Source organism: Anabrus simplex, chromosome 11 (assembly GCF_040414725.1).
Source record: "Anabrus simplex isolate iqAnaSimp1 chromosome 11, ASM4041472v1, whole genome shotgun sequence".
In the NCBI taxonomy this organism is placed as follows: domain Eukaryota; kingdom Metazoa; phylum Arthropoda; class Insecta; order Orthoptera; family Tettigoniidae; genus Anabrus; species Anabrus simplex.
Window position 1 is genome coordinate 94,406,163 of NC_090275.1, and position 144,179 is coordinate 94,550,341.

The following is a 144,179-nucleotide window of genomic DNA, read 5'->3' on the forward strand; positions in this document are numbered from 1 at the left end:
GATCATTCTAGAAGTATTTCTGCCGGTGTAGGTGCTATGTGGCATCTCTTCAAAATAACAGACATCCACGACTTACGTTGCGTTGCTTGCTGTTTTAAGGGGCCTACCAACGAAGGTCTTCGGCTCCTTACGTTGCGTTTCGGACATCGTCTTCAAGTTGACACAATTACACATTGCACCGTCATATACCGAAGTACCTGATTATGATGCCAATACTCTCTAACGTTGTAAGAAATTATTTCCTTCGTCACCAAAATGTCGATAAACGCAGTGATCATTTATGATACTGAATGTCAGATCTGATAACGATGTAAACCTACCTGTCGAAAGAATTGGAGCAAACTCAAGCATTTTAGATTAGAACATTCAGCCCCGTCTATTGTAGGTCTACGACGCGCTCTCGAAATTTCTCGCGAGAAATAGTGCCTGCGCTAATCTCCAGAAATCTCAAGACCTCGTCTCAGACTACCTATCACTAGCAACATCATTTCGCATTCTCACGTGGTTTTATACTCTCACAGATAGCAAAACGTGTACACCCGAAACCGATACCACGGATGGGGTATCAGTTTTACCCAGTTTCATCGCAATGACAACCCTTGAACGTTCGGAACACCACTGTCTGTACGAAGCAATCACGAGAAGCGTATCCTTAAAGAAAAGAAAGACACTACAACTAACTTTTAAATATGAATTTATTCAGTGCATAATTACATCTTACGCTATACCGTAACTTAATTCATTAATGAATTGGCTTCATTTTGACACATACATTCCTGGAACACACAAGATTCAGAATAGTGCATTGTTAAATACATAAATATGGTAATAGCTCGGGACAAGGTAACATAAAATAACTCTTTTACAAGAATTGAGAGCATAATATTAAAACTTGAGGGTGAAGCAAAAATATTTTGAAGTACACAGTTAATTGCTAGTTCACTTCCTATTACTTATGTGGTAATTCAGGACGGATGCTAAATATTATAAGCTATATTAGCATCATACATCAGTTTCCTAATTCCCAGGTCCACAGTAGTCGCCAATTACGCATCGTTGTCAGTTTCACAGCCATGTTAAGGGGACACTGAAGATGAGACGTGTTTATTTACACTTCCATAGCTACTACATAATCTAGGTTCAAGAAATAATACTGTATAAACTCCATTGATATCTCGATCGTTTGTAAACACCTATGGATTTCTTGCACAAACTCCAGCCCACAGGGGCTCTCAACATGGCAGTGTTGAGTTGTGACCACGATGCATCTAGCCAAGTCTGCCAATTTTTCCACTTTCTTGTGGTGCCCTTCTCACAGTCATCTTTCCTATCCAAACTCTCTCGGTTAAATGTGTTCTCTTACTTTCATCTTCCAACGCTGTCCTCATGCAACCCTGATAATACTTATTTGCGAGGCCCCAGAATTTTTAAATTTTCATTCTTATTCGCTTGTAAAATTTAGTAGCCACCCTGAATAATTGTAAGAAAAGGAAACAAGCTTTACAATGCTATACTTACAGAAAAAGTATCAAGCCAAACCTTAAGAGCATTATGAACAGTGGTTCCAAAAAGAATTACTACATGGTGAGGCGTGTTCCTCACAGGCCAGAAACCAGTGAACCTATAGATATAACGTTTGTTGTGGTGATTTATAGTTTGATAATAATTAAGTCTGAAAAAATATTAAATGCGAGGAACACTCAACACCATGTGCTCATTCTTTTTTTGAGTGACTATACATCCTTATACTACTCCTAAATACAGGTATTGGGAAGTATTACTTCTAAATATAGTATTTCAATCACAGGCACAAATCTGGCAGCTTTAATTTACACAACACTGGATTTGTTACTTCAAAAAAAAAAAAGAGTATTGCTTTAGAACGTAGGAATGATCAAGATTCTATGTGCACTTCCAAGTAACTTGCTTCAAGAAAAAACATAAAAAATAACATCACAACCAGTTTCTTATGGGAAACTGTATTCCTATACCCAAATCAAAAACTAAGGTAAGGGGTACTTAAGATGTTAAAGGAAAGCTCGGTTTACATTCTCTGTCAGGAAATCTAAAATGTAGAAACGAGTTTTCCACTTGAGGTCGTGAGGTCGGCTCCCTCAGCTTCACCAGACCTGGCCAAACAGCGCTCTCAAGAGAATATACTGCAGGTCTGGCCACGTAACACCAGCACTGGCTGTTCTGGAAAATACTGTAAAATTTTGGAAGACTCAAACTCAAGACTGAACTCTATTAATCAGATTTTTTCAAAAATGTTCCACTTTACTTCCAGCTTGAGCTGATAGATCTGGAGTGCAACCTGGGTCAAGGACATATTTCTTTAAATCTCAAAATGTGCATTCATCTTTATAAAATACCTTCCCGACAGCTGTATCCTCGACTGCACAGGCAAGCTGCAAAAGTTCCTGCTAAGTTCAGTTCCATCTACGAACAGTAATAAGGATATTCAAGTGTTGTTACCTTTTAAGTTTCCTTACTTAAGTGTGCAAAACCGGACAAGGTCTGGAGAGGGAGGGAATTTAAAAATTACATATTGGATATTTCAGCTACTGCAGTGAAAAAATAGTATGTTTTGTGTCTTAGTTAGATTTTATTGTAGTGCTGGGACAAAATTCCTAAGAAAGGGCATGTCCCAGGTAAAATGAGACATCTAGGATTCTCAGTTAAGTTACTTCCTTTTCCATACAAGGGAAAAGTATAGAAGATCTTCCTAGTTTCTTAAGGTCTCCAGGTCTCCTGAGAAAAAGCAATGAAGAGGTGCCCAAGATTTCCTTCTCTATGTTTTTTTTTACTTCACATATCACCAAGCAGCATAAAAAATGTTGTAGCAAGCAGCCTGTGTCCTACCAGTGCTACTAAGTGGCAAAAATATCAACTATTACAGCAGCAGTAACATACTGCTCCAATACAATGTCCATTTTTGTGTCTTTACCCCCTTTAATTTCTACTCTTTATGGGTTGAATTGTTTGTGATTTTTCTTAGCTGCTGCATACAACCTGAGGGGAAACTATGTCAAATTTCACTGTTTGGTTATTCCTCAGATATCGTCATGAGCCTGACAGTGTTATTTCCCATTTTTATATATATAAACCAAATGAAGATTTTAAAAATATGCTGATTTCATGATCATCATTAACCCTGGGCATGTTTAAGAAGAGTGCACTTAAAAATACCATCTGTTTACCACATGGTGTGGTAGAAAAGAGCAACGCGTATTTTGAAGTTATCCTGCTGTCAATCCATAAAATAGGCTGTAACCAAGATATTAATACAATTTTCTTCCAAAATGTTGAGAAAATTACCCTTTCTTTTGCAGGAAATGAAAAAAAAAAAACGAAAAGAAAGAAAGAGACTGTAAATAAGAGGACTATTTAAAAAAAGAACATTTTCAGATTTATTCCATCGGCAGAATATCACCAGGTGGTCTCTTTACCTAGAGCACCTGTTGGCAATATATTGTTAGTAGGTCTTTATCACAAGGGTGGGTTTTGACGGTAGGCCATCAGTTGGTCGTACAAGGGTTAAATCCTCATTGTCGTACAACAGCAGCAATTTAGTTACAGAAACTGGAAAAAAAAAAAAATTAGAATACCATCAACCTTTCCCTGCCACTGAAATTGAATCAATAAGTCTTGGTTGTACCATGGGACAAAGCTGGTGTTAATCTATGGGACAGAATTCTCAACATTCAAAAGAGAAATTACAAAGTATAGTTATTTGAACATTAACAAACATTACATTCATCCCACCAGGAAACAGATGAAAATCTGAATTTTTAATGTAAGGTGAATGAAGTAACCTCTATTTCAGTTATCTGAAACAGATTCATCATTCCCCCAGAATTCAAACAGCCGTGCTGAACATAGTTAGAGGCGCCATATTATCTAAGCCAAATCTGTAAGTCTAACACACCACAATACTTTTTAAAATGCAGTACTACTCTTTTGTTTTACGTAGCATCGACACAGATAGGTGCTATGGCGATGATGGGATATGGAAGCGCTAGGAGTGGGAAGGAAGCGACTGTGGCCTTAATTAAAGTACAGCCCCAACATTTCCCTGGTGAGAAAATGGGAAATCACGCAAAACCATCTTCAGGGTTGCCGACAGTGGAGTTCGAACCCACTATCTCCCGAATGCAAGCTCACAGCTGTGCACCTCTAACCGCACAGCCAGCTCGCTTGGTACAGTATTTCTTACTTGGTCCTGTTTTGTCTTGGCCAGCATATTTGTTAGGAATTCCATGTAACTTGCCTGTCTGGTTACTGTGCTACGACAATGGAGTAGACCGTAAATCCTGCATCGAGTGTTGGGTGTTGGTAAATAATCCGACACCCTAAGGGGACCGATGGCTTCTGGCTGATGAGTTACCTTTGGTGGGGTGGTGATTCCCTCAGCATAAGAAATGACATTGGAACCCGCCAAGTGGCGTCTGTTCCCACACTAGAGGTGGTTGCGAGCAGCGTGACTGACTACTGGCGGTAGTTCTAAAATGCCTTTAGGAGCAGCAACCCCATTCATCATCATCATCTTTGCATTTTCCCATTTATGGGGGGAGGGGGTCTGCCTTCTTGCAATGTTTCCTCCACTTCAATCAATCTATAGCACCCCGAGGGCTGAGTCTGGTGAACAGCATGTCATCTCTCACCCTATCCAGCCAGCGTGTGGTTGCCTTCGAGGTCAGTGACCCTCCACGTTCAGTTGAAGGGCAGTCTTTGCAACTGAGGTTTCACTGCTACGGAGTACATGCCCATACCACTGCAGACGTGATTCACGCATTTTCTCTTTGATTGGGACAACCATGAATTTTTTCCGCACAGCATCGTTCCTGATATGGTCTAGTCAATTCAAACCATTGGACCACCGCAGCATCTTCATTTCCATAGCATGAAGTGCCTGTTTGTGCTTCGATGCTGTAGGCCAGCATTCAGATCCATTAAGGGCCACCGGTCTAATCACTGTGTGGTAGACTTTAGATGCAATGGAATTTTCTTATCACACAGGACTCCAGTAACTTGGCACCATTCCATCCATGTGGCGCTGACTCTTGTCTTGACATCAGGAATCGTACTGGAGTCTGAAGTGATGCATGACCCAAGGCATTTGCACTAGGTCACGTTATCAAGTTGGTCACCATATTCCAGGTACTCCGTCTTCTTCAAATTTTATTTCATTATACTAATATAATTCAAGTTCAAAGTGGATCCAAGCAAGCAAAAAGAAATACAAAGAAAATGAAAATATATACTTCAGATAATGCTCTTTACCACCAAGTTTTTGATACCTTTTGCAACAACATGTGTGCCCTAGAGCAGGTTGGTGTTAGTCCAGTCCGTTAACCCTAACTAATGCCAATGGCAGAGTACTGGTATTACACCAACTAGCATTCTACGCTAGAGTGAAGAGAAATGAGGGCTTCATTGAGGTTAAGTTTCAAATTTTAATTTTTTAAAGATTTAAACAGAAATAAACATAAATCTTCATACATTTCTAAATATTTTAGAGCGTGATCTGATAGAATTTGATGGTGTTATTTCAAGAACAAAACATGTCATTCTATTTTGATTTAGTTGCTTCCTTTTCAGGTATAATTGTTACCATATCATGTTTCCTTTTTCTAGGTAGTTTATAAATGTACTCTTTTCAAAACTAGTTTTGACAGACTGAAGAATCTAACAGTTATTAAAAACTGTTCTCTTACTGTTATCACCAAGGTGAAAACCATCTATCAATATCTTCAACTAGTCAGAAGGTATTTAAGATGAAAAACTTAGATGGGCCACACTATACATAAATACCATTGCTAATAAGGAAGGCTAATAAATTAACAATAGAGGGTGTAACTGTGCAAAGATTTTTGAGAAGATTCTGGAGAGACTGATTCAAGCTAAAACAGAGGTCTAAGAGAAGAACAGTAAGGTCCAGGAAGGTCCACAGTAGATCTCATCTTTTCCGTAAGACAGCTACAAGAACAACATTATGAATACGGAACCTCCTTGGATACTGAAAAGACGTATGATGGAGTATGCAGATGTAAGATATAGGAGGCTTATGTTCTAAACAGACCTGGCCAGAGGCTGGAAGCTGTACAAGATCGAGATTATGATAAGTAAAAAGGAGAATTAATGTCCTTGTCCATTATCCATCCTGTTGCTCTCCATAGCACTGAGTGGTGGCCAGCTACAAAGGAGGTAGAACACCGACTAAGCGTAGTGGAGATGAACATCCTTAGGTGAACAGCTGGTATCACTAGACTGGATCACATTTCAAATGATGTTATTAGGAAACGTTTTGGCATTGCACCGATCCAGAAGAAAATACACTGGCAAAATCAGCATATACATATGTAGTTGCTGGAAAGAGGCCCAACGGACGACCAAGGCAGCCAGTGGCACCGATTTTGTGGGGAGGGAAGGGGCACTGCATTTTCTGTCCCCGCCCCCAAAAGTGACCTTAGGGGAAGAGTGCCATTTTGCACATAGCCCCCACCCCCAAAAAGAATTCTCCTCCTAATGTTAAGTCCCCTTAAAACGTGAAGTTTGGTTAGTCTTTGGAGGCTGCAAAGGTGTTAAATCTGGAGAAGGTGAGTTGGTTTTATATCAAGAAATGAGATTAGAAAGTGGACATTCCTTCATAAAACTACATTTCCCAATGTTCAGGCGGTACATCTGGTGGTAGAGCTCGTCACATTTCATATCATGAAATGCATAATATAGTAATAGGACATTTACTAAGAAAATGTATTTATGAAGCAAGTTCTGTTTCCTTTTTACTTGAGATTATTTTTTATAACTTTGTACATAAAACATTCCTCCAAAATATCTATTGTATTTATGAATCTAGTTCTATTTTTTCTGTTTACTTGTGAATATTACTGAATATTACTGAAAACTCCATACATAAGACTCGTTCAAAAATGTATTTGAGAAATATATGAATGTTAGCATTAATCTGTTGTTTCTCATTTCACATGCCTGTGTTCATGTTAATCATGCCCCACCCACCCACCCACCCACCTAATAATTACCCCAACTCAGCGTGCCTGAAAGCAGCAATGTGCCGATACAGTGCACAATGACCTGAAGGCTGTGAATCTTCATCCAGACTTGGTTAGAGACCGAAATTAATGCAGGCAACGAATCCACACAGCGGACCCTGCCATCAGGCATGACAAATGCTAGAGGAGGAGGAGAAAAAGAAGAGTGTCCTTGTCCCAAGGTGGTTCAGCTCTCTGCAGGCAAACCCCCAATGGAGGTGAGCTACGTTTACCATTCAATCGCATACCAGTTCTCCTGTCAATGAGTGTTGAGGCCTACCCTCTTCATGAAGCTGGGAAACAGACGAGATGTCAGGGTCTGAGAAGAAATGAAAGTAGACCAACTACGATTGATGAGGAGAGAGCCAAACTGTCTGAAGCTGGTATTGGACAATGTACTTGTCCTTTTGTTTTCTTTCCATTTCTCCCTCTTCCCACACTGAGCTATCATTATGTTTTTCCTGCTGTATGTTCGTTACAGTGTTCCTACTTTTCTATAAGTGACATGATTTGCACTTTGTTGGCTGAAAATAAAAGGGTTACTATTCAAAATCCATTACTTTTCTGGAGAAGAGTTCAAAGATTTATGCATTTTTTACTAAAAATGGTTGTGTACATAGATCTTACAAGAGTTATAACTCAAAATGACCTTTTTGAATTAAGCAAAGTGACTAATATCACAACAATGAAAACCATTAGAAGAGCTTCCTGGAATGAATACATATTTTTCATTGTAACACTTTATGAGGTTGTACAGGTCAAAACAAGCTAATACATTGATGGTAAAATCTCAAAAATGAATTTTTAAAATTTTCTTAAGCTGTAACCATTTCGTTCTCAGCCATCAAATTTTCAGCTCCTTTCCATTACTTAAATAGTTATCTTTCACACACAAATTCAAATTACTAATTTTAGTCTTCTTGGACATATTATTAAACAAAATATGATCAAAGCACATTCAAGTTTTGTCTTTCTTTGTAACTTCTAATTTGAAGCATACAAAGCTTGTGTTTTTTGCTCGATCATTACATTTTGACAAGTAGTGATCCAACAAGAAGAATGCCAGATGTCTCGAATATGACCACAGTTGAAAGTCTTTCACATTATCTGTAGAAAGCAAAGATACAGTGGTTCACATATTGGGTACACAGATGAGATACACAAAAGTATGGTAACATCAAGAGGATCTTCAAATGGTCCAGTACTCTATTACAAGGCCCAGTTAACTGAAAATAGGTCACCAAATGTAATCAGACTATGACAAACAAAGTAGTTCCCATGAGAGCTTAAGAGGGGACCTACATCTTTAAACATTAAAAAATGGGGTGTATTAAACTTTTTTCTGCAGCAATCGAAATGAATACTAAAAGGAAACTTAGTATGACAAACACATTATTCCTTAATAATATGCCTATATATTTAGAAATCATACAAAACCTATGCCATTATATATAATTATTCAAAATGGTGGTGTATCATGGCCACTATTTTGCCATTTCCCTGATAATTTTCAAACAAATTAATATTTTTCTGTAATTCCTTTTTTTAAAATTATAATTAGTAATGTTACAGTTACATGTACTAGAATCAGTGAAGTCCAAGTATAATTTTTTTTTTTTTATGAAGTTATTTACAAGTAGTCAATTTTTCATTAATTTTCATTTGAAGATATTTTTTTAAACTCAACCAATGAAGCTAGCTCAAAAATTTTAATATATCTTCTTCTCTATGAAATATACATGCATGCAAAATTTTATCTTAATATCTTAAAAATTTCAACAGTTATCAGAGAAACGGTTCACAAAAACAATAGTTATGGGAAACAAGCAACAAACTTACCGATAAAGGACTTGCTTGGGTTACAGGGCTTCACGTTTCTAGTCATAACTCCAAAACTATTGGAGATATTAACAAAAAACTTGCACTGTTATAAGGAGAAAAAAGTCAATTTTGTACAGATCAGGTATTAAAATCATGTAGTGTGAAAATCAAAACCTTGTGACCATCATATTTGTACAGGTGCAAGATGTGTGTAGCAATCATGACCCCCAGCAGAGTCTAGCACTGATTTCATACTGCTGCAGTCACTTTGCCTGTCTGACGGCATGTGGTAAACTCTCGTCTTATTTAATCTCGAGTAGCCTTTCATTACCTATAACGCAGTCAAAATATTACCATTTTCTACGAGGGTGAGACAAATGAAAACCTTAAAAATGTAATACTCATTTGAAATGATGCGCCATGATTCTGTCTGTTGGCATTTGTGTTATGAAAACGCTTTCTGAAGATCAATAACAGAATGGCCTTCAGATTTCAAGACTGCGGGTTCAAATCTGACAGATATAGTTGGATTTTTGAAGGACAGAAAAAAGTCCATTTGACACTCAATGCTGTATGATGTCGGGACATAAAAAAATCTCTGATGATACGTTTGGTGTTCACCTGACGAAATTAATTAAAATTCAACCACACGTACCAAGAGAGATCTGGTTAAGCGTGCCACATTTGGTACAGCAAAACAGTACATGAAAATGACATGCCGGCACCTTGGTGGTGTCAAATTAAAATGCCTGCACACCTTAACTGAAGCCATACTATTATTATTATTATTATTATTATTATTATTATTATTATTACATAGGCTTTAATGAATATCGTACAGGTGGCAGCAACATGCAGACAAATATCACATCACAGTACCAGTATAGTTTAACAATGGCTGCTCCACTTCAGGCATACGAAAAAAGTAGAGCAATGGTCTGTTATTTGGCTTCTGAGCACTGAATGCGTGAAACCTATTGAAATTAATCGATGAATGATGATTCAGTACGGTGATACATATTTGTCACAGCAGCATCATGATGAGGCTTGGCCCTGTACTACCCATGCAACAACTGCAACCATCCAAGAAAATTATGAGTCTCTTCCACATCCACCATATTCACCTGACCTTGCTCCTAGCGATAACCACTCAAGGGGGCACTGGGAGGAAAGACACTCCGTATGGATGAAGATGAAGGTGGTGTATAGCAGCCATGCAGACAACCTAAGGATTTTGTCTCCTAGAGGAGTGTCATCTTAGTAATGTACATCTGTAGTAAATAAAATGGTAGCGAATAGGACTGTACATCTTGGTTTTGTTATCTTCCTCATCACCTCCTTGTAAGTGCTGGAGGGCTTGCACTGAGCATAATGGAGACTATGTGGGGGGAAATCCAGTTTTGTACAACTTTTGTTCAATAAAATAAATTGAAAATATATTTTAGGTTTTCATGTGACTCACCCTCATACTTTATTTAATAATGCAAAGAAATTATATTTTTGTATTTACCCATTAAAACAACAAATGTTACATCACCATCATGTGGCTTGCTTTCAACTGACTAGATCTTGTACCTTTTGAAGCTCTTTTCTAACAGCATACATCAACAGCAATCCATCAAGGATTATAAATATCTAATATTAATTCATATAACTATTCACAATACCTTATTTTTAAGTCACAGTTATGGCAGTTTAATTAGCATGTTTGAAAACGACTCGTCATTCAGATACCCAACAGACTAACACTATTTACATATCAAATTTATAGCTTCTCAATTTTAGTTTCACAATAGGAGAATCTCTCCTCTATGGCCTAATGCAGGGAGATGGCGAGGGTAATGATAAGGAGGATAGTAAGGCAAGAAGTATGCTCCAATACACTACTAGTTAGTTAATTACAGTTCAAAGTTTTCATCATGCCATGTTGCTCTAGCAAGCGAAATATTGTAGGTCTACTCAATGCTGGCTACTGTGGAAGCTGCCGCCATGTGCTTGACCTTGTTTCCTGCCCTGCCCAGCCCAGTATAGGCCCTGTTCCACGAGACATATCCATTAACAGTCAGCCTGGAGATTCCAGCAGAAAAAAAAGTCTCTTGAGCACCCACTACTCACACTTATGTATGTTATGTTGGTATGAAAGTTGTTTTAGTGTCATCAGAGCAGGTGTGGATGGGCAACTGCTATCTTAGCAACATGCGTACTAAACAAGACTGTAGGGAAGTGGACTACACAACTTAGTTTAGTTATCTTCTTTATCACCTCTTCGTTGCTTGCCATAGAGGAGAGACTCACACTGTATAGTAGCAGAAATGATTCACATATATTTAGACAAGATTCATAAGTAAGATTTTGGAAATAGTAATATAAATTTATGGCAAAATTTACAAATGAATATTTTTGCCCAAATTTTCCAGCAAGTAGCATGGTTAATTACCCTTAGTGGCTGTCCTAACATAGAGATGCTGTGGAACTATTACTTTACATCAAGTCATATCGATGGTGTACAGGCCAACTGGCGTAAGCCACAAAAAGCAAATTTTTCAGGACAGACAAAAAGCAATTTGCACCTCACAACAGGCATTGATCTGTCTTAATTATTGTTTATTTGAATTTTGCAATGTGTCTAAGATTCTAGTCTACTGGAATATATGGTGTGGGATCATAGAGTTTCTTGAAATTAATTCTTTAACGTGAAATTTGAGGGTTTCGCCATTCGACTGGGACTGATACAACTTCAATGTTGGTTACAACGATGTATATTTTGGGTTACATTAATTGGAATAAATAATAATAATAATAACAATAACAATGGTAAGTTGTTTATTATGTGAAAAAACGATCATTAATAGTAAGAAAATTATTTCTATTATGATTTATTTAAATAAATTACCCTCACAGGAGGAACATAAATTCACAACAAAACTGAATTAACATCATAAGAATTTGCATGACAAAAATACTATTACTGAATTATGTAGTCAATACTTCAACTAACTAAATCAGACACGCTCATCAAAACAAAGCCACACACACTGTGTTATGCAGCTGGCTTGTGTGGGCTTGCGAGATTGAGAGACTTAGCTGTCACAAGTATAGCGACTTACACCAATTCACTGGTACAATCCACCGTTAACTGTGGGTTACGACTAGTTGGTTACGTCTTAATTTTCTCCTTTTCTTGCATTGAAGGAAGGTGTTGAGGCTTACGCCAATGTACCACAATGTGTGTTAAAACCATTAACTACTTGATTCACACAAAACCTCAATTTAGAAATTCGACAGGGTTACGCCAATTGGCTTGTACACCGTCGGTGTATTACATAGATAGACAGATAGGAGGAACAAGAAAAGGAACACAAAATGTGATGAAAATAAAGGCAGGTCAGTGTGTGAAGAGGAAACAACAAAAAGAGGAGACAGGACAAACATGAAAACAAAAAGGACAAGGACAATCTCTGTATCTTCACATACTGACCTGACGAGCTCGTTTCTGCTTTCCAGCTTCGTCAGGATGGTGGGCATCAACACTCATTGAGAGGCCATTCGACAGATCTTCAGCCTCGATACGGGAAGTGTAAGATAAGAAGAAAGTTGGATAAGTACAAGGAAAGGGAAGAAGCATAAGCACATGATAAAAGATTAGGAACACAAGAAAAACGCAATAGAAGAAAAAAGATCAACAGAATTATATATGATAATAAGTACTATATAAGTGAATGTGGAAAAGAGAATGGATAAAGAAGAAGATGCAGAAGTTTGTTAAAAACACAATCACAAATACTGTCAGTTATCATTCCTCAAATGGTAAAAGCATACAAGTCAGGAAATTATATTTTGCACACCTTTCATTACGCACAGTTTTTAAATACAGCTAACCCAACTGAATGTAACTTACGAGCTTTTCAGTCTGTTGAACACCCAAATTCAAATATTACTTTTAACATACCTGAAAAAAATACATTTTTAAACAAGGAATAAAACTACACGCTATTAAACAAAGAGGTGCCGGCCTTGTGGTGTAGGGGTAGCGTGTCTGCCTCTTACCCGGAGGCCCCGGGTTCAATTCCCGGCCAGGTCAGGGATTTTTACCTGGACCCGAGGGCTGGTTCGAGGTCCACTCAGCCTACGTGATTAGAATCGAGGAGCTATGTGACGGTGAGATAGCGGCCCCGGTCTAGAAAGCCAACAAAAACGGCCGAGAGGATTTGTCGTGCTGACCACACGACACCTCGTAATCTGCAGGCCTTCGGGCTGAGCAGTGTTCGCTCGGTAGGCCAAGGCCCTTCAAGGGCTGTAGAGCCATGGGGTTTGGTTTTAAACAAAGAATGACATGTTTCGTTCTTGAAAGATCATCATCAGATTCTAACAATTCAATACTTAGAACTTATTTTAATAAGTCCTGCCTTGTTTCAACTCCAGCAAACACTGTGAGGTGTTTGAAAAACCATTGATCGTTCAATGGCTCGAATTCAAACAGCTGCCAGTCTGCTGCCCTCTATTACGTCTATTCTTTGTTTAATACTGTGGCTCTCTCTCTTTTTTTTTTCCCCCAGGTATGTTATAGTGTAATATTTAACTTGTGTGTTCGATGAACTGAGAAGCCTTTAAGTAACATTTAACTGAGTCGACACTGGAAAGTATGGCTTCCTTCTTAACAAAATAACATTATCTGAGAAATTTGACACTTCCTTTCTTGGTTCCCTTAATATTGTTACATTACTGTGCTCTGATCACATAATAAACATACTGCTCTGTGCACTCTGAAGCTGTCACTGAACTTAAAATGCCCAGATTCCAGAAATTCTGTTCAGCCATTTTCCCGTAATTCATAATAACAAATAACAAAACAAAACTGAACTGAATCTACTTTTGTACGTCTAGTCTGCAATAAAAATTAAATATGCGGCAAAAATGTAGATATTTTGGTGTCATCAGTCTGATGCACTTCTCCAATCCATTTCACCATACTCCATCCCACCCCACTCTTCCTATTACTGTACATGTACAATACTAACCTCCCACAACAGACCACCCAGCCCTCCACATATTGCTCACCTAGGTTATCACGACTTAGGTATGTCGCTGCGACCTTCTCAGTAGATACTATCAACATTAACATGTTAGGTGCCAATGTGCCGCCATATGGCGTCACGCTGGTCTTAAAATTTGAGATGGCATGATGTCATATGGCGGCACATCGTTCCTGAAATCAGAGTTAAATTGAAATAAGAAATTAAGTGGTAGTAATAATAATAATAATAATAATAATAATAATAATAATAATAATAATAATAATCGTATGGCCTCAGCTACCGTGTGCAGATATTTCAATTTGACGCCACCTGGCTGTCTGCTCGTCAATTTCGACGTTCCATTTTACTCTAGGCCCCCACTAGATGGCAGACCGAGTAAACCGAAACTCTCTTGGGCGTCTATGGCTGAGATTTAATGAATTTTATCGGGTAAACACCAAATGTGTCACCAGAGATCTTTTACATGCCGACATCGTACGACATGGAGTGTCGAACGGACTTTTTTCCGCCCTTCAAAAATCAGACTACCTCTGCCGGGTTTGAACCCGCTATCTTGGGATCCGGAGGCCGACACTCTACCGCTGATCTACAGAGGCAGCTAATTAAGTGGTTCAACCTATTCAATACAAGTAAATAAGAAATGTAGTATTACATTCTTATATGGTTAAAAGCGGTACCGGTTTCGAGCACCAATCTGCGTCATCATCAGCCGATTAAAAATACAAAAACAATGCATAGGAAAACAAAGAATTAAAGGAAACACATGCCTGGCACCAGTGGAATAGTGTGCTACAATCGGCTCAGCACTCAATATGTTAAGGTATTGGCTGGTTGGCCTGGTTTGATGCAGTACTCAACACCACCCTATCCCAAACCAATTCTTTCATCGTTACGTAATGAGGCACTGCAATTGAGCTTTCTCTTGATTTTGGCAAAGACTGAATACAGTATTTTGAAATTTTGAGAATATTTATTCTTTGCATGGAAGCAATAACTGCTGACCTGCAAACACCCCACCCAGGGTCTCTTCTCTATGCTGCGACATTCTTCTTAGCATCAGAAAATCGCATGGCATTGTGGCAGCGGTACAACAGTGGAAGATCCACCTTGACACCAAAGGAATGAGACTGAATACTTGGAAGACTGAATACATGGAAAGTGGACTGCAAACTAATTACACCCTCAGCATCACTGATGAACAACTGACAAAGACCACAAAGTTCAAGTATCTTGGTTCAGTCACTAGCTGTGATGGTAATATCCTTCCCTATCTCCGTAGTAGATAGTTAATGCAATCTGGATGACATATCAACAAGTCATTAAGAGTCATCTGTGATCGGCAGATGCCCCTGTCGTTCATCCTGTCGCCTCTATGGAATCAAGTGCTTGCTGCCAATATCAAGTTATGAACAGGCACTTCATATGATGGAAACATGGATGCTACGTTTGGAGCCTTGGGTTGACACAATGGAATCACGTGACAAATGACATTGTCTGTCTCTGACTAGGTGTGGCTCCGAGAGTAGAGAAAAAGCGGGAAGCATGGTCGAGATGGTATGGGGGCACCGAACGAAGTGAGATGCATTCAACTGCTAACATGGCTTTAAGACTGAACAGTCAGAAGACGATCTTGTGGAAGATCCAGGAAGCTCTAGAAGATATGGAAAAAGCCAATCTCATACCTGAAGAAGGATCTGACTGAAACAAAAGGCGACAACATTGCAAATGTGCAGATCCTGCTATCGTGCAGGAATATCGCTAGGAAAGAGACAGTGTCATTTGAAAGTGATAGCTCTTCACCCATGTGATAGCAAATAAGTAACTGTCTTATTCCCAACTAGTATTGTACTGGAAATGTTATGAACTATCAGTACTGTGCTACTGTTACCTTAAATGAACACTGACATGAAACCTAGCGTTGCACTAAAGTACCACGTAATCTCTCGTCTGCATAGGGCACAACAGTGCTCGACTTCTGTGGGCGGCTTCCAGGATTTCTCAAATATTTAGCAAATCTGCTAATTTAATTTTGCTCATTTTTATTCCTTATGATTTACTCATTTTACACCCCCCTTTCTATTGGCTGTATCAGTTACTCTATGTCCCATCTAGAAGATTTTGTTTGAGTATTATGATTATAATGGATTAATTTTTTTAAAGCACTGTGCTTCTCTCTAATTTATATTTAATTTGCCTCCCCCCTTAAATGAGATCCCATTTCACCTTTCTTATTTAACTGGGGTATAAACCACATCCTTGATGAACTCATAGACATCAAAGTATCAGAAATGTATGGTTTTCAATTGAGTCCTAACACTGTACCTTTAACATCCCTATGCTTTGCCGACGATCTGGCGATCATAGCTAAAGACCAAGCAGCAGCTTCAATCCTAGTCACTTATGTCAAAAATCTGCTTCAAGAAATAGGTTTGCATATAAATGCAGACAAATCAAATGCCATTATTATAGAAAATGGTAAACTTCATTCTGATGATATCGTGACGGTCTCTGGAAACATTAGAAGTATAAATGATAGTGAAGAAATAAAATATTTAGGGGCAACTTTCAGACAGGCTTTAGTCTTCAATGAACATCAGGTACTTGAAAAATTGAAAGCTAACTTAGATCAGATTACCAGGACTCGCTTACTCCAACCGCATCAAAAATTGACTAATAAATCAGTTTATTGGCCCTACATTGATATACCCCTTCCAGACTGTTTTAGTTGAGAAAATTCCCAAATCAAGTCTGTTAAGAGCCGACAACATGATCAGAAGCGAACTTAAAGAAATTCTACAACTTCCGAGTGACACACCGACAAGTATGATCTATTCGAGCCACAAATATAAAGGGTGGGCACTAATGCGCGCTACTTGGGAAGCATACCTTCAACAGCTGAACATCAATCTTAAGCTAGAAGCTGTGAATGATTCGCACGTAAATGCTGTTTGAAATTTCACAGCAATAAAAACTCGCTGCCTATCTGAACTTCAACTCAATGAAGAGACATCAATGAAATCTGTTAGACAACTGCGCGATATACTTAGAACATGCGAATTTGAAGCTTGGTGTGCATATCCACAAAAAGGAAGAGGTGTTGAGTTATTTGCTCAAGTTCCTGCTGCTAATTCTTTGGCTACCAGAAGAGATGGTTTAACTTGTTCGGAATGGAGGGAGATGTTGAAGATGACCGCGATGGTTGCACCAGTACGTACTCTGCCGGGACGTTCTACCAGCACAGGCCACTGCAGACACTGCAGTGAGTATGAAACCTTACCACATGTGCTGGGGAGTTGCCCTCAAGGAGAACTGCTTAGGATCAAACGCCATAACATCATCAGAAACCTGATTGCTAATGCTCTTCGTCTCAAAAATCTAGAAGTGTACGAAGAAGTCCACTGCCTCGCCGAAGGAGGCAGCACTCGCAGGATTGATATTATAGCGATAGACAGACGGAGGAACGAAGCAGAAATTATTGATCCTACGGTATGCTTTGAATCTTCAGCCTCTCAGCCGACTGATGTAGACAATGAGAAAGAGGATATATATAATCCAACCATCCCTTTCTTTCCTGAGTCGTATAACCTTAAAAAAATTACGGTGACTGGACTTTTCTTTGGTGCAAGGGGAACAATTCCCAAATCTTTCGTCACATGGCGACAAAAATATAAACTAGCGAGAAGCCTACAAGATGAGATGGTCGTCTCACTCATCAAATACTCCGTTTCGATTCTTCGTCACCATTTATATGGAGTTCATGTCATTTAACATGGTTAATTGTAACCTACCATTTTTTTAAACATTAATCTTTTTATCTTCCCTCAAAATTGTTATTGTGTATTATTCTGTGTCTTATGGCAAATCTAGGGTGTCCTGGATCAGACTAAATAAATAAAAATAAAAATTTCAAATTATGACCTTTTTACCATAATTATGTATCAATAATCTTAAGATGGTATTTCAAGTTTCTAAGGTTTACCATTCATCCTTTCTGAGGCATGCTTCATTCATTTATAGTTCAATTTTCTACACTATGTTTTTTTTATCTACTGCCTCCCCCCACCCCCCCTTTTGTTTTGTGGGCAGTGCCTGTTGTGTAGTTGATTTATTATCTTGTCCTGATAGTGTGAGTGGGTGTGATTTCATTTTGAGTAATTATTGGATTGGGTTGTTTGTTGATGTGAGAGTAATAGGCCTTGGTGGATCATTATTCTATTAATTTCTTGGTATTTTTGTAAGTTATGGTTGCTACTGTATGTTCTTCAATTAAATCTCTGTTGATGTTAACTGTTTGTGATGGTTATTTTCTCCCACTTCATTTATTTTTTGGGATTTTGGTACATGCTGCAACTCAAGCCTTCGGTGGGTTTACTGGAAACCTACACTTATAGTTCTAATTTTTCTGTTTTTAAACTACTAATTCATTTCTATGGGATCCCTACATATTATTTTTGTCAGATGAATTTTTATTTAGTCAACAGAAACTTCATTTGCTCACTGTTAAGATTACAATTATTTAATTATTTTCTCCTCTTAAAGTTTATAAAATTCTTAAACCTATCATAAAATTAACTTTTATAACTTAACAGTTTTTCTTTATGGTTCACTAATAATAATGTTATTTGCTTTCTGTCCCACTAACTACTTTTATGACTTTTGTAGATGCCACGGTGCCGGAATTTTGCCCCATAGTTCTTTTATGTGCCAGTAAATCTACTGACATGAGGCTGACGTATTTGAGCACCTTCAAATACCACCGGACTGAGCCAGGATCAAACCTGCCAACTTGGGGTCAGAAGGCCAGCAACTCAATCGTCTGAGTCACCACTCAGCCCGGCGATATATGGTTAACTTAAAGTACAAGTTTCTTGCTTGGGTTTTTCCACATTTCTAAATTGGGTGTTAACAGTAGTGCTTTTCTAAGGGTTGTTTTCGGAGAAGGGTTGTTTTTCCTAAGTCTGTTATGTTGTGGTTCAGTGACTGCTTAATCTTCTTGTTCTTATCTGCAAATTTTCTGTTTGTGCAGCATGCCTGTTGTTTTCCTTTCTCTGTGTTTTATCTGTCTGTTTTTCTCAAGCCCAATTTAATGCTGAGCTGTTTCGCCCAGCAGTGTAGTCTGGTGTTGCTTGTTACATCTCAATAACTATTTGCATCCTACATCCTTCCCAATCTGTCAGTCATACTGATCCCTTGGTCTCCCTCCAAAGCTAAATGAAGTCCTGTATGTCGCAGAATATGACCGACCTACCAGCCTAGCTCTCCATGTCAATGCCAAATCATTTTCTTCACACCTTCTTGGTTCAGTACCTCTTCATTTTGTGATCCTATCAGCTCGTCTCACCCTAAGCAAACGTCTGTTATACCACATTTCAAAGACCTCTATTCTTTTTCTTTCTATAGCAGTTATCATCCAAGTTGCTTTCCCATGAGACAACAGCAGTGCTTCAGCGCTCCATGTGAACAGCATGCAAAGATTGCCAATGTGAGCATAGCTAACACAACTAACCTGTAAGACAGTCCCTAGACCAGACTCAAAGAAATTCAAGGAAGTTTGGGCTTTGAGGTAGCAAGTTGCCTTTCCCTTTCTCACCGCAGGAGTGGGACAGAGAATCCTACTGTCTCACCTCGTCTTCTTACCCGCACCCTGAATCTAAAGCAAGAATACTGGCCAAAAACACTTATTGCAGCATATATTTTTTATCGTTATTAAATTCTATTTCATTCATTTTAAGAAGGTCTTCTTCTTCTTCTTCTTCTTAATGTGCCATCTTCTAGCGAAGGTTGGCGGTCAACATGGCGTTTAGATGCAGCGACACGGAACAGAGACGTCGTGTCTAACCCATACCAGTTTACGAGGTTCTTCATCCATAGAGTTCATCGTCTACCAGAACTCCTATGTCCTATTCTAGAAAGTTTTTCACAACAATGGTCCATGCATTTTACTTACAGTTTTTTCTGACTTCATGTTAGATGTGTGACCGCCTGATGGCTGCTTGCTCAAAATGCTTCTTTAACACGTAAAATGAGTGCAAATTTCTGGGAAACTGTTAAGAGTTATGCAGAAAACACCAATGAGCATTTGCATATTAATTCTAAATCCCATAAGAATTCTAGATCCTATAAGTATTTTTTTTTTCTTTTTTCCTCTTTTTCTTCTTGGCCTTTTCCCAATTACTTGGGATTAGAACTCTGTATGGATTCAGCCCAGTTTTTTTTTTTTTTGCTAGGGGCTTTACGTCGCACCGACACAGATAGGTCTTATGGCGACGATGGGATAGGAAAGGCCTAGGAGTTGGAAGGAAGCGGCCGTGGCCTTAATTAAGGTACAGCCCCAGCATTTGCCTGGTGTGAAAATGGGAAACCACGGAAAACCATCTTCAAGGCTGCCGATAGTGGGATTCGAACCTACTATCTCCCGGATGCAGCCCAGTTTTATGGCCAGATGCTATTCCTATGTGGAGGGATGTATTCACTACTGCGTTTCTGTGGTGGCTGGTAGTGTTTTGTGTTATATGTAAATAAAGATGTATATTAACACAAATACAAACACCCAGCCCCTGAGAGAGAGAGGAATAAACCAAAGTTAAAATCGCCAAACTGGCCGGGAATCAAACCCAGGGCTCTCTCAACCGAAGGTCAGTATGCTGACCATTCACCAAGGAGCCAGTCAATTCTAAATCTTGTACAGTATGTACATTCTTTTTATTTGTAAGATTAGCAGAAGTGTGTAACCATGGCTGAGGTGGCAGAGCGCCTGCCTCTCACCGCTGGGTTCTGTGGTTCAAATCCTGGTCATTCCATGTGAGATTTGTGCTGGAAAAGTGGATGCGGGACAGGTTTGTCTCAGGTGCTCCGGTTTTCCCTGTCGTCTTTCATTCCAGCAACACTCTCCAATATCATTTCGTTTCATCCGCCAGTCATTAACCATTGCCCCAGAGGGATGCAACAGGCTTCGGCAGTCGGCACAATTCCTATTCTCACTTCATTCATACCATTCCTGACCCGGTCCTGCAAACAGGCTGTGGATTTTCATTCATTAGCAGTTAATTGTTATCTTTGTTTTCAGGGGATAAAGCAGGCATAGAAAGTATTGAAAAAGTTAAAAAGAAAGTGCATATAACATGTTTTTCCTTTTATGAAACTCAATCTTAAGTGCACTTAGTAGCTCCATTCTTTAACAGAACCAACCATTAGGTAGCATATTTTTTTCACGGGTCTCAGACATACATTTTCCCCTGACTTACTTCACATTTTGTTTTGCTGCATGCCCCCTCCCCTTACGAGAAAGCATGATACTGAAATAAGCAGCATAAGGTACCAGCTATAAGCTGGCCAAATTCGATTCTGATCAAAAGAGTAGATTTTACGTGAAAGAAAGGCAGACAAACATTCAGAGTTATATATTAGTGAAAACAGACTTTGCCTGTTCAGAATTTTACATTACTATTTCCAATGAAAATTTTACTTTCTCCTGAAGCCAATTTCTCACATTACAATTGAAAAGATATGTATTCAGATACAAACATGGAGGCAATGAACACCAAAATTCAGTAACATCCCTTGCATGAATGAAGAAATGTTCTTCCAAACGAAAGTCCATTAAAGAATTACAAATAAAATGAAGTTTACATCTTTGGGTACCCAGAGTACACCTCTTATCTCGGAGTGAAAAGGCAGTAATATTTAGCTACAGAAGTTGTCACATACAATTCTACATATGTTCAATTCCACTTTTGTATTTACTTCACAGATGCACATAGTTTTATTTCCATTTTTCTTTGTTTATTCAACTCAGCACTATCATACCAAGTGTCCAATAATTGACTATTTAAAAATTCCCACATTATTCAATAAATTTCTAGGAGTAAGCAACATGGGAAATCAAAAAGATTTGTGTAACTAAATTACATCCAATAAATTGCCCATTTTCTTTGGAAAAGACTATACAGTAAAGTAAGACTCCTCATTGTAATTTTGAATGTGGTTTCAAATGAAAGAAATGAGCTAAGTTTTGTAAACTCCAAATACTTTGGTCAATACCAAACTATTTTTTAAACATTTACAATACAAATGCTGTTCAAATGCATTATATTTGTTTAAATGTCTGCTTAATGCCCTCAGCATGTGAGAATCCATTTCTTCTTTTACCACCCTTTTGCATCCTGAATTCAGCCAGACATCAGATAATTGAAGACTGAGATGGCCTTGCCAGCTAAAAACAGAAACATTCCATATTTCCATATCATTTAGCAATTACAGGAGTAATGTAAAAACATACAGCTCAACAAATACAAACTTACCATTGACTCTAACGATCACATTGTAGAAAATAAAAGCAAAGGTCAGTTTCAAGTCATGTTTGTGTAGCAAAAAATAAAGCTTGCATTCCATCATATCATACTAGGTTATACCTGTGTTTTAAAAGTGATTTGTGATTTCTAGAGATAGCTATGGGAATTCACAGCATGGCATAATAACAAAAGATTTATATTTCTTTCATATGATGTGGCCATAGTGATTCATGCAGCAGAGACATGGGTAATTGAGGAATGATATTATACCATATTTACTCATGCATTAGACCCCTTTTTTCCCCACTTTTATAGCCAAAAAATGTAAAGTGGGTCCAATATACAATAACCTCAAATTCTGTGCAGGGAACACATGCCTTCTAGGCTATAAAGAACTATAAATTGTACATGTAAACATTCTACATTGTTCTTTAACAAACTTAAAATGTATTTGAGTTACACTGGCTATTTTCGTTGGAAGGCAGTATTTCTAAATGTAAAAAGTTAATAAATGGTGAACACGACTTTTAGGCCTACATTAAGGTAAATGTAATCCGTTTTAGTTACTCATATCACGTAATTCATTTTGTCTCATTAATTCCTCTGATGTGGTCGACGTTTGGAAGGACATACAGTCGTAAAAACTCACTATGAAGATTCGTCTCACTTTATATTCGAACCCGTAGAGGAAAAGGGATAAGGGTATCTATCATATTATCATATTATGCAATACTGATACAAAATAACTAGACGGCCGTCATTTGTCCTAGTCAGTTGAGCAGTAGGCCTACCACACAGTAAACCTGATAACTGCTTTCATTTTAATTGTCTTGAACCGCTAACTTCCCTGCTACCAGCGTGTCTTCATTCCAAGTGACATCATCTTCACTGCCATCTCGTTAGCCATGCACTGCAATTGAGACCGAGAGTATTCAAGGTCCCATCTTTTTGAAGCCTTTAAAAATAGTTTCATTTCTTGACTATAGAGTCCAAACTGTGTGAAGCTATTCCCAGATGGTTTCTGGAGATGGTCTCTGATATTCCCAGCTGGTGTATGTGTAGCAGAAGCCACTCCTTCTGAATAAAGCCGTGTTGTTGAAAGCGTGCCAAACCACCAGCTGATAACTAGCGTATGTTACGAGTTGTATTTCTGAATGTAATACATAGTGACTGGAAGTATTTTTTTGATAACTGTGGCTGTTGAAAGCCAGAACCTTATTTTTAAGAATATTTCAAATTTCAACTGTCCACTGTCCTCGTGGACAGTCGAGATGTTCTTCTGATGACGCAGAGCAAAGTTCTCTGCGAAACGTAAAGAATTTCACCTTATTTTCTTGACAAGGCATAAGCCCAAAGGCCTATATCATGCCTAGTATATTTTGTTTGGGTTCACCGAAAATTGTAGGGACATATAAAATCAATATTATTATGAGTTGTTTGGTACATCTGCAAGTAAAACAATAGTGATTGGATTGTTTTTATCACGTTTTAAACCTACTTATCTCCCAAAAACCCTATATTGGCCTGAGTCACGAGATATTAAACGATCACTTTGTTAATGATCTCACCTGCCTATATTAATAGGTCTAGCAACAACCGTGAATATTTCTTAACCAGAGTAAACTTGTTTCCTTCCCCCGAGGTGTTGCGGCTCTTTCTTAGACAATCCTCCAGTGGAAGGGAGTTGCATGTACCATTTTAAGCTCAAATCAACCTTCCTGCCTTTCGTAAATTTCTGGCAATACGGTACCAGGAATCGAAGTCGAACGGCAGCTAATGATGCAAACTGTTATGCTGGTAGACATTCTTAACTACAAAACACAGACATATATACATGACTGCAATACAGTACCGGGAATCAAACTCAGGCTCCCGAGAACGGCAGCTAATGATGCAAAATGTTATGCTGGTGGACATTCTTAACTACAAAACACAGACATACATACATGACTGATGCGTGCTTGCAATGTGCGGGTCGGACACGAAACTATTCACCTATTTGTGCGACGTCCGTCACCAGAGCTGCAGTAGGCCTGTGCTATGGAGGCAGCCATTTCTCGACTACGAAACACAGATGTACCGCATGACTTTGACGCGTGTTTTCATTGCGTGGGTTGTATGGACGAAACTATTCACAAATTTATGTGATGCCATCAGAGCTGCATAAGGCTTGTACCCACTTCGAAGTGGAATTGTTTTTCTTCTCTGACAAATTACATTGGGGGCGTCTTGTATGGCATATTTATTTTTTTCATTTTCTTCGTCTTGAAAAGCCAAGGGAGGTCTAATACACGAGTAAATACGGTATATTTGTTTATCGATTTATTTAGCATATGGCTTTTAGCGCTGGAAGTTTCCGATAACATGTCTGGCTCATCTGGTGCAGGTCTTTCCATTTGACACCCATGGGGAATCTGCGTGTCTGCGTGTGTGATGGTGATGTAGGAAGAGCGTGAAACCAATGTCTGCTCACAGCCTACTCTTGTCCAATAACACCAAGGGGTCTGCTTAAGGCTTATCGCCCTATCTGACGGATGAATCACCATCAACAGTGTCACATGCCCTCACTCGATATGAACACTGTGGAGCGGTTTGTAATAGAATCCAGAATTTGGGCACACAATCTAGTGATAAGAAATTGTATACCACGAAGTCTTCTACCATTCTGGCCAATCTGGGACTCTGGAAATTGTAAACTGATAATGATGATGATGATAAAGGAAGCAAGGACAGTTAAAATGAGGATAGGAACTAATCCTTTACTTGTTGTAATTTTCATCCAGAATTAACTGGGGGAAAGAAATTCAATGTAGTTTTTTTTAACGATTGTACTTGGTCTCAGTTCTATTTCTTACTGTACTTTCAAAAAAGGGTGAGAATGGAGGGAGGATTCAACCTTGATTGTTATGTTTCATAACCACTAGACTAAAAACCAATCTCAAAATAAAACTCTTAAAACTACTGAAAATCAGTTCTGCAATGATAGAAAATCATATCTTAATATTTGATGTGATCTCATAGACGTGTTTTGCTAATGACTCCAGGAATTTTGTGCAAATATTATTTCTCTCTTCATTGTGAAACTACTGCTTGATAAGCGGACGTCATGCTCACGTTTGTTGATCTGTCCAGTTTTGCCATTCTCTTCTCCTAAATTTTTGATGGGGTTGATTGTGGGTGAGTTGCCAATTCCAGGGAGCATTTGAATTTGTTCACCTTTCTGTACTGGTCACTGTTCATCATATCCTGGCCCCTTGTTCATAAAACATCCTCAGGACATTATTTTTGGTGGATGTTTAGGTGCTTGTTGAATATGCGTCAGTGATATTTTCTTTGATGTTCCTTTATGCTGACCCACAAATTTTGAAATGGTTTTCACCTAAAATTAAAAGTACAATAGTTCCACCTTTTCAATACAAATTCAAGTAAAGTGAGTTACTTTACAAACAGAAGAAACATTTATTAGGTACTAGTTTCGACTCATTATCAGGGTCATCATCAGCCAAAAGCATGAGTTGCACAATGTATCAAATAGTCCATAGATACTGCAAACACTATAAACATGAAGAAGAAATAGTCACAACTGTGATAAAAGTTTCAGATAATGCATAACATGCATAAATTAATGCACTTAGCTGTCGTTGAAGGAAGAACTCGAGATGATCAATTTTGATGTCGAAGAATCTTGAGACTTTTAATTCTTTCATTATGAAGTTCTGACACCTTGCGCTGCGATGTGTTGGACGTATTGCATAACTTATGGAAACCGAAGTATCACTTGTTATGAAGTTTTAACAGCTGTATGTCATCAAGGTAGTAGTGGTGTTAAGAAAACAACTTACGCACACATAGTGAACAATTTAGAAAGAGGGTACATAGATGCCATTCAAAGAGATTAAAGTCCTTAAAAAACTGAAGGTAAAAGTAACACTTGAAAGTCAAAATATTTCTGTGATGTGATACAGGTGGAGAAGATTCGCAGTTCAATTTGGAAATGAGTGAAAAAAATAATATCGTTAGTAATAAAAGCCAAATTAGTAAAGGGGGTAATTAAAGTGCTGAGAATTTGTTATATTTTAGGGCATTAATATGTTCTGAATATCTTGCGTTGAAACCCCAAACTGTCCAACATATGAAAATTTGCAATTAACACACTTGATTCTGTAAACTCCTGATTTTGAGAATCCATTAATTATGTTAACAGAAGTGGAATTGTATATCTGCACTTTTATTATTTGTTTTAAAGGCTATTTTTACATTGTGTTTCTTAAAAATGTTAGTGATTTTAGTGGTCTTTATTAAATGTGAAAGTGGAAATTAAGGGGATGCTGGGTTTATCTTTCTTTAAAGTGGTTGAAGGACGATGTCTGTATTTTTCTTATTATTCTTTCAATGAAAAAATAATTGAAACCATTAGATTTTGCAATGTATCAAATGTGTTCAATTCATTTTTAGATCCTTTTTAGACATAGGTACAGTAAAGTCTTGGTGAACTAAGCTGTTTTAAGTTGCCCGTTTGTGAGTCTGTGGAGTAGCGAGTCTTGGCGGATTGTAGAAACAGCGACTTTTTACGATTTCTATGGACTATTTGAACTTTGTTCAACTCGTGCTTTTGGCTGATGACCCTGATAATGGGTCGAAACTAGTACCTAATGAATGTTTCTTCTGTAAAGTAACCCTCTTTACTTGAATATGTATTGAAAAGGTGGAAGTATTATAATTTTAATTGTAATCACAGTTCTATATGGACCATTCACAATGAAATTTATATCTCTTAATGGTTTTCATCTGAAAATACGACTTCAAAGTCCAGTCTGTACAGAGTTTAGCCTGTATCAATTGCTTTTTGTGCATTACCTCCATCATAAGCTACTTCTTTGCTGGCCTGCGTGCTCTTCTTACTGCTGTAATGTGAACATTTCACCCACTCTGACTTACATCTTGGTTTAGGTCAACAGCGGATAGCCTGGGGTTTATTTTATTTATTTATTTATTTATGTGTCTTTATAAAGTGGCAAAGTTAGAGCTCTTGGCCCTCTCTTACATTTCTCTAGGTGTAGTCTTACACTTCTGAACACAGTTACCTTCCTTCAGCAATAAAAAGGGTCCAGTTGTTTGGTAACACTACTAAATCGAATTTACTGTAGCCATACTAACACCACATTGTTAAGCAATTTGTCTTTGTGTCAGAGAGGTATGCTCAGCTAATGCAACAATATTTTTTTTAGGGGTAGTATCTGTTATCAGTTTACAGTCAACGACACAATACAATACTGAAAACATCTACAACCTTACTTGGAGACATTCAACTAATGACTGTATTAAATGTCCAATAATGTTCACAATAATGCTCACATACAACTACAATGCAATTTGCTTTGAAGCGAGAATAGTATTTAGCAGGGATGCATGATTCTGCCAACATAAGTTATAAAAAGCTTTGATTAATTTGCATGCTACCGTACCTGCCAACCTTTGAAAATAAAAACTTTGCAGACTGTGGTAACATCACTTTTTTTCACCACTGGTAAACAGTACAAAATATGAACCTTTCCTGGATTTAGTAATATATGGGAACTGTTCCAAAAACTGTTTCAGAAATAAAACTATATTTCTTTACCAAGAAAAATAAAAATAAAAATAAGCAAAGCAAGAATGAATACATCACACGGTAATCAATTTCATAAATTAACCCTTTCAGACTGTGTATGCACAATCGTGTGGGTTCGTATTTTATTTATGTCTGAGCGTACTTGACGTTTTCTTGGCGCTAGACCGGACTGCAGTGATTGTGCGGGACACGTAGCATGTACTTCAGCTGTTTTTATTTAGCGCTTGACCACCAGGATGCAGGAAGAAGAGTTTAAAAATACAGTTGATCGGCAGGATGGCGGGAAGCAGTAATGCCAAAAGTAAGTATTTATTTATTTATTTATTGCACCAATATTAATCTAGATGCTTTACTGAATATCAGAATGTAATCAATGAAGTGTGTAGGTAAATTGTTTAGTGAACGTAAATTGTGAGAATACAACATCGTACGTAATACCATGAGGTTCTGAAAGTTGATATGCACAACTGTGCGGGCTAGGTTTCCCTATAGGCAATGTATATTGTAGTGCTGGGTGCTGCCACCAAAAGAACTGAAAACGCACAACTCTTACTTTATGTACGAAATGTAATGTATATGATTTTAATGGTTTTAAATTGTTCCACACTATAAAATAGAACATTTGATCATGTACATCTGTATATTCACATGTACTGAGCTGATTTGTTTTTTGTAAGTAGTGAATTAAGTCCTGACATGCACAATTGTGTGGGTGCTGTTTTTCAGATGATAGTTTTTATTTTATAAAATAAACTATAAACATATGTATTTAAGAGCATTTGAGTAAGTTTTTGACATACAAACAAAAATTCACACCTCAGTTTTCTTACAGGTCTGAAAGGGTTAAACTAACTCTTACATTCTCCCACTGTCACATGAACAAACACTAATACCACTTCCTTTTTCAAAACAAAACTTCGTTCACCCAATGAACTCGGGTGACGAGGCACACCCGCTTTCGAGCACGTGGCCTACAACTCAGATGACGAGTTGGGGCTGCGCATTCCCAATGCTCAGATATCTTTCTACAGTGCACTCAGTTTGTAAAAGATGGCTCCTGTGTTAAGATTTTCGTATACTAGATGGTTGAGGCGAGGGTATGTCGAAGTTTCCCCTTGTTTGACTTTCCCACCATGTGTACAGGGTGACTCGGAAATACTTCAAATTCCTTTCAAGCCAGTAGTCAATATGGCAACTACCAGCGCAAGTGTTTATGAACGTGAAAAATTAGTGAAATTAATTAACAGTGTTTTATATAGTGATTCTAACGACAGTGTAAGTGAAGACATTAGGAATTAGAAGACTATAATTTGTGTGAGGAAATCATCATCATCATCATCATCATCATCATCATCATCAATGTCCCATTCCCATTGGCCGGGTGTGGTTAACAAGCTTCCTCCACAACTTTCTGTCATTCCACTTGAATGTAAATAGTGTAAATGAATCAGGAAATGTATATAACACTAGTGATGAGCAAAACCTTCATGCCAGGCCTCCACAACTAAAACGTGTGAAACAAGATGACTGGGTGTGGGTAAGTGGAGATAATCCTGTCATTCACCCCTTCACTGCACAAAGTGGTGTTTCTGAATTATTTCAGAAATATGCTGCCACAGCTCTATCAGAGCTCTCTGTCTTTAGACTATATGGACCCATTATTTTCTATAATTGCTTCAGAGGAAAATAATTATGCTCAGAAGCAACTTACAGATGAGAATAGGAAAAACGAAAAAGATGACGAGAAATGGTTTAACACAACGGAGGACGAAATAAAGGCGTACCTTGCTTTGTGTATCCTGATGTCCCAGGTTCGGAAACCACGTATCCAGTTATACTGGAGTAAAGATAGGTGTATTGAAACTCAAATCTTTTCAGAAACAATGAGCAGGGAAAGATTTCTCCTCGTTTCCCATTTTCTACACTTCACTGATGACTTTTCAGGTGATTCTAGTGATAAACTGAGGAAAATTAGACTTATAATTTTGCACTTCTCTGACCCATTTTCGTCATTGTATGAACTGTCAGAAAACATTGCCTTAGACCAGGGCTTCTCAGGGTGCATGCGCCCGGTGCATGCACTGTGCAAAAGACAACTTCGCTTGGTTGCCCAGAGTGCAGACCCCCCACCGCTCGATTTGTAGCAATAGTGCTGTCTCTCTCTTTCCCCATGCCTGCCTCGCTCGCTCCCTGTCTCCCTCGCTCTGTAGCACTCAAAATCTGAGCTGAGCTTAGCCAAGTAGCCCAGAGACGAAGCGTTGGTCCGAGCCAAGTGGAACCGATGCACAGTGCACGGAGCTCTTGCGCCTCGATTTGCACGCGCGAGATTTTGGGCATTTGAGAGGCCCTGCCTTAGATGAATCCCTTATGAAATTTTGTTGTAGGCTACCGTATATGCAATGTAATCATAGTAAGAGGGCCAGATTTGACATAAAAATGTATAAAATTTGCAATGTAAATACAGGCTACTGTAACATCTTTGGTGTGTATATATATATACAGGAAATGATATGATTGACCCTTCCTTACCTGCGAGCACTAATGTTATGAGTATGTGCCAATATTTGTTCAACAAAGGTCACACTCTGTACCCTGACAACTGGTACATGTCTCCATACATTTGTAAAAGAGTTAATGAAAAACCAACAAGTATTGTAGGAACTGTCAGGCCCAACAGAAAAAACATGCCACCCGATATTTCATCAAAAGTATTACAAAGAGGTGAATACCAAATATGGTCGTCCAACAAGATTTTGTGCCTCAAACGGAGGGATAACAAAGATGTTCATTTCCTTTCTTCAAAACACGCAACAGCAAATATTATATCAACAGGAAAACTCAGAAGAAAGCATGGACAAGTGCCACGGGAAGAAGTAAAAATACCAAAACTGGCCCTTGAGTACCAAGATGGTATGAAGGGAGTGGATTTACAATACCAGGTCACTGCCCCTTTTCCCCATCACAAGGCAAACAGTCAAAGGGTATAGAATATTTTTCTATCTTCTAGACATATGTCTTTTCAATTTCATTGTAGTGTACTGTACTTTCTCACAGTCGGAGCGCAGGAAACCCTACTACACAGACTTCCGTGTGGCCGTAGCGACACAGTTGCTTGCGGCCATTCAGCTGCCTGGGCTTTTTCCCATACACATCCCTAGTACTAAACAGAAGAAGAATCCCTGTAAGCTATGTTTTGTGTGCTCAATGCAGAAGAGAAGAAGTGAGACAATGTAGCAGTGCAAGAAGTGTGAAATTCCACTACATCTCCCTGATTGGTTTGAAACCTATCACACAAGAACATCATTTTAGGTGAGTCCATGTATTCGTTCATCTAATGACAAAATTTCAGGTTAATATCTTGTATAGTTCTCTTTTTACAATATATTTTTCGCTGTGCTGCGCAAACAGCTTCTATACTGGGATTTAAATCTGAGTCAGTGTGTCACGCAGGGGTATTTAAATGAGAGTCCACTGGGTTAACAAGTAAACACAATACATTAACTTATTCAAGCTAATCTGATCATCTTCCTGAACAAAACAAATAAAAACATGATGCAATGCAAAGGAGAAAAAGAACACCAGATTTGAGCATAGTGATATTTACTGTTCATTTTAAAACAGTCAATGTGCACATGACTTCAGGCCACATGGTGGCTAAGAGATGCTCCTTCAGCTACTCATGGTGACCAGTAACAGGATGAATTTCAACCACTGAAGCAACATCCTGAAATGGCGAGAGTTTCAAAACATATGAGTGTTGGGGTATAAGTAATAGCAACTATCTTTTTTTCTCACATTTTCATGGTGCTACCTTACAATGGTCATATGTCCTGGGAAGCATGACACTCATAGTACATGGACACAGCACGAGATGGTAGTGTTTTGGACAGGTACCACAAACAGGGCAATGGGGATGCAGTAGTGAACCAAATTAAAATAAGTGAGTTAAATCCACCTTTTCATTACAAATTAAATAGTGTTTATTAAATAAACATCTAATGGGACTAGTTTCGAACTATTTAAGGGTCATCTTCAGCCATATCATGTGTAGAACAACGTATTTGAAACACAGTTGTTTTAAAGATGGTCTTAAAACATAAAAGTTTGACACTATGAAAAAAATGTTTTTAGAATTTCCTTAAAACACTTTTGTTCACTTAGCTGTGGGAATATATGAGAAGAAGAAGTCTTTTAGTATTCTTCGTAGTATTCAAGAAGGTAGATACAAGTCAAAATTCACAATCTTGATGAGGTATGGAATTGGGCATGTATGCATTAATGTTGTTGTAGTAGAGAAGAAGTCTTTTGATATTCTTTGTATCACTCAATTCTACATCTCATCAAGATTATAAATGATTCAAAGTATAAAAGTGTATCTACACTTTGCAGTGATATGAAGAATATCAAAAGACTTCTTCTCTACTACAACATTAATGCATGTATGCCCAATTCCATACCTCATCAAGATTGTGCATTTCGACTTGTATCTATGTTGAATACTACGAAGAATACTAAAAGACTTCTTCTCATATATTCTCACAGCTAAGTGAACAAAAGTGTTTTAAGGAAATTCTAAAAACATTTTTTCATAGTGTCAAAACTTCTATGTTTTGAGATCATCTTTAAAACTTCAAATATGTTGTTCTACACGTGATATGGCTGAAGATGACCTTTAAATACGTCGAAACTAGTCCCATTAAATGTTTATTTAAAACACTACTTAATTTGTATTGAAAAGGTGGATTTAACTCACTTATTTTAATTTGGTTTAATAAAAAGTTCAATATGGACCCATAAAATGAAATTAATTTCTCTGCAGTAGTGAGTCAAGCTCCGTGCAGAATGGATGTGAGGAGGCAAGAACATCATGGGAAGTACTGGAATACCAGCCATGTTCACCGGACTTGTTCTCCGCGCAATTTTCATCTCAGCCCCAAGTGAGAGAACCATTGCGTAGGAGATGATTTGGGACATGGGAGGACACTGACAACGCTGTGAAACATGAGATTGTAAACTTCACAAATGGTGAGAAGACTGGTATCTGACGTCTCCCGCATAACTGGCAACGTGCTGTGGACCATCTAAGGAACTACTCTGAGGGTTTACCGTAAAGGTTACTGTACTCTCTGAGAATGAAGATTATGTAGCACAAGGATTTCATGGCTGAAAATTTCATCGCTTCATATCCTACAACTGGTAAAACAACTCGTCATTTCTCATACTGGCCCCTGCACCTTATGCTCCCACTATCATCTCTATATTTCCATTTGCCTGGCAGATCCCGTGCCAATAAAAATAGTTGTAATGACTTATGCTCCAACCCTCGTATTTTAAGTTCTGAAGTAATCAACTGAAAATTGGGAGAAACAAGTGACTGAATGAGAGATCGGGAAACAATGTACAGTATTTAAAAATTAAAAAAAGAGTCTCCCGTCTAAATTAGGAGAGTTGGTAGGTATGCAACAGTATCAATCAATCAATCAATCAATCAATCAATCAATCAATTTATTGATGCAAATGACCTCATCTCATAAACATTAGCCATCAGCAAAGGGTAACAAGTTTGCCCTGAGCAAGTCTCGAGTTCTTATTTTTTACTTTTTTTTTTTTTTTTTTTTTTTTTTTTAATTTGCTTTACGTTGCACCGATACAGACAGGTCTTATGGCAACGATGGGATAGGAAAGGGCTAGGAATGGGAGGGAAGTGGCCATGGCCTTAATTAAGGTACAGCCCCAGCATTTGCCTGGTGTGAAAATGGGAAAGCATGGAATGGGAAAGCTGCCAACAGTGGGGTTCAAACCCACTATATCCCGGATGCAAGCTCACAGCTGCGCGCCTCTAACCACACAACCAACTCGCCCAGTTCTTTTTTTTTTTTTTTTAACTAACAAATTCTAAACCAATTAGAATAGCTTACTGTTTATTCCAGACACTCTACATCAGATCCTTGTACAATGTTATCCAAGACGTTGACAACCCTGTTCCATTCTCAACTGGAGCACTTTCTGTAGTGTTCGAGGCAGCATGTCCCACTCTTCATACAGGACATCTCCATAGAAGAGCACGGTGTCCAAGCACAGTCTGAAAAAATAAAATAAAATACAAAGGTGTTCTTTCTTAGTCCAATCAAAGAGTGCAACAACAGTGTGTTATGAAAACACACAATTAGGATAATGAAACAGAATGAAACCGGATATTTTGAGATTGAAAGTTATAATCAATCCACTGGTAAGACAGGATTTTTCTGCCTGTCTATACGACCATTACTATAAAATGGCTTTTAATCTTTTGAGCAGTAGGGATGTACAAATTTTGTAACAAAGCAGTACCAATGTAAATCAACGTCCAACTTAAATATTTTCTACAAGTGTGCAGATATTTCTTGGTTACACATTGGAACTTTGGTGGGACTTGTTCTGAAATCTGTTGGAATTTTGAATGACTTTTTTCTGACATCTGGCACCCACATACAGCAACTAACTAGGTGCATGATTTCTTTTTTTTCAATTTGCTTTACGTCGCACCGACACAGATAGGTCTTATGGCGATGATGGGACAGGAAAGGCCTAAGAATGGGAAGGAAGCGGCCGTGGCCCTAATTAAGGTACAGCCCCAGCATTTGCCTGGTGTAAAAATGGGAAACCACGGAAAACCATCTTCAGGGCTGCCGACAGTGGGATTCGAACCCACTACGTCCCGGATGCAACCTCACAGTTGCACGCTCCTAACCGCACGGCACACAAAAATGAAGGGAGGTTCAGTCTGTCTAAAATAACAGTAACCACTGAAAATTGAAAGCAGATTCATAATATTACTATTTGCTTCTATAATATTCACAAAATGATAGGGTACTTGTAACATATTTTCTGTTTCTGTTTTTATAGAAAATTAAAGATAAAATTAAAAAGTGTTTTTATGAAACCCCCAGCACAGAATATATTTCTTTTAATAACAATGAAACAATACAAATGTGTAAATAAAAAATTTAATATAAAACTTTATTCACCAGTAAGATGAAGAATTTAAGAAACAATATTTCCGCTTCCAAAGGTGCACATGGCCCTGAGGTTAATTCAGCCTACACCAAAAATGAGTACCAGGTTAATTCCTGGGAGCAAAGGCAGCAGGCAACAGCCTTCAAGCCCTGTATGGAGGCGACTGCTTTTTTAACTTTACTTTTTTTTTTAAAAAGAACTTTCACTTATCTCAAGTGTCAACTATCAATGTATTAAGCTTGGACACTGGCTGATGGTCAGCATTAAGGTCTTCAGTTCGGAGGATTCCTGGGTTCAATTCTCTGTCGGGCTGAGGATTATAATTTCATCTGGTTAAATGCTCTGACTTTAGGACTGTGTGTTTGTGTTTATTTTAACATACTCCTCTTGATATTTACACAACACACCATACTATCAACTACCACAGAAACATTCAATAGCACTGCCATTAGGAAGGGTATCCGGCCAAAAACAGGGTCAAGGCCAAATGTGCAATGTAGTACGTACCAATGACCCCATCAGGATGTGGGAAAACAAGAAGAAGAAGTCAATAGACAATTATTACAATTATTGTAGACATGATATGAGTTTTAGGCTTATGCCGTGTCAAGAAAATAAGGTGATATTCTTTACGTTTACAGTCAAGATTTTCTTCTGAAGACGCAGAGCAAAGTTCTGTGGGAAATGTAAAGAATTCACTTTATTTTCTTGACATGGCATAAGCCCAAAACACCTATAATATCATGTCTACAATTAGGTACGGGCCAATAAAGCATCAGTGGTAAGCTTACAACTATTATTTGTCTTAACAGTGTTTAAAATGCACAAACAGATAAACAAAACATCCAATACAAGGAGAGAATCCAAAAATGGATAGCTGTCCTTAGTCAAGAGTTAGACACAGCCTTACGTAGAAATAAAATACATGTGACTATGTACAACTAACTGCATATCTTTCAGTACATTCAGAGCCAAAAACCTGCACCAGGCGAGCCGAACATGTCCTTGGACATTCCCGACATTAAAAGCCACAATAATCTGTAATTCTGACACCAGAACTTGGAAGAAAGTTAAATGTAAATTTTGGAATAACTTCTCTTGCTACAAAAAAAGAAATACAATGACCTCCAAGTTTATTGCATGCGTCATATGCAAGGCTCGTAATGCGACTTCTTTTCTAGTCAAGTTTCTTAGCTTGGCTTGTAACTTGCTATAATCCAGTTGTTGGTTTGAGTACGTATCCCCTTTAAATTGAAATAAGAAATAAAATGGTTCAACCTATTCAATACAATTAAATAAGAAATGTAGTGTTACTTTCTTATTTGATTAAAAGTGACTGATCTTCAACTTCTTCTGGATTTTATGATTTAAAATTGCACAGTGCTAATCCTTATTGTCTTATATTGCCTCTTCAACTGCTTTTGAAAGACTTATCCTTTAATTTCTTGTTTTCTTATGCATTGGTTTTGTATTTTTAATCGGCTGATGATGACCCAGATTGGTGGTCGAAACTGGTACCGCTTTTAATCAAATACGAATGTAACACTACATTTCTTATTTAATTGTATTGAATAGGTTGAACCATTTTATTTCTTATTTCAATTTAATTGTGATGCAGTTCAATACGGAACATAATGAAATTTATATCATTAAATATGTATCCCCTGCATTTTTTTATGGCTTATAAATACAATATCGACTCTTCTCAGTGATCTAGTGTCTGGGACACATGAATTTTCTACATAGACATTTCTGAAGCTCTTTCACAGAATCTGCAACTGCTCATCTGAGCCTGTTATGTCTCTTCCGACAAAAGCTAAGCACACCATGAATATTCAACACACACTAAGATGTATCACCATTGTATATTATACAAACCAAAACTTAGTATAACAAAATGCAATTTCTAGTATTTAGAGTAACCGAGCTCGATAGCTGCAGTCGCTTAAGTGTGGCCAGTATCCAGTATTCGGGAGATAGTAGGTTCGAACCCCACTGTCGGCAGCCCTGAAAATGGTTTTCCGTGGTTTCCCATTTTCACACCAGGCAAATGCTGGGGCTGTACCTTAATTAAGGCCACGGCCGCTTCCTTCCCACTCCCAGCCCTTCCCTGTCCCATCGTCGCCATAAGACCTATCTGTGTCGGCGCGACGTTAAAAACAACTAGCAAAAAAAAAGTATTTAGAGTTGAACCCTATTTAACGTTTTTACGGGAACCCGATCTTTTTAACCTTAAATGGGGGTTAACTTAAATCGAGGTTTCGGTAGAAAGCACAACTCTTCCACAGATCTGCATGTATTAACATAAATTGTACCACCATTACATTATTTACACAGTGACAGCAATAAAACAAGGAAATATCTACCCGACACACTGTACAGTAGTTATGGTTTGGGCTTCATTTTGACAGATTTTTGTCAGTGAATGCAAAACCGCTTCGGTTTAAAGTTGTTCTTATAACATTATGCATGATTTTTCATAAAAGTCAGGAAAGATACTAAACTTGCACAAAAACACACTAAAATTGGTTTGTTTAAACATTTTCACAGATGTTTTCCAAGCAGTGGCTTACTCATTAGCATATATTATCTAATTCTAATAGTCTGAACACGCATATTCAGTTTCATTCTTAAAAATTGTAATAGCATCACTCCAGAGGCATGTGACAAACATTTCCATTTTCTCACTTCAAAAGGCGTCACCTAACCTAAGTTTACCGTGTACTTATTATGAAAACAAATTTCAACCTTTTCACTGTAAATTTACACAGGAACAGCCTTTCTGAAATTTAACAAGACGCGAAAGTACATAACCTAACCTCTGAAATTAGTTATGCACACTGCTATATCTTGAGGAGAAGTATCACATTCTTATTTTATTTCAGTACATAGTATTAAAATTAAGCAATCGTTTATTTCTAAGGAGTTAACAACTGCTGACATTGCACTTATTGCGAAAACATGTTATCCCTATGTTTGTTTACACCAGTCAGAGTTGTGAATGTGAAGAGAGCTCAGGTTCGCTCAAGATCGACTCGCTCTAGTGTAGAAAGAAATCTACACAGAAGATGATCAATCGCATTCAACATAAGCGCTGAAGTACAGTGTATGAATATTGATAACGCATAAAAACTAACACGCCCAAATTTGCCCATAACAGATGAATCATTAAAAGGGTTCTCACTGTAACCGAAGGATATTGCACAGATTAATATAGGAATTTTTGAAGGTTATAATAACATTGCCATTAAAACGGGGGATTCTCTTCTACTACAGCAGCCACGGTCGGATGTGTATCCCAGTCCGACATCTCACTAGCCCTAAGTGCCCGTGCTCTAAATTTCTCTTCTGCCTTGAATCGTCCTTAGCAAGCTTATGATGTCTTTTTCACAGGTTCTTAATGTCACATAATCAAAACGAATAGAAACAAATACTTGAGAATTTTAACATTTCCTTAATGCTAAATGCAGATTTTGCCCTGTTGTGAATTACGTTAAATCGAATATAAAATTGCATTGCGCTTATGGAATAATTTTTGGGACTGGAAATTTCTTCCGTTAAATGCAGGTTTACGCTAAACTGAGGTCATGCAAAATCGGAGTTATATTGTAATTACAAAATTATTGTAGGTCCTTACCAGTTCTTACAAACAACTTCATTAAGCCAGAAAATCAGTCTGAAGCATCTTAAATCATCTGTCATGGATAATAAAACTGTTATTGAAGACACGACAGAGAGATCTCTATACTCTGCAAGGAAAATGAAGGGGCTTGGGCTGTGGAAGGCAGAATGGGAAGCACCACTTCAACACCTTAACATCTGTCACTAACTAGACAAGCCTGGTAATGAGTACATAATATAACTCCGCAATCTGGTAGAAGGGAGAGAACTGTGCGTTCACACACTTGACCTAGGAAATGCAGATAACTCTCAACTCGAAGAACTTAGCACAAGGAAGTTAAGAGAAATGCTAAGGAGTAAAAGAGTATAGCAAATGGTATGCATTAAGAACTCGGAGTAAGGGAGCCACCCTCTATCAGGAATACACATCGGCTAACAGACTGATCAACACCCTAAATGGACTTTCCGGGTCAGAGTGGAAAGACATGCTGTGGTTCCTGTATGGGCCCTCCCTGGACGTAACCGGGATGGTTCATGTCCACGGGGGGCGGGGGGCTTGCTTAGGAATGTTAAGCACAACAGAATAAGATCTAGAATTGCAGCAGCATTCTCCCAGAAAGGTTACGAGGTACATGAAGATGTGCCATGTGTTGCTGACGGTGGAAGCAACCGGAGAATAGATATAATCGCAATTGACCAAGAAAAGGACTTTGCATATATTTTGGACCCCACCATTTGATGTGAAGTCAACTGAAGTCAGTCAGCATAGGTAGACGCGGAGAGGCGAGCCGTCTATGAACCAACCATCAGCTACTTCAAAGAATCATACAACATCTCCTAATAAGGGTTGTGGGACTTTTCATCGGAGCAAGAGGAACCATATCAAAATTCTTAGATAGATCCATAGAAAGATAAATGTCTTTATTGGCGTAGTTAAGGCTATTGGGCTTTCTCTTACACTAAACCAATTAGTATACATTAGAGTCATAATTAATACCAGATAAAACACAATTTAAACACAATCAAAATATAACTGAAATAAAATTCCACTGCAGTGAAACATACATACAACAACAATAATAATAATAATAATAATAATAATAATAATAATAATAATAATAATAATAATAATAGCTAGTAATGATATTGTAGTAGCACAATCAATGAAAGATCAGAAATGCACAGTTTATTCGTATCCTGCTGTACCTCTTAATGTTCTTTTAAATGACCCTGTGGTTGATATTCCTCTGATGTCATCCGGTAAACGATTCCACTCTCGAGCGGCAAATGAGCTGTTAAATGCGGCAGTTCGATGGTCAGGGATGACGAGCAGGTAGGATGTTTGAGCCCTTGTATGTCTGTCATGAACATTTGAGAAGTAATGGAAACGTGAAGAGAGGTAAGATGGGGAAGATGCAGTAAGAACTCGATGGAGGAGAGATAAAGTATGATGGTTACGATGAACATGCAGTCGGGATCACTCTAGTTTTAGAGATGATGGTGACACGTGGTCATATTTTTTTAAATTGCCTATATATATCACACATGCATTTTGACTCACTGTAGCCTTCGGGAAAATTGCGGCCTCACATCATTGAAAACAACATCACAATAGTCAAAATGTGGCATTACAACAGCTTCGATTAATTTCTTTTTAAGCTTTATTGGAAATATATGTTTATATAGAGAATGTAAAGCTGAGTTAACTTTTTGACAGATATGCAAGACATGTGCAGACCAAGTCATGCATTCGACCATGATAACACAGAGATTCTTCACTTGCGATACAAAAGGAACTGGAACATCCTGAAGGATTACTCTTAGTTGAGGTTTTCAAAAGTGTGGGCATCCCCAAGAATCTGTACAGTGACTTAGCTGTTTTGGCCATTTAAGGCTCTGTCCAAATTGTTAGAAATCACCTTTATAGTACTGCATATGAGAAGCATTAACTCCAGAAACTCTTCATGGTTAAACATACATTCAATATTCAAGTGTTACGGTATAGTTTGTCAGATTTAGGCAGCCTATCATTGTAGGAATACAAATAAATAAAAACTAAATTAAAATATTAAGTTGTCACATTCAGTTTCTATACGATGCTCTACCATGGCTATCATACCCATACTCTTACTTCAGACATCATTACGTATTTAATGTGTGCAAGAAATAGTTATGTTTAATTTCTTTTAATTTTAATTTCTGTAGAGGAGCTATGTATACAAGAATTGATAATGAATTTAACGTCAAAGGATACTAACCTGAGCAAGGATTTTGGTGTGAAGTTTAGGACAAGAACTTCCTCAGCATGATCCTACAACAAAAAATGGTACAGTTAATGTTCATCTTTGGCACACAACACACTTTTATTCACAGACATATCTGGCACATGAAAACGATAATGACAATACACAAGACCACAGAATTGATTACGGCTTGTTAGATGCAGCCCTCCACATCTTTTGTCAAATGCTAATTAAGAGAAACAAACAAACAAACAACAGTGACAAACAAAGTCATATATAGGAATATAGAAATGATGAAAAGGAACGCATAATAGGATAAACAAGACAGGAGGAGACGGAGCAACAGAGAGAGAATGTATTCTATGGGGTGGTAGAATAATGTTACGTGTCATTCCGGTTCTAGCCATCTTTGGTGCTTCCTGCAAAGGATTAGTGAGTCAGATTGGGGGACATCCCAGCAGGCCTGGAGGGCATGGCGAGCCTCACCTTACATTTTGTTTTCATCTTGTTTCACCATAGGCCTTCTGGAATGGGAAACAAGAAACTTCCCTCCTTAGCTGCATCACGAAAGTTCCAGTAATTCGTCACGCAAGATATAAATACAGGGCCACTGCAAACAAGGGGCAGTTGGACTCCATGACTGGAGTAGTAGAGCTGGATAGCAGTTGTGTTGGCTGTCATCAGAGAGCCGAGTGAGTAGTTAGACTGAAGGGGCAGTGTCCCACCAGAGTTAGTGTCGAAGTATCGTTGTGTACTGAGTGGAGAACTGTGCTGACTGTGAGAATGATGGACTTCCTCTGGAGTCGAGTTTTGTGTTGTGGTGGCCAGTAGCCCTGAGTTAGGCCCTGTCTGCAAACAGCTGTTGTGTGTAAAGAGAATGAGCGTGCAGAAGCAAAAGTGGAAGGATTACCGCCTTCCAGGTAATACCAGCGAGCTGGATAACTGCTGTGAAGAGGACAGAGACTTTGTAAATAGACAACAATTAGTGTGTCATGGTCAAATACAACTGTATGTACTTACTGGGTTATCCTAAAATTAAATTAGATTAATAAAACAGATAGTCTTTCATTTGTAACAATATATTCATGGTATCCCCTGCCTGTCCTCAGACTGCTCAACTTGAGAGCACAGTCTGGTGACCACAGTACCCACAGCTGAGACCGGTATTGCTTCCACGTACTTGTGCCAGCCTCATCACTTTTATCTAACTTCTTTTGGTCAACTCTCATTCTCTTCCAACCAGTATTAGTTTGCGAAGCCCATGGAATCTCTCTTTCATGTACTTTGTAGACGTTCCCTTCCTTTAGTCAATATTTTCAATGTTTGAAGGATCAGATCTACTTCCTCTTTATGCCATGGTTGGAGTTAATAAAAGTACAATTATCTAGAAATATTTCCCCTTAAAACAACAATCACTACTTTTAATGTTTTTTGACATGAATATGTCTTATGGCTGGAGGGGGTCATTCTGTCATGACCGCATATCATGACACACCCCTTTCATATCTCTGTGCCGAGCAAATGGACTCGAGCAAGCATTGAATCTGCGACCTCCGAGATTCAGAAGATTGGGAGTAACGGTCTAGAACCTAAGTGAATGTATAACAGTGGTAAGAAGTGAGTGATAATTTTATGTAAGTGGAAGTTTGAAATATTCAAGGCATAGCATTCAATACAAATTTAACATAAAGCAAAGTTTAGTCGAAGCAAGCCCAGTGTGTGCGTGCAACATTGTGAAATATCTGACAGAACGGTGCCAATACACAGAGAGAAACACAACAGGTAACCCTTAGGGCAATTCGAGAAGCCAGTGGAAAGAAGTGTCACGAAGACCACGCAGTGATTTTGACGCATCAGAAAAATACCTTATTCTAGAGTGTTCCACGACACGACCCATTAGTTTAGTGGGAGGAACAAGTGAGCCAATCAAACTGAGACACAACAAAACTCTGCAGTAGTAGAGGATGATATTCGGGACAGCACTGGAAAAGTTCGAGAAAGTAGCAAGTAAAAGATATACGGTAAGCTGAAGTTTCGGAGTGACTGTGAGTTACGTATCATAGCAGTGAGCCACAAGGGAGAAATTTACCAGCAACTGTAAGTTACGTATCGTGGCAGTGAGCCACAAGGCGATTCTGTTCCAGCTACCGTGAATCACGCAATGTGGCCGTGAGGCAATAGTGAACATATTCCACTGTAAAGAAAATTGGACTTGAGTTGTGAAACAACAATATTTATGTGTACTGAGTTCAATTTCATGGATCTGCATTTCTGCTTCAACTAGTCACCATGACGTCCAAGATGGCTCCAGAGCCTCAGAGAGAAGACATAAGAAAGAGAAGAAAGAAAACCCTTGATCACGAGCTAAGTATTCACGAAGTTTTGCCATTCTTTTGGCATTTGTAACGTAACGTATATAAAGAGAATTGAGAGGACAATGACTTGAGAAAACCTATCTCAGACAACAAGTTTGTACATATTTGTAAAAAAGCAGCCTCTCTGTGTAACTTGTGTACTTGTAATAATGTACAGATGTTTATTAGTAATACAGGTGAAGGGAGTTGTTAGAAAATGGGAAGTATAGCCTTGTCATTGCCCTGTGTAGCTACCTCTGTGGATAAGTCGTACAGTGTCGGCCTTCGGATCCCAAGATAGCGGGTTCAAACCTGGCAGAGGTAGTCGGATTTTTGAAGGGCAAAGTTCATTTGACACTCAATGCCGTACAATGTCTGCATGTAAAAGATATTGGATGACGCATTTGGTGTTTACCCTGACAAAATTAATTAAATCTCAGCCACAGACGCCCAAGAGAGTTTCGGTTTACTCTGTCTGCCATCCAGCAGGCCTAGAGTAAAACGGAACATCGAAATTGACAAGCAGACAGCCAGACGGCGTCAAATTGAAATATCTGCACACAAGATATAAATCATAAGATATAAATTTCATGGTTTTGATCCGTATTGAATTGGGATCAATATTTCATTATCAATATTCGAGTTTCATTTACTGAAAGACATTCATGATTAGTTTTTTGCAAAGGGAAAAGATATGTTTTTTGTACAAAGAATACAGTATGTCTATAGTTTTGGACCAGTGAGTGTCACAAAAGTATGCAAGTTTTAAACTCAAAATAATTTCTAGACAAGATTTGTGGTAACAGTGTTTTTAAAGATGAAAGATCAATGCTCCCAGTAACAAGTTTGACCTCAGTACTTCATCTGGTGATTCAACAGTACTGCCAGCTCGAGGTACTAAAAGCCCCGTGTAGCAGAGTTAACTATCAGTGTAGCTCTGAACTCCGGTGTGGTAGCCTGCCATGTGAGGTGCCGTTTAATTCATCTCGGCAGTTTCTACAAGTATTTTTCTTTTGTTTTTTTTGCTAGTGGTTTAACGTTGCACATCGAAGGATTTTGGTGATGGAGGAATGGAAAAAGGACTAGGATTCCAAAGGTAGCGGTCGTAGCCTCAATTAAGGTACGGTGGTGGTGGTGGTGGTGATTATTGTTTTAAGAGGAAGTACAACTAGGCAACCATCCTCTATATAACACTAATCAGAGGGAAAAATAGAAGGGATCCGACACTTCGAAAAATGAAGATATCGGCCAAAGTAAGACAAGGGCCATGAAGGGCGTGAAAATGAAAGACTCCCTAGCCCTCGCAAACCTAATAGCGTCGGGGTCGGAAAAGAACAAGAGTTGACCAAGGGAGGTCGGATAGGATAGATGAAAGTGAGGAGCCTGGCACAAGTAAGTGGAAGCATAATTAAGGTACAGGCCCAGCATATGCCTGGTGTGAAAACGGGAAACCATGGAAAACCATATTCAGGGCTGCTGACGGTGGGATTTGAACCCACCATCTCCTGAATGCAAGCTCACAGCTACACGACCAGAACTGCACAACCAAGTTCTACAAGTATTTGGTGAAGACAAATCAAATAGTGAACAATTAAGAAAAGAGTGGCAGGAGCAAGTGTGAAAATGTTCTCTTCTGCCAAATGTAGGATAGTTTCAAATTATCAAAAAACAAATTCAAAAAATAGAGCCACATGTCAGAATTGTTCAAAACCATCAGTACCGGATGTCGAGAGGCCTGTTGGGAGCATCTCCAAGTAACGGCAGCCGAGCGTTATGAGACAAATTCGCGTTACTGGAGCCCCCAGCCAAGCACACCTACTGCACAAGTGGTGGAAATTCCTGCCATACATCGGCTTGTCTTGAAGATGCGTAAAATTGTTTAGAATTGAGAAATAAAATGTTAAGAATACAACTTCTCACTTATACTGACTACTAGATATCTTATTTCAACAATACCTATCACATGATACTTATATTGAAATATATAGCTTATAAATACCTTAATCAAAACTTGCCGCCATGACCATAAGACAGCAATTTTTTTTTAACGTCGCACCAACACACAGTTCTTATGGTGACTCCACTGAGTGGCCGAAATTCATAGGAAGACACTGAATGTGATGTTAATAACGAGTTGCTCCTCCGCGACCCTCAAACTGGCATCGACTCTACAAGGTGCTGGGATCGTTCTGGAGAAATCTGGACTCCCGCATCTTGCATTGCTACCCACAACTAGCCTTGTGTAGTTGGTGCGGGGTTCATGGAGTGTACACCAGCATCGACAGCATCCCATAAATGCTCAATCAGATTAAGATCGGGGGATCTGGAAGGTCAATCCATGGTCGTAACTTTACTGGAGTGCTCCTCCAACCACCTGCATGCCACCACAGAGCGGTGACATGGAGCACTGTCCTGTTGAAACATGGCATCTCCATTTAGGGTACTCCAGGGCCAGAAAGGGATGCAGATTATCTCAAAGAATGTCCGGGCACTCGGGCCTAATTGCAACCGACAACGCTGCTCAGACCAGAATTGAGCCATCTCCCGCCAGGACACAACCTTGTTGACAAGCAGGATCCATACCTTCAAGGGGCATATGCCACACTCTCTCGCGCCCATCACCTCGATACATCTGTAACCAGGATTCATCGGAACATACCACACGCCGCCATTGTTCCACAGTCCAGTTTCAGTGGAACATCATCACCCACCCACCAACCCTATAGTCCCGACTTGGGGCCCAGTGACTATCAGTTGTTCCCTAAGTTCAAAGAACATTTGGCTGAAAAGCGATTCAGCACTGACGACGAGGTCAAAGATGAAGTTCACAACTTCCTGAACAGCATGGAGGCAAGCTGATATGACATGGGCATACAAAAACTGTCACAGCATCCACAAAAATGCATCGACCGAAATGGTGATTATGTAGAAAAAAGGCTAAATGTTCAAGCTATAAAATGATGTAAACCATTGTAGAAATAAACAGGTTTATGTATTTATAAAAAAATTATAATAAATTGAAGGAATAGTAAAATTAGATTCCTACCAAAATGTGATAAAAGAGAAACAACTAATATTTTCAGAAGAAGAATGACAACGAAGATCATATAGAATGAAGGAATACTGAAAGAACAGAAAAGAAAAAACTATCATAGAAGACCAGACAGAAATCGACTACAGTGGGCCAATGTGGAAGAAGAAGAAGAACAACAACAATAATAATAATAATAAATTAGGAGACCTTATTTTTGGGATTACTTTCATATGAATTCTACAAGTATTATATCCAACATTTAAATGGTTGTGAAAATCGTGTGTTGGTTCCCAAGTGTCACATCCCAACAGAAACCTTCGGGGGCGGGGGAAACCAGGCACATAGAAAACTGAAAGTTAACTGGGAGGGCACCGAGTTGGAACACTACATTATGTGAAAATACCCCGGCATCACTTTAGGCAGGTCTCAAACATATCGCAAACAATGTCTCAATACAAAGCAAACCGGGAGAGTTGGCCATGCGGATAGGGGCACGCAGCTGTGAGCTTGCATCCAGGAGATAGTGGGTTTGATCCCACTGTCGGCAACCCTGAAAATGTTTTCCACGGTTTCCCATTTTCACACCAGGCAAATGCTGGGGCTGTAATTTAATTAAGGCCACTGTTGCTTCCTTCCCACTCCTAGCCCTTTCCTATCCCATCATCGCCATAAGACCTGTCTATGTCAGTGCGACGTTAAGCCACTAGAAAAAAAAAGTGTCAGCCCAAAATAACTTCATTCGGAAAATCACTGGGAAGCCCAATCTCAAGTCGTCAGAACTTCCACCATGTCACACTTTTTCTCTGCAGAGGAGTACAGTGAGTTGAGTAGGCTTTGGCACAGCAGCTAGTTTTAACTAGCCTTGTGGCTCTATTTTCGGGAGGCAGAAGGGCTGTTCCCAACCGTCTGCTGTCTGAGAATGGTTTTCCATGCTCCTGCACTAAGGCGAATGCCGGGACAGTTCCTCACTTGTCCATAAATCACATCACCAACACAAATCTCCTTGGCCTGAGAGACAGCATAACAGTAAGTCCTGCCATTCCCTGTCTGGGTGCAGAATGAAAACTTTTACCAACCCCATGGAAATATGGATGTCCTGTACGGCATAGCTTCGCTCATGCAAAGCAAGTGGGTGTTGCGCTCAATGAAACTGTCAGACTGATCAGTGGGTGCCTGAAACCAACGCCTGTAGACAATGTTTATTGCTTGGCAGTATTGCACCCTCTGATATATGGTGGAATGTAGCCGTAAATGCCGAGAGAAAGAAGGCTGAAATGTATCAGTTACATCCAGTATCCAGTCCGTGGTCGTCAATCACCAAGATGTAGGATGAAATCCAGAAAAACTTTCCTCACTTCAACTCCAGGCTATGTCTCTGCAAAGAGCCAGAAAACACCTGTGGGCTGTCCGATATGACCATCTTCAAATGTGAATGAAAACTGCTGGATGTTTACCGCCTGGACATAATTTTGACTGGTTAACCTGGAGATCATTGAACAGACTACAATCAGGTGTTTGTAAATCCAGGGACAACCTCGTCAAAATGGGGCTATTCCAAATAACCAACACCTATACTCCGCACGGCTCTACTTCTAAATTGACGTTTTGGCAGATTTTAGCTCTGTCTGGTGGTTATGTGCTGAAGCATAGACATCCAACCAATCCCAATTTGCCATTCATATTGATTTATATCAGCAGAGCACAATCTCGAAACCCAGTTGCCAACTCTAATATTTACATTTGTCACTAGGTTAACCTATCTCGCTCAGCACGTAGAGTATTCGGTGCACTTCACGATCTTTTGCGTTTTCCTTCAGTAATTAGTGTGTTTTTCATATTGTTGGAGGGTTCTAGTGACTCTGAGATCAGTGGAGTGTTCCCTGTGTAGGTCATAACCTCCTTCCTGTGCCAGTCATTAGCGGCGAGTGATGTTTTATTTCCTCATTTTCTTTATTCTTAATAATATATTCTCATATTAGTGTCAGATGTTGTTAGTAAGTGTAGTTTTTATGAATTTGTTTTCAATTCATATTCATTAGTTTTTCTCAGTATGGTATTACATTTTACAAGGGCTGTTTACCGCATTCGTATTGCATCAGCTGTTCTCGCGTCCGCCTCTGTAGCATAACGGTTAGTGTTATTAGTTGCCGTCCTCGGGGGCACGGGTTCGATTCCTGGTACTGCCAGAAATTTAAGAATGGCAGGAGGGCTGGTATGTGGTTGAAATGGTACATGCAGCTCACCTCCAATGGGGGTGTGCCTGAAAAGAGCTGCACCACCTCGGGATGAGGACACGAGTTTCCATTTAGCTGTTCTCGCGGGCGTAGTGCGCTGGCAACAGAGGAAGGGCGATGCTCATTTGTTTTGCGAAACTTCAATTTATAAGTAAGGCTGTGCGGAATATAAGGTCCCACTAACGACTTTTTCTTCTACGTGCCAGTAAATCTGACACGAGACTGATGTATTTGAGCACCTTCAAATACAGTACCACCGGACTGAGCCAGGATCGAATCTGCCAAGTTGGGGTCAGAAGGCCAGCGCCTCAACCGTCTGAGCCACTCATCCCGGCGATTCCTGAATGAAAGAATGTTAAGTCGCTAATGAAATGATAGGGACCTTAAAAACAAATAAAAAATGAAAATCCACAGGCTGTTTCCAGTCACTCGACCGGGTCAGGAATGGAATGAATGAAGCCCCATCTAGCGGCTAGGATAGGAATTGTGCCGGTTGCCGAAGCCTGTCGCACTCCTCTGGGGCAATGATAAATGAATGACAGATGAAATTATATTGGAGAGTGTTGCTGGAATGAAATATGACAGGGAAAACCTGAGTACCCGGAGAAAAACCTGTCCCGCCTCCGCTTCGTCCAACACAAATCTCACATGGAGTGACCGGGATTTGAACCACGGAACCCAGCAGTGAGAGGCCGGCGTGATGCCGCTTGAGCCATGGAGGCTTCCACCTTTAAAAAAAAAGAAATACTCAAGGCAAATTTTTCTCCTGACCTAAGAGGTTTTGGAGACTGTTAACCACACTTGGTTATGCAAACTGTTTGATAAACCCAAGTGTGTTCACCTCTGTAGTGTAATGGTTAGGGCCATTAGCTGACATCCTCCGGGGACCTGAGTTTGATTCCCAGTACTGCAAGAGATTTACGATTGGCAGGAGGGCTGGTCTCAACTCTACTGGAGGTGTGCCTGAAAAGAGCTGCACCACCTCAGGATGAGGACACGAATGTACTTTAACCCATGTGTATACTGTGACCTAATGGAGCACAACAGGAGAACATGCTCCTCTTCTTCATATGGTAAAGGCAGCAAAATCTGTAATAATATGACATTAAGGTGGTGAATAATTCTCTCCCTGTGGGTTGTGGCAGTAGAATAACACCCATGGTATTCCCTGCCTGTCGTAAGAGGCGATTAATAGGTACCCCAGAGGCTCTCACCTTGGGAGTATTTGTTGGTGAGCACAAGGCCCTTACCTGAGTCCTGGCATTGCTTCCGCTTACTTATGCTAGGCTCCTGACTTTCATTTATTCTATCTTGGTCAACTCCTGTTCTTTTCGACCCTGACCCTTTGTGGTCCTTGTCTTCCTTTGGCTGATATATTTATTTTTCAAACCGTCGGATCCCTCCCATTCTTTCTCTCTGATTGGTGTTAATAGAGGGTGGTTGCTTAATTTTCCTTCCACTTAAAACAATAATCACCACCACCACTGGTGAATAGTTTGTGTCTAGCCAGTGCCTTTTATTGAATCACAGAGGAGGTCAGATCAAAATTTTCAGGCGAAGATAAACAAATTTTTGTGAATGCTCTGTCCCAAACTAAATATTTTATGGTCCCTGATGTAGCTTTGCCCCCTGCACCTGTTTTAACACGCTGGAGTAATCGGTTGATTGCATGACATTGTGACAATTTTCAGATAATGAGTGAAATAATGAATAATTTTGATGCAGTAGATGCTAAGGCAACTGGAAGTGCACACGACCTGTTTTCTCATCCTCAAATGGGAGGTGAATTGACTTGCTTTAAATCAAATTTCGCATTTTTGTCAGTAAACATATTCCATCTAGAAGGAAATGGTATGGCACTGAACAAGTCAACAAAGTTAGTCAGGAACACTGAAAACTGTATACAAAATATAAAAGATAAAACTGGGGACAGAGAGAAAATAAATTTTTTATTGGATAAAAATAAAGGGTATAAAACAGTGCGTCAAATAGCCAGTATTTTGTCAGAAGACGACTTCAGGACAAACCTTTTCTGAATAGGATTCAACAACCAGGGACAGTGTTTTCAAATATGCTCTCATTACATCTGTTTACACAGGAATTTCTCTGAGTGAGGATAATATTGTGGGTGCAGTAGAGTGGCAAGGAGAGTGAATTCTACTGTCCACTCTACCATGTCAGCTCAAGAATCATTTACACACAGAATACCAACGCTAGTATAGAATGGTGATAGGTGAAGTTCCTTAAGTAAAAGACTTTGATTTAATAAATTGTTTAGCTAGAATTTCAAGTGCTTTTGTTTGTCAAGTCACTCAAGCTATCAATGAAGACAAAGACAAGAAATGAGTGGGAGAGAGTAGTTTAAAAGAAGGAATACACATGGAACATTGGCTCTCCTGCTAAGAGATAGTTCAGAGGATGGGTCTGAATATAAAATGGGCCGATTGCAGAAACGGTGTTTAGACAATGTCTATGGTTAAACAATGCCTAAGTATGGCTGCCGCATTGGAGAGACGTTATTTATCACTTAGACACTGTCTAAAACCGATGTTCAAACACTGCCGAGAGCACTGTTTAACCTCAAATGAGAGGAGTGAATCATATGTACCATGAAACATGTAATTTGTATTATCATGTTGAGATGATTCCGGGAAGAAAGGTTAGTTTACATGTTATTAAGAAGGTTAGTCCGACAACCTCTCTGTGGGTCGCCCGCTGCTAAAATGCTGCAATTCATTTGACATGAACGGGGAGATAGATCTGAAAATAAGGTTTCCATTTTCAAGAGACTTGCTTCTTGAGACTGACAAAGTGACAGTCCAGTAACTGTCAACTTGAATACAATTCTTGCCAACTGATATATTTTATTATATACATGGAGTCATTTCCATGGAATTATAGGTCACTTCGACTACAAACATATCAGAATTGTGTCCCGATCATCAGAGGGCTGTCACATACATCAACTGGGAGGGGTTCACTTATATTTACCGCCAAGTAAACACACACATAATAGTGAAAACTAAAAAATAGGTTGTATGTAGGTTTTATATATATAATCGTATACGTTTTCGGCAACTATCTGATACGAAAAGGCAAGTGGTGGTGGTGATTATCGTTCAAAGAGGACTGGGGAAGAAGAGCCATGGCCATAACAACAGCCCTAGTGTTTGCCTGGTGTAAAAAATGAAACTACAGAAAACAATCTTCAGGGCTACGGATGATGCGTTTCAAACCTACGATCTCCAGAATGCAAGCTACATCTATATGGCCTGTACAACACACTCAGTTACACAGTACTACCACTTCATGTTTCCTTCGTCGAAGCTACTGCTTTTATGAGTAGATTACACTCACTGTAACAACCCTATAATCAAAAGCTACACTTTCCCGTACGTGGCGTGTTGATAATATTATGAGATTTAATTTCAACCAAAAGCAATACTCTTATCTGTGAGCAAGTCATGCTCATGCTTGGCCATATTTGAGTAATGTGTAGGAAGACAAACTGCTGACTGGCGTTCGGCGTGCGCACCGGCGAATTTCATTTGTTGCGACAAGCAACGAGTTGCATGAAAGATACCTCTATCTCCATTTTCAAACCAATATTGAAACTTTAAATGATGTCTAGTTAAACATCGATTAAATATAGTTTATGCAATGGAAGATCATGCTCGATTTAGACGTTTAGGTAGACGTTGTCTAAGGTTGAAAACTAGTCATCATTTCTGCAATTGACCCAATGTGTTTTAGGATGAACCCAGTGAAATTTGAAGAACTTATGAACACAGTGAATGACAATCAAAACAGAAAAAGTGTTGATGTGGAATTCAGTAACACTTCGAGAGAAGCTTTGTAACACAGCTCTACACATTGTAATGTTTCATGATCACTCTTGAAATCAACAAGCAACACTCTTGACACGACATGACTCCAGACTCATTCTAATAGTTACTCTACTGAACCGAGTACATTTACACGAGTAGAATGCAGTTGCGAGAGTAGTAGAGGTAGTGGAGTTACTCTACTCCATCGAGTACTGACCTCATTACTCTCCCCATTTAAACCAGCCTTAAGGTAGGTGTGGTTAGTAATGTTTCATATTACCAAGCGAGTGACTACGAAGTTTGCAGTTGTTACTTTTCATTCGTGAGATAGCAGGTTTGAGCCCCACTGTTGGTAGCCCTGAAGATGGTTTTCTGTGGTTTCCCATTTTCACACAAGACAAATGTTGGAGCTGTACCTTAATTAAGGCAAATGTCACGGTCACTAAGTTCATATACCATCGTCACCATAAGACCTGTTTGTGTCAGTGCAACATAAAACAAATAATAATACTAACAGTGAGGGAAAGTGAGCGAGAGAAAGACATAGAACAAGGTATACTGATTCAATAGAGGAGAGCAAGAAGCAGCAACCTGGACGGGGACAAAATGATGGAAGAGGGATGGTGAAAGGAGAGGGGAAGGTGGAGAAGTGTCATAAATGCCTCAACTTGGCAGGAGCTGGATAAGGGAAAAAGAGGAAGAGAAGGATGATGATAATAATGAAGAATAATACTAATAGTAAGTTTTCAAATGATTTTAATGGGAATGAAAATGACCTAGTAATAATGATTAATTTTGCAGTAAAACACTAATTCTATGAAAAAGTGTATTTTACAACACAGTTACACAAGAACCTCGTTTATCCGGCCCTCATTAATCTTGATTGAAAATAATAAAAAATTATTTTTATTTGTACAGTATTTCTGCCAAGGACAGTAAAGTACAGGAATTGGAAGTAATTCGGCCACGGTCTATCAAAGGTACCGTCCCGCATTTGCCTGGAACTGAGAATGGAAAACCGTAGAAAACCATTCCCAGGACGGCTGAGTTGGAATTCTTCTGAACACAACGCACTACTAATTCACTGATAGCGAATTTGAAAATTAAATTGGCGCTCCGATCAGAAGAAACAATGGCTCATGGAGAGGCAACAATGCAGCTGGACAAACTGATGGCCTATTTAGAATCCCAGACTGAAACCAAACCGGCAGAACTGATGTTAGTAAAACGTCTTCGTGATCATGTTGCATGCAAACGCTATACAACAGGAAAAAACTCGTACATTATTTTAGTGCATAAAACAGAGTCGTAAATGCAAGAAAAGTGTTTTATACTTCTTTGTACAATTGAAAAAAAGGTATTACTATACAACTTATGTTAATAGATTATATAACATGTACCATATTTCATTTTTTTTACTTTTTTCTGGATTACCCAGATTTTTGATAATCCCGATCAGTTCCGGTTCCACTTAGTCTGGATAAACTAGGTTCTTGTGTACTCTAATCAACAATCATTCCTTTTCACAGACAATTATTAATTATGAAATAAATTTATAAAGGTGAATGTGCATGTTTTTGTTTTTCTGTTTCAGATCATTTCAAGAGAAATTTATAGGTCATTTTGTTGTAAATGTTAGGTCATAAACATCTAGGCCCTAATGATGTGACTCGGTTTTTAATTATTTAAAAATAAGAGGTGTAGAACTAATCATGTCCTCAGAGAGATTTGCAAACAGAAGGATGTGGAGGCACATGTTTAATTCACACGGACTTGCAAGACTGAATGCTGAAAGGCAAATGTATGTTACTATCACATTAACATGGCAGTGAGTCTATGAATAAAGCTTGAGCAGTTTCAGGATGACTACCTACCAAACTTGAGCATGTCACTTGTGGCCACTGAGTGTATAAAGCAGTCATAACTTTGTGGTCAAGAACATGCCAAAACAAAGTATAGTACTGATCATATATTCACCAACAGAAAATACAGTTTACAGAAAGTCAATTTTTGAACAATCATTCAACAAAACATTCCATATATCCGCAAATAATCCCCACAGGTCTTTTCAAAATCTGGGATAGTTGGGGTGCAGGTATTATTTGTGTGAAGGTTGGCACAGTGCTCCTGAATACAGAAATCTGGAAGTAGGCATTTTTTCGCCCACTCTGTTGACAGCTCAATACCTGCTACAAACATGTCATTCACGTGGCAATGTTTTAAGTACCAGTAAATGTTTAGGATGGCTGGTGTGAGTTCTCATTGTAAGTCATTCATGGCTAAAAAAAAGCTTCATATCATTGATGAGGCAGAGAAAGCTGATCATCACACTGCAGGAAGAAAGTGTAACATGGACAAGCATGCGGTATATTATACATGACTGGAAGAAAAAAAAAAAAGCTTGTTTTGAATACACAAACTAACTGCCCGGCATTTCATGCACAAAAAACAGTTTCCAGAAAGGAAAAATGGGATATGAAAATGTGCGACTGAAAAAGAGACAATTTGTGCAATCATGAGTGAAATGTGTTGGTTAAAAGTTGTAGCTGGGACAAGAAAGTACCCCTTACTAAGATGTCCTTGTAAAAATCGTATCTTATTCCCATGCTCACACATGGCCTAGAAACCCACATGTTGTAGACTAGAGATTTTACTAAACTGCAAGCCTGTGAAACGAATTTCTTATGAATGCCATGTAGAAAACCCAGCACGATCATGTGAGAAATGGGGATGTCAGATCATCTTTGGGAATGGAACACCCCCTGGAAGAAAGACTAAGGTCTCCTCCTCCTTCTTTCCTGGCCATATATGTACTCATGAAACAGACACTCCCGAGCTCACTTAGGGTCGGCTTGTCTGACTCGGAGAGAGTATGTCCGACATTCTTGTGCTAGATATAATGGCACTTCACTTTTCCTTAAAGCAACATCAGCAGTTTGTTTCCATGTTGCCTTAGGACGCCCTCTTCTACTCTTCGGCTCTTTGATGGCAAGAGCTTTCCGTACTAAATGGTGTTCATTTCTTTTTCTGACATGACCATACCAGCGGAGCAGTTTCTCCTTCATCTTGTCGCCGAGGGGCACAACTTTAAAGGATCCTCGCACGTGCTCATTGCGCATTTTGTCATGCACAGAGACTCCCGCAGACCATCGCAACATCCGCATCTCTGACGTGGTCACGCTTTTTCTGTCTTGCCCAACATTCGGAGCCATACATGAGGGCAGGTCAGACAGTGGTTTTGTACACTTTGCCCTTTAATTTGACTGCCATCCGCTTATCACACAGAACACCAGTAAGAGACTGCCATTTCATCCAAACAACACTGATGCGGTGCTTGACATCTGCATCGATATTACTGTCAGTTATGATGACTGAACCAAGATATTTCAACTTGTTGGTCATCATTAGTGGTTCTCCTGCAAGGAAGACAGTGTTGTGTGGGGCCCCCTTGCCCTGGCTGGGCAACGTTGAATTACATGTACTCTGTCGTCTTGCGACTTTTTCTTAATCCATTTGCCTCTATTATTACTCGCCATAGTTCCACGACTGCCTCAACATCCTGACATGACTCACCAACCAAAACAATATCGTCTGCATAAAGTGTGGTCCACGGCAGGTCTGTCATCAACTGCTCCGTCAGGTAGTCGATGACATTGTTGAACAGTATCAGGCTCAGTGCCGACCCCTGATGTACACCAACATCAACACGGAAACTATCTGAAACACCTGCAGTGGTTTTCACCACAGTAGAGGGACGCAGGTACATATCTTGGATCATTTTTACATACACCTCAGGAACATTTTGATGTTCTAGTGCTGCTCAAACAATATCTCTAGGAACGCAATCGAAGGCTTTCTCCAGATCGATGAAAACCATATGAAGGTCTTTACATAGCTCACGGTGTTTCTCAATCAAGATCCGCAGAGTCTGAACTACGTCACTTGTTAACATACCTGATGTGAAACCACACTGATTCCGGTGGATGTTAATCAAACCTTTGATGCGGTCTGCTATGACGCGCTCCCAGATTTTGAGTATGTGAGAAGTGAGTTTGATGCCTTGGTAATTCTCACATTCTCGGACATCCAGTGAGGATTTTGGTGAACAATTTCGTCAACCACTCATTTCCTTCGGCACCTAGGACTTTCCATGGTTCAGCTGGAATATCACAAGAGCCCACTGCTTTGCTGTTCTTCATCTGACACAGCTGCTGCAATATTAGAAGGGGGGGACTTCAGACACAGGCCCCTCAACTGGACACTGTGAAACTGCTCTGCCTCGTGGAACTCCTCATTAAGTAACCCTTCAAAATACTTCTTCCAGCGGTTGTTAATGGCTTAATAGTTATTCAGTATTGTTCCCCGATCATCATGGATATATTTGGTGGCAACAATATCCCTGGATTGTCTTTCGCACTGAACAGCGACCTTGTAGAACTGCTGCACACCCTCTGGTGCCTCTAAGTCGACATAGAGGCCTTGCTACGCTTCACTTTTAGCTATTGGTACGTCTCACTTGGCCTGCTTTTTGATGATCTTATATTCATTCTTCCTTTAGGTGTTGTCCATTCTGGTTGTCTTTCTCTTTTCACCATGCTTGAAATGCAGTCTTTTTCTTCTTCAGTGCCTCGTGGACGTTATATTTCCACCACTAGGCTTCCTTGCCCATTTTCAGTATGCCACCAGAAACTCCAAAGGTGGTACAGTACTACTGAAATCTCGTCCACATTTGATCTGGGGTGTCGTCGTTCTCCTGCACGTCCCAGGCGATATACGCCCCAATATCATCAATGAGTGGTTTTCGCAGCCTGAACCACTTAATCTTTGTAGTTTGTCTGACTCTGTTGTTTAACGGACACCGTAGCAATACCTCTCCGATCAAAAGCCTATGTTGAGATGTCGGAGGCTCTCCTGGCATGACCTTTAAGTCAACAAAATGTCTCAGCAGATCACGGTTGCACAGAATGTAGTCAATTTGTGTACGTGCAACTTTCTCTTCCACTCGGTCTTGTACCATTGATGAGGTCTTCACCCTGTATGTGATAAGATGCTCTTCCTTCTTCTGAAAGTATGTGTTGACTACAGTTAGACTGTACGTGAGGCAAACTGGAGGATCTCTTCACCCTGGTCATTCTTCATTCCGTAACCAAAACCTCCATGACATTCGGAATAAGCCTTACCAGTCCTTCCAACGTGACCATTAAGGTCACCCAACACAATCTTGTTCTCTTCATGTGGCACCTGCTGCACTAGAGATCGTAGTCATCCCAGAATTTTTTGTTTTGTGATTCCATCACAGCCAGCCTGAGGCGCATATGCAGAGATCACATTCAGGCAGATAGTGGTCTGCAAGGCTTAAATGGTTGGGACATGTAAAGGGAATGCCAGGCACTCGAACACCATCTGCATACATGGAACAGCCAGTCAGTGGAAAGAGAGGTGTTGGATGACCAAGGAAATGATGTTTGGACGAACTGAAGATAGATGTTGACAGTAGATGAGGGGACTGGAGAATGATTGTGGAGGGAGAGATTTGCATGGACAAACAATGCTGGTGAGAATTCATTCAACACCACCCTACCCGGCAAGCTGGAAGGGTTACATGATGATGAAGGCTAGCCGTGGATGACTCATGAGTATTTTTGAACTCAGTTTTTGCAGGACAACTAGCAGTGTGCAGTGCATTCCAGCCAATTAATAAGAGAATAATGTGAATTTCCACAGACTTACTACCAGTTTGCGCCAGAGAAATTCATATTTACTCTTGCAAATTGGTAATACAGTACAGACATCAAAACATTTTGAAGTTTATGATGCGACAAGTTATTTGATAATTTATTTATATTTTATAGTTCATTATATTGTAGTATTTACAGTCTTCGATATAAATATTTAACAAAGCCATACAAATACAATACCAAAAATTTTCAATATTTCCTTTCCTAAAAATTAGGGTGCGGGGATTATTCGTGCATATACAGTATTTAATGAGGCAGGTGGATCTGAGTTCAACATATTTTCTCAATTGGTAGAATCAAAGTGGACAAAGCAACCTTCATTCTGTGTTCCATAATTATGCATGCTACGCCTCTAGGCATACTTTGGGAACCTCTGATTTATTTGAAACAAGAGAAAGAATGTTACAAGCAGACATGCCAGCTCATATTTACTTTCAACTTTAGTCTTGTCTCGTAAAAGGGCTGAGTGAGTCCGGAGACGATGACCACCTCATCGGGAGCGATATTGCAAGCTCCGTGCCAGCACCTGAGCTCCCCGTGGTCGTAGGGAAGTGTATACTCGATCCAGTCACACTCCTCGCCATTGATCAACAACAGCCAACAATCATCTAAAGAGAACAGCATCGACTCAGAACATAATGAACACAACACAAGGTGGTGCATGAGCAATGCAGGCACTTTCCAAGAACTGCAGCATTTTTGTGTATTTGAGGGGGGAGAGGTGGGAGGGTAGTAAATAATTCTCCACCTACAACAAATAGCTAACTATTAAAGAGGAAAATCCCACAACGTCAGGAAGCCTGAGCATTTTAGGGGCGGGGCATTGAATGAAGAGGCCAAATATCCCACCCTGACACAATTAAGGACAGCTTCCAAGGGAGCTGAGGTTCACTGTCCTCTGTTTAAATTCATATTTATTCAATTCAGTTATTTATATACTGTATTTTAAATTATTTACTTGTAGTCATTTTCCTAAACCTGACTTGCTTTCTTTGTTTTAATGGTGTATCGTGATACTTTATCCTGCTTTAACAGGAAGTACAATTCGGCAACCATCCTCTATTAACACCAAGCAGGAGGAAAATGGAAGAGGTCCAACACTTCAAAGTTAAAGCATGGCAAAAGGAAGGGAAAGACCACAACGGGAATGAAAATAAAAGACTCCCTAGGCCCCACAAACCTAATATCACCAGGATCAGAAAATAACAAAAGCTGACCAGGGGAGGTTGGACAGGGAAAAAATGAGCGTGAGGATCTGACAGAAGTGGAAGCAATGACAGGCTCAGCTAGCGGACCCCTCATTCGCCATCCCATGCTCCTAAGATGAAAACCACTGGCTCCCCTTTTAGTCACCGTTGACGATACACAATTTGAATTGAGGAAAAGTTCAACCTATTCAATACTAAGTATGTCATAAGATGTTTACAACTTGTTATTTATTAGTTTAAAATACCGGTTTCGATGCACAGTAGTATCATCTTCGGCTTGAAGTTACAAGATGGGCAGGATACATAACATATTACTGTGTACAACATACACGCAATGCAAAGTACAAATGGTTACAATTTTACATTTAGGACTAAATAAACAATGGATAAAATATGATGGAGTGATGAGTGCCATTTTCACTGTTAGCAGTGAATATTCTGGAACAAAAATGGACGCTATGCCGCGACAACATTACAAATAAGATGCTAATATAACTGTAAATGTCGAGAAGATCATACTCTTATCAGGTACAAGTCGAGAAATAATATCTAGAAGGGAGTGAAAAAGAATGAAAGATAGAATATTGTTAAAAAATTTATTATTAAAAAAATTCATTCGAGAAGGAACCAACACACAACGAGATCACTACGGCAGATTAATACGGAAAGAAGACTATAATCATAAAAGCAGGTTTTAATTGAAGAGCAAATAGAAATATACAGCAGGGAAATCATGCAAGACAACGAGAATACCGCATACTTGCAAATTAATAAACTGAAATAGATCAACTGGTCAGAATCGTTGCGTAACCAGTTACGTCACGAAACACCGAGTGAAGGAAATACCCAGCATCATTTTTGCTCTCAAGAAAATAAGAAATACAACAGCGATTAGAAACAAACTATAGAAAATTAAATCACAGTATAATTGAAATCTTTATAACCATATTAGTAATCTGCAAGACATTGGCACGATTCAACTGAAAGAAGCATTAGTATCAATATATTTCTAAATCATAGAAGGCTTTGTACACTAAGATGATGAAACTGACCATCTTAATCTATATTTCCGTTCTAACTGCACAAGAAATGGCCAACATCATGTGCTAAGAAGACCGAGGCAAGGCTGTCTGGAGATGGGGACTTGAAGCCAACAAACCTATTCCCCGATGACGGAGGAGAGACCTACCCAGATGTTCCCCGAAGGCTAATACAATGTTACAGTCGTATTAACAAGATGTCGTAAGCAGTTGGACACAGCAGCGAGGGAAAACAGGAAGAAAAGATAAGTTTTTTAAAATATCATTACCGTAACTAATTTAAATAACATGTTTTTGAGAAGTGCCATTTTCTATTTGTATGAAATATGTATGTGCAGGGCTGTCGTGAATTCATATTCAAGAGAAGTGAGTTGCATGTGGAAAGGCAATTGATTTAACACCATAGGAGGTTATTAGGTAGTCATCTGACCAAAACAAGTTCTTTGAGTTAGGATATATTTAACCAGTGATAACCAAGTCATGCGTTTGTAATGCTATCAATATTGAGTAAAGAGGTTAACTTACTTCAGCTGTTGATATGATATGACAATGTGGTTAGTGTTATAATAATATTAAAATATTATACTACGAAATGGAGTTAATGTAATTCCATATATACTGTAGGTTATATCGAGGTCATAGGAAGACATATGAAGAATATGAAAGGAATCAGAAGAAAATTGAGAAGGAAATGGAATACATCAGTGGATGAATAATATTTGCGAGGTCATATGCGTCAAGTTAAGATAGGTTATTGAGGTCATTGTTATGAAAAGTGAGATATAATATGAGAGATATGAAGCAGATGATATACATGTGAAGAATGGTTGAGTAATAAGAAGAATGATGGTGGTGATTATTTTTTCATCGAGAATGAAGAGATGGATATATTTTATTGACGATGTCAAGTTAGTTGATGCAATTTAAGGTTGAGAGTAGATATATTTGATTCCATAACGCATATTAGTCCTTCAGTATTCCATATATAACACTAAATATGATCCATGTAACGTGCATATGTTGGTTAAATACCTGTAGATCATCAAAAACGAATCCACATAGGGAAGTTAATGTGAACTTAGCCCAGATTATCCTGAATTTCTAACCACAAAAATCTTTATTCAAATAAATAGAGTTAGGAGGCTTGTTTGATCATATTAAATGGTATCACTGAAGAGGTTCTCTGTAACTGAAGGATGTTAACATATTAGTAGAGTATTCTTAGATGACAGACTACAGAATTTCCGGAAATAACATTAAATAAGATGTCAGGAGTAACTGGTGACATAATGACAGATCACATATTGTAAACATATTGGCACTTAGATTAATTTTGGAAATTTTTATTTTATTTTTGATGAACAACTTTGATAATCAGTAATGGTAACTTTGATTATTTTTAGAGCAAAGTGATGATTCAATGACTTGTCTTATCTTTTCTTCCTGAAGTGTACGAATGTTAGGGACGTATATTTTGAAATACTCTATTTACAAAAATAAATGAGAAAACGAGTCTTTTCCTTATATGAAGGTTAACAAGCGTGATGATTGTGATAATGAAATGGTGACAGATAGATCCAGGCAAAACAAACTGAAAACTTGTGAATAGATTTGCAATGTACTGTATATAAATTAGGAGAATTTAAGAAATTAGGTTGCATAAAGGAAATGAAAGAATATAAAACGTGATTTTTATTTGATAATTTATAACAAGTAATGAACATCTGAGTCATTTTCTATATCCCACAGAAATAGCAAGAATTCATGTTTTTCACTTGAGATTAAAGGCCTTTAAATGTTCTATAAATATTAGGCAGGTTGGTTAGATGATGAGATAGATAGATTTTCTTCAAGATATTCAGTTTTCAAATCATTTTCAAGATCTTTTTAATTTAATAAAGATATATTAGATAAATTTATTTATTCTTTCAATGGCTACTTAGGTTAAGTATGTGTTTATAAGTAATCATAGGCTAAGAATCATAGGAATTTATGATGAAATGAATCGAATAGCGAAATGGAGACGTCCAACGCATAGATATAATACAAGTTCATCTGTTTACCTCATTCGGCGACTCTCTATCAGAACTCATGACACCTAATCGACACTGAACTGAAGATCAACGATAGTTTCGAGCTAGTCTGGATCTTTTCGCGACTCGACCTGGACGCGGGAATGGTGCAGATGTACCGCATTACAGGCGTTATAGTCTAGTATGATACATTAATGTTGTATAATAAAAGTTGGTGAGAGAGAGTAAAAATCTTGATGTAATATCATGATGGAATAAAATTAATGTCTACATTTCTGTTAATATCAATGGAGATATAAATCAAGGTCCAGTATAATGTATGGTTGGCAAGGCCATCTGATATTTGTTTTCAGCTGGTACACCTTATGTTGGGCAGTTGAATGAGGTTGAATTTAAATTAAAGTTGTCTCAGCTCAATATAGATAATGAAGCCTTGTTCAGCATACTTGTGTGTTGTGAGAAGAGGTGTGGACTGAGGCTCACAGCACTCAGTGAACAATTTATCAGTATAATCTGCTGGTGTCTGACTCGTTGGCTGAATGGTCAGCCTACTGGTCTTTGGTTCAGAGGGTCCCGGGTTCGATTCCCGCCCGGTCGGGGATTTTAACCTTAACTGGTTCATTCCAATGGCACGGAGGCTGGGTGTATGTGTTGTCTTCATCATCATTTCATCCTCACCACGAAGCGCAGGTTGCCTACGGGTGTCAAATAGAAAGACCTGCACCTGGCGAGCCGAACCCGTCCCGGGATATCCTGGCACTAAAAGCCATATGACATTTCATTTCATCTGCTGGTAGGCACTGCACATAGTAGTGCAATGACATTAACACAGTCCCAAATGCTGAATTGTTCATTTACCCACCCCCCGCAGTTTGCTCAAATCCAGTTACCATAACTTTTAAGTCATGTACCACTGCCAATGCCTCCATTCTAATAACTTGGCGACTTAATGGATAACCCCACTTGTATTTCTCCTACACAAATTCAGTAAAACACCTTTCGATTTCTTGTAATTTAGCTGTCTTTGGGCATTTGAATGCTCCTTCTGATCTGCTGAATTTCTAGACTTTACTTCATCTTTCCACCAACCTTATACATTACATTCAGAAACTATAAGACCTATCTGTGTTGGTGCAATGAAAAGCAATTAGTTTTTTTTTCAAAACAACTTTTTCACAGCCTTTACAGTATTACTGTTTTTCCTCCTGTAAAGCCCATATTTTGAAGCTTCTATCAAAACTTCTCTCCCTTTTATTTAACTGAACTGAAGACATTCTCCTTTCCACATAATCCAACATGACTGGAATAGTGACCAAAATTGAATGAATTAACACAATAACACCAAGCCGAGCAACAATAGATCACAAGCCTTAAATTGAAAAGAAACCTCAAAAGGCAGCAATTTCACTGCACAGTCTGACACTGCCGAGTATAAACATTGATGCCTTTCTTCTTCGCTATCATTTTTTTTTTTTTTTTTTGCTAGTTGCTTTACGTCACACCGACACAGATAGGTCTTATGGCGACGACGGGACAGAAAAGGGCTAGGAGTGTGAAGGAAGCGGCCGTGGCCTTAATTAAGGTACAGCCCCAGCATTCGCCTGGTGTGAAAATGGGAAACCACGGAAAACCATTTTCAGGGCTGCCGACAGTGGGGTTCGAACCTACTATCTCCCAAATACTGGATACTGGTCGCACTTAAGCGACTGCAGCTATCGAGCTCGGACCGCTATCAATTAGCCTTGACAAAGACAACTGGACGGATGGAGAAACGGCAGCCCTCACCAACCGGGGATGCGGCACAACAGCCCAAGCACCACATGTAAAAACATGACACGAGGTCACAACTAGTTAAAGTCCATTTTCCACATTACAAATAATTACAAATCATGAAAATAAAACTTGTGAAAAAGTATGCTTTTAGTGAAATAAAGAGCACTAGAAATTGGAAAAGAGAAAGCTCCGAAACCTTATATTAAACAGAACTAAATACCTATATACACTTAGAAAAAATTGAATCAGTCATTTAAGAAAGGGCACATGTCCAGAAACGCAACTTTTCAGGAGGAGCAAAAAACTGATTTAAAAGCCAGTCTTGCTAGTTACGTTAAATGTATGTATTTTGTCCGTTAGTGTTAACGATTGTGGATAGGTTACGTTATAAAATATGGGATAAAGATGAAGGACTTTATGGTAATTGACAGATAAAAAAATTGGATATATGCCCTTTCTACAATGATAGCTGAATAAAAATCAGTTTTGGAGCAAAAACGCTTTGTTTATTCAAATAACTTAGACACACTGTGTCGTTGTTCTACAACAATAATCATTTGAATGATGACAGTTAATCACAATCATTGTCAGTCACACGAACAGTTAGTCATGCAAGTATTTCGTTGTAAAAGTCTTTGTACTGCCCCTGAATGTACACTTCTAGACGTTTTAGGTCATTCATCTTATTCCTGTCAATAGGAATTGGTTCGTCGTAGGCTAGTTCGTTAGGAAGTTGAACGTTTCTGTCTAGATGCAAACGGAAGAAGTGTTCAGTAAGGCCATTGATGAACTGTTTTGTCCGTACGGTTCCGGGATCATTGGCAGGGTAAAGAAAGTGCAAAGATGATGCTGGCTGGAAACGAATTTTCAAGTTGGTAGGCACTCCTCTTCCTCGAAATTCAACTGACAACCCTCCCCTCTTATCAAATTTCGGCCATCATGCAGTAAAGTTAAGAATATTACTCGTCTCCACCAGAATGATGGTGAACTTGTCATGACGAATAGGTGCCCGTAAGATGATTTCACAATATTGTTTCACATCATAAATTCGATTAATTTTTTAACAGTTTGTTTAATGATAGCAAAAGCTCTATCACAGGCATTGAATGATTGCCCTCGCATAGAGAAGTAATGGTGAATGGTTTCAAATCGCTTCATGTCAACAAGTGCTGCACATAATCTGATCACTGTATGAATTTTTTTCTGCCCTACAGCGCCATTAGGGAACATTCGAAGCTATTTTACACTCTTTGGTACACATGTTTGGATATAGCGTAACAAAAAGCTATACATTTCATTGGCACCTGTACCTTTGCAGTAAACATAAAGCACTGACGAATTTGTTTGCATATTGTGAATGCCAAACGTGTTCACCCAAAGCTTTCGCATGTAGAATATGTCCTGCACTGGTATTTTTGGCAGGGGAAGGTTCTGACAATAATCAAAACACAGTCCTAGTATTTCGGGATTACTCTTGCATTCTAATGTAGTTTTCTTCAGGCAGAACAGGCAGATGTTCCTTCCAGTAAGCAAAGAAGTCATGCAAGAAAGGGCACATATCTAGGGATATGTACCCTTTCTTAAATGCCTTCCAAAGAACACCCAAATGAACCTTAAATATCAGCATGTTACTGGCTGGATAAGTGACCTTTCTTTTGTGACAAGGTGCGCAAGGATGAAAAGAACATAAATCTGCAAAGAAACAAAAAACGACAATTTGGACATGTGCCCTTTCTAAAATGACTGATTCAATTAGTACCTATCTGAAATATATCTGTCCTTATGTATCTTCGATATGCAAGAACCAACAATTGGCAGCAGTAACTCGTGTGCGAATATATAATTTTTTCCTGAATAACAATTAGCTTAACACGTATTTTATACAATTAAATTAACACATATTTTTTTCAGTACAATGAAACCTTACCCTAAGTGTACTGACACTTAAAATACAAATGTTAAATACTGTTTCGGGGATAAAAAATGTAAGGTCAGGTGAGATATTTCTGTCTGCCTGCCTTTTCCCCCTTACAATGTACACTGATGAGCAACAGAATTAAGATACCTGGACAATAGAATTTAGCACCCCATTTCACTGAGATGATGGTGGTGACATGTTGTGATATGGACTCCACGAGGTATCGAAGACTTTAGGGAGCCATACTAATCCACAACAGCTGCACAACCTCCCACAATACACAGTGAATGGACGGAGCAAGGTCCAGGGCATCCAGATTCCTATTAATAACATCTCAGAGGTGCTCAAAAGGACTGAGGTCAGATGACCTTCAAGACTAAAATAGCATCCTCATGTCTGTGTCCATAGAACCAATCGGCCATAATTCGGAGCGATGGGATGGTGCATTGTCTTGGAATCCTGCAGGATGCTAGAGGCGAATAAATGGGTGGACAGCAGGTTCCCGTAACATTCGCCGGATAGGAACATTGGCAGATATACCAGGAGTTCCATTTCATTCCACATGAACAGTCCTCATATGTGGATACTGCCACCACCAGCTGAGCTATAACAAACTGCCAAGAGAAACCTATTGCCTCGTGCTAGGTGATGCACTCGTACCCTGCCATTGTCGTGTACCAGCTGGCACCTCTACTCATCTGACCAGGCAACCTTCTTCCATACTTCGAAAATCCGAAATTGGTGTTCCTCTGCTCATGTCAGTCATTGTGCCCTCTGATGTGCAGTAAGCAGAGGTACCACAGTACAATGGTGACTGCTATATGCTATTGCTAGGAAATGGCTCTGGATGGCATAGCTGCTCACACTTCGTCGTTGTCCAGCACTAAATTTGCAAGTGATCTGCTGCACTCTAGCCCCGTCTATTACCTCTTACCATATGAGCTAGCCGATGGTTACCTTCATCATCAACACGCTGTACAACACGGTAGTTGACCCTGGACGGTGGTGGTAGTATTCTCCGAATCCACATACTTGTGGAACACTCCTGGCATGCTGGCCCATGAAAAGCCCAGTGCCTGCACAACTTCGGAGATGGAATGACCCATATGTCTGGCATCGATAATCAGGCTCCAATCAAATGCGCAGAGATCTCTTGTCTTGCCCATCTTGTAGTCAACCGTTATTCACGTGGCCAGTACAAGGGCCCAAAAATGTCGCTATCTTGTGCTACGCCGTATTAATACATTTAACGAGTTTACAACAGTGCCATTTTCCCCGTACGGCAAGACATCTCTAATTCAACTTTCCGTCATCTTCTTTTGTGTTTGTCCTATGTTCCTGTTCTTTTACCACCTGTATTTATCTTTGTCTATGTTTCTTCCCTTTTCCTATACTTATCTAGCTTTCTTCTTATCCCACATCAAGATTGAAGATCTGTCAAGATGGTCCCTCAGTGATGAGCGGAACCTGCCAAGAGTAACAACCTGATTACCCTGGAACTTCACCCAGTGAAAGAGGGGTAGAAATAACTAACACATTTTTTTGGCATATCCGTAGACACTTGACACTTAAAGAGATAATGATGGTCAAACTTCACGTCGTGCTTTACGCGCCTTTTAGAGTGTAACAAGTTCAACTGACACAGTGGTGCAGCAGCTACTGCCGTGGCTTCACACTTTTACAACCCGTGTTCAAATCCCGATGATTATTTTGTTGTTGTTTCATTTATCTACTTACGTCCATTCAAGGTTACTACATGAACGTTTTTAATCAAGTTAATGGATAAAAGGATGTTATGTTAATTGTAAAAGTTTCAATTGCGTTTCACAATAAGTGTTATGTATTTATTATACAGTGAAAACTTGATTATCCATTCCTGAAAACTATGTTTTCCCAGATTATTCGTTCAAATTACGCGGTCCCACAAGCATCTTAATTAAATCATGTTGTGAAAATCCTCTATTATCCATTCCTCGAAGAAACGATTTCCCGGATCAACCATCCAGAAATTTCAATCTTATCAACACTAAATCCTCGATCAAGCATTTTTCAATAAACTGTATCTCACAAAAGGATGGCTATGACATACTATGGATCTTGGTGTTAACGACCCGTCATTGCGATACTTAGAACAAGTACTGTTACTGTATTGGAAAATCGATCGGTGAAGTAGCATAAGGAACCATCTTAGCATCGCATTCAGGTGGTATTGTTTCGAGAATCCTCAGAAAACATAAAACAGAAAGTGGCCATGATGACTGGAAGGAGACAGCGCGCATTTCGAAAGCTGTACTTGAATTACAAGTAATGAAAATCATTGCAAATCCGTACTGAAAGTATCTTATAATCAATACAATTCAAAATGTTAAGGTTTGAGTTAAAACATTATTAAAATGATGGGACATGTTTCGCCCTTTCCTATGGGGCACCATCAGCCGTATCAATACCTCAAACCCTACCAGGTACCTGGTTAAAAATTGCTCTAAAATCTTCTGCGAAATTGAATACATAAAAAAACTTACAAACCATATTGTTACCTTGTATAAAATTGATCAAAGATCTACTGCACTAGTGAATACACTGAACAAAATTCACTTAAGAAAGCCATCATATAAGTAAACAATATTGATGGCCTGTGGTCATGATCGATGCTGAATATTAATGAAAGTTTAAAAAATATTATTACCAAATGGTGGAAATGAGTGTAGATCAATGCAAATATTTATGTACGAAATGATGGGGAAAAGTATTTCAATACTGTGCCAATATCTTTAATGTTCGACCTTGGCACACCGTACTTGATGTAATCTATTAAAAAATAGCGAACAAGTTGTAATTTTTTTTTGTTTTTTAGTTTCCTCATCACTTCGTACATAAATATTTGCATTGTCCTACACTCATTTCCACCATTTTGTAATAATATTTTTTTAAACTTTCCCTAATATTCAGCATCGACCATGGCCCCAGGCCATCAATATTGTTAAATTTTACTTATATGTCAGCATTTTTAAGTGAAGTTTGCTCAATGTATTCACTAGTGTAGTAGATCTTTGATTAATTTTGTGCAAGGTAACAATATGGTTTGTAATTTTTTAAAAGTTTTTTTATGTATTCAATTTCGCAGCAGATTTTAGAACAATTTTTAACCAGGTAACTGGTAGAGTTTGAGGTATTGATACGGCTGATGATGCCCCATAGGAAAGGGGGAAACATGTCCCAACTCTCATTTTAATAATGTTTTAAGTCAAACTTCAACATTTTAAATTGTATTAAATAAGTGGAAGAGAAATAAATTTCTTACATTTACTATACACTGTACTTGAAGACAGAAAAAGTTTCATCAAATGTTCGTATTTGTGAAATGTCTACATTACATTCAGGGATAGATGTTTAATTTTTACTTTTTTTTTAAATTGTATCACCGAAGAGGTTTTCGGCACTTGCCTCAGAGCACTGTATAGTCACTGGGCTTTCAGGCAGGAACTGAAACTGTTCCTTCTTAACACAAATCTAGTATTTTAATATTATCGCATTGCACCATACATACAGCATATAAAGCCATCGTAAGTCTTGGGATTGCCTTTTACAGTTTTTGATCCTTAACATACTACTGGGAATTTTACGTTACTGTGCTAAAATGTCATAACCGCAGTTATTTTATTTGTGCAACATTACATGTGAAATGTTTGTATAATTTCCCACTCGTACTGACTTGTGCAGCGAGCGCGCTTTCCAGCTGAGCTCAAGGCAACGAATAATCGTAATTTCTTAAGTTCTGATGATATTTCTTTCCCTTTCCAATTCAACTGTGATTAGTGATGGGCAGAATTGAATATAATGCATTTGAGAACTTTATAGAATCGATACATTTGAAAGCCTATTCTCAGAGTTCAACATAAAATTTAAAAGCTTATGAAGGCCTAATTTACGCAGTACAAAATTTCCAGAAACTGAACAGTGTACCAGTGACCAAATTACAACAGAAGATTTAAAAATGAAGGAATTTTGCCACCATGTTGGGCTTTTTTGTATCTAATCTGCTTTATTTTATTAGATTAAAGTATTAAAAACTACTTGTAGTCCATTGTCATTTGGTTTTGCGTTATTAGAATTTTCGAAGTGTTTGGCTGATCAAAGTCGATGAAATGAAAGAAGTTCTCACAGGAAACTGAAAAAGTTTCCCCGGTAAAACTGAATGTTAAGTATCAAGATTTTTAACTCGCATACCAGTAATTAATGTTTGAAGCTGGCTCTGCAGTCTAACTTACCTGCCTCTCACCTGAAGGGCCCGGGTTCGTCAGGCATTTTTACCTGAATATAAGGACTGGTTCCAGGTCCACTCAGCCTACGTGATTACCTTTAACGGAGGAGCTATTTAATGGTGAGACAGCGACCCCGGTCTAGGGTGCCAGGAATAATGGCCAAGAGGATTCGTTACACTAACCATGTGCCACCTCATAATCTGCAGGCATTCGGGCTGAGCAGCAGTCACTTGCTACACAGAAGGCCCACTGGGGCGTTGGTTTGGTTTAGAAGTGTTTGTAACATTATAATTATACATATAACATTTTTGTGATGTTTAGCCCAATTGTTGATGGTTTTCATTCATTCCCGGATTTTCCATTTCCCTGCATTACAAGCTTTTCTCCCATGGTCCCTCCAAAAACTGAGAATCGAGGTTCCACTGAATAGCCTATATAGGCCTATTGTATTTTTCAGGGATTTCAATGTTTTGTAAGTTCATTCTTTTAGTAACGCTTTAGGGAGATACGGTGCATTCCCTTGGATGATACCGATCATAGAAACATTTGAAACATAGACATTTTTCATACCATAAGCATCGCTTGAAGGCCGATTTGCCACATTCACACATCTGAGTAGGAATATCACTCAGGAAAGAAATATCGTTAACATTACTGAAGATTTCATGTGTTGGAAAATTTCCGACAAATCACACATAACGCATCATTTTTCCAAAAATGGCGCTTGCAAATGATTATGAATCAATGTGTGGATTCTTAATGCATCATGTCTAGTCATGATATTCCTTTGTTGTGCAATGTGTAGGACAATTGACGTTTTAAAATTTGTTTACCAGGCATAACATTAACAGACGAAAAAGGACAATGATATTTCAAAATATTGAACAAAACCATTTATGTAGTAATTCTCAATGGACAAAGGTAAATAAATGTTTAAAACAACACAATTCATCGGAATTTGAACACAGGGCACAATAGTGTGAAGCCACGAACAACCAACTGCACCACTTGCTACGCACTCGTCATCGGCTGTAACTTTAATCAAAGTATATATAACTTCTTCCCGCATACATTGACCAGTTCAACTCAGTTTATGGATGTGTTTGCAATGACTAAACAGACCGATCCTGGTATAACACATACGCCCACGCAAATCACACTGAATGGATGCTGGAGGGCGGGATTGTAATTGATGGAGTTTTCTTGCTTGTCGCTTGGTCTCTTGATGTCTATGGCATTCTCTTTCAAACAAGTTGACAGCGGTGGATGTAGTGTTCCGCCACAGTGAACAGTCCACATCACATTCTTCCCATGTCTATATATTAATACCAGTTTTCTTCGTGATGTGTTTCAACTGGTCCTTAAAATGCTTAAGTGAAGCTCCATGAGGCAATCACATGCAGTTTTAAAGCAGTTGACTGACTGTTGTAGTTCTGCAGGTGTTAGAGCAGGAGATACGGTGTTATCAGCATACTGCAGTTCTGTCACCCGGCTAACCAGAGTACGTCTTTGTGAGCGGTCTTGCCAGATTGAAAAGGCCTCCATCAAAACAAAATTTAATCTAAAGTTGTTTGCAGATGATTTATGCAGCATGGCAGCCATGTACAGAGCAAAGAGTCTAGGAACAAGCACACAGCCTTGTTTCAATCCATGAGTGATTGGGAACGAATCTGATACCGAGTTACTGTGCAGAACCTGTTCAGACATGCCATCATGAAGAGCTTGAACCAATTCCACAAAACATTCATAACATTCAAAATGTCTCAATACTTTCCATATAGCAGATCTAGGTACTGAATCAAAGGCTTTTTCCAGATCACAGAAAACTAAATACAGAGGCTGCATTTTTCCTGGAGTTGTCTAGCACAGAAGATTATATCTATTATCCCTCTGAAGGTTCGGAAACCACACTGAGACTCAGGCAAAATCCTCTCTGAGATAACACGGGAGCCGGTTTAATGGAATCCTCGCGGGAATTTTACCTACAGTTGACAAAAGCGATATACCACGGTAGTTCCCACATACACTACGATCGCCTTTCTTGAAGATAGTGATGATTGCAGCATTCTTCAAGTCGTCAGGTAGTTCTCGAGTTTCCCAAATCAATAGTACGAGTGTGAAAAGTCTAGTCTTCAAAGGTATACCTCCATTTTGTATCAGTTCCAGAGGGATGTTATCACTACCAGGAGCCTTTCTTGGTTTTAGCTGATTGAGTGCTCTGGTGAAGTCTCTGTATGTGGGTGGAACTGCCATCCATGATTGTTGGGGCTGCTGAGGGCATTAAAAAGAAAGTCTTCAGTGACATTGGAGACATGATTTAGAAGCGCAGAGAAATGTTCCTTCCAACACACTAAAATTTCTCCATTATATCATAGAAGTTTTGCAGGTCACGGGCATCAAATAGTCTTTGCAGTTTTTCTAAGCACTAATAGGCAAGTAAAGCATGTCGGAAACTTCGACTGTCATTTTCTCGGAAACGGTCAAGTGCCAAAACATGTTTGCTTATTTCGACCATTCCTTCACCGAGCGAAGAGCCTGGAAAAATGGGTTGTTACACTTCGCGGGTTCCTCTCCTGATGAAGCTGGGAAGCAGAAACGAGCTCAGCAGAGGCAGAGAAGGGATGGATGTAAAAGAACTGGGATCGATAACGAGAGAGCCTATCTATTTGAAAATGGAGTGTATGAAGATGAGAGGATAGTCCTTGTCTTTTTGTGTTTCCATGTTTAACCTCATCTCCTATTTCTGTTGCTCTCTCTTCCCACACTGACCTGCCATTGTGTTCATCCTATTATATGTGTTGCTATCTTATTCTCCTTCCTCTCTCTCTGACTCAACTGTTCATCAGTGTATACCAATAAGTTTATTTATTTTCATTTCCTGTAAAGCACATAATGATACATAAAAAAGCCTACTAAATTACTTTTTCGTACGTATTCTAAGGGTGAAAAGGGAGATGGACAGAAACATTTCATGGTCTGAATTACCCCACCTGAATGTTAAGTATTTTGGTCTTTTCACTTTAAAGGACTAGAGACCTAGTTTACCTGCTCATTAATATTATTATGTAACATGAGCCATTCCAAAGGTAATGTACATTTATCATTGAGACAGCTTCCTTAACTCACTGGCATACCCTCATGCCTCACAACCGTGCGATAGCTCACAGAATAAACATATGCAATCAGATTTGAGCATGTAAGTCAAATGACCACCAAGAGATGGCATGACTTGTTATGAACAATTCGAAAGAGGAAGAATTGCCATTTCTGGCAAGAGAAACTGCATTTGATTAGCTCAACTAGTTTCCGTTCTATCTGAAATTGAGTGTAAATCTCAATGCACCTGCCTCCACCCAACCCAAGGCCAGTAGTATTAGTCAGAACATGTAGCAGGCAGTTGTTAGCAAGCAGTGATATTTCTGATTCTGAACAAGAGCAAGAGCGACAGCGAGTCAGAAAAGTGAAGAATTGCACAGTGGTAGGGATAAAAGTGACAATAATTCAGAAAATTCTGGAGGAGATGAATGTGATGTTAAATGGCTGGGTTAAAGTAAAAACCCGATAAACGAACAGTGGATTAATACTCGATTAATAGTATAGGTCCAATATTACTCATAAAATCCTCTTCTCTAACCAATACGAATGTGTTAAATGTCTTGTAGCTCTGCACATCCCTGACTGATCCAGAATTTTCCATGCTACAAAAAACTACTGAAATGCCAAAAAATCCCAAGGTAAGATCTATGATTATTTCATTTTTAAATTTAAAATCTGTATGAGAACCAAACAAATCAGTCCTTCCTCTATCGCACAATGACTGATAAGCCAATTAAGTGATTGTGTGGAGTACTCACTGGATGTACTTTGTTTATCACAGGGACGAGAATGTTGTTGCGGTGCCCTCCTACTATGATGAGATCGCCTGGAGGGAGAAAAGGAGCCTTGTGCCACAGACGGGGTGTGTTCGGACCCTTGGTAAACTTCACCCATCGGCACCCTGGCAGCTCCAAGAACCAACAGTCGCCTGCATTGCATCACATGCACCACAAGTTAAAAACATGGATATTACCACTCACCAAACTCCACCCTCCTACAGCATTAGTACACAATGTCAAAGAATTCTCTTTCCTATAAATGACAACATTAAAAACAATCAAAATTACAGATACAAATAAAATGATAATTCATTGTGTGTGCTGTGATACAACAAACATTCTCATACTCTTTTACAACCATGCAAGGATCCTACAAAGTGATTGAATGAAAATGTTGTTGCAGTGCCCTCCTACTATGATGAGATCACTTGCTTCAGTTGTCCCAAAGATTGTAATCTAAAATTTCAAACTCTGCATATTCAGAGATAGAACCTCTCCTTATGAATCCCAGTTCTCCTATACTTTCTTAAGTCCTGAATAAGCTCATTCATGCTTATCAGTTTTATCAGGGCGAAATAACATCTTCACAGCCCTCCCTGCGACTGTCCATCTCCCTCATGTCCCACCTCATAGATGCATTTCACTTTCGACAATGGCACCTTTGTGTGTTGACGCCTAGTGCTTTAACAAAGATACGAAGCAGAAAAGACTTCCTCAAGAGATGAAAAGAAATCAACGAAAAATGACAAAAACAGATGAGGACAGAAAATAGAAACAATCTTTGAGTTCGCAGGTCAATTTGGCGAATTGTCCTTGATGTACGTTCTGTTATTGTTGTCCTCGGTCATTGGCCTCCTGCTTCCAAGATAGCATGTTCAATCCTGTCTGAGGTATGTAGCATTTCAGGATGTTTGTATGCGACAACTCCATGACGTTCACTTCTGGTGCATTAAAGAACTCTTTTTTTTTTTTTTAAAAATACAGTTTGCTTTATGTCACACCAACACAGCTAGGTCTTATAGCGATGATGGGTAGAGCCCTGCACGGATGCAGATATCCGCGTGAAGTTACTGTCTTGGTGGATACAAAATGTACGCCAGTGCGGATAATTTTGTTGATAATTTCTAAATAATGATGTTTTTTGATTTTCACTCAGGTATACTCTTACTTTTGCTTGCAGTTAGGCCACCCTTGACACTGGTATGGGAGAATGGTGATATACAGAGCCTTGAGATCATAAAGCCATAAATCAGACCTAAGCCTAACTGGCTCCTGCCTGCAATTAATGGAAGGAAGGAACAAAGGTCAATATGTCGGTAGTTATCGCAAGAGAAAATCCCTCATAAACCCGTGACTGTAGGAATTCTGGTGCCAGGTATCAGGCCTATTGTATTATGTTAACAGATCTATCCGTTTCAATAGCTTGGGTGTAATATAAATCAAACCCCATGGCTCAAGAGCCCCGAAAGGCCTTGGCCTACCAAGCGACCGCTGCTCAGCCTGAAGGCCTGCAGATTAGGTGGTGTCGTATGGTCAGCACAACGAATCCTCATGGCCATTATTCTTGGCTCTCTAGACCAGTTGGGTGTAATATATTGTAGGTAAATATTTATAATATCCGCGGATAACCATCCACAGATGCGGATGTTATTTTGAATATCCGCACAGGGCTCTAACGATAGGATAGGTCTAGGAGTGGGAAGGAAATGGCTGTGAAAATGGGAAACCACAGAAAACCATCTTCAGGGCTGCCGACAATGGGGTTCAAAGCCACCACCTCCAGAATGCAAGCTCACAGAAGTGCACCCCTAACCTCACAGCCAACTCCCTTGGTAAAGAATTCCTAAATTGCAAAATTACAACACCTCACAATTAAATGAACATTAAGCAATTATTATTATTATTATTATTATTAATAATTACAGTATACTGCTTTTCAGCATTCAGTCTGCAAACTTCCATGAATTAACTAAATGTCTCCACATTCCTCTCTCTGTTGCTAGCTCTATGGCTTCATGTAGTCCCATGCGTCTTATCTTTAGATCATTAGAAACTCTGTCTTACCTCTGTCATCTGTCTCTCTCTACTTCTCTATCCTCCATGACCAAGACCATTATACTCCCAGGTAATCTACCCTCCCCCCATTCATTTCACATGATCCCACCACCAAAGTTGGTTTATGTATACCACTTCATCCGTCTAGTACTCTACACCAGAAGTGCTCATGGTGGGCATTTCGTCCCACGGGCACTGTAAGCGGGCGGGCAGGTAGGCGATTAGCATATCGTCCCTTAAGAATTGATACCGCATATCTGACAATGTTCTCCCTATCCATTATGTTCCTTAAGACTAGTCATGTCTCCCAGTCACATCCAGACATGCAGTCCATCAGAACAATTTATGTTATGTTCATTTTCCTACACCGTCGTGTAAAGGAAAATGAACATTACCGTACCGAACTGTATATTTGTATGACGTATATGAACAGTACTACAGTATAATGTAGACAAGGCTCAGTTTCCTTTATACTACAGCATAGGAAAATGAACACAACGTAAACTGCTCTGATGGCCTACATATCCACAAGTGGCTGGGAGGCGCGAACAGTCCTAAGGAACATAATGGATAGGAAGAGCCTTGTCAGATACTGGTATCAATTCTTAAGGGACGATATGCTATTCAGCCACAGTGACATTGTCGTAACGTCACAGGCCATGAAGTTAGGCGAAGTTCCTCCAGTGTCTCTCTCTAGATCACTGTGGCAATACCCGAGTTTGAAATGGAGGCAGAAAATAATGAAAGAAAGAGGGCGTAAATCCAAGTCATTTTCAATTTACGCTGTAAGAAATAACTTAGTTATGTTCATTGCACTTTATATATTTTGACCAAATACAATAAAGAGCTAGGCCAAGAACCTCAAATATGTTTGTACTGTACGTAACGAATTATGATGTTCAATATTATATTTCAGGAGGGCTTTAGAAACACTTCTAATACAATACACAATTAAGGTCGATAAATTGTGGCTTGCGGTTGCTTGGATTTAAATTATCTGTTTCACTCACTCACCAACAATCCGATCACGCTTATAAATACAGTAAGATCTCCTTAATTCGAAATCGTTGGGACGCAAAAGTCGGACTTCCAATTACGTGATTTCGAACTAACCACCAAATCATAATTCAAAAATGCCAACCCTCGCGGCGTCACAAAGTATTAACCTTGATTTATAGTTTCAACCTTTTAAATGCCATGGAAAAAAAAAATCCAAAATGTATCCATCCAACATAACATCACGCAATGAAATTTAAAGAAAAAGAAAAAATGATTCAAAGACGAGGAAAAATCTATACTGGCCCCCCTGTGTAAGTGCTTTATTCTTCGGATTACTGTACTGTATGCATTTTAGATGCCTTATACTTACACGGAAAGTACCCAATGCCCTTAACACATCGTGGCTTATCGAACTTTCCTATGAAAAGGGGAGAAAGTCTCTCCCATCTGCATTGCAACACAGTACAGTGATTATCGTTGTACAATTTCCTGCCATGGCACTTAACCATGGCAGCCTTGTCTCGTAATTCAAAATGCCAACTCTTGTTGAGTCACAAAGTATTCTAAGACCCATTATGCATGCAATCACCTCGATTATCAGTTTAAACCTTTCAAATGCCATAGAAATCTATTTCCGAAACGTATCCAACAAGGAGCATTTACATTATTCAATAATGCACTTGGATAAAACACTGGCAAACATAACGTCATGCAACGAAAGAAAAAAAATTCAAAGATGAGGACAAATTTTGCTGGTTCTCCTGTGCAAATGCTTTATCTGTTGGATTACCGTGCCATTTGCATTTATAGATTCCTGGTACTTGCACGGAAAGTGCCTGACGCCCTTAAAACATCGTGGCTTTTCGAACTTTTATATGATGAGAGAAGGAATTCTCTCGCTTCCATGTCCATTGCAACACAGTACAGTGACCCCAACCCTTGTACGATTTCCCGGCTGGCACTTTTTTCCTCTAACACCGAAAGTTCGTTTGGGTTCAGCATTAAAAAATAAAAAATTCCGTAACATCAGCACTGACAATATTACAAGTAATGAAAATCATTCCGAATCCATACTGAAAGTAATCTTATGATAAAAGTAAGAAATTTATTTCTCTTCCACCTATTCAATACAATTCAATAAGTTAGAGTTAAATCCACATTAAAATAAGAATTGGGACATGTTTCGCCCTTTCCCATGAGGCATAATCAGCCGTATCATTACCTTAAATCATATCAGGTACCTGGTTAAAAACTGATCTAAAATCTACTACAAAATTGAATACATTAACTTAAAAAGCCATCGTTGTATGGTACAAGTGAAAAATTAACAATATTGATGGCCTTCAGCCATGGTCAATGTTGAATATGAATGAAAGTTTAAAAATATTGTACAAAATGACGAAAGTGAGTATAGAACAATGCAAATGATTATATACAAAATGAAAAGGAAATGCAATTCCAACACTGTGTCATTTTTTGTAATATTGGACCTTGGCATGTGTACTTGATATATCTGTGGCTTGGTTCTAAAAGGGCCAATGTCATTTTTTATCGAAATTGAGATATTAACTGATACAAACGAGTTTTATCCTGGCTTGCAACATGTTAAAAGAGCCAATGTCTCTGTTAAGTACTAAACGAACCGTTAACGTTTAATTAAATAAGCCCTTGTCAATAATGTTAGATTACCAAAAAAGATTAGAGACCTGGCAATTTTTGAAGAATACGATAGAAAAAATTAGCGTTTAATAAGGTGACTTCCACAAAGCAAGTATAAAGTTATTTAAAGTTAGTTGTCGAAAACAATAATTGAGAAAACTATAAGCAAAACTTCAAATACTCATAGCTCAAAAACAATTTTTTTGACATTGGCCCTTTTAGAACCAAGCCACAGATATATTCTTATTCAAAAGTAGCGAATAAGTTCTAGTTTTTTAGTAGCCCAGAAAGACATTATATTTATGTTGTAGTTCTAATTGAGCACCTATGTTGAACAATTTATTAGAGAACAACTTAATGAGGCTGTTGAAATGTCATTAGACCACCTTTTTCTCTACAAATTATTATATAAAAACTAATAAGGAAATGCATTCCAACACTGTGCCATTTTTCGTAATATTGGACCTTGACATGTGTATCTGATATACCGTATAATCTCGAATACCACCCACAATGGTTTTTCAAAAATATTACTTCCAAAATTGGGTGCGGGTCTTATTTAAAATTTTGGGAAATTTATCTTTCTGAATGCGTGTAAATCGGGCATCACCGCCGACGCGCCTTGGCAACGATGCTCTCTCCGCTCTCAGTATACGCTACTTCCGCGCTTGGCATCAGTCTCACGCATGAGTCTAGTGTCGACCTAAGACAAGGCGCTGGTTAATAGAGCAAACGCCTGAAAAGCCTTGCATCTGATATATTTTTGACAGGCTCTATTGGTGAAAAATATCTAATTCCCTCCATGGGAATTTGGAATTTTCCATTCAGAATTGTTAGGCGGGCAATAATTCCATTTTGGAGATTTGTCTCCCGTATGCAGTTATCAGACTGTGCCTCTTGTAGGGGCTTCTAATGGGTTCACCGGCATACACCCCAGCGTCGGTGGGTAGGGTCCGACATATCCCACTCTGATGAGTCTAGTGTCAGACCTAAGACGAGGCGCTGGTTAATAGAGCAAACGCCTGGAAAGCCTTGCATCTGATAAGACTTTACCTGCCGGGCAAGTTTTGAGAGCTGAACATTATTAGCTGTATTTCTGGTGACATACAACTCAAATTAGCTTAGTATACTGAAAAAAAGCATTATACTGTAACAGTGATCGAAATTGTATTGCAGGATTTTGACCATTAATGCTTCCCTTGATTTGCAACGGTCACACCAGCCTCTTGCATTGGTAGCGTAGGGAACACATTTTATACATCAAGCTTTCGCAAAGAAACTCTAAAAGGATGTAAAATTAAAACCTATTTGGAAATAATTTCAAATGGGATTTAATTTTCTACTTTTCAGTTTTCAGACACCGGGTATAAGTTAGTGAATGTATCCCAATTACCCCAAGCTTCCCCGTAGCATAATGACTAACACGCGCAGTTCATAATACGAGGTTTGCAGGTTCGAGTCTTCCTTATGACGAATCTTTTTTAATTTTCATTATCAGCATTCTATTAATCTGTTTGCCACTTTTCATACGTTCTTTTGTTAATAATATATTTCATTGAAATGTTTAATCACAATATTATGTTCACTACGAAAATGCTTTATGTGTGTTACTTATAGAAAGTGATGTTACGATTAATATAGCACATAGGACTGTGGGCCAGGTAGCAGATTCCCTATCAGTTGTTTAGGTAGTCTTCTTGAAAATAATTTTGAAGAAATTGGAAACTATTCCATTCCCGAATTCCTCTTCCTATGTATGGATATTTACCCTGATTAGTTCATCAACAGTACCTTCCAACTTTATCTTCATAAAGTTAAACATTAGAATGAAATGCATTATCAATAAATGGAAGCATGTAGAACTAAACAAGGTCACAGAGCTAGTTGCAAATAGAGCATCATGGAAATACTTAATCAATTCACAGAAGCCTGCAGATAGAATGCTCAAAGGCAATAAGTCCGTAAGGAAGATGTGGGTGTATATACGTATATGGAAGCGCATAAACAAGTGTTAAGAACAATGGCAGGGAACGAAAATAAATTTTTAAATGAAAACCTGCGTACCTTCTATTACGGAGCGAGTGACTTGACCAATCTACTACGAGAATACTTTCCAAAAACGCTGCCTTACATGACATGTTATAACTGGCCTAAGAAAATGTAATCTCGAGATTTTAATCCCAATTGGGTATTGATTTTGAAGCTCATAGATTACAATCACGAAAGTTTGACATAAATCGTTGTCCATATCCCTTAAAGACTCCCCTTATTAGGCTTTTTGATGATAATCAACAGATGCAAGAACAGGAAAATAAGACAATCGAAATGAGCTTCATACATCTGATGATAGATAGCACCACACTCGAAAGCGAGAAGTCGCTGAAAATCAGTCTACCCAACTCCGTATATCGGTGTCTAGTTTCGGGTAGCAAACCCAGCGCTTGCACGGAGGTGGCTGCATGCAAGGAAAAATTGATCTAAAATCTACTACAAAATTGAGTACATAGTATACAAATTATTTTAAAAACTAATAAGATAATGCATTCCAACACTGTGCCATTTTTCGTAATATTGAACCTACTCCCAGGTAGTTTACCTCCCGGGCAGCTGCCAGCCACTTCACCAGCAGATGGTAGAATAGGTATTGAATAGGTGGAAGAGAAATAAATTTCTTACTTTTATCACCAACAATACTCTTCGGTGCATACAAATCGATTATATGAGCCACGCTTTTTCGCCAACTGTCGGCATCGCCAGTATTCGCGGATTATGTTTCTCCGCACACTGCCTGCTACGTGATATTGTGGCGTTCCTTAGAACGCTGAATATAAAAGAATTACAATTTCACTCAAACTTAGCACATATGGAGCACATTGTAGACACACCAAAGTCAGTGAAAGTGTGGAAAGCTACCCCTGCACGTTCCAGAAGACACGTTCTTTCATGATGCAGATAAATTTTGAATTTAAATTACTCTGTAAAATACTATTTTTTAAAATGTAAAGGCAGTTTTGAATTAAAAGTCTGAATTTCGGTAATGGGACCGACAATGTTCTTCGAATTACGAATTATCCGTATTTCAAAATAAATAATTTAAATAACATGCAAAACCGCACCTCATGTTTCCAGAAACAAGAGCTTCTTCGAATTAGGCGAGATTTTGAATGAACAGATTTCGAATTATCGAGGTTCTACTGTAATAATAATGTTATCCATCGGCTTTATGTCCCACTAACTACTTTTATGGTTTTCGAAGACACCGAAGCACCGGTTGTTAGTCTCTTAGCAGTTCTTTTACGTGCCAGTAAATCTACCGACACGAGTCTGACGTCTATGAGCATCTTCAAATACCACCGGATTGAGCCAGGATCAAAACTGCCAAGCTGGGGTCAGAAGGCCAGCGCCTTAACCATCCAAGTCACTCAGCCTGGCCCAATCATGCTTACCGAGAATAACAACAATTAGGGTATTTACTTGAAGGCATACTGTATATCTAATTGGTACATGCATTTACATTATTCTTGTACGAAGGTCAATCAAATATAAATGGGATTTTTGTTCCTGAACATCAACAGCTGGTAGGACTGGCCCCGTATTTCTGCTATGCTTAGACGAACCCTTAGGAGTCAACGTGCTGTTAGATATTTCCTGCCGTTTCACGAGTAATGCTCACATGTCGGAGCAACAGGTCCACCCCTCCACTGCGCAAAATATAATTATAAAATTTCTTGCTCGTGAAGGAGTTACAGCTGCGGAAATTTGCCAGAGATTGACTGCACAGTTTGGTGATCAAACATTGTCAAGGACGCGTGTGTTTGCCTGGCATAAAAAGTTCAAGGTAGGACGAGAACGAGTGGAAAATCAGCAATACGATCACCGTCCTCGGACCAGCATTACACACGAGGCATTTTGCTAATTGATTTTTTGCAAGAGCGATGTACAATCAATGCTGGTTACTACTGCGACCTGTTGAACAAGGCGAGGGTTGCATATCATCGCAAAAGAAGAGACCAACCAATTCGACAGGTTATCCTCCATAATACCAATATAAATGGTCCATTATTGGACATTATAAATTTTCCAGCTAGCTCATTCTTGGTTGCCAGCGTTTCGCCCTCGTGTGCTAGGGTGAGCTCATCAGTTGGTACCTAGCACACCTACCAATACGCTGGCTAGTGCATACCGTGGAGGCCACTGCGTAGGCTAACTGGAGCCACCGGCAGTGCCAATGCACTAAGAGACTTTGTCTCATCACTAAAAATTGATGCCTGCTTGGCCATCAGATGATATAGATGTTGATTCCCATAGGGAATCTGAAATATTTGTCTTGAATGAGCAAATTTATAACACCAATATAAATGGTCCGTTATTGGACATTATAAATTTTCCAGCTAGCTCATTCTTGGTTGCCAGCGTTTCGCCCTCGTGTGCTAGGGTGGGCTCATCAGTTGGTACCTAGCACACCTACCAATACGCTGGCTAGTGCATACCGTGGAGGCCACTGCGTAGGCTAACTGGAGCCACCGGCAGTGCCAATGCACTAAGAGACTTTGTCTCATCACTAAAAATTGATGCCTTTGACCATATTTCCATATTTCTTCTAGATCGATTTACAACACCAAAACATCCCTAAAGAGTATATAGGTATGTCAAGATACGTATGCTTGTTCTTCTACCAAAGCGAAAGCTGGTTTAGGTGTGTGTAAAATTTTCCTGTTGAAGTCATTGAGCATTGGGGAACAACTCTGAATCCAAACATGTTCAACACTGTCATTAACTACTTGAAAGAGCAGCTGATGCCAGTACTACCAATAACCCAGCTATATGCAGATGTTATCATTATGGTCAGCAAAATGTGTGAAGTGATGGAGAACATCACTGGAGAGAAACTAACTCAGGATCTGTTACAAGAAGACAGAACACATGTTCTGCAACTTTGCGAAGCCAGAGCTGTTTGGTCTGCACAATACTGTCTTCCTAGCCAGTGAATCAATGGTGATGGACCAAACAGGTTCAGGTCATTACCAACAATATCATAATCGACGAAGTTGTGCACTGTGTCAATGTTGGCCCATAAAGCTTACAGGAGAAGTTTTCAAGAGGGTCACCAGAAATGCCCTTATGTATGGATCCCAATGCTGGGCAAGGCAGAAGCACCACCCAATACACTAGCAATAAGACAACTGCAAGAAAGCAAAGTGACTTTAAGTAGTTGTTGAATTTGAACAATGGACAGCAGGTAATTAGTAAGCCAACTGATTTTTTAAAAATTTTTTTTTGCTATTGGCTTTACGTTGCACTGACACAGATAGGTCTTATGGCGACGATGGGATAGGGAAGGAATAGGAGTTGGAAGGAAGCAGCCATGGCCTTAATTAAGGTACAGCCCCAGCCAGCATTTGCCTGGTGTGAAAATGCGAAACCACGGAAAACCATCTTCAGAGCTGCCGACAGTGGGATTTGAACCCACTATCTCCCGGATGCAAACTCATAGCCACGCGCCTCTAACCACACGGCCAACTCGCCCGGTCCAACTGATTTTAATAATAGATATTTATTATAAAAATAAACAGATTTAAATTATCAATTTTTATTATAAAAAATAGATTTAAATCACTCTGATGACTCAAATACTAGGCTGAGTGGTTCAGATAATAGAAGTGCTGGCCTTCTGAACCCAAGTTGGCCACAGCCTGGTGGTATTTGAAGGTGCTGAAATGCGTTAGTTGTTGGTATATTTACCAGCATGTAAGCAAATTCTGCAGGTCAAAATTCTAGCACCCTATTAAGTAGTTTGTGGGACAAAACTAAATATTATTATTATTATTATTATTATTATTATTATTATTATTAGAGAATAAAACTACATCCCTTTCCTTTATGCATTGCCCCCAACTCCATCAGTTCTTGTTTTGGGTTATTCTTGATATGCCCTCTTTTTAAGTTTACAACCTGTCCCAGCTTCACCAGGCTACCAGGACATGTTTTTTGCCCTTTACTCCCTGTTGTTCCAAGACATTGCCTTGCCAATTCTACTTCTGATTGTATTTATAAAATGAATTGCAAAAACACATTAAAGTATATTAACATTTTGCATAAATATTGCAGTACAAATATTCAGACATGTCAAGCAAAGCATTTGCATCTTCAAATATTTTGCCTATTATTTACCAGGAACTGATATCTGAAGAAAATTACTTACTGAGGACAGTATTGAACTGGTTCAGTCCACCGTATAATACAGCACGGTTTGGCGAGATAAAGGTGAAACTGTGCCAAGATCTGCCTTCCGGTTGCTGATCAAGTGGCTTCACTAAACTGTAAATAGAAAAGCAACTGCTCAGAATTACAAACATAAACACTGTAACTTTTCCTAAGATATTTCTGAAATGTACAATTAACTGCCACAAACAAAATTTTTCTACATCTCTCCATCTTAAGTAAGGATATTCTTTCCCGATACATATTCTCAATTTCATATCTTTTTGCAATTTGAAAAATGACCATTAATCAAAGATGGGTGGGGAGATTGTAAATGCTATAAAATATTACCGTATAACCCCGAATACCACCCGCACTCTTTTTTCGAAAATGTCCCTTCCAAAATTCGGTGCGGGTCTTATTTAAAATTTTGGGAAATTTATCTTTTCAAATGCGCATAAATCGGGCATCACCACTTGGTAACAATGCTCTCTTTGCTCTCGGTGTACGCTACTTCCGCACTTGGTGACAGTCTCATGCATGTTTTCGGAATATCGACATGAATTCCACAAAGCGTTTACCATCTTTTACTGCGAGTGAGAAACTTAAAGTAGTTCGGGAAGCCAAAATTATTGGAAATCATGCCGCCGGTAGGAAATACGATATTGACGAGTCATGTATTCATGATTGGAGAAAGAAGAAAAATGGGCTATTAACATGTAGTGGCGATCATAGAGCTTTTCGTAGACTGAGTGTACAGTTTCCAGAAACTGAAAGAAAATCTTTATAAATATGTGACAGAAAGGCAGGAATTGGAATATGGCGTGACAACCGAAATGTGTGTCAGCTAAAGGCATTAGAGATCGCAAACGAACTTTCATTGGAAGGGTTTAAGCCGAGGATGGGTTTGTAATTTTTATAAAAGAAATGGGTTGAGCGTACGAAGGCGTACCTCAATTTCACAGCATCTTCCTGGTGCCTACAATGAGAAGTTATTTCAGCGTCACATAATTCAGTTGCGGAAGGAAAATGCATATTTGCTTTCCCAAATTGGCATGCAGATCAAGACGCCAGTCTACTTTGAAATGCCAGTGGACAGGACTGTGAATGTTAAGGGTGCAAAAAGTGTTACCATTAGAACAGGTGGTAATGAAAAACAACGGTGTATGGTAATGTGTATTCTCGCCAATGGAACCAATTTGCCGCCGTACATTGTTCTCAAGCGAAAGTCGCTTCCTAAAAATCTATCCGCTGGTGTTATCGTCAGATCTCAGAACTCCAGCTGGATGGACAGTTCAATTGTGGAAGACTGGGTAAAGTGTGTCTGGCAACATCACCCTGGTGCATTACTGTTCTCGACAGTTACCGGGGTCACACAACAGACGCTGTGAAGAAACATATAAGGATGGGAAAACTGACCTAGCAGTCATTCCGGGCGGAATGACGTCTATGATACAGCCGCTGGATGTCTGCGTGAACCATCCATTTAAAGCAGCCTTGAAACAGCTCTATACAGAATGGATGGCGGCTGATAATCACACACTGGCGCCAACTGGTCGCATTCAATGTCCAGAAGTTCAGCTGCTGTATTCGTGGATTCTGACGGCATGGAATCGTATGCCTGGAGACCTCATACGGAACAGCTTCAGGAAATGTACACTGACTTAGCAAATGTCACGGGATAGTCACCTAATAGCGTGTGGGGCCTCCTCTGGCCCTGCGAACTGCAGTGAGACGCCGTGGAAGTGAGTCGACAAGTCCCTGGTAGTTCTCTGGACGCAGCTGACACCAAATCGTTTGCAGAGCGGCTGCCAATGCTGGTCTGTCCATGGGTGCAGGATCCATGGCACGGAGCCTGCATTCCAGAACATCCCAGATATGCTCGATAGGGTTCATATCGGGGCTCCTGGTTGGCCATGGCAGTCGTTGGACCTCCGTTGCATGTTCCTGGAACCATTCCCAGGCGACGTGGGAGCAATGTGGCGGAGCGTTATCATCTCGAAACACCACAGAACTGTCTGGGCGGTGGAAGGCCACAAATGGGTGGAGATGGTCTCCGAGCAGCTCAACATACCGCGTACCATTCAAAGTCTCTTCCAGAATAACTAGGGGGCCCATTCCATACCAGAAAAATACACCCCAGACCATAACAGAGACACCAGCGCCCTGGACCACACCTTCGAGGCAGGCGGGATCCATCGCTTCATGTGGTCTGCGCATACATGATGCCTCCCATCGGCATGGTACTGCTGAAATCGTGATTCGTCTGACCATATCACGTTATGCCATTGTTCCAGTGTCCATCCCTGGTGACTGGCGTCAAATGCACGTCGTCGAGCCCGATGACGGTGGGTTAACAGTGGAACCCGTGTGAGGCGCCGGCTCCCATACCCCATAGAACCCATGCTCCTACCGACTGTCCACTGGGAGACGTGTCTAGCATGGCCTGTGTTGAATTGAGCTGTGATTTGTTGCACGGTTGCCCGTCTGTCACTACTGACAATCCGTCTCGGATGTCGCCAGTCACGGTCATCAAGGGTGGCTGGACGGCCGGTCATTCGTCTGTTGTGGACGGTGACACCCCATTCAACCATTCACGATAAACCCTGGACACGGTTGATCGTGTGAAGTCGAATTCCCGCACTACTTCCGAAATCGCACTTCCCATCCATTGGGCACCGACCACCATGGTGTCAGCTCACGACTACGTTCCATGTTACACCTGCCACATGCACAAACACTGCTCACAAGATCTCCTATACAACTGCCGCTGGCACAGGGGGCATGTGGTGCACAGACAACACACCTGCGCATCAGTGCTCCACTATCCCATGACATTTGCTCAGTCAGTGTAGCATTTCTAATGTTATGGATGGCAGCGATGACGACATTTTGTGGAAAGGTGAAGGTGATGAAAGTTCCGAAGTTGGTACTGATAATGATGATGATGATGATGATGAGTGAACTCGTTGGATATCGTTCTGGAAATGTTTGTTTACTTTTATTTGTATTTCCTAATCATTTGATGTGTGTTAGTAAAGATTGTAAATAATTTTGACTTCTCTCTTTTTTTAAATTTTGTTCTTTCAAAATAAGGGTGCAGGTATTATTCGCTGGCGGTTGGTATTCAAGATTATACGGTAATTTCAATCATCATAGGTGTTTGTCAAATGCAACCTCCTTCTGTGGTTCAATGACAGCGAGTGTTGGCCTTTGGATCCCAGGATCATATGTTCAAACCATGCAGAGATAGTCAGGTCTTTGGAGTGTAATTTAAGAATCTCATAATTGATCCGTACGCACTTCACAGTACAGAAATATGTAAAATTAAAAGTCTTACTTAGTCAATACACAAAATGTTAATTAGAAAACACAATTAACGACACGTTTCGGCTCTTTTGGGCCTTTTTCCCTTAATTCTACAAAACTGATATTCTTTTGAAGACTGAAGAGTGCCCAAAAGGACCAAAATATATATTGCTAATTGTACTTTATAATTAAATTTTGTGTACTGAACTAAGGTGGACTTTTTAATTTTTGCATATTTCTGTAGGTCTTTGGAGGGTGAACAAAAGTCAATTTGGAACACCACTTCGTAAGATGTCTGATGACACATTCGGTTTCTACCCGACAAAACTTAATTAAAACTCAGCCTCACCCAACAGAGAGTAGTGGTGGTGGTGGTGGTGGTGAATTTCGTTTTAAGAGGAAGGACACCTAGGTAACCATCCTCTCAGAACAAATTAAGTGGAAACAAAAATTAAAATCAAATAATTGATTAAACCAGGAAACTTGAACTGCATTAAAAATAATAAATAATTTTATGCAACCAAAAAGGACACAAGGTAATAGAGGTTCCCTTAGTAACAGAACATTTGAAATTTATATGCTCTTGAATAATCCACTCTCTCACATAAACCAAATGACAAGATCAGCAGGCTTCTCGATATTGGCTAATGTGAGTTCAAGTGTCTCCTGCAGGCCGAAGTTTCATCTTAGGCCAAGAGATCACCGCATTCAATGAGGATGTGGGTCGTCGTATATTCCGCACTAGTAGAACATACTGGAGGGATCTTCCCTCTTTAGAGGGTAAGAGTGCATAGATAATCCACGACCTACTCTCAGCCTACACAAACTATGGCCTCTCTCCGTGAATGTCAGAAAGAGGACAGCCATATGGCAGTTGTCTTCTCAATTCCTCTCAACTTGTCAGGAGTTCGGAGAGCTAGCCCAGGATGCCAAGATGGTTCAACGTAGCTTAGAAATATCACCAGCAGGTACGTTCATAGGTCTAGGTGGTAAAAGAAACGCTTTTTTCGGAGCTTGATTCCTAAGTTCATTTCCTTCAACCACAAAGTGGCCTGGAAGCCACACAAAGGTGATTCTTGTGCCAGCATTACACAACCTGGATAGAAAGTCATGAATGTGCTCACCAGTAGATATTGCAGGAAACGTGTATCAATAGACTGCAAAGAACTAAAAGAGTTGGTCCACATGAGAAAGTGATTTCATTCAACTTATGGATGTACAAGACGATGTCCCATACCACGAGGTACTTTTGTAAGCTTTTTCCAGGTCAGAAAACACGGCAACTAAGTACTCCTTCTGAAGAAAAGCCTCCTGAATGGCACTTGTGAAGCAGTGCCATACCAGTGGTAGACACCTGCAGGTTTCTGGGTTTCCATTTTGATAAGAGACTAATGTGGGAGCCCCGCATCTATACTGGTACTACATAAAATCAGCTTCATGGTCCATATCGGCCGTATCGTAAGTAGCCATGCACGGTGGAGAACGGAACGTGGGGAGCGGGAAGGTGAAGTAAGACGGCCACTGGCAAGTACTGTACTATTCGGGTGCACCATGAACTCACAGCTCCGAAATCATCACTTAAAAAGGTCTAACAAAAAAATTATATCCCCACCCAACACAACGGAGCTTAAAAAAATACTTTCATACGTCAAAAAAATTAAAAATAAAATTTTCCACGGACTTCATACTGTTCCCGTGTTGGCAGAAGTGAAAGTTTAAAAACAGAGAACTGAGCTTCAATGAACAAAAATCATGGTAAATGGAAAATAGAGTGGAGTGCTTCGGTGCACTATTCTACCCAGAGGTAATCTGGAATGCAGAAATAATGGAGAAGATGCAAGATGATGTTCACTCACATACCTGCCACTCCATTCCATTGTCTTGAGATCCAGACAGTGCAGGTCATTGGTTCGTCGGTTTAATAAACGTCCACCGAAGACATACACCTTGTCGCCAGTCAGGTCGGCTGCATGAGCTGCGCGCGGTGAAGGGATCTGTCCATGCGATTTGGGCCAGTCCCATCGGTTGCTCTCCGGATCATACCGCACCAGCTGATTGTTCCATCCCCGTGGCCAACCCGACGGCTGGGTTGATGGGTCCAGAATGTGAAGGAAGGGAATCGGAGCTACAAGATCTTGCACATTAGGTGGTGGACCAAAGCCTCCAAAGAAATATAATCTGAAACAGATAAAAGAGATTTTTAATTATCAACATAAACAGAGGTGTAGACTTTAACAGCAGGCATCAATCACCACTTGTCCCATGCTGTTTTACACTGAGAGGGTATTAAAACAGGGAGATGCTCCAACAACTTGAAAAGCAAGGAAGGAGGACTGTATTTAAAAACTGTTTTGGTTTACTGTAAATTACTTCCAGCTGCAGCAGACCAGCAGTATTCCCTCATTATAAGGGAGATGCCTCCTAGTTGGAACTGATCAAAAACTACAGCAAAGAGCTTCCTTACTTTCGTTGATATGTCCATCCCACTAGTTTATCACAGGCAGCAGGTAATGGTCCCGGTGGATGGAGCCACTCCCAGGTCATAGTGGTCAGGTCAAGTCGATACAACTGGTTGCTGTTCCCTTCCATGGACCCAGGATCGCTCTCACCATGGTAACCTGGAGAAGAGAATTTACACTGATCACTTAACAAGAACGATTGACGAAATATATCTTTCTTTAAACAGGCGAGGTTTGTCTATTATTACTAACCTTAAAATTTACTAGGAAAACCAGTGGTGGTGGTTTTAAGAGGAAGTACAAGATAGTGAACCTCAGTGAGTGGTGATAACAATATTTATTTATTTAAAAGTACAACTAGACAACAATCCTCAGTGAAAGGTGGTGGTGGTGGTGATTATTGTTTTAACATATTGAAGACCGGCCCTGGAGATCTCCGTATTACCGCAACCACGGTTGTGGACAGGCTCCGGAAATCTCTGTTTTTACGTACTGGCTTTGTTTTCAGCTTGTTGCTCTGTCTGTTAGCTAAAGTTTGAACTATTTGCCATCATGTCATGGAGTAGTGGGATCATTGATTTTAGCGCTGACAATTTATTTTAAATATACTTTTTTAAAATTTTGCTTTACGTTGCACCGACACAGATAGGTCTTATGGTGATGGTGCGAGAGGAAAGGCCTTAAGAGTGGGATGTAAGTGGCTGTGGCCTTAATTAAGGTGCAGCCCCAACATTTGCTTGGTGTAAAAATGGAAAACCACAGAAAACCATCTTCAGGGCTGCCAACACTGGAGTTCGAACTCACTCTCTCCCGGGTGCAAGCTCACAGCTGTGCGGTCCTAACCGCACGGCCAACTCGCCCGATGCCGACAATACTTTCCACTTTTAAAATCACTCAAACCATGAAAGGAACGTATATACACGGGTTATCTTACTGTATTTTATCGCGTAATTCCAACTTTTTCTTCTCGAAAAATTTTCTTGAAAACACTAGGGAGGGAATTATGCGAGTGGTGCTTCTAGGCATTCAGAAAGGAAGGGAAACGATGTATTAGGAAAAAGTTATATTTACGGTAATACCGATATGTGAAAAAAGTGGTACCTACCGGTATTTATTTTCAATTAACACAAAAGAATACCACGGATTCATTAGGCTACAATGAAGAGCATGAATGCATTGTTTCATTGTTTCTTTTCTCTCACCACTCTGCGGCCTCACTTTCGTCACTATCATCACTATTTTCAGGCTCAGGTAACACATCATCATCTTCACTTTCACTATTCCACAACATGTCGTCCTCGGAACCGTCAATGGCACAAGAAATTCCAGCTTTTTTAAAACTCTTCTTAATAATATCGACACTAATTTTCTCCCACGCCCGGATTATCCACTCGCACATCGTCGATATTGATGGCTTCCTTATCTTGCCTCCTGGAGTCAGCTGATGAGATCCCGCCGCCATCCATTCTGAATACAGGCGTCGAAGATGTTCTTTGAAAGGTTTGTTGACGCTGACATCTAAAGGTTGAAGAATGGACGTTAAACCTCCAGGGATGATGACAGGATGGGACTTCATCAGTTTCATTTTCTCTTTTACAGCTTCCACAAGGTGACCCCAGAAACTGTCTAGGACAAGAAGGGACTTCTTTTGTAATAATGCCCCTGTCGTCTTCCCCAGACTTTCTCCAACCAGTCCACCATCAAATCTGCTGTCATCCAGCCCTTTTCTTGAACTCGTACATGAATTCCATGTGGCGTACTCTCCTTTGGTAATGTCTTCCTTTTAAAGATGACATGCGGTGGAAGTTTATTGCCGTCTGCTGTAATGCACAACATCACTGTGCATCTTAGACTCTCTGCTCCAGTCATCTTCACAAGGACACTTTTTGAGCCAGTTGGAGCAACAGCAGTGTTGTGCGGCATATCAAAAAACACTGGCGCCTGGTTAGCGTTACCAACCTGAGAGAGTAAATAGTCATATTGCTGTCGCACTTTTATTACGTAACGATGGAACTCTATTACCTTATCCGTGTAGTCTCGAGGTAAACGCTGGCACAAAGATGTTCTCCTCCATAAACTGAGATTTTGCCATCTCATAAAACGAATCACCCAACCAATGCTTGCTTTAAAATCCTTTCTGTCAATGTTGAGCATGGCAGCTATCTCGCGAGCTTTGTTCTGAATCATTTCGTAAGAAACAGCACAACCATCATTCCGAAGTTCATTGACATAAGCAATTACACCATTATCAGTTTTGGGATATTTCCCTGTTTTAGGCCCACGGAAAGATTTTGAGCTTGCCTTTGCAGTCATAAGTTTATCTTTTTGTCTCCGCCAATACCGTATTGAATTAGGATCAACGGAGAAATGTCTTCCTGCAGCTTTCACTCCATTTGTATCGGCGTAAGATAACACATTTAATTTAAATTTTGCCGTGTAGTTTGAATATTTCGACATTATGACGACTTGTAACAAGCTGACCTAGAAACACGTCTGCAACTTCGCTGTTCAAATTTACAGTATGTTGTGACAATGGAAACATTTTTATGTCAAGCACCTCTGTGTTCATTAAGAAGATGTACAATATTAGAAGGATCCACCTTTCAATACTCCGTTGTAAGTTGAACTAAAAAGAAGTCACAACTTGTTTATTGGAACCGGTTTCGACACATTACAAGTGTCATCATCAGCCAAATAGTAAAATAGGGCAAGATATAAAGATCTTAAAAGAACTAATACATTGAACACAGGCAAAAAATTAACATTGATTCATATCGTAGCAATTCAGTTAATGTGTTCATTGTTGTCCATTATGAAGTCATTCGAAGGCCGCTCCAATAAGAACAAACCGGGAGAGGGAATTATGCGCGATATTTAATAAAATAATTTTTAATGATGAAAAATCGTAGGGGAGGGAAATATGTGAGGGGGAGCTTATGCGATAAAATACGGTATATGGAAGCCTAGAGGCAATTGTCACGATGGCATGCACCCATGGCAACATGCCTTGTGTGCAGTGGCGTATCCTGGAATCTCCACTGAGGCATGCAACTAGTAACCATGCAGTTAACACAATGTATTTTAAGTAAATTTCAATTCTACTCACCCTAATTACATGTAGGTGAACTCGAGCCAAACAGTTTTACGGTAAGTTTCTGGATTGAACGTGCGTACACAATTCTTCTTTCCTGTTTTTAAATTTATGAGGGTCTGCCTCTGTGGTGTAGTGGTTAGTGTGATTAGCTGCCACCCCCGGAGGCCCGGGTTCGCTTCCCGGCTCTGCCACGAAATTTGAAAAGTGGTACGAGGGCTGAAACGGGGTCCACTCAGCCTCGGGAGGTCAACTGAGTAGAGGTGGGTTCGATTCCCACCTCAGCCATCCTCGAAGTGGTTTTCCCTGGTTTCCCACTTATCCTCCAGGCAAATGCCGGGATGGTGCCTAACTTCAGGCCACGGCCGCTTCCTTCCCTCTTCCTTGTCTATCCCTTCCAATCTTCCCATCCCTCCACAAGGCCCCTGTTCAGCATAGCAGGTGAGGCAGCCTGGGCGAGGTACTGGTCATCCTCCCCAGTGGTATCCCCGACCCAGAGTCTGAAGCTCCAGGACACTGCCCTTGAGGCGGTAGAGGTGGGATCCCTCGCTGAGTCCGAGGGAAAAACCAACCCTGGAGGGTAAGCAGATTAAGAAGAAGAAGGAGAAGAAGAAGAATAAGATATTTATGAGGGAAGGTAGAGGTCTCCCGGCTTTAACTATTTGAAACTTTTCATCAAACGAACGGTCAGTAAATGGCTTTTCAAACTGATTTACAATTATATCCGTTTTAGACTCATCCATCGTTAATACCACATTTGCGCAAAATATAATAAAACACCGAAAAGGACGAATAGCACAGGAACAGCACACACAGAATGAACTCACTAATCAGCAAAACACACAATGAATTAACTCATTAGTTAGCCACAACTCAAGCACGGGAGGTAAGTCACCCCAGTGGCACTGGTCAGTTTCGTCATGTTGGGTTCTTGCTGGGGGGTAATCTGTGGGTCCCGTTCGCTGTAAACATGCCGACTTTCTCCAAGTTGCTAAAAGATAGCAGAGGGTAGCACGGGTATGGGGTGACAAATTCTGACCAAGTTTCAATTGCAGCGACATCGTTCGGAGTGTTTCAGAACTATGTCTGCCACTGAATGCAATTTTAAGATTGAATGCCTTACATCCTTAACTCCTCCATTTGCTGCCTCTTTCTTCCTAGAATGGAGTAGACGGCGAGACTACACCAGCACCACACGTAGTCAAGCAACGGAACTAGTAGAGTTGCGCGGACCTTTTGAACTTCTGAGAGATGAAATCGTTAATATTTGACTTGAAACAACCTAAAATCGTACATCAGACAGTTCTTTGTGTTATCATAACGCATGCAACGAATGCCTTGCATTCAAAGAGAATACGCCCCTGCTTGTCTGACAACAAAACGTTTCAACATTTATACGCAGATTCATTATCTGATGTGCCATATGGGTGATAGCCCTGAGGATTCTCGTAGTTTCTCAGTTGACAGTATGTGACAGCCAACAGTATATGATGGGCTATAAGGATTTTCGCTTTTATACACCTCGTATTTCGTTGATCATTGACAACAGCGTACCGTACATGAAAAGCACAAATAAGATATTCCTGCTACAATATTCTTAGACAGACTATTAAATGGAGCCACAAACGGTACAGCTTTGAAAGGTTATCACACAGTACAGACTACTAAGCAACCTAGTGAGCAAATGTTACAAGTCTGAGGTCGATATCTTGAACACTTTTAGAATTACAGTAGTTTGAGTGCAGCAGTGTCATTTCTTTCTTGGACGATTGAACTCTCCAGTCTACATGGGGTAGCGGCCTCCGTTCCGGGCCTGTCGTCAATGTGTTAAGAGGAAGTAGAATTGGACAACCATCTGCAGGAACATGAACAGGAACGTCTAATAGAATAAACAGGTCAGCACTGGAGGATAGACAGCAGAAAAGGCGATAAAGGATATATATGAAAACATAAAAAGAAAAGTAGAGGCACAATAGGTGAGTGGCTTTTCACCAAGGCAGCAACAGTTCAAATCCCACAGAATGCATGCGAGACTTTTTAAGTAGAAAGTCCCATCCCTGTCATTCGGATTGCACATAAAACTGAAGATCCCGTTGCTATGATCTCGATATCAACAGTTGCATAGAACTATAAGCTTGCTTGCCTGCTTTTTACAAAAGGACAATCTCCACATCATCAAATAGACTTACTCTTCCCTCATCAATCTCAATTCTCTTTCATTAATTTCTCTTCAGCCAGCCCTCAACAAGTGCATTTCTGCTTCCCAGATTCATCACAGCATTCACTGAGGAAAGGATTGGAAATGTATTGTGGCCTGGTGGCCAACATGCTCCCACCACCGAAGCCAGTTTATGCATAAGTCAATTAAATTTTTTAAATGTTCTTTTACAATTTGCTTTACGTCGCACTACCAAAGATAGATCTTATGGTGACGATGGGATAGGAAAGGGCTAGGAGTGGGAAGGAAGCGACCGTGGTCTTCCCTAGCATTTGCCTGGTGTCAAAATGGGAAACCATGGGAAATCATCTTTAGCGTTCCCTACAGTGGGGTTTGAACTCACTATCTCCCAAATGCAAGCTCACAGATACGTGACCCTAATCGCACGGCCAACTTGCTCTGGTTCATCGAATGAGTTAATTTCTAACTTAGTCTTTATCTCCTCATTCCAAGTACCTTCCTGCCATTGCTCCTACCTGTTTGTACCAGCGATCATTCTCGCTATTTTCATGTCTGTTACTTGTAAATTATTAATAAGATATCCTGAGTCCACCCAGTAAAGCAAAGTTGGTCTGAAAACAGACCAGTGTAAAAGTAGTTTCGTCCAGGAGCTGACTTCTTTCTTACTGAATAGTGTTGATAGCAACTGCAAACTCACTGCATTAGTGTTGCTACACCTTGATTCTATCTCACTATACTACCATCCTAAATACGGTACTTGAAATGATCTACCGGTTCCAGTTTTGCATTCCCAGCCTGACATTCAATTCTCTTTGTAGTGCAAATTTTTAAAAAATAAAATAAAATAACATCCAATCTTAATTCTTGGAAGCTGATAAGTGAAAATTCCTCTATAAAGAAGCAAGTTGGATAATAAAATGTTATAAATGAAAGTTTTCAGGTACACACTGTGCATGAACATAACTATTCACTTTTAAAATTTTTTTTGCATGACTGATTAAATTATGTTAAATGTGTATTTGATTAGAAACTGACCTCCAAAAACATATAAATTATCTTCTAGTAAAACTGCACAGGAGCCAGAATTTCTGGGTGGTATATCACCTTTTGTTAATATTCTCTCCCTGCAACAGAATATGCAATCACATTACTGATAAGAAGCACGAGATATGCAGCACCTTTTACTGCAGACATGAAAATTAAAATAACTAATACCAAAGTACAGGTTTTTGTGCAACATTTTAAGCACTGGTAATATTTCACTTTCCAACATCCTGCTCAAATTCAATACAATTCCATACAGTTCATTGTAAATATTGTACTTAGAAAAATGATATATTTTACCTTGAAATATTTGTAACTGGGATTTTAACAATATTCATATACATTTTGATAAGTATACAACTGAACATTTGTATGCAATTGTTCTATTTGGTGGTGGTGGTGATAACTGTTTTAAGGGAAGTGCAACTTGGAAACCATCCCCTCTTACATGAATCAGATGAAAAACTGGAAGAGTTTCTTTCGACTGTTCAATGAATAAAGGTCTTGGCAATTAAAAAAAAAAAAGGCAAGGCCTATGAAGGGCGTTAAAATGAGACTCTCAGGCCATGCAAATATAAAGCCAGGACACACAAGCATTGAAACATGCACCCAATGCACATCCTTTTCAACAGATGTTGGGTATCTGTTCATATGAATGTTGCTTTACGCGTGTTTGCCACTTTCAAGCTGGACGTCAAACATGTCAAACTATCTCACCTTATACTGCGAATTATTAAGTGAATTGTTTAAAAGGGTTCACACCCAATTAACAGTCAACAATATATGTGAGAGTAAAGGAGGTGAGATGTTTCTCTTCTTTGTTCATTTGAGAATAGGAAATCTCACTTTTACAGTTAGACTATGTATTACTTATGATTATACTTTGTAGTATAAGTAAGAAAGGGCAAGAATATCAACATGTATGAAGAAGTACTGGGAGGACTGCAAGGCTCAGACAGTTCTACCAAGAAATCGACAAACCAAAGGGTTGATTAACCCAATCGCATCATTTGACGACCCTAGCTCGCAAAAGTTATTCGTGGTAAATGAATCCCATGATGAGCTCAGCTTGCAGCGATGCACTGCTGTATATCAATACATGTAGCTCAGTTACTAACTCACAGATGCCACTTGTTTGCATTCTGAGCTGAAGTTTAGACATGTGGCTTTGATTATTTCCCATGCTCTGCACTCAGGTTATCACACACTTTTGGAACAAAAGATAAAAGAATCTTATTTCGCTCATGTCAGTTGCAATCACGGCATCAAGCAAATGTGTTGATGAAGATGGAATACGAAAGCTAATAGTGTTCTAAAGAATGATTATGAAGACAGTGATGTTTGTGATGACGAAATAGATCCTGAAGGTCTTGGTTCGAGTTCGAGAGATGCGTGTAATAGTGCTGATGACACGGAAAGTGATACAAATGACAACGTTGGGCCAATTCTTTCGAAACAAGTTCGCACCTCGGCGCAGACTAACTTGAATGCCTGGAACTAGACAAAAAGTGACAATATCCCTGTTGTACATACGTTTAGTGAATACAGCGAAGATAGTGAGAACTTAGTGAAAAAGTTACTGTGCAGACGACTGCCGTAGTGTGGGATTTCAATGTGTTTTCACAGTGACCTGCTACGGTATTTAAATAGGATGCGACCACCCCATAAGCCCCATTAAACTTTCACCGGGGTGATCCTGACCACTTATGGTTCCAATCTGTAGCTAGCTTCAGGTAGTTTCCGTCCCCAAATTTAGATGGCGCTGGAGGTCGTTCATAACGCGTAAATAGTTGTAAGAAGGTTCTGTACATGGCAGGCAAGTAGGCATGAAATGAGCGATATTAATAATTAAAGGCAGTTTGTCTTGAAGTGAAGTATTTCAAGTCTAACGTCAATCAGCGGGCCCTTCTAACAAAGAATTAGTCGTATCACGTCAAGTATTATGGAGATAATATTGCTGGATTGCACTGAATCCGACTTTACCCAATCGATTAACCTTGTTCGAACTTGTATTGATTTTAAGCAATAGTTCCTATGATGCTACAGTAGTTGTGTTGTTTGAATTCCAAGTGCCCATGTGCTTGTGCTGTAAATCTTTGTTCCTTGTGCTTGTTTATTAGAAATATATCTTTGCCAGTCCTCCTGGAATCCTGTATTTCCTGTTTGAGTACACCTCAGGGGCTGAAAGCTGAATGGTTCTATTAATGTAGTTCTATATATTTCCTGTCTCAGTGCATTTAATTCTGTTTTATTTTCATGTGGTATTTGGATATTGATGTGATACCCCATTCTCTTGTATATGGTGTGCTCTGCTGTCTTGCTTTTGAAGGGATTTCTTATTTGTTATAATATGAGCTTTGTGTTAATGAGTCAATCATTCATTTGAAGTTAAAGCTGTTTTGAGGTGTGAGGTTATGTTCTAAGTAACATAGTATGCCATACAACAACCTAGTACGTACTTGTAAATAAAAATATATGAATTACAATGTATTGGGCATGAAAGTAATAGACTGCATTATTATCGCCGGGGTGGGGGCAGGGGAAAGAAGGGGGGATCTGTAAGCATAACTGGATGTGCGTCACTGCGCCGGATGTCACTTCTCTGTGCTATCTGTTGATAACAGCAGTAAGGTATTGCACAAAATGCACACTGTGCGCTATCTCTGATCGGGGACTGAAACTACTAGCACCTAGTGGCTTGGTACCAAAATTTATCATTGAGTTACATTCTATTCTATCCTCTTTGATCCTGACACCTCTCACGCACAACATTACATGACAGTCAAGCTAAACATTTAAACTCTGATGTAACTGACGTAATTATACTAACATTAATGAGGATTTATCATTTAAATAAACAGTTTTACAGTATAATGGCCTACACTTTAATTTGGAGCACCCAGTGACTTAAATATGTATTAATATTATGTAAATAGCACATATTTAGGTTATGTTAGCCAGGCGGTCTGTAAAAACGGCAGGGCGGTGCGCCCAGTAGAAAGGTCCTAGGGAGAACACTGTATTATGAAATTATCAAAATGCCAAGTCAGGTGTGGGATATGACACAGAGGTGAGATCTCGCATACTGTGCTTTAAAATTTAAAAAATTAAAACCTTTATTGACCAAAAAAAACAAAAAACAGATAATTTTGTGTGGCTATTTCTAGCCGGGTGCAGCCCTTATAAGGCAGACCCTCCGATGAGGGTGGGCGGAATCTGCCGTGTAGGTAACTGCGTGTTATTGTGGTGGAGGATAGTGTTGTGTGTGGTGTGTGAGTTGCAGGGATGTTGGGGACAGCACAAACACCTAGCCCCCGAGCCTTTGGAATTAACCAAAGGAAGTTAAAATCCCTGACCAGGCCGGGAATCGAACCCGGGACCCTCTGAACCGAAGGCCAGTACGCTGACCATTCAGCCGAGTCAGACAAAAAATAGATTAGTGGACAAAACAAAATAGATCTTATGTCAAACTAAATTACAATAATAATTTATAATTCATAAAAACATATTTTATACCAGAAAACCAGCTGGAACACAATTTTTGTTTTTTTTAAGAATGACCCATTAAAGCTGCAGTCAAGGTTGTATACTCTTAAGACTGCAGTGAAGTAATGAAAAATGCTGCATAAAAAATCAACTGACTGTCATGATGATAGAATAAGACTATTTTACAGCTACAGTTAGTGTGGAAAGGAAAATTGCTTACATAAAAAGACATAATATATAAGTAATAATAATAATAATAACGTAAATGTTTCCACCTTTTCAATACAATATATTGTATATATTGTATATATTGTATATATTGTATTGTATTTATTGTATTTTCAATATTGTATTGTATTTTCAATACAATATATTGTATTGAAAAGGTGGAAACATTTACGTTATTATTATTATTACTTATATATTATTCTCAGTTCAATACGGACCAAAAACATGAAATTCATAACCATCAATAAAAAGACATACTGTACCAAAGAAAAATCTATAAGTTGGCTCAAAACCAGGAAAATTGAGCTCAATAGGAATAAACAATGGGCAGTTACCCGGTACACTGAAAATGTCCTTCAGCAAGAATGGACTAATACTTCAAAATGAAAGAGCAAAAATATTTAACTTATTTTAAGATTGATTTTGTTAATCCTTAGTACTTGTAGTAGTATTATTATATTAAGGGTACATATTATTTTGTATTATATTTGTGTGCCAACAATGTGTGCTTTTTGGGAAAAAACTTTTATTACATCCAGGCCCTACGATGCTTATCTTTGTCAAAAGCTATATCAGATAGCATTTGCCTGGTGTAAAAATGGGAAACCACGGAAAACCATCTTCAGGGCTGCCGACAGTGGGGTTCGAACCCACTATCTCCCGATTACTGGATACTGGCTGCACTTACGCGACTGCAGCTATCGAGCTCGGTTGCAGTAAATTTAAACCTTATTCTCACAGATACTCCACTCTGTGCAATTATTTTCTCACCTCCGTGAACATACCATTTTTAAAAGTGGTTGTATAAAAAACTGTACCGATCAGTGATATGCATAATGAAACATAACACACTTGACGGCTTAGTGTGAGAGGAGAGAGCAACATAAAGAAAAGACAAGGACAGAAATTAAAACACACGAGGACGGTTATACTTTAGCAATGGTGTCATGTTGGATTCCTAACCTCTTCTTCCCATCCCTATTAGTAAAAGTTTTACCCAAATGGACAAAAAAAATCTCCACATCTTCATCCACTGCTGTTTTTGCTCTTCAGCCATTACGACCGTTTCTCCTTTTTCCCCGTCTTCCTGACTTTACCCACCTTTCGTCTTATCCAACACTTCCTACACTAAGACTGAAGATCTGTCAAGATTGCCCCTCCTGATGAAGCTGGGAAGCAGAAATGAGCTCATCAGAAATCGAGAAGAAATAGATGTATAAGAACTAGGACTGATAAGGAAATATTACCCACATATTTGAAAACTGTGTATGAAGATGTGAAGATTCTTCTTGTCTCCTCTTTTTGTAGCTCCTTCTTCCCACACTGGCCTGTCATTGTGTTTATTGTATTGTGTGTCCTCTCTCATGTTCTCAACTTTCTAATAAGCGCTTGACTTCACTTTTCAATACTTTCTGTCTTCTTTGAGTACTTTCATAAAATTACAATGGACAGACCTAAACTATTGGATGGTAATTGCCAGCGGCGTTCATCAGAACTTCTTATCTTGACCAACAGAGATATTTCAATGCACACAAACTTAAAAACAAACCTGAATGAAGGCTAACCACTTCTGCAGAGTGAATACTGATAAATTAATATGCAGACACATGCACTTAAATGAATGTGAGTGAATGGAGGCCGATAATTTGATATTTCATATGAATTCACAATCATAGTTTTGATGACTTATCCAGCATTCATCACAAAAGTGAACTGGTATACTCACTGACTGTCAATCTTACCTTGCAATGTAGCCCTGCTGACTCTCTTGACGTATACTTTCTACACTCTACAACTTCATTAACTTTGACATAACCAGAATGAATATCAGAGAAACACACTGATGCTCCAAGAAACTTAACCTCAAAGTATGCTTCTCTTCACAAGTAATAACGTGGAACTCTCATAAATATAAAAAGCTATATTTTTCTGCTACACTCACCATACTTCAGTTATGCGATCATACACCCATATTTCGTCGGTGTCATGATACTGACTCACTATAGGAGAAGTGGATGTCTCTTGAACATGCTCCTATAATGAAACGTAAAGAGAAGTGCCGCTATCAAAGAGAGCATTGAAAACTGAGATGTAATTTCGATAAAGATCTAACTAACAAGCTGCAACTTAATGAGATACAACAAACATGAAGAACATGAAAGATGCGAGGTGAAGCAACTACCTGTAACTTTGTCAGAGAAAGTACTAAATTAGTAAAAGAATGTGTCATATTTACCACATAACCTCCCCATATAATTACACATTCCTGGTATGCAACAGCTATGTGACCACTTCTGCGATAAATTTTATCACGCATAGTAATAATAGGTTCATCTGGCATCTTGGAAGCATTCACGCTTCACTTAAACTATTCTAAATAAATACTCATCGAGCTTGCATCACGACAACCACTTGATATTTAAAGGAATACTGCCTGATATTATGTTAAACATTGCGAATTTAGGATCTATCACGTTGGCATATTTCACCACATCACAGCGCAATATGACAATTTTTCCGCCATTTTCATGCGAAATCTTATCGATATCGGTAGAGAAACGACACCTGAATGACGAAATCGAATCAAAGTGTATCGAAAACTTTACAGATAGTATCAACAACTATTTACTGAATTCGGTATCAAGACGTTGCCTCCGATCAAGACCGACTATTCCGCACGGCTTTACTTCTAAATTGACGTTTCGTAAAACAACTGAGCATCGCCTTGCCTCTGTTGCCAGCGCGCTACAGCTGCAAGAACAGCTGATGCAATACGACCGCGGTAAACAGCCCTCGTAAAATGTAATACCGTACTCAGAAAAGCTAATGAATCTGGATTGAAAACAAATTCACAAAGCACTTTCTAGCAACATCAGACAGTAAAAAAGAGAATATATTAAGAATAAAAAAGAATAAGGAAATAACACATCACTCACCGCTAATGGCTGGCAAAGGAAGGAGGTTAAGGCCTATAAAGGGAACACTCCACTGATCTCAGGGTAACTTTCTTGCCACTTATCTTTTCCGAAGTATACTGAGACGTGCTAAATACGCACGAAGTATACTAACCAATACACGGACGTAAATAAAACTACAGCTATAGTCTTATGCACTGAAGTATTAAAGCTGTATTGTACTAACTTATGCTATGCTAAACTGTAAATTACACTATACTGTACTATACTAGAAAGATAAAGACTAATATGAAAAAGACAAATTACTGTAGAAAAATGCCAAAGATCGCCACCTGTATCGAATACCATACACGCTGAGCGAGATACGTTAACCACGTGGTGAATGTAAATTTAGAATCGAGATAGCACTCTGCCGATATAAGTCGATATGAATGGCAACTTGGGCCAAAGCACTGCCTGCTCGATCTGCATCCGATGGCTGCTTATACTGCCTGCTCATTACAACATTTTAACATGGCACTAAATGAAACACTCCGTTTACAAATACCCACAGCAGGTGGCAGCACCAACCGGCTCCAGACCTGTCGGAATAAAATAGGAGGAAATGGGATAGACTGTACTTGTTTTCAGTGAAACTGGTGTACTGCTGCGTGCCTTTCTGCAAATCAAAGAAAGGGAAACCAGAATGCCGTGATATTTCATTCCATGATATACCTCCAAGTACACAATTGCGTCGAAAGTGGTTAAGTATTATATCCAGGGAAGGAAATAGCAAGGGAAGTAAATGGATTCCTTTTGATTATTCCGTGGTTTGCAGTCTACATTTCGTAAATGACGATTTCAAAGTGACCAGCAAAACGCGAAAATTAAAAACAGGATCAGTACCCAGCCCTTTCCCTGATTATCCAGCTTATAAACAACCGCTAATTTCAGCGATGATTAAGAGAAGGGATTCAAGCACAGAGACGTCTAACAAGAGCTCTTCAAACACCATTGCAGAAAATGGTAAGCGTAAGGTTTGAAGTATTACATACTAAGTAATATAATATCTGGGGACACTAAACTGTTAATGTGAAGGTACAAAACAGAATAAAATGCTGTCATAGATTCCATTGTCCGCCTCTGTGGTGTAGTGGTTAGTGTGATTAGCTGCTAACGCCGGAGGCCCGGGTTCGATTCCCGACTCTGCTACGAAATTTGAAAAGTGGTACGAGGGCTGGAACGGGGTCCACTCAGCCTCGGGAGGTCAACTGAGTAGAGGTGGGTTCGATTCCCACCTCAGCCATCCTGGAAGGGGTTTTCCGTGGTTTCCCACTTCTCCTCCAGGCAAATACCGGGAGCTTCCTTCACCCTTCCTTGTCTATCCCTTCCAAGGCCCCTGTTCAGCATAGCAGGTGAGGCCGCCTGGGCGAGTTACTGGTCATCCTCCCCAGTTCCATCCCCCCGACCCAGAGTCTGAAGCTCCAGGACACTGCCCTTGAGGCGGTAGAGGTGGGATCCTTCGCTGAGTCCGAGGGAAAAGCCAATTCTGGAGGGTAAGCAGATTAAGATTCCATTACGAGTCTTTTGCTAGCAGTATAAAATCGTGTCAATATACTGCTCTTTTTATTACTATTTTTATTTACGCAAGTAGGGCCTATTTAGTTAATTGGTTAATTCCAGTGGCTCGGGGGCTGGGATGTGTGTGGCATCTTCAGCATTAGAAATCATCCTAGGTAGGGCCTTCATCTTCAAGATATGCAAGTCGCCTAGTAGGCCGTCTATTATTATTATTCCCTGAGTATGTACTTGATTTACTGGAAGATTTTCGTGAGCCCCCTGAGTCAGTGTGTCACTTCGGGAACTGCTTACCAGGGATTAGTGTGTGGTTATTTAGTGCATGTAATCGAAGAAAAAACAGAATGCAGCACGTGCTTGAACAACGTTTCTACCTCATTTAATTCATCCCCATTGATAGCTGCGCTAGCCCTAGCAACGATTTATTGGCCTAATTATGAGGCTTCAGAAATTTGTTGAGGCGGCTCTACCGTACTGCAAGAAATCTGCAAGTCTGCTCCAGACTATAAAAAACTATGTTCTACCTTCTTTGTGCCAATGTAAGTTTTTAAAGTGTTTTAGTAACAATTAGCACCAGGAACTTGTGTCAGAAACTGTGGTGGCCAAAGTCGTGAAACCTCTACTTAGTAATGTAGGGAAGTACCATACAGACAAAGTTTCCAGGTTTTCTTGTTCGTCGAAACATCTTTCTCGAAAAGTGCTGAAGCTATAACTCTCTAGAGCACCACTTTATACGTAAAATTCTTTAATATTTCTCTTACTTTCAGATTTTAAATTTTGCTGGTATGCTTATCTAGTTGTATTCACGCGGTAAATGGGTACGTTTGGTTCTGCCATCTAGCGGCAGATTGTTTGTAAGGCGTGTTACACGTTTGAGTATGGAATGAGCAGGCAGTTTAAGCAGCCATACCAGTGACTGGACGTAGCGTCTTACGACGATGTCCAAAAACTAACCAAGAAGAAGGAGAAGAAGAAGAAGCAGCCATCGGATGCAGATCGAGCAGGCAGTAGGCCAAAGCCTACGCTTGGGCTTGGTTGGATGTCTATGTTCCAGCGCATAACCACCAGAGAGAGCCAAAATCGGTCAAAACGTCAATTTATATAGAAGTAAAGCCGTACGGAGTTTTATACGGACTGTATTGCAGCCAAATAGACATATACTATATTATCTTCTTATATTAAAAATGCTTATTGAAAAACAGCTTTGTCCAGTCCGTCAGCCATTCTACTGGATCGATTTGCTTCATACTTTTTTTTATTCTCTCCGGAATTACCTGCCGGTGTATCATCAGGCATTGATATGTCTATAAGTAAAATCAACTTTGAGTAATCCTAAAAATTTAATTGGCCGGGCTGAGTGGCTCAGATGGTTGAGGCGCTGGCCTTCTGACCCCAACTTGGCAGGTTCGATCCTGGCTCAGTCCGGTGGTATTTGAAGGTGCTCAAGTACCGGTACGTCAGCCTCGTGTCGGTAGATTTACTGGCACGTAAAATAATTTCTGTAGGATTATATTCCGGCACCTCGGCGTCTCCGAAAACCGTAAAAGTAGTTAGTGGGGCGTAAAGCAAATAACATTCCGATATTAAAATTGAATTAAATTGCTAGACCTTAAAACTAACAAACAATGTTAGGTTTTGGTCCACCCAATCAATACATATCACTTTACAAGTGAACTATTTAATTGATAACATATTTAAAACTAGTTAAATTAAATAAAATTATTTAATTAAAATTTAATTAGAAATTAAAATTTAATTAAAAACTGAAATTTATTTTTAAAAATTTATGAAAGTATTAAAAATTTTAAAATTAAAAATTAAAATAAAATTGAATGAAATTAAATTTATTAATTAAATTATAAAATTACTTTAATTAATTAATTAAATTAAATTAATTAAATTAATTTATTAATTAAATGAGATCAAATTTAAAATTAAATAAAATTCAATTACATTCAAAACTTTTAAAATTTGAAATGTATTTAAAGATAAAAATTTAATTTAAAAATTGTTATTAAAATTTAATTAAAATAGTTAAATTGAATAGTTCACTTGTAAAGTGATGTGTATTGATTGGGTGGACCAAAACCTAGTGTTGTTTCTTAATTTGAACTGTATCAATACGGATCTATATACACGATGAAGTTCGTAAATTGTACTCGCCTAATTGCTGGCAAAACATTCTGTACTTAGCGAATTTTAAAGAGGTATATCTGTACGTAAAGATATCGGAGAACCTAAACGATTAAAAATGACAGGCGACTATAGGAAAACCTGCATTTTACTACTATCTGGAGTGGAGAGAAATATAAACACGCCTAGCACTCCTAGGTGTGGAATGGGGAGGGATTAACATGTAGAAATAATCCAAAATCCCAAAATGACTTATATTATTGTTGAATCCTACGTTTTGGGGGTCTCTGAGATGAATAGTGACACTCCAGGTGACATTTAAGTCCACGTTCAGTCACCATCGGCATGAGGGTGAGAAGGGGTGAAATAGAAAATGTCCAGAATTATTCTAATTGTAAATATCATTACTTGAGTAGTAATAGTTATGTTCCTGAAACTCAAAGAATTTGGCGGTGTTTTAGTCTTTTCAGAGGAATCTGTCCTGTAATCGGTACTATATGCGAACCTTTTCTTGATACCAAGTTTTACGGGGTTGAGGAATAAGGAGGGAGCTCTCCCGGTTCCGGTTATGCTGCCAGCTGAATGGATATGAAATCTGAAATGAATCGACAATATGATCGATCGATATGAATTTTCTATACTTGTATTATCTTAAGCCAACAACTGTGTCACACACACATTATATACGGTAACATTTCTCGATGCGAATCTCATTCCTAGCATGGATTCTATAGTTTGGCTTTGCTGTGTAAACAACAACAGTACTAGTACGTAAAGTGTACGCCAGATGTCTCACGGCGATGCGTAAGCGATTCATAGTTTGTGTTTCAAAGGTTGCCAGTACGAATTTCGAAGGTAACCGAGGTCTACCGATTCAGCACTAGGGAGCTCAGGTATCAAGAAAAGGTTCGCGTATAGTACGTTCCAGCATAGCTCTCAACCAAACTTGATACACATGTGACGTACTATCTGGAAAAAATATATACCTGTGGGGGTAAAACACCCCTGCGCCCCCACGGTTGGAGTTGGGAGGAAGTGATGTGAACAAATCTAAAACGACCAATATTAGCGTCAAATCCATACTCTTGGGGGTCGCTGAGATGAATAATGACACTCCGGGTGACATTTAAGTCCAAGTTCAGCCACCATCGGCACGGTGGTGGGGAGGGAAAGTGAGATGTGGTGAAAAAGAAAATATCCAAAATGACCTATATTATTGTTGTATGTGTGTATGTTTCAGCATATCTCTCAACCAAACTTGGTACACATATGACTTACTGTCTAGAGAAAAATACTGTGGGGATAGGACAACCCTAGCACTCCTACGGTAGGGGTTTGGGAAAGAGCGACATGAAAAAATATTCGAAAAATACCAATATTAGTGTCGAATTCATACTTTTCGGGATCGCTGAGATGAGCAGTAACACTCCGTATGTCGTTTAAATATGCATCGCCATTGTGGGTGAAAACGGATGAAAAGTTGAATGTCCAGAATGACTGAGATTATGAATGTATGTACCGGTATATGTGTTTTAACATAACTCTCAACCATATTTGGTACACATATGACGTCCTGTCTGGAAGAAAATACTGTGGAGATAAGGACACGCGTAGCACCCCTACGGTTGGGGGTTGGGAGAGAGTGACATGAAAAATAATTGAAAATGACCAATATTAGTGTCAAATCCATATTTTTCGGGATTGCTGAGATTAATAGTGACACTCCGGATACCGTTTAAGTCTCCATCGTATTGGGTGGGACGTAAAAAGGGGTAAAAAAAATGTCCGAAGTGACCGAGATTATGGACGTACAATACAGTATATGTTCCAGCGTAGCTTTCAACCAGTCTTGGTACACATAATGACTTACTATCTGGATAAAAATACTGTGGGGATAAAACACCCCTAGATCCCGTAAGGGAGGGAGTGCCATTTAAAAATAATCGAAAACGGCCAATATTATTGTCGAATCCAATCTTTTCGGCCGGGGACACATCGGCATGGGGGCCAGTCAAGGTACATAGAATACAAGGTAGGGATCACGAGAGAGGTGCGCAGCAGCAAGCAGAGCTGTGACGTCACGCAGAACCCTCGCGTTGAATCTGCTCTGAATGAGGTAGAGGTAGTTCGAATAAGAATCGCTGTACACGCAGAAGCTAGGTGCTAATTATACACGATAGTAACATATCTGTGGTGTATAAGAAACCACGTGTATTTATTTTATGTGATAAAACGTAAAAAGCAGTAATAGGGTACACTTTTCAATATGCTTTGTCATGCCATTGCAGGCTGCACAAATCATAACAGGCACGCGAAGAAACGAAACATACACTTTCATGTATTCCCTAAAGCCACTGACCTAAATGAGTGGTGACAGAAGTAATCGAGACATTAGCGAAACCTATCTTTCTCAGCTTCGAGGCTTCAGAAGGCTTTATGACCATCCTCTTCCGACAGCTGTGACGCGAAAGGTGAGATCATTGCTTCTTAGCCTCAATGCTTCCGAGGCGATAAGAAATTCCATCCGTTCTTCGAAAGATTATGAAACATTACGCCCAAATATGTTACATGCTACTGATGAACTCGATCAAAACTCGGATATCGTGTGCCAGTCTAAGGTCAGCGTTGAGCCCACAACATCCTATTATTTACCGGAGGATGAGCAAGGGTTCGTTAAAGCCCTTGAAGAGCTAGTAAAACAGCTCGAGGACAGTCGCGAAACCAAGGATCGTGATGAGCTGCTTGAAAACTTCACAGGCTATATTGTAGCTTTTAGGGTAAAGAAGAAGAACTTCGATATAGAAGACAATTACGGAGAGAAAACAGGTCAAACTACAAGGGGGTGGAAATTAGATTTCAGAAAGAGGTCCATTTTTTTTCAAGATGCTTTACGTCGCACCGACAAATATAGGTCTTATGGCGACGATTGGACAGGAAAGGGCTAGGAGTGGGAAGGAAGCGTCCGTGGCCTTAATTAAGGTACAGCCCCAGCATTTGCTTGGTGTGAAAATGGGAAACCACGGAAAACCATCTTCAGGGCTGTCGACAGTGGGGTTCGAACCCACTATCTCCCGAATACTGAATACTGGCCGCACTTAAGCGACTGCATTTATCAAGCTCGGTAGTTTCAATTTTACCACGGGAAAGAACTGAAAGAGGGTTCTAACATCATCACAAACCTTACGGATATCCTGAAGAAGGAATTCCCCAAAATTTATGAGTTTGCAAGTTGCTTCATGACAAGCCGTTCTTTTATTCGAATGGGCGCTTTAAACAAAAGTAAGACATTCAAGAGACCGGCTTTCAGTTAATAAAATACCGATATAGAAAGAAGAAAAGCAAAGAAATTCCATTGATGCTAGGGATAAGTGTGTTTGATATTCTTTTTTAATATCAGCATTGCACTTTGTATATACAGTAGGGGAGGCTGTTGTACCTTTGAACACTTTTGTAATTTTTGGAAATAAATCACATATTTATTTATTTTTTTCATATTTTATTACTCACTATTTAAGATTAACATGTTTTTAATTAAATCACACATCAGTTACTATATTGGACCACACATTTTCTATTAATAAAAAAAGTAATTCTTGAGAACAATTGTTCAAACGTACAGGATGGTCGTGTACCTTTGAACACACCCTCATGTACCTTTGAACATTGGTCATCAGTCAGATATTGAGAGGAACAGAGTGAAAATATAATACTTGTTCACAAGGATATACGTTGCTTAAACAATTAAGTACCAAGTAGCTTTGAAACTTTAAGCATAAAACAATAAATTTACAATTTAAGTCATGTATCCTCACTTGACATTATATTTACTGCTACAAAAATTAACCTCAAAAACTAGCTGCTCATTCTGTCTTCGTGATGAGCCAAATTGCATTGGTTTTGGTAGTTTCATTACTATATCAGATTCACTAACATCAAAAATTCCCATCCCCTCGTAAATGAATTTATTAGTTTCCCTGATACGTTTCAAATATTTCACTTGATATTCAGAAATTTCAGAGTCACAGCCAACTATTTCTGCGACAAAATAATCAGGATTGCCTTTCTTTTTCAAAAACTGAACTAACACGAATTCACCAACAATGCAGTTATTCCTTTCAAATATCTCCTGTTCCTTCAAATAACCTAAATCTCTCAAGATATCAGCCACTATGTCATCACACTCATCACTGCTGTCTTTAAAATTCTCCGACCCTAAATCTTCATCCTCTGAATCACTCTGTAAAACTTTCTTGCAACTTTTTCTTGACCTCACTGATTTTCCTTTTTTTGCATTAATTTGTTTGGATTTTCTCATTCTAATCTCCTCCTTTTCTGGTGTGTTTGTGATTATCTGTGTTCCTCCCTGTTTTCTTCCTCGTTTGCTAGACTTTCTTGGAGCAGCTTTGGGATATGGTTGAATTTCCACTGGAGAAACTGGGATTGGGTGTTCATGCGACACCTGACCCACAGGACTTGATGGACGTGTAGAACCTTCCGATGATTCATGTAGAAAATTACCAAGCGATTGTGAATTTAAAGAATTTAACTGTGTTCGTAGGGGTGTCTGATTTGCGGTTGTTCTTGAGGTGCCAGGGAGAGAATTCTGCATAGTTGTGTCTGGCATAGAGCTTTGTGTGAATGGACGGTCGGTTACGTATGATCCTAGGAAGTCATCTTTTGTGAAAACACCTGGATCTAATGGGAAGATACCAGTAGCTTTGAAACCACTGATTATATTGCTTGTGCTGAAAACACGGTAATAGATTTTACCAACAAGCTCAGCAACTCCATAAATGTCAAAAGTCTTCCCAGGGTTATTGGGATGCCATGAATCAAGAGCCTGATAATAGAAAGTCTTAAAGGGACCGAAAACTGTGCGATCAAGGGGCTACATTTTATTGGAAGTATGTGGAGGGAGAGTCAGCATAACTATTCCAACTTTTCTGGCACGTTCAATGGCTGGTAAACTTAGATGTGACTCGTGATTATCAAAAATCATCAGAACAGGCTTCTCCTTGGAGGGATTTGTGTGTTTAATGAAATGCTCCAAGAACTGTAAGAAGCACTCCTCATTAGTCCATCCAGAGGGATTCGCTACTCCAATAGTTCCACTAGGGCAACCTTGCAGCATGAAATGCTTAAAGTTGACTCTGGGGAAAATCAACATAGGAGGAATGTGGTTCCCGATGGCATTTATTGCAGCTATCATAGTCACGGTGGTTCCACGTTCAGCAGAAGTGGTAGCACCCACTTGCTTCATGCCCTTTGGAGCTAGAACACTTGATGGCTCTTGCACAGTTGACAAACCTGTCTCATCTACGTTGTAGATTCTTTCTGGAGGTATTGGCCCAAACACAGCATGTACATCTACTACATTATTATAAAAGAGGTCAACATTTGTTCGGTTGAAGCTGGTAGCTCGTGAGAGACTTGTTGCCTCAGGTTTCCTTAGAGAAAGTTTGTCACAGTGACGCTTCATAAAAAGACGCATCCACTCTTCTCCTGCTATTTCATTAGTTTTCCACTGACGTGGGATTCGTTTTTTATTAGCAACTGCATACTTGTATGCTAATTCTCGAGCGGCCTTTTTACTTAAGCCATAATTCATTTTGGCAGATGTCTGCAAATAGTCAACTAAAGCTTTTTCCTCTTCTTCAGAAAAAAACTTTCTTGGTATCATAGCGGACATTATATGAAAATGGCTTGGTTGATCCTGAGTACCTGTACAGCTTTAAATGCTTGTGTAGAGCACCCAATTTCACATTATAAACCTTGCATGCTTCACGCAAGGAAATACGTTTGCTTGGTGATGCCGTAACAGCAGCCACTGCTGCATTCATTGCATCTGCATCAATGGGATCTCTCTTCCTGCCCGTTTTACTCCTCGGCATTATTACTGGAATAGAAGGAATCCGTAACAATAATTAACCATTAGGCCTAGTATACGTACCGGTAAGCTACGATAATTCAATCTGTTATATCCAGATAAGGCACAATCATATTCATAATCTCGTGTACCTTTGAACACTGTTCAAAGGTACAATATGCACTAGTGTTCACAGGTACAAGATGTGGTGTTAGTGATTAAAAGCCATGCTACTGACTTTTAGGTTAAGTTAATCCTGAAAAATATTGCTTCAGCATACTCACCAATTGATAGATAATCAGACTGTGTTTGTATAATTTGAGTATCTCAGATACATTTACACTTATAAAATGAAAACTTGGCTGACTAAATGTACGTTCACAAGACCAAAAACTCACAAGATTGATTACAAAGAAAACAAGTCATGGAAACTCACTTAACAAGCATAGATGCTCTATCTGTTATCAGCTTAATGAACTAATGCAACTGGCAGCCACTAGATGTCTCTGTAATTCTCACAAAGCATATGTGTTCAAAGGTACATTGTTTCATAGGTACAACAGTCTCCTACCTGTTATTTTTTTTATGAAAGGCATTTCATTATGTTTTATATGAAACCAGTGCTAATAATGTTAATATGCAGGCTCATTAATTTATATGGCCTATCTAATGTTAACGTGGAATTTGTCAGTGCCTGGCACTTGGAGGAGAACATTTACTGTACTGCTTGTGTTGTGGACAGTTTCCTAACATTTGCTGTTTGTGTTGTTGATAGTGTATATAGTTTCCCAATATTGCTTGTAACAACGGACATATTTCTTGCAGTCATCAAGCTTTAATGTTCGCGTCTGTAACTGTAACAATTAGAGCCCCTTGTTCTTGTTATCATAGGTGTTGAGAACATGAACATATGGAATGGTCATTCCACTGCGATCACAGTCTTAGCATTGTTACAGCCTTTTATACAGATCGAAATACTTCAGAACGCAGCTGGATTCACACTGTATTTGATCTCCCATTATTACTCTACTGCAATAGTGAAGTGCAATGCCTTTTGTGAGGTGATGTTAAAATATCAATGAAGTTCTCTTATATCTAACTTGTGGCTAAAACAGAATAGGTTACAGCTGTGTATTAGCCTCCCTCATGCAGAACACAAGGCGCTGAGGGTTCACGTGACGTCATCGACGGCCAAGCGTGGTGGGGAGACCTGCGCGGGATCACTACCTCTTACTCAAACTACCTGGGGGCCAGTAGGGTTGAAGAAGAAAATGTCCAAACTGACCAAGATTAGTGTTGAATCCACAGTTTATGGGTTCGCTAGGCTAATTTGTGACAATCCCAATGACACTTGGAATCGTGTGCATTATATTTATTCCGACACATACAATTATCACGTATTTCTTTTAAATAATACGGAAGTTCATTGTTTGATTAGCAATCCTACAATCACCACAGCCTGCAATGTACCACTGTGAACACCGTAAATTTAATTACAACTACCTACTATATTACTATCTGCACTAAAGACAGTAACGCCAAAGTTTCAAAAATCTTATTTTGGACAATACACAGGTTAAACGAATTGAGAACCTAGGTTATAAATAGGAACACCGTTTACTGGCATGTTGTAGAACTCCGCTGACAATTCTGGGTAACTTGGTGACTGAATAAAAGAGTAGTATAGTACTATGAACCAACAGGTAGAGTAACTTAGCTGGCATCTCCTCTGTAGCAGCTTGTATTGTTCAAGTGCGAGATGAGTGTCGGCAATATTTTGTAAAATATGACCCATTGAAACGAGCTGTATGGTACATGTTTACGACCGGAAGAGAAGACAAACTTGCTAAGGGTACATGAATAATAGATGAGTATCGAACAGATGTTTGGAGGTTCTCTATCCAACATGCGGAGATGTAATTTTATTCTTCTTTGCACATTATCTTATTGCACTGTCCGACTCGTTGGCTGAACGGTCAGCGTACTGGCCTTCGGTTCAGAGGGTCCCGGGTTCGATTCCCGGCCGGGCCGGGGATTTTAACCTTAATTGGTTAATTCAAATGGCACGGGGGCTGGGTGTGTGTGCTGTCTTCATCATCATTTCATCCTCATCACGACGCGCAGGTCACCTACGGATGTCATATAGAAGGACCTGCACCTGGCGAGCCGATCCCGTCCTGGGATATCCCGGCACTAAAAGCCATACGACATTTCATTTCATCTTAGTGCACTGAATTAATCCACATGCCCGCGAGCTATGTTTACGTCCAAGAAATAGTGATTTCAAACTCTACAGTTGGCAGCCTTGAAGATAGTTTTCCATAGTTTCTAATTTTGACACCGGGTAAATGCACTGGAATGCAAGTAAACGAAATACATTTATTGGGCTTGATGACAGATAATTTAATTTGCAAACAACATACTCCCAGTTCATGTGATAGGATTGCTCTAATTATTGGTGCGTTCAGGTGACTTAAAGGGTACTATCAGTTTCTGGACAGAGATCCCTGTACTGGGTGGGTCAGAAATATGGCTACGTTTGATCGATTGCTTATGTTAATTATAACTCTTGCAGATAAAAGAATGACCCTGTTAGAAAGTCAAGACCTGACACCACCAACACACAACGATGCAACAAAAAAACATCAACAATACGAGTCAAATAATTGCCTCAAACTGTTCGCCGTTAACATCACAGCATACTTGACAGCGCTGTGAAAAAACACTAATTGCTTTCTGATACATGAACAACGGTATCGCACGAATTTCGTCCTCAGTTGTTGTATTCAGCATGTCGATATCTCGTGGTTTTCAAACGTAAACTTTCTCCTTGAAACGCCCTCACAAACTCTAAGCTTACAACCAATAATCACAGACTGTGAGACCAGGAAAGCGAGCTGGCCATTCTAAAGACATATAGATTTAGACTGGCAATGCGCAGCAGGATTCTGAAGCCGGAAGCGTGCGGCCGCAGCCATCTTATGTCACTACACTACCCCGATGCATTAATATAAAATAGTAGCCGAAACGGGAACATTGGACAGGAGATAATTAAAATAATTAAAAGCACATCGAAATAAAAACAGCAACACTGTTATATAGACTTATTAGGTCTTTCATGTTACAGTTAAAAAATGAAACACTGGTGTATCAATTTACGAATGCTTAAAAACAGCCAACCTGTTTTAGATCGATCTATGGTCAAATCTGTTTCCATTCAACTCTCTTACAGCACGATTTACGTGTTTTCAGTTTGTTTGTTTGTTATATGTCCAACCCTTGTTCCCTTTCTGTACAGGGTCGGGTATGAAGTGAGATGAATCTGTCGTGGCGAGTTTTTATTTTAAAAATTGTTTCAATTTGCTTTACATAGATACATCTTATAGCGACGATGGGATAGGAAAGGACTAGAAGTGGGAAGGAAGCGGCTGTGGCCTTAATCAAGGAACAGTCCCAGCATTTTCCTGGTGTTAAAATAGGGAAACCACGGAAAACCATCTTCAGGGCTGCCGACAGTGGGGTTCGAACCCACTGTCTCTCGGTTGCAAGCTCACAGCTGCGCGCCCCTGACCGCACGACCAACTCGCCCGGTCAAGTTTTTATGATCGGACGACCTTCCTGACGTCAAACTCAAGAGAGGAGTTTATGAGATGAAATGAACGACGTGCTATATGATAGTAGGAAGCGAGAGGGTGAAGTCCGATGCCGGCACATAGCCTTCTCCTGTCATATACTGTAGCACCACGGGGGGTCTGTTTGGGCTTAACTTCCCCATCCGATGGACGAATCACCATCAACAGCGTCATATGCCCTCACTCCATTTGAGCACTGCGGAGTGGTTTGGAATTTAATCCAGGTTTTAGGCACGCAATCTAGTGATTAGATATTGTATACCACCACCTCCCCAACCTTGCCAGCCAACATTCTGATAGTGAATTTTTTTCGACCTATGGAGCTCGAACAGGATAACCACGGTGTCAGACTGTTTAGACTCCAACGCCTCCGGGCGGGCTCTCACACGTATTTTCAGGTACAATAATGAAATTACACTAATAAGGCGATGAACGTGCGTGCCCTTTGAGTTTAGATCTAAAGCATGTAAGCTTCAACTTGGAAAAAAGAACGGTACATACAACTGAGCCGTGACTTCATTAGGTATGTTCCCTTTCATGACTGAACTTAAACGATTACATGTATTCTCTCCGAAACACATCTCAGTAAGTTTGCACACATGAACAACATCTTTCGTAGGAACATGCAGATTACCTCCATTCTTGAAAGAAATGAATGGATAAAGATTTTCTAATAAGAATGTTTAAACCGGGCGAGTTGGCCGTGTGCGTAGAGGCGCGCGGCTGTGAGCTTGCATCCGGGAGATAGTAGGTTCGAATCCCACTATCGGCAGCCCTGAAAATGGTTTTCCGTGGTTTCCCATTTTCACACCAGGCAAATGCTGGGGCTGTACCTTAATTAAGGCCACGGCCGCTTCCTTCCAATTCCTAGGCCTTTCCTATCCCATCGTCGCCATAAGACCTATCTGTGTCGGTGCGACGTAAAGCCCATAGCAAAAAAAAAAAAAAAAAAAATGTTTAATGTTATTTATTTTACGTCTCACTAACTGCTTCTGTTTTCGGAGACCCAGATGTGCCGAAATTTTTCCCCGCAGTTCTTTTACGTGCCAGTAAATCTACCAACACGAGGTTGACGTATTTGAATACATGCAAATACCACCGAACTGAACCAGGATCGAACCTGCCAAGGTGGGGTCAGAAGGCCAGCGCCTCAACCGTCAGCCCAGCTAAGGATTTTCTTTTTGTACAATAGCTTCCTTGCAAGTATCACATGTTAAATTAACTCACTAACATCTTTACTACCAAATCCTAAGATATATTCAATAATATTCTATGATAATAAACCTAACACCTATTTTTATTGCTACAAGCTTAAGAATCCTTCCACTTTAATTTTAACAGTAATTTTGACATCCTTACAATATATATTTAAAGAATAGAAGAGATCGAGGCCACCACAATTCCATAACTAACATCAACGAAACAAAAACTTAACGTTTAACCCTATTATTATTATTATTATTATTATTATTATTATTATTATTATTATTATTATTATTATTATTATTATTATTATTACGCCCTAGGCACACTCTATCACAAGGGGGCTAAGCCGACAAATATATGCCGGAAGGAAGTAAATTAAGCATCTTTAATAGTACATAAAATTGTATTAATAAGTAGGCAACAGGCGTACTTGAGCACATGTACGCCACTTACCGGTGTATTGAAACTCCTATTCCTTCCTTATTCTTTCTTCGTAAATAGAAAAAAAAAACACCCAAACACTACGCAGGTTTTCATCATTCTGCCACAGAGTAGTTTGCCGAACCATTATTGTGAAATGTGCATTAAAACAACATAAAATTGCATGTAACACAGTAACATGCATGTTTACAGTGGTTCTGCAGCGACGTAAGATGGCGGCGGCCGCAAGCTTCCGGCTTCACTTGCACCAGTGCTACGAGATAGGACGCTGCCAGTCTATTTGGGCCGGCGTAAGGTTGCACATAACAGCTGCGCACAATGTTGGTCACACTGCAATGGCGCACGATGCGATGTTGCCGCCGTGACAAGAGCTTATTGCAGGACACATGAGTTTTTAAAAGCATGGGAGAAATGTTTTTAATGTCATCGCGACGATACACAATACAAATGAAATCGGCCGACAAAAATCGAACTTTCAACTCACCGATTATTCATCACAAAAAATTATACGAAATAAATATACTACGTTCTTATTATCGCGTTAGAAAATACGGAAGAAATCGGCCGACAAGGATCTCACTTTAAATATACCAATAAATGTTAGAATAATATACACCGGTGCGAACACAGAATGATTCAAATAAAATCTATAAAATTTACGAAAATTCAGAAACCTTATTTTCATACCTGATTCACAAAGGTAGAGGCTAGATACCTTCCAGATCATAGCCATCACTACCGTTAAGGTACAGCCTCAACATTTGCCTGGTGTGAAAATGCGAAACCACGGAAAAGCATCTTCAGGGCTGCCGACAGTGAAATTCGAACCCACTATCTCCCGGATGCGAGCTCACATTTTCGCGCCTCTAACCGCACGACCAACTCGTCCGGTGTCGACTAATTTAGTCATACGGTCATACACATATGCGCTGGGTTATTTCTTTTCTGCAGCCATTCCACTAACAGTTCTTTACGGGTGCTCGAAGTAAGGGTCTTGTCCATTATTACGGAGTGGTAAGGTGCATTGTCCATAATAATGACAGAGGGGACTTTGAGCTGTAATAATCGTACTCGTGTCTTCGTATTGCATCGGCCTGGAAAGAATTAATTCCTGTTACAGGAGATAGCTTAATTCGTTTCTTTTCCGGAGTGCTGTGAAACAAGTCCCAATTATCAGCCCCGTTTCCGCTATTGCTATGTACCCCGATCACTTTTTCCTTCTGTTCTTGGAGGCGAACACCCTTCTGAATAATAGTACGCTTTGAAAGCCCTAATGTTCGACATATGCGTTCCACAACATGATCTGCAGGAACAGAGAGACGGCTATACAAGCAAACGAATTTCCGCCCCCTCTCATAAAACTCACGAGTCTCTGCTCTAATTCTAATGCTCGACTATTAAGGGACACTCCGCGGCGCAAAGGATGATCACTTCGCGCTTCATGACTATGTTGTCATTTCTGAGACATCGCACTGCATTCGTTAAAATAAGATTTCACAATTATCCCACAATCGAAACAAAACTTTCATAAACGCGCGAATCACACCTGACCACGTGCTAGCGGCGACAGACAAAACGGCAACACTTCAATACGGTAGTCAAGCTACTTATAGAGGGCACCACCATACTACCCATATTGCCAACAACAATCAACTGAAAATAGTTCGTATTTATTTTGTGGCTCGCTTAAACCTTATAATATTTTTTTTTAAATGCTCATATGTGTGTAAGCAAATAAAAGATTATAAGCACTATACGGAATTAAATACGAATTAACATGAATAAAACGCGTTACTGTATCTGACATGAAAAGTAGTAGATTGGTGATTCTGATTGACGGGTGACGTTCTTCATTTTATTTTTGTAGTGGTGCCAATATGACTTACAACTGTCAAGTGCAACCTTGTGCCGGCCCACCTAAAATACCGTATATGTCTGTGGGCCATTCCGCCAGCCCTCTCTTTCCCACCCACCTCTTTGGTGATTCGCGATTCAAAATTTCCCTCGCCGCAATAGCCTAGTGAAGAGGTGCACCATCCTGCTGGAATACGCAATGTTGATGCTGAACACTTTGCATCACTGGCACCACAAATTTATTGAGGATTTCGCAATACCGTTCACCGTCTCTCCCGAAATTCACATGCCTAGCAATCCTTCCCATCCAATCATGTTTCCCGTTGTCTGAAGTCGTTGTCTCCACTTTACCACAGTCGACGGTAGCAATGTTATATTAAAATCACGTCTCGCGCGCCTCACAGCCTCACGATCATTCTGAAAAGCAATTGCGTATGTGGCTGCGATAACTTCCTGCTGCATATTCAGCACCATTTTGGTTAACAATGTAACCGATTTTGTTACAAGTGATAAGCTTTAACAGCTTCATTTCAAGTAATACTAATCCCGTACTGACTATAATCAATCAATGAATATTCAAGATAAACTTAAATATTATAATTAAGTGGTCCGCCTATTCAATACAATATATAATTTATTATATCTAGTACATGTTTCGTCCCCTACGGGACATCATCAGCTAATAATAAATTAACATTAATATATCAGAAATAAATGTTATTAAAATTGGAAAGACATATTAAAATTTTTTGACATTTAAGATAAGATCTTCGTAATTTTGTTAAAATTGCAAGTCATAAGACAGATAAAACAGTTAAATTGTCCATATTTCTCTTGTTGATGTTCTTATAAGCAAAACTGGTATTTTCCTATAACATCAAGAAGAGAAATATGCAAAACTGGTATTTTCCAAGAACATCAACAAGAGAAATATGGACAATTTAACTGTTTTATCTGTCTTATGACTTGCAATTTTAACAAAATTACGAAGATCTTTTTTTAAATGTCAAAAAATGTTAATATGTCTTTCAAATTTTAATAATATTTATTTCTGATATATTAATGTTAATTTATTATTAGCTGATGATGTCCCTTAGGGGACGAAACATGTACTAGATATAATAAATTATATATTGTATTGAATAGGCGGACCACTTAATTATAATATTTAAGTTTATCTTGAATATCCATTGACCGATTTTGTTGTTGCGTTGTTGTGTGTCGATAGTAGGCCTAAGGAGCTTTGACTCTCCGACGGTGAAATTCTTCCCTCTGTAAGATTTATAATCAAACATCAGCAATCGATCAAACATATAGCCATGTTTCTGACACCCTGTATTATTCCTTCATACATTCCCACATAACGTATTGATTTGGGGTCACACGTATAAAATAGATTTGAAATCAGTGGAAGTTGGCTATTGGAAATTCGTCAGGAGCACCATGTTTAACACTTACTAAAGTTCTTCAAGAGCAGACAAGGGCAGTATCTTTGGAACCAGAGATTAAATTCAGTGCCTCTGTTTGTATTTGAAAAAGGTTAACAATGTTTTCATACAATATAATAAAGCTGTTCTTCACGTCACACTGGCCAAAAAGTAAGCACTTATACCTGTTAATATTAAAAACAGTAACGTACGGAATGAAAAGTCTGAGAACTATTTATCTAAAATATACAACAAACTACCTGATGAAATAAATCAACTATTACCGAGCGGTTTGGGTTACGTAACTATCACCTTGCTTTCGAATCCCAATGTCAGCAGCCCTGAAGATGGTTTACTGTCGTTTCCTATTTTTTTCGGAATGAAGAGATAAAGGCTAAGTTAGGAATGAACTCGATGGATGAAGCTGTGCGCATAAACTGGCTTCGGTGGTGGGGTCATGTGTGGTGAATGGAGGAGGATAGGTTATCTAGGAGAATAATGCACTCTCTTATGGAGGGTAAGAGAAGTAGAGGGAGTCCAACGACAGTTTCTAACGGTTTAAAGATAAGAGGTATAGAAATAAATGAGGCCACAGCACTAGTTGCAAACAGAGGATTGTGGCGACGTTTAGTAGATGCACAGACTCTTGCAGACTGAACGCTGAAAGGGATAACGGTCTATAATGATAATGTATGTATGTATGTATGCATATGCTGGGACTGTACCTTAATTAAGGCCACGGTCGCTTCCTTCCCACTCCTAGCACTTTATTATCCCATCGTCGCCATAAGACCTGTCTGTGTTGGTGCGACGTAAAGCAAAATATACAAAAAAGTAACTATCAATAAATGTTAACCTAAACTAAGGCAATTTTCCTTTCATTCCAACCTGGCGTAAACCATTTTCTCTGTAAATTAGTAAATAAAAATGTGTAATCATTTTTTGTCATTATATTTATGCTATAATTTAGTTTCTTCCAATTTTCTTCTTAATCTGTTTACCACCCAGGGTCGGTTTTTCCCTTGGACTTTGCGAGAGATTCCACCTCTACCACCTCAAGGGCACTGTCCTGAAGCATGAAACTTTGGGTCAGGTGATACAACTGGAAAGGAGGACCAGTAACTCGCCCAGGCGGCCTCATCTGCTATGCTGAACTTCGACCGTCATTTTCTCGGACACGGATACGCCGAAACATGCGTTCGCTTATTTCGAACACTCTTTCGCTGAGCGAAGTTTCTGATAAATCGGGTTGTTACACTTCGGCGGGTTCTACTCGTCAGGACAGAAAAATGCGTGTTACCTTGAAAGAGTTCCTCCTCAGTTCCCTCTCTTGGTCGAGCCCGGGAAGTTGGGGAGGCAAGTAGGCCTACCTCCCTCTCTGCGCGTGTTTGGTTCAACCAAAGGTACTCCTTCCACCCCGTCAACATCCACGCGTACCAACCACAGTTTATTTTACGTGGGCCCTCCCCATCACATTACCACAGGCTTTAGGAGTACCTCTGGCTCAACCTCAAAGACTTTACCGACCTATGGTCGTGCAAGTTGTACTTGCGCCTTGCAGTACGTACCCATGGCCAGTAGGCAGTAATGTTCGGTCTTTGAATGTTAAAAACTTAGCGTGAAATCGTGAAAAATCGTTATATACCCCATTATGGCAACCCACATCACATACGAGTATTAAGCTATTAGCCCCAGTAAAGAATTGCTGGTAAATCTAAAACACTGAACTTACCGGTACGTTTAACATTGAAGCTTGAAATTTTCTTCACCAAACGAAAACGTAAAATAATTCATGCAGTAAAGGGAAAGTGAGCTTCGTTCGTTGGGACCTTTCATGAAAAAATAAATCAAAATATAGAAGGCCGTGGCCACTACATCTCTTATGCTAGCCCCTCAGAAGTTAGGAGTGGCCCGTTGTAAGACGTAACTTAAATAATAATAATAATAATAATAATAATAATAATAATAATAATAATAATAATAATAATAATAATAATAATAATGGCTTTATGTCCCACCAACTACTTTTACGGTTTTCGGAGACGGCGAAGTGCCGGAAGTTAGTCCCGCAGGAGTTCTTTTACGTGCCAGTAAATCTACCGACATGAGACTGGCGTATTTGAGCACCTTCAAATACCACCGGACTGAGCAAAGGATCGAACCTGCCAAGTTGGAGTCAGAAGGCCAGTGCCTCAACCGTCAGAGCCACTCAGCCCGGCTCGTAACTTAAAGGGGAACCCACTAGAACCTTTCATTTTACGAGTGTGGATCCCATATCGAAGAAATTTATCAACTCTTTTCAATAGGGGCATTCCTCCTGTAATTGTAAACGGTTCTATAGTCAAGTATCAGGAATGTGTTAAGCATTTAGGGATCCTCATGGATAACACTCTCTCCTGGTCCTTTCATGACAAACATTTCAAGAAAATTTCTGGTATAGGTTGCATCAGTTTCATCGAAACTTGCCGTATCTTCCATTTTCGGTGAGAAAGTTGTTGATTCAAACTACGGCATTTCCCATTTTAGATTATGACGCTGTAATTTACAGCGATATCTCCGAGAAATACACTTAAGAAAAGGGAAATTGCAACACCATGAAGGCACTGGTCGTTTGTGTTGATTTTCAAGATATGGAACGATGCCATGTATGTATGTAAACGATCAAAGTTTCAGATCCATTGGATTGTTGCTACAGGTCTCCCCACGCGATTGGTCGCGGAGGAATCAACTCCAGTATACGGACTCTGGTGTAGCGTAGTTGACTTGCAGTCTGTGCAGTGAAGTGTTCCCCGTCAAACATGCCTCGACGACAGAGAAGAGCACGCTATCAACAATTGTCGCCGTTTGAGAGGGCTCGGATAATTGGGCTGTGTGAGGCTGGATTATCGCTACGGACTGTAGCTGCACGTGTTGGCCGACAGGCATCTACGGTACAACGTGTATGGCAGCAGTGGTCCAAAGAAGGTACCCACACTCGTAGACCTGGCACAGGCCCAGCGCGACAGACAACTGTGAGAGAGGATCGCCGCATCATTCGGATGGCCCGGATGGAACCGCATGCAACAGCAGCGCAAATTCGAGCAGCTGTGGCACCCCACGTTACACAACAAACAGTTGGTAATCGCCTGCGTGCAGCTGGCTTACGAGCCCGTGTCCCTGCAGAAGGTGTTCCATTGACCGCACAACAGCGACGTGTAAGGCTGGCCTGGTGTCGAGAAAGATCGACGTAGGTCGACAAATGGCATAGGGTCGTCTTTAGTGATGAATCGCGCTTCTGTCTTGCCCGCAGTGATCGCCGGAATCGTGTGCGCCGACGTACCGGGCAGAGGGGCCACACAGATCTTATTGTCGGGAGGCACACAGGGCCAACAACAAGCATTATGGTCTGGGGAACTATTGGCTTTAATGTGAAATCACAATGAGTGCTTGTTGAGGGCACTATGACTGCTCGACAGTACGTTGATAGGGTACTCAATCCAGTGGTTGTCCCTATGATGGCGAACATTGCTAATGGGATGTTTCAGCAGGACAATGCCCGGGTTCACACTGCACGCACCTCCAGAGAAGCTCTCCACGATATCACAACCTTAGAATGGCCCACCAGATCCCCGGACCTCAGTCCTATTGAGCATGTGTGGGACATGATGGGTCGACAACTGGCCAACCGTCCTCAGCCACCCACAACTCTGGAACAACTGACCCGTGCAGAGCGACAAGCATGGGCCACAATTCCTCAGAAAGCGATCCAGGGTCTTATTGACTCCATGCCTCGACGAATTCATCAATGTATTGCAGCTCGTTGTGGGCACATTCTGTATTGATTGTAGTCCAAACTTGCGGTCAGAGGAACCTGAAAGTGTAATCATCTCATCACAACCGAACACTCGCCCTGCATGTTCAATTGCAGCAATGTAGCACCACTCCTTCTGGGTTTTGCAATTTCCATTTTCTTCAGTGTATAATACAAAACTCCAGCGAGTTCACAGTGCCTGTGTGCGCTTCGTCTTCATTATTCGTAAAAACTGTCATGTAATATCTTACTACCAGGGCGCAGAGTAGCTGAAACTCAGGGACAGACGATCATACTCAGCTGTTTGCTTACAGATGAGAATTTTCAAATCTAATGCTCCCCCATATTTGGCCAAGTCCATTGTTCAGATGAGTCAAGTGAATGATCGGGACAATAGGTTTACAGCTAACACGCTTTAGGTTCCACAGCATCGTACGGTAAATTGCAGTAGGTCGTTTATTGTCACCGCCTCTCAATTATGCAATGATCTTAAACTATATGAAATATACGAAAATAGTATCAGAATTCAGAAAACATGTCTTAAGGTGACACTCCGGAGATTAAAATCGATATTTTAGTCATTTTGGTGATTTTTTATGACTGAAATTGAAAGGATTGAGTCTCTTTTTTCTTGTCACGAAGGTATTCCGCTGAATTCAAACAATTTATCACTGTAATAATGCTTTGTTTGCCAACTGTAATTTTACATTTAAATCCCACTTTTCTCCCATAATATTCTCCCAAATGTAACAAAATTTGTATGGTATATGTATCACAGCTATATTAAGAAACCTGCGTATATAATTTTTAATTGCAGAATTTTTTCAAGTAGTAGGGATTTTTAAGTCCAAAATTTTAGAACCTAAAAATTACACAAACTTTTTTGCTACGGGCTTTACGTCGCACCGACACAGATAGGTCTTATGGCGACGATGGGATAGGAAAGGCCTAGGAGTTGGAAGGAAGCGGCCGTGGCCTTAATTAAGGTACAGCCCCAGCATTTGCCTGGTGTGAAAATGGGAAACCACGGAAAACCATCTTCAGGGCTGCCGATAGTGGGATTCGAACCTATTATCTCCCGGATGCAAGCTCACAGCCGAGCGCCTCTACGCGCACGGCACACAAACTTTAGTACGATATATCTCCTTATATAAATTATGTACAGAAAAATCGGTACGTAGTGCTTTTAAAAGAAGTATTATCTAAATATTTACGAATTTACATTAACATATTAATTAAATTTCATTAAAAATGGAATTAAAAATTTCAAGAAAATTGAAAAACTATTAATTGTATATGAAAGAAATGTTCGTGATATCTCTACTTTTATGTAGGTGACATTCCCACAAAGTTTCATGAGAATCCATGCATTAAGTACGATACTCGTAAGAATATATTTTTATCTCCGGAGTGTCGCCTTAAATACCGCTACATTTCCACTTACCAGTCATCAATTATCTGCATTTAGGACTGTCGCCCACATGACAGATTCCCTATCAATTGTTCACCCAGTTTTATCTTAAACGCTTTTAAAGAACTCTGAAATTTATCGAATATTTCTCTTGATAATTTACACCAATCCCTTACTCATCGTGCTATAAGTATTTGCCACAATTTGCCCTTTTGGATTCCAAATTTACCTTCATATTATGATTTTTCCTACTTTTAAAAGCTCCGCTCAAGCTTATTCATCTAATGTCATTCTATGGCATCTCTCCACTGACAGCTCGAAACACACCACATAACTCTTACTCCGAAGTCTTCGCAGCCCGAAGTTTTCAACATCTTTGTAACACTACTCCTTTGTCGGAAATCGCCCACAACAAATCGTGCTGCTTTCCTTTGGATCTTTTCCAATTCTCGAATCAAGTAATTATGGTGTTGGTCGCATACACTGGAACTATACTCTAATCGGCGTCTTATATGCTCTCTGATTTACATCCTAACTACAAACCTTAAATGCTCTCATAACCATGTGAAGAGATCTGTAACCTTTCTTAACAATCTCGTTAATATGATTACCCCAAGGAAGATCATTCCTAGGTACTTACGGTGTTCCCCATGAGGTACTTTCACCCCATCAACACAATAATTAAAACTGAGAGGACTTTTCCTCTTGGTGAAAGTTATAATTTGACTTTTCATCCCATTTGCCATCATACCATTATCCGCTGTCCATCTCACAACATTGTTTAAGTTGCAGTCGCTCACAATCCTGCAACTCATTAACTGCTCTATGCAGCGTAACATCACCTTATCTGTGATTCCACTTATTAAGCCATGTTGTGGCTACTCCAACCACTACTCTTATACCTTCATATCTTCCACACAATATAAATAACATTTGTTTGAGCGCCAGTTGCTTTTTTAAGAAAAACAACAAAATTCGGTAGAGCATACCTCTTATATCAATTATCTCAAGGCGTGAGGTGATAAACTCACATATCTGGCAATATACAGGGATATGGATCAGGAAAATATTAAATTACTGTTGCATTTCCACAATTGAGGATTGTACATGGAACTGGAATCACTTATTATAATTAAAATAAAACTGAGTTTATGACTATAATTTACGTCACAATGAACAATCATTGACGTCTTTTAATTTAACAAAAAAATATATCGTGAGATTTGCGGTACTAATAAAAGGAAAATTTAATCTAAACAAAAAAAGGCTATTGGCATGAACTTGAAGTGAGATGTGATATCGCCGCTGATTACATTCTTCTTCATGTTATGAATGCATAACATGTCTGATGCTTTAATTACCTGATGTCGGCATACACCGCTGTTGAACTTGAAATCATCATCATCATCATCTGTTTACCCTCCAGGTTCGGTTTTTCCCTCGGACTTAGCGAGGGATCCCACCCCTACCGCCTCAAGGGCAGTGTCCTGGAGCTTCAGACTCTTGGCCGGGGGATACAACTGGGGAGTATGACCAGTACCTCGCCCAGGCGGCCTCACCTGCTGTGCTGAACAGGGGCCTTGTGGAGGAATGGGAAGATTGGAAGGCAAGGAAGAAGGAAGGAAGCGGCCGTGGCCTTAAGTTAGGTACCATCCCGGCATTCGCCTGGAGGAGAAGTGGGAAACCACGGAAAACCACTTCCAGGATGGCTGAGGTGGGAATCGAACCCACCTCTACTCAGTTGACCTCCCGAGGCTGAGTGGACCCCGTTCCAGCCCTCGTACCACTTTTCAAATTTCGTGGCAGAGCCGGGAATCGAACCCGGACCTCCGGGGGTGGCAGCTAATCACGCTAACCACTACACCACAGATGAACTTGAAATTCTTGGGAAAAGCTCTGAGCTGACGTCGGGAGCCGTCTGCTGTTATCTTCTTATATAACAAGGAGTTGGCCTACATACCATGTACGCGTGTAGGGAGCTCCAATGTAATTACGTCTACTCAATATATTATAAGAAATTTGAAAATATTATTGAAACATCTTGTGAAGTCCGTCCTCACAAGAAGATGATGTTTCTTTATCAGCATAGTACCCGTCTCTGCTCGGATACAACCACCACTTGTAGACCTCCTCGATGATTACAAGACCTCTTGAAAACACAACTCTTAGCTCTGACCATCACACTAAGACCACTTCTTCCATTTGATACCTCTGACTGTTTCATATGATCTGCACAATATGATCTGAACGATATGATCTGAATAATATGAACTGAATACCTCTCCCCACCGTTGCATCAACTTATATCACCTCGCGATGACGACTCATCTCCCTACTCACTGTTCATCCCTTCCACTTCCACATACAGTAGCTGGCGAATACTGACACTTGGTCGCAATCACGTGCCCACGCACTGATGTCATCAGTCATGTGTCGTCTAAGCGTACCCAAGCGGATTGAGAATGACTATGCTGAATGTGTCACCGGGAAATCTACTTGCACAGTTAAACATAGCCTCGATTGCAAAATACTATGCCAGCTCATCTAGCCAGAGTTACAAGCTACAGCATGACAATATGAAACCAACAAATCTCACTTACTACAATACAGAATAATTACAAACAAATTTCACTTAACCTATGATTAAATACAATAATATACGTGATACCTAATTATTACAGTCTAAATGATGAGAAACAGAATATATAAAATCTAATGAATCGGGTTAATAATAATAATAATAATAATAATAATAATAATAATAATAATAATAATAATAATAATAATAATAATAATAATAATAAATACCGAATAGAATCTGTAACCTTTTTGTACGGTTACAATGTAAGTGAGTTTTCCCCAAATTAATTTAATATTAGGTATTATCATCATCTCCTAGATATATTTTAGGTGTTAGTTTCAATCTTACTTCATCTTCAGCATTAAAATGTATCTTAGGTTTCTCTTCTGTGTTTTCTTCCCTGTTAGTATAGACTGTGTTTCTAAAATGTTAAAATTAATATTATAATCTCCTAGATATTTAGTTTCCGGCCCCGTGGTGTAGGGGTAGAGTGCATACCTCTTACCCGGAGGCCCCGGGTTCGATTCCCGGCCAGGTCAGGGATTTTTACCTGGACCTGAGGGCTGGTTCGAGGTCTACTCAGCCTACGTGATTACAATTGAGGAGCTATCTGACGGTGAGATGGCGGCCCCGGTCTAGAAAGCCAAGAATAACGGCCGAGAGGATTCGTCGTGCTGACCACACGACACCTCGTAATCTGCAGGCCTTCGGGCTGAGCAGCGGTCGCTTGGTAGGCCAAGGCCCTTCAAGGGCTGTAGTGCCATGGGGTTTGGTTTGGTTTTAGATATTTAGTTTGCAATCTTTATTTATCGTAAGTATGAAATTGAATATTATGCTCTTTCATGTATTCTTGTCATTAGGTTTTGCATATTAACATTGATACAGTGGCAGTTAGTTACAGCCATAGGGACCTCTTTAAATTAATAAATTTCACCGAGCAAGGGGCCGTGCGGTTAGGGGCGCGCAGCTGTGAGCTTGCATTCGGGATATCGTGGGCACGAACTCCACTGTGGCAGCCCCGACGGTGGTTTTCCGTGGTTTTCCATTTTCACACCAGACAAATCCTGGGGCTGTACCTTAATTGAGGCCACGGCCGCTTCCGTCCCACTCCTGACACTTCCCTATCCCATCGTTGCCATAAAACCTATCTGTGAAAAAAAATCTAGCTCGAGTCATTCCAAGTGGACAGCCCCGGGCCTTCAAGAGTGAAAGCGAGCCCAGAAGGAGAGAGATAGCGAATGCGTGGTAAGAATGGATGTGTTTGGACGGTAGGGGAGGGATATACACCTTCCTCCTTGTCTGCAGTAGGTTCTTACTTTCTTACCTGATTTGTTGATTAGTTGCTCTGCTCATCTTTGAAGTCCTTCCAGCTTGCGTATCTCGTCATCAGCAGTGGGGTGAGAGAAGGAACACTGTACACTACAGGCTGCATCACAATTATTCCGACAAAAATCTTCAGGGATGCTCTTCGAGTTAAGAACGATGGTGCAGTCAGTTTGACAGAGAAAATTTGTCTTTTCGAGAAAGTGAGGTCACTTTGTTACTTCCGGGCGCGCAATTCAAATCCGATTGCACCATCGTTCTTAACATAACACAAAGAGCAACCCTGGTTTTCTTTGTCGGTACAGTTATGATACACTCTGTATACCATAGTCCTAAAATTGAAAGAAGCGTTCAAACAGCTAGCACATCGGTCTCAAGTCAGCACCTGGTTCTCTCTCGACCCAGCCACTTTCACTACGAGGAGCAGTACGTGCAGCCGCCACGTAAACCACTTAAAGGGAGATTGTACCTTGTATGGTGACAATGTTAAATTTGTCTCATTTAGGTACATTTATCGCAAGAACTATGCATGTTAAGAAGGCAAACCTTTAGTGGCTGATAAACCATGGTTGTCTCTTCCAAACACCCTTTTTGTTGCTAGATAGTTTGCATAATGTGTTTTTTAGAAATCATTTAGTAACTTATAAAAAATACATATTTTTTTATTTAATGAACTGATAATTACCAAACTATTTCACTCATGTTCTTAAAAAGTGCATAAATGGTCTTTCGCCTAACCTTTGTAATATGGATTTAATAGTCCTAAGATGGTTAGTTTCTGAGAAATTGATAATTATCAATTAATTAAATTGGAAAATATGGATTTAAAAAAAATAATTTACGAAATGATTTCTAAAAACCAAGTTATGCAAACTATCTATCTACAAAAATGGCGTTTGGAAGAAACAATTATGCTCTTTCAGTGACTAAAATTTTATAGTCTTATCATGCATAATACGTGAGATAAATGTACCTAAACGAGACAAATTTAACATTCTTAGTATACAAGGTTCTATCTCCCCTTAAGAACACAACAGTGCGTTTAGTAGTTTCCCTATCACCGTTCATTATTGAGTATAACTAACGTACCCAAACGTACAGTATGTCTGTACATTTAATGAGTAAATAGAATACATTATTGTTTCATTCCATCAGTATGTTACTTTTTCTTCTCAAAAAGTACTCAATTGAACCTCTACACTCCTGTTCTCAATTAGAGAGATTCGTGCATTACGTTCGCTATACAGAAAAACGTAGAATTGTGGATCTGTACTTGCTTTCTCCTTTTCTAAGCTAAAAACATAGCCATGGTCCTATCCTTATCCGTAGAGTGGAGAAAATGTACTAGTACTACTTTTAAACCTATGTCATCACGAATACGACAGTGTATTCACGGTCGAGGTGGTCAGACCTCTTACTAAACTTGGCCGTTATCTTGGATGGATCATTTCTGCGAGGGCCGAACATTCAATCATTTAATACGCGTTATTTGGTGATCATCTCCACAAAGTTTGGCGTATGTGTGAGAAGTATTTCATGGTGTAACACTTTCTATTTCTGCCAGTGTATTTGTGCAGGGGGCCGGTGCTTCTCCGACAAGATCCTCACATAGCGGTCTTTTCAGACGCAATGACGTGTATATTAGCATTAGACTGTGGTTATATTGCTCAGAATAAAAATGTAATTATGATGCTCAATTGTTGTGATGATGACTGAAGCTCATTTTGTGGCTCGAGATTTAACATGCACTTAAAACAAGAAAAGAATCCTTATAAACATGGGAGATTAAGGGAAATGGTTAAAAAAAATGGCATATCGGAACATTAACATGAAAACCTCGTCTGCACTTTTGGGTGAAAATGTGATTTTGGTGCAGTGTAATGGAGACCATATCTGATCAGTCTGTAGATTATAATTTGACCATCTTGCGATGGTTCTGCACTCTATAGGAAATATGAAAAACTCGTCTGCTCAGCCTACGGTTGTAGAATTTAAGTGCATTAAGTACACCCCGGAGCAGGACATAAAAATAAAATTGGCACATGACATTTACTTTCCACAGCACTTGCAGAGAATGCAATCGAAAGACGATGACAATAATAATAATAATCGGTTTTCAGAAATTATTAAATATGTATAAAAATTATACTATTCCTCCGGTGACATTAAATGCAAGCGTAATCCCGTTCAGTAAGGAAGTGAAGAACCTAGGTATGACCCAGACTGGAATTCACTGGTCTACATAACATGTAGAAAGATGTACGCCACGCTACACCCTCTCAAACGACATAAGGACATTTTGCTACAAGACGTAAAGGTGAAAACTTCTCCGAACTTTGATAATACCAATACTTGATTATTGCGACATTGTCCTCGTTGATGCGACCCGTGAACAAACTACAAAACTACAACGAGCATTGAACTCGGGTGTTCGATTTGCTTTTAACTTGAGTTATGATGCTCACATAACCCCTAGCTTCACAGCTATTTTCTGACTGAAACCCGAAAGGCGGCGGAAGTTTCACATACTTATGTTGATTTATCGAACTCTGAAGGAAAATCTGCCCAAATACATTTCTTCAAACTTCCATTCCCGTCAACCACACTTCAATGTACAATAGTCCTTCGTTGTGGCTGGGTCACGATTTTGGAATTCACTTCCAGCTGCTGCCAGGAACAAAGTCAATACCAAAATTTAAAATTGCACACAGAGATTACCTGTTGAATACCGCTTATTGTTTCGCATGAATGATGAAGTATGATATGTTGTGTGATTGTGGTAGGTAGGCACTGACATTTTACTGTATAGCTAAAGAACACTGGTGTTCTTATAATTAATATTATTGTTATTGTTGTAGAGTAAATGTACACAATATTTAACTTTTAACTGATATACATAGATCACTCTTTACGACCATACTTGTATTATGTTTATGCATTGCTTAAATGTTTCAGTTTGTATGTGACTGTTTCATTATGACTTTTTTCTTTCCTTTTTACTTTTATGCTCCGGATTTCTGATTATCTTACTTTTATTTCTTGAGCTTTGCTTTCATACTTCATTATGTGTTCTTAATATGTGTTATTTAGCTTAGTTATTCTTGATTTTATAATAGAATATACATCTATTTATATATGTATTATCATGTAATTTACGTGGTTAAGTTTTAGAGAGGGCCACGAGCCCTAACTTTGCCACTGCTAGTCAAATAAATAAATAAATAAATAAATAAATAAATAAATAAATATTTGCATTCTAACTTACTAGTGGCTAAAAATCATTGCCCTCCTTATTACCTATTTAACGGCCATGCCTACCTTATCCAAATGAAAAATAATAAACTGTGTTTCTCTGAGTCTTGTTTGAGTTCAAAATCTCTCCTATGTACTGAAACTCTTCAGATGAAAACCTCATATCTGCAGTTTTACACCAATATTGCAGCAAAAAAGAACACATGTTTTATGAAAAAGCCTTGGAAACATGGAAGAGGAGTTTAGTAGTTCATAACCGTTTGCTCTACGGTTATTATTGTATTATTGAGCACCTATTTTTAGTTTTTGCTTCTTCTGTAAAATCAAGTTCCTTGCAGTTACGAGATTTTCATGCTAAGGTACCGATATTTTAGAAAATGAGAACATTTGTTATAACAATCTAGAAGTTGTTTCCGATTGTGAAGATATCTGTGTTCACTTTCAAACATACCGTGCAGCATTTTTCTGCAAGAGCTATGGCACAGTGAATAATCAAATCAATATTTGTATCTTTTTTGGCTCCATACGCTTTATCTTTCCTTGTGTAAAAGAGTTATTTTCATTAAAACAACATGGGATAAAGAATCATTTTAAATACCTCTTTATTGCACTCTTTAGATATTGCACATATTACCTGAAGTATGGAATCAACATCCCACATTCAGTTCTTCCCAATTTCTCACAAAAATTTAAAATCAACAACGCTATATCATAAATAACACAAGAAATCTCAAAATAAGGACCTAATAACCCATTATACACTTCTAGAATATTATTAACAAAACTTTTAAATTAACAAACAACAACGATATTGTTCATACAAAAACATTAATATAAATTGATCACATGATTCTTTCACTGACATGAATATTGCACCAAAATCAATTCTTACACAGATATGTGTCATCCAGCAGTATTAGTTTGAGTGAATGACATAAAATGAAACCCTAAATGTGGCACTCTTAATATTTTTTAAAGCTTTCTGATAAACTACCAATAACTTTATACACTTCGAAGATATTTCACTAACCTGATCCTTAGTCTAGAATAATATATTATTGGTTAAAGTCAAGTTGTTACTTTTGAAAATTACTGGTTTAAAATGATTGTAACAGATTTACCAATTTCAACGCAAGTTCAACTGTCAATTTGGTCCATATTATTATAAAGCAAAGAGATATGATATTCTTTTGAGTTTACTGAGACAGCTGGTTGAACCCGTTGTTGAAGAGTTCAAGTTTATACAATTTCTGCAGTAATGCCGTCTAGCGGTGATGAGTGGGAGCTAAAGATGCAAATCCACCTTAACAAACAACGGTCGGTCATTGTTAGGTTACTGTTGATCGATTTTATAGTTTCTATTTCGAAAGAACGAACTTGACAGATTTGGCGGGAGTAAAGAAAAATGGCGGCTGGGCTGATTCCTATTGGCAGTTAGGTGACAGAGTTGCCAGCACGTGCATTACGTATGGTGCTACATTGTGCCCTTAGCTAACTTACGACCTGTTTTAACTGGTTACCTCTCAACTTTTCGGCCTATTCGAAATGAAATCACTAAATCACTAAAAATCTAAATTAAATCCCCCCTGAAAAAGGCCCGTTTGTTAAGAAGTGAAGCTTCACCCCCCCAAAAAATACTTTCCTTATTCTACTCCGATTCCCAAATTAGAATGTTAACAGCTCAGCTAAGAGGCGGTTTCATCCCAGACATAGGGGTAAATTTTTCCTTCCATGGCAGATCGCTTTTCCCCCGCCAGTGTGCGTGATGGAAATTTTCCGACTCTTCGGATTTTTTCGGGAACAGATGAGTAGAAGGGTATAGTTTTCATGCTAGGACTCTCATGTACTCGCTCTCAACAACAACAAAAATAGTGAACAGTATTGAAAGTACTGTTCTATGTTAACACGTGTTTTGTGAAAGATTGTTGAGCACCTTTTCCTCATAGGAGTGGTCAATTCTTCACAGTGCCAGTGTCCATCTCCAGGAATTGGTGACTTGAATCACATTCTATTCCGATGTGCGTATTATTTTGCTCCAAGGATTCAATTCATAAATAAATTGGTACGTTTGGGAGTTCCCTTTCCAACAAAATTTTCCTTGCTTCTGGACATAAAAATAAATAAAAAACTTAGAAGTTGTAGCAACACTGAAATCGTGCGGTGTTAGAATATAAAAGTGTAATCAAGTTAGTATGTGTGTTACTTGGACTGAATATGGATACGAACTCTTTAAAGTTGGAATAAAATATAAGTAAAACCTTGATTGTAGCCTATGGTAATATGTGTTTTTGAGTATCCTGTACTGCTCTGTGTATGTTGTTTGATAATGATGCCTGTGATGACCAAATTGTAATGAAGCCAAATATCAATAAATTTTTTAAAAAAATTGTTGACTTTCTCGCACTCTCTCCACCGGAAAGGTAAAACTTGAAAATGCGCCGCGCAAGCATTATACCATTACGGTATAAGGAAGTAGAAATAATGAAAACCTTACGTGGAATTCCTTTTAAAGGAGAGATGTGTTCATTGCGATATCCAGGGACCTACCAACCCGCCTAGTATCAACCGGATGTCCTCCATTTCCCTCTGTCCTGACCATCTCCCTTCATTTCCTTGTTACTTCTTCCTCTCTTCACGTATGTCAGCATTCTAAACTTTCTTCTTCCTCTTCCTCTTTTTCCTTCAACTTTTCCCTCCATGATTCTCTGTAGTAGACACTTTCTACATAATGTGTGACCAATCCAAGATGTTTTCCTCTTCTGTATCATCATAATTAAGTTTCTCTCCTCTCCTACCCTACTCAGCACCTCCTCATTTCTCACTATATCGGTCCATTTCACTTTCTCCATAACCAGATTTCAAAACTTTCTAACTAGTTTCGTTTTCCTGTCTGATGTCCACGTTTCAGAACCATAAGACACCACACTTCACACAAAACATTTACCAAACCTCTTCCTAAGTTTAATTGGTGGGCTTCTAGCTGTTAACAAACCTTTCACTCTCTCGAAAGCACTCTTTCTCATGGATATTCTACATTTATTTTTATAACCTAATTAAATGTAGCACGCGCCTTTCTCCATTGCTCGAGTAGCTACTAACATTGCTATTGGCTGACATACAGGGTGGTCGGAAACAACGTGAATCGAGTATAATTCGATATCTCGCACTATTGTCATTTTATCAGCCGCTGAAGTTACCCAATCAGATCACTTCGCGGGCGAATTCAGTTAGGCTTTGCGAAGCGGTGTTACTAAATCTCTACGTGGGTTAAGACCGGCTTGAGAGCACCAGTCGAAGAATAAAACTTCGCCACGGGAAGGGTTTGAATACGGACGTCTGAGCTAACAGGATCGCACCATAACAAGTTCTCTACGATGAGACTCGCTGAAACCAACGGTGTGTTTGATGCTGATTTCTCACCGTAGCAAGTACGCTACGGTGACACTGGCAGAAACCAACGGTGTGTTTGTGTTTGATGATGATTTCTCGCCATAACAAGTTCTCTACGGCGAGACTCGCTGAAACCAACGGTGTGTTTGTGTTTGATGATGATTTCTCGCCATAACAAGTTCTCTACGGCGAGACTCGCTGAAACCAACGGTGTGTTTGTGTTTGATGATGATTTCTCGCCATAACAAGTTCTCTACGGTTACACTCGCTGAAACCAACGGTGTGTTTGATGCTGATTTCTCACCGTAGCAAGTACGCTACGGTGACACTGGCAGAAACCAACGGTGTGTTTGTGTTTGATGATGATTTCTCGCCATAGCAAGTATGCTACGATGATACTGGCTGAAACCAACGGTGTGTTTGATGCTGATTTCTCGATGTGGCTCTCAAGCCGTCAAGTGCAGAAACATCTTCAGAAAACGGCTGCTAATTTACGATCAAGGAACAACATCTTACAGAAGCTGGGTGGAACCACCTGGGGATCATTAGCAGCTACCCTACGGTCTTCAGCTCTTGGCCTTGTGTACTCTGCTGCAGAATACTGCTCATCGATATGGCTGAACAGCAGTCACACCAAATTAATATACGCTCAGCTGAATCACACTATGCGTATGATATCAGGGACTATTGGATCTACTTCCACTTTCTGCTACCTGTTCTATCCCATGTTCCACCACCTCACCTCCGTCGGAAAAATGCCCTCCTATGAACTATAAACAGGCAGCTGCCAATCCACGGTGACATCAATGACGTTCTTATCAACAGGCAAAAATCTAGACATCCAACTGTTAGAACAGCCAAAAACCTAGTAGACGCTAACTTGAATCTGTTTGAGGCCTGGAAGCAAGTATGGATATCAGTGCTCCATCAGAATATCACAATCTACCATGGCTTAAAAACAAACCAGAGGGTTTTGATCTTCCACGGATGACCTGGACAACCATCAACAGGATTCACTCTGGCCATTACAGATATGCAGACTCCCTCCATAAATGGCGAATACTTAATTCGGCAGCGTACAGTTGTGAAGCAAACAGTTCGGCACATCGTGGAGCAGTGTTCTCCCACCGCCTACCAGGGAAACCCTAGAGACTTTTCTTCTGCTCTCACCTTTGTGTGTTGGCTATGTAAATAACCTGAACCTGTAAATACTTCAAACTGTAAATATTCTGTATTACTACTGTATTTATATGTAATGTGATATGGTAGCCATACGTTAAATAAATAAAATAAATTAGCAACACCACCTCGTAAAGCCCATTTGAATTCGCCCGCGAAGCGATCTGATTGGCTAACTTCATCAGCTGATAAAATGACCACGGTGCGAGATCTTGAATTATTTCTTTCAGATTATTTATCAGCATGACCAACCCTCTAACGCTGATTTACCCTGTTCACGTTTGATTCCGACCATCCTGTATAATCGAACATGGCGTCTTACCCAGCAGTGAGAAGAAATACATTCCGTTACCAACCCGCGCAGAATAAAAAGCACAACTAAGTAGAACCTACCTTTCAACATTCATGCCATGCACACACTGTCCGCATGGCAAGAAACCAGCTCTTTTAGCCCTCTTTAGCCACACCTAACAATGTACACCAGTTGTCTTGTCCCTAGTTCCCAAGTAGAAAGGTTGGCAGCCTTGTGCACCGCAGGTCACGCCGTCCGCGAGAAAGAAACAAACGACAGTTATACCGCGCCTAAATGTTCGCGCGGTAAGTGGTGACTCATTAGCCTGACCAGACGTCCTCTTTTATAGACCACTGTCCGAGGTCCGGTTGTATTATTTAAAACAAACGAAATGTCGTCCTGTATTTTAGTGAATCTGCTCATTTTAGGGGAATCTGTTTTACTACTTCGTTTTTACAAGTATTCCTCATTATGCGAAGCATGGTCGATATCATGATGAAGGAATAAGAGAAATTAAATGAAAAGAACGTAAGTTAATAGGTGTTACTATGCGATGTAACAGATATCCTAGAGAGAGTAGCAAGACTAAAACGGCAATGGGTAGGACACGTAGCTCGACAAGACTACAACAGATGGACCTCCAGGATTGTTCACTGGAGACCATGGGAACACAAGAGAGGCATTGAAAGACCCCAGAAGAGATGGCTCGATGACATAAAGCTGTTGGCTGGAACACGCTGGTTCCAAGTGGCTCAAGACCGAAGACGATGGAAGCATATGGAAGAGGCCTATATCCAGCAATGGATTGAAATAGGCTAGAAAAGAAGAAGCAGACGAAGAATGGGAAGTTGAAACAGCGAAAACAATTTACAGTAAGTGACTACTTTGAAGTAAAAGGACGACTTTGTTAGAAGACAAGAAAAGTTTACACGTAATAAAACTACCGAACTCTTAAATTATGTCTTGTATTTCTCATATCACGGACTCATACTACACCGAGTTATTATTCCAATACAATTTATTACCCACATAATATTTGTCTTTTATTTTTAATATGTAAGTCTACGAAACCCTCACAACCCTGCTTCCGTTACAATAGTGACAGCCTACCACCATTTTCTTGACCTACCCGCGTACTTGACAATTCGTTAATTCAAATATCAACATTTCTGAACTTAGGTTGATACAACAAAATTTTCTCCCCATGTCTGTATATGGGAATCTACATATCTCGCCTCAAAGTTTTCTTGAATGGTTCACAACCCAGGATAATCGTGTTCAACGATGGAATGTACTAATTCACTGGTAGACAGACGCTAGCAAGGGACGTTTGCGTGTTTCAGGAGGTTTGTACGCGTGTTGGTACACTGACGCCAGTCTCCAGTGCTCAGGATAATCCTGCCCTGTATTACCGGGCCACAGCGAGAAAGGTGGCGCCAGAGTATTGATGGAATAGCTTCTCTTTGCGAACGGTTGGCGTTGTTTTGGCACTTTAAGATTCGCGCCCTTTCCTGAGGAGCTTCCACCTCCTCCACTGTCTAGACTGTTGGGTTTGCCGGCTTTGAACGCCAGCTTGTACTCGGAACGTGGTCGATTGAGAAGAGCAATGGCAGGATCCATAGGCAAAGGTCTGGTGTCACACGCGATACACGGAGAACTGCGATAATGTTGACGTTTCACTAGACCAGTCCCTTTATTCATCCCCCGAGCACCGTAACTACCACTGTCAACATTAGGACTACTGTTCTCTTTGCCTTTAACTTTGGAAACACCTTCTGATGCACTGAGACGCTCCAGTTTATCTTGAAGCTGCCGTTTAGACTCGACCTCACTCCACGCTGTACGAGGCTGTGTCCGTGCCTTATCAACAGAACCACTCGAAATAGAATTGCAACTGGAATCCGTCGAGAAAGAATGTTTCTTGGAAGCTGAGCGCGGTGGAGTTCCACATCCAGCCGCAGTACCACACGCTGTCTGGAACTCATCTGCAGGTGGCAGTTGTGTATGTGGGGGATTACCTGTCTTTGTAGGGTATTGATGCATCTGGGGTGGAGTTCCTGCAGGAGATGGTGTCTTTGGATGGTGATGATGTGTTTGGGTTGGTGTTCCTGCAGGATTGGGAGAGGATGTTTTCGGGCTTTGAACAGGCTCTGCCGGCGGTGGGTGAACCAAAGTAAACACAGCAGGGGCAGCACTCCCATTACTTCCATCGATATGGGTTGGAGGTTTCGGTTCTTGAGAAGGCGAGTCCGGTCTGAAGTCCCAACAGATAGCAAGGTCTATATCAGATAACTGTTTCATTCTTCTGCGCCCTAGATCACCAGTAGTGCTCGGTCTACTACCCGGAGATCCTGGGCCGTGCAGTGGAAGAACGCCTGCAGTCTTTGGACGATACACTCGCAGCTTACTACATTGAGTTGGACCAGGTGCGGCGTATCCTCGAACACCCACTGCAGCAGCAGCGCGCGACTTCATTTCCTCTTGATTTTTCAAAAACAAAGGATCGACCCTATCTGGGAGAGGTTTGTGCTTTAAGTTGTCTGAATGGAGCTGTTTGGCCAGCTGAAATCCTGAGTAGGCTGAAGCGAGTGGAACTCCGACTACTTTAGGTGGCGTTGGCGGTCGTGGTGTGATGGGTTTCGGACATGATGTGGACAAGCCCACCTCCACCGGTGGCTGAGGAACTGTCGCTCCGTGGATAGGACACTTCCGGGACGAGTTTGATTGTACAGACTCATCAACCTGGGCTGGTGGTGTTGAAGTGCGTGCATCTTCTTTAGCATCAGTTCCATCTGGCGGTTGTAGCGCCAGTAATTCCTTCTTCGACTTGCCTTGGGCTCGTCGACGTGCCTGTCGACAAACAAAACAGAGATATGCGATAATCTATATACTGTATATTATAAAATAAGAGTTTTGTCTGTACATTGTCATACTTTTTTTAAATGGTATTTTTGTATCGGTCGATCCACCGTAACAAGGAAATGCACTTTTTAATTTTTCGCTATCTCGGGCTCTGTGTTTGTATGTATATACGAGCATCACGAGAAAATGGCTGAACCGAATTTAATGAAAATTGGTATGTAAAGTCGGGGAATGATACACTATAATCTAGGCTATAAATAATTTTATTCATGCTGAGTAAAAAGGTAGTTTAGGGGAAGGCGTAAAATTTAATTTTCAAATATCTATCTTATTAGTGGCCCTATCGATAAATACTACATAACGAAAGTTATATAGAATTACATTTACGATCGTTTATGCCTTATACATTTTTACCGCACCGGCTATGAAAACAAAGAAACTGAACAGAATTAAATAAAAATGGATATGTTAAGTGGGGGAATAAGGTTATAAATAACGTTATGCAAGCTGCATGAAATGGTAAGAGCAGACAAAGCGGAGGCGGGACAGGTTTCATCCGAGTACTCCGATTTTCGCTGTCATAATTCATTCCAGCAACACTCTCCAATATCATTTATTTCATCTGTCATTCATTAATCACTGACCCAGAGGAGTGACACAGGTTTCGGCAGCCGGCACAATTCTTATCCGCGTCGCTAGATGGGGCTTAATTCATTCCATTCCCGACCCGGCATTTTTATTTTTTCATGAAATGGTAGTTTAGGGGAAGATGAATAAAAACTTTAAAGTTCAAATACCTATGTCATGGGTCCTACCGAAAATTACAACATAAGAAAAATTATAGAGAATACAATTTCCGATAATTTATGTCTTAATAACAATTTTACCATTCCGACTTTGATAACAGAATTCACGAATTTCGACTTTTGTTGATTAGTTCATATCAACGCAGACAATCGCTAACATGGAAATACTGGTCAATTGTGTTAATTGGCGATGGTTTTTGCCATGATTGTCTTAAGGTGTAAAAGCGCGTGGTCTTCGGCCCATACCGCCAAGGAAAAATGTGAAGATTATTGTAATAAATAAGAAAAAATCGTAAAGGAACGATCCCTCTAAGAATAACGATCGCTTGAAGAACAAAACACGAGGGAGTCATGGAAGAAGGAAGAAATCTCTTTACATTAAATACCGTAATATCACAGAGTCGGAAGAATACTAAGTGTGAAGGCCTACAAAATGGAAAGCTCAGAAAGTTAATCAACAATAACATTACATTTACCATGATTGTTGTGATGGTAGTGTGTTGTCTCATTTGCTGCCGCTCATCTCCGATAGATGGGGTTACTGCTGCATGCCGAGTAAAACAGCCTGCCTGAATATTGGCAGGAAGTAGCTGGCGAATTAGATCACTTCTGATTCATAAAGATTGTGAACAACTGCAAAATGACCTCGATAATGTTGTGAGATGGACAGTAGGCAATGGCGTGTTGATAAACGCGGTTAAAAGTCAGGTTGTGAGTTTCACAAATAGGAAAAGTCCTCTCAATTTCAATTACTGCGTTGATGGGGTGAAAGTTCCTTTTGAGGATCATGGTAAGCACCTAGGTGTTAATATAAGAAAAGATCTTCATTGGGGTAATCACATAAATACGATTGTTAGTAAAGGGTACAGATCTCCGCACATGGTTATGAGGGCATGTAGGGGCATATAAGTCTCTGGTAAGACCCTAACTAGAGTATGGTTCCAGTGTATGGGATCCTCACCAGGATTACTTGATTCAAGAACTGAAAACAATCCAAAGAAAAGCAGCTCGATTTGTTCTGGGTACGGTAATTTCCGACAAAAGAGTAGCGTTATAAAAATGTTGCAAAGTTTGAGCCGGAAAGTCTTGGGAGAAAGGAGACGAGCTGCTCGATTAAGTGGTATGTTCCGAGCTGTCAGTGGAGAGATGGTGTGGAATGACATCAGTAGACGAATAAGTTTAAGTGGTGTCTTTAAAAGTAGGAAATATAACAATATGAAGATAAAGTTGGAATTCAAGAGGACAAATTGGGGCAAATATTCGTTTATAGGAAGGTGAATTAGGGATTGGAATAACTTACCAAGGGAGATGTTCAATAAATTTCCAATTTCTTTGCAAATCATTTACGAAAAGGCTAGGAAATCAACAGATAGGGAATCTGCCACCTGGGCAACTGCCCTAAATGCAGATCGGTAGTGATTGATTGATTGATTGATTGATTGATTGATTGATTGATTGATTGATTGATTGCTTTTCTGATAACTATTGGTACGTAACACACTGGTTCATCATAGTATTCCAGATATTCGATCCCTACCCTGAGGCGCTGTTTGGAATGAGCAGTGTGCACACTTAACGGAATACG

General features: G+C 39.6%; 1 protein-coding gene across 3 annotated transcripts; it reads right to left on the bottom strand.

The window, feature by feature from the left end:
• Positions 1-20,900: 20,900 nt before the first annotated feature.
• On the bottom strand, positions 20,901-103,357 carry LOC136883515 (kelch domain-containing protein 2). Of its 3 annotated transcripts, none has more exons than XM_067155877.2 (10): positions 102,914-103,357; positions 102,620-102,711; positions 96,955-97,043; positions 90,655-90,808; positions 90,051-90,368; positions 84,883-84,998; positions 58,291-58,466; positions 40,687-40,739; positions 33,730-33,893; positions 20,901-22,121 (listed from the first exon to the last, which is right to left on the bottom strand). In XM_067155877.2, the coding sequence occupies exons 1-9, from the start codon at positions 103,016-103,018 to the stop codon at positions 33,770-33,772; spliced, it is 1,227 nt and encodes a 408-aa protein (XP_067011978.2). In that variant the 5' UTR covers positions 103,019-103,357; the 3' UTR covers positions 20,901-22,121; positions 33,730-33,769. The 3 variants fall into 3 exon arrangements, with proteins under 3 accessions (XP_067011978.2, XP_067011979.2, XP_067011980.1); XM_067155878.2 differs by lacking the exon at positions 58,291-58,466 and adding an exon at positions 73,947-74,116 and having other exon boundaries at positions 21,279-22,121; XM_067155879.2 differs by lacking the exons at positions 20,901-22,121; positions 33,730-33,893; positions 40,687-40,739 and adding an exon at positions 73,947-74,116 and having other exon boundaries at positions 58,298-58,466.
• Positions 103,358-144,179: the final 40,822 nt, after the last annotated feature.

Bases quoted from the DNA above. Each gene is read 5' to 3' on its own strand.
- LOC136883515 (XM_067155877.2), bottom strand. From the start codon at position 103,018: ATGCCAGATGAACCTATTATTACTATGCGTGATAAAATTTATCGCAGA. The intron at 84,999-90,050 runs GTATGTGAGTGA...TTCTATTTACAG, and splicing joins ACAATGGAATGGAGTGGCAG to TTTAGTGAAGCCACTTGATC. The intron at 33,894-40,686 runs GTTAGTATCCTT...TTATTTTTTCAG, and splicing joins ACACCAAAATCCTTGCTCAG to ACTGTGCTTGGACACCGTGC.